The following is a 144179-nucleotide window of genomic DNA, read 5'->3' as shown; positions in this document are numbered from 1 at the left end:
AAAACTAAAGGTGAATATTAATAAATATTTCATCTGCTCTTCAAACATTAAACATTTGGTTAATTATCAACCATCTCCCCTTGACATACCTACCATTTTCATCTTCTTAGGAGTTTATGACTTCTCCGAGAAAAGCCCTAGGAGTAAAACAGGTAGGCCTACATGAGGGATTTTATTAAGTTGTTCAATATTTACAATTTCTTTCTGTTGGCAATAGTGTCAAATCAATTTCTTTCCAGCCGTCTACTTTGTTATCCAATATATGATCGGGGATAAATTTATGATTTAAAACTCCTCCGTTACATTTTAGGTCTATAATTCAAACCTGTTCCGCTTCTCTGAGGTCCCCATCTTAAAAACAAAACTGAATAATAATAAAAAATCAGTTCATACAAACATTATAATTGATTAATTAACAACACCATTAGCAGTCTAATTCATCAGGAATCTTTTAAGTAAAGGTTAATTAATTTTTGGTACTAAATTATCATGACACATTACCGCGATCATGTTTTCTCAGAAAAATATAACAAACTCACAAAGTTTTCCTACTTCTGTATTGGTCTTAATCTCGTTTCATAATTAATTACGACAGTTAAAAATTAACCACAAAACTCGTTACTTTGTATTTGTTTAATTTTTCCACAATTTGTATTGTTGATGAATTCTTTAGAAGACATTTCGGATATTAAATGCTACGTAGGTAGCTTAACTTTGAGTGATTTTTTAACCGCACCACCTAAACTCCTCATTTCACGAAATATTCGAACCTTTTAAGCTCCAAATTTAAAAAAAAGTGAAAAATCTCTCACTACATAAAAAAAACATGTCAAATATAATAAATAAACAATTAAATTTACACCGTTTAACAATGCGATAAACTGTTTCTATAAATCGCACAACCCGTAACTAAGACATGATACCAATTTAGTTTCGGGAAAATAATAAACTCCAATTGACAATGGCAAGTGGCTTGACAAAGGCAGGGCCCGAGGAATATTTACTGAAAGAAAATAACACTCGCGTCCATTTCATTGCGATATCGTTTAAACATCAAACGCTGTCATGTAACCATTTTAAATCTTTATTAACTCTGTTATATTTTAAATTGAGGTTTCATTTCGACTCTAACAAGAACATACCTTTGTAATTCGAGCGATTAATTTGTTGCTAAACGTTTTAATTTGAACATGTATAAATTAAGTTTTCTAACTGCTAGTTTTTATTCTTCGCTGAAATACTGTAGAGTTTATGAGTTCATTATTAAATATATGGCATCAGTTGCAACTCTTAACCTATTTAATATGTGCATCGCAATAATGGCGTCAATAAAAATTTTGTCTGTAAGAAATAACGGCGAAAAAATAATACACAATGTATAGCTAAAGCTATATATGACGTAATATAAAGGTGTTTTACTTTGTCTAATCAAGTACAATTATCAATAAAAAGATAAATATTGGCAAACTATGAGGTGTTAGGAAAAAATATTTTTTTCCTAAAGAATAAAGCAGTAGCATAACATGGGAACAAAAGTATAAACTTATTTGGATGTTACATGAATAACGCAACCAGAAACGCTGTTTAACAGTATCAGTAGAGACGATGCCTCGGACGCCTTCGATGTGATGCTATGCAACTTGGATGCTGTACTCGTTTTGCCTATCTAACGCCTTCCAATCCCGGCACAGTGGTAGAGAATAGCTTTGGAAATCCAACACCAAACAGACAACCAATTACACATTTTGTCTTTCAGATTTAAAAACGTTAAGCCTAACATATTTCATACAAGTTAATTTTATCACAAGGGTCCGTAAAGTAACACATATCTGCACGAGCTAACGTTTAGCGGAGTAATATTTACTGTCATACTACAACATTATTGAAGTAAATTTATTGACAAGGAAAAATGTCACTCTTTACATGTCAGCATACAGAATTTATTCTACGGTATTTTGTTTGGCTATAAAAGACACAGCTGTTGCTCTATCTATATTGTACTGTTTTGCTTATTTGGCAATTTTTAGAAAATGCCTTCTTCATTGACAATTATTTGGTAAAAATGTTCATGTGTTTAAAAAAATCACCAATATACACCAGCACAATCCGCATGTGGCTCAGATCAGTTACGATGATTTTGAATTATAATACCCCCGCCGCAGCAAACCTGCTGACTAAGCGAATTTCCATTTGTCTGAATTGATTTTCAATTAAATATATTTTAATAACATTAGGTTTAACGAGTACCTAGGTTTGCTGCTACAAGGAAACTAATAAAGTGTGTTATTTGTTTAATATTGATGGCTTAGTACAAAATAAATAAATTTGCCAAGTTTGATCAAATTATATCCACAAACAAGCAAACTACAACATTTGACAATATCCTCCATATGAATAACATGGAAATTTTAAATTTACAATTTTTTAAATTTTCTCCGTTACTAATAACCATACAAAAATACTTTTATATACTAAATTATTTGTTTTTTTAAGCTCTTTAAAAAGGTTTAAAAGGAAATTGGGAAATTTTGTGTTTTGAGGGTCAAAAGTGAGAAAAACCAATTTTTACCCCATGAAACCCCCCGTAAAACCCCGTTCCCATGGTCCGATCATGCTAGTCCGCGAACTCATTCAAGTTTATCCTGCCTTACACCTTTAAACCAAATTTCATCAAAATCGGACAAAAATTACTCAAGTTATCGCGTTCACGGACGTATATATATATATATATATATATATATATATATATATATATACATATATACAAATTTGAACGAATAGTGTTTTTGGCCTCTGGGGACATCAAAATGAAAAAGTAAATCGGTCTCGGGCCTAGGTCTTACCGTGCCACCTACGGTAATAGCTACTTCCCTATAGGGAAATTCGCTAAAATGGGAACATCTTTAACATGGGGATTGAATGTCTAGTTGTATCAATAGTCAAAGATTAAATGCAATTAATTACTCCGTCGACGACATGAAGTTCAAGTTGACATTTTATAATTTAATTAGTCTAAATATTGATCAAGGAGTGTTTTGTGATAAAATGTACAAGGTGACAAATTGATAAACATAAATAAATAAAAATAGTTATATGATAATATTGCTTAATGAACTGTCTTCTTTGTCAAATCAGTTTATCAAAGGAAAATGTATAGATGATGTGCTTGACTCCCTCCGGCTGTTTTTTTTTTTTAAGAAAAAATAAAATTTTAGCCTTGCAGCGCTTATATAAAACCTCTGCTATTTTCGCGTCATGGCGTGAATGTACTGATTTATAAGTTTCGCCTTTTTAATTTTATTACTGCAATAAATAACTTGAAAATTACATGTATGTTAAAATCTTTAGCATTAACACCCTAACAGCTTTATCGCAATACAGAGTAGTTTATTTTCATTCTGCGACACTCACCCAACATAATTTTCCATGGATTGCACCCGTCACTACATATTGATGTATAGTTGGTCATCCAAACGACAACTAGACTCTTCATATTGCAGCATTCACGTCAGCAGTACGAGTTTCTGCCACTGTGATGACGAATATTTGCATTTAGACTACCTTCGTAGGCCTATGCCTGGTCTCATGAGGCATAACTATGATTAGATAACTAAAATTACTGCGTTCCCCTCGTACTGTTGTAATTTTGTGAACATTTGTATTGTCATTCCGTATTATGAACAATGAAGTACCCCTGGTAAGTATAGAGAAAATATTTTAGGCTAAAATTATTTCTTACCGCATTTCTTACTACCAACTTTTTTAGGTACTTTGGTAATGTACGGAGACCACTTATTTTACAGCACGCTGTGTCTGTTATGTTAGGTTGGGTTATCATAAATATATTTGTAGGCATTCCTCGTTTCGTTATGAGTCGAACGATACCAGATGAGTAATATTTTGACTACCAAAACTAACATAACTGCCGCAGCACGCTGTTAAGGGTGGCCTCCATAATACCATAGTACAATTTCTTAATTTGTTTTGCTACAAAATCAATCCACCACTCTGGTAGGTACATACAAAACTGGAACTACAATATTTTGCATCTTCAAATCTTCCTCTGCATTTGAAATTTTGTCAATGTTAAAAATTTTAAATATGAAAATTTTTGATAATTTCCTTATTTGATTTTTTTATTAAAAATTAAAAACATGTCTGGAAAAATTCAATTTAAAGGTCGGCCGCTTAGAAAACGACCTCCTCCAGCATTGGTTTAGCATTAGCGCGCAGGTCGTTTTCTAAGCGGCCGAACTATAGTTATATACCTATGTTTATACGGCTAAAATTTCCAAAATTTCTCCTAAGAGTCGTATGTAACATTTAGGAATAGGATTATTTTACTGCAACAACTAGTAAATACACTTAGCACAATGTATGCAAACGTACCCCAACGATTTTGTAACTGCTTCTACTTTGCATCATCCATATAACTATTGTACTTTTTGTTCATGACACGATAAAATAAATATAATACAATAATACCCCCACCGCTGCAAACCTAAAAAGCGAATTTCCATTTGCATGATTTGATTTTCACTTAAATCCATTTAAGTAACATTAGGTTTAATGAGCACATAGATTTGCTGCTACGGGGAGAGTAATAAAGTGTCTTTTTAGTAGATTATTAATAAGTTATTATCTAATAAATAAATTTGCCCAGTTTGATAAAAATATATCAATAAACAAGCAAACTACAAGTTTACATAAGAATAACATGGGAATCTGAACTTAATATTTTTTTGAATTTTCCCCGTGACCAATAACCGTATAAAAACACTTCAATATACTAATTCATTTGGTTTTTTTCAGTCTCTTCAAAATGGTTAAGAAAGAAATTGGGGAATTTTATGTTTTGAGAGTTAATAATGAGAAAACCCAATTTTTAACCCATTAATCCCCCCAATAAAACCCCGTTCCCATGGTCCATTCACGCTGTCTCGTGAGCTCGTTCGAATAAATGTATTTTTACAAGTGTGTAGCAAATTTCATCAAAATATGATAATTTTTGCTCGAGTTATCGTGCTAACGGACACGTATATAAATATAAATATATAATGTAAGAATTTGAACAGATAGGGTTTTGACCTCTGTGGGCATCAAAATGAAAAAGTAAATCGGTCCCGGGTCCAGGTCTTACCATGAGACCTGCGGTAATAGCTTATTCCCTATATGAGAAATTCGCTAAAGTGAGCAATTAAATAATATCTTTAAGTAAATTAAACATACTTTCGGAAAGATATGTTTCTAACCGTTAAAATGTGATTGTGTATACGTTATCTGAATGAATATTGTGAAAATGTTACATCACGATTAGAAAAAAAAAACTAGTTTTTCACGACGTTTCAGCTAGGAATCTGATCCCATCTTTAGGTGATAAAATCATTTAAAACCACAATTACAAGAATAGTAAACAATGCCAATTAAGGCTGGAGATCATTGCCAATCATAAGGTTGTTAATCATAAAACCATCTTAGTACTCTGGTGGATCTGGAAAAATATTTGTTTATTATAACGTAACAAAATTGTTTTTCGTCTTGCAGTTTTTAATCATAAATAGAATTAAAGGTTACACACATAAAACATCACACAAGAGTTACAACACAATCATTAGAATCGGTAGCCTATTTACAAGTGTCTGTCAAATTAACCTGTCCTCCCCCCCCCCCCCCAATAAAACCATGAACATTGACTCGTTTAAGTGTTCTATTTCACAATTTATTTTTTTAATTTGTTCAATATTAAAATCTACACTATACCAATATTATGTATTCAATCGTACCAAATAACAATTGCTAATTGCATCCAAATTACAAGTTTTAGTCCAGTAAACAACTCTTTCATTTGTAAAAAATTTGATGAATGCATGGAAATTTCAAACTTTAAACTCATAAATATTCAATGATATTCGGTCTGGGTAACAGCAACCGAGGGTTGATATTATTCACCTCATCGTCAATCGGTCAGCCCCAACCTCGACAATATCCCTTAAACAACCCCCGCGCCACAACACAGTCCCAACCCTGTCGTCAATATCACCCCTGTTTCTATTAGTCCCTTTGATTACATTTACGTTCCCAGACTCCCCACATTGGCCTACTTTCAATCTTGTTTTTGTTGGCTAAAACCATGCATGGAAATGAGATTGCTTCCCTCTGTTTGCAGATAACATTTTAAATCAGGATTTTCACATTTGTGGGATTCGAGAGCCGGGTTGTATCTGTTAAAATCAGTCGGGTGTGATATGATTGTATACGTTCCCTGTGACAATTGGTGGTGGAATTTTCTTGGATTACCTCAGTGTGAATCGTGTTGTTGGTTTAAATTAAAAATAGTTAAAAGTTAATTGAATTAATTTACACCTGATTTTGTGATAAAACTTGAACTTTACTGGCTCTTCCTTTTATGCTAACTTCACCACGTAAGACATGTTTAAACATTTGTATCCACTTAAAATGGTAAATATTGTATTGCCACACATTTTACTGGCACGTACCAGTTGGTGTATTTTATTTTTGTTTCATTTAATTTTATTTACATGCTTCAATACAGCTTACTCCATTTAAATTGAAGCAGTATAATATTGTTGCTTCAGTGGGTTTCTTTTTAATGTCTATTTGCCACCCTTACTCGCTTTGTTTAGCCACCTTTTTTTGCCTAGGGCATGTAGTTCTCAAACTCTCATCGTTAAAGTCATGGTTTTTATACCCGGAATAAAAACAATAATCATCTTTGCAAAGGTATATTTTATGCTATACAAAAGTGAAGTTTACAGAATTTGCCTAATCAAACCCAAGAAATTGGGTTGTTTCTCTTCCCATCCTCACCAGTTCATTGCGTTTTCCCGTAAACTTTTAGGTGTTCCTTTTACTGTTCGTGACCTATCAGATGCAACCATGGGGAAAACCAATATATCAATGGTCTTAGTATAAGAAAAAGCAATGATAATGTTTGTCACTCAATTGTGAGCTATTTAGTAATACATACCTTTAGGCTACATGACCAACTAGTCAGGCTTGCTAAAAATCAAACAAGAAAGGAATAATAATGGCTTCAGTCACCACGTCCGTTAATGCAGACACGATTCATACCAACAAACTCTAAAAGCTTTTCTTACGTTATGCAGAAATTAATTAGGCATAGGTTAATATTTTTCATCCCCATTGAACCAATTTTGAAGGAAAGAAAAAGTGTTTTACTATTGACATGCCTCTTGCTAAATATAAACATAAAAGCATATAAGACATGCCTCTTGCCACATAAAAGTAAGGTACTTCTTTGTAGAACCACCTATATTTCCGATCAGTTATAAAGTTTTGAAAGTTATCTTAATACACAGGCATCAGCAACCGATATGCGAATCAAACGATTGTTTCTACCAAGTTAATTTGATCCGACGACATGGTTGACGCAAAATGTTGATAGCGTTGGAATGGTCATTTCCAGGATATAGTTTAACTTTTTTTCGATAAAATATTTCCCAATGTGGTACTGATGCCTACATGATTGGAAAATTACCGACCGTTTTAGGTTTAAATTTAGTGTTCTAAACTAATGATTGTTAAAAGGGTGTTTACTTGAAATATTTGAAGAGTTTGATCGTTATATCGAAATAATTCATCAATGTTTATTTACACAAACATTTGAGCTTTTTATGAGCTTAACACGACAGTTTCCAAATAAGATAATAAATAGTATTTCAATAACAAAGCGTTTCCTGCTTCTATGAGATTATGTAAAATTAGATCAATTAGTTTCCTTTAACACCACATAAGTCGGCTAGATATAGCACAGTTTTAGACTGTTGTTATTTAATTTTAAAATGCTTTATAGTTGGGTTAAACATGATTTAGTACCAACTATAGTTCACATAGTTTAATACGCTTAGTCCTTTGTACTAACGCTGTCAATGCTTCATTTGTAAAATTATCTTTCATTTACTCCAATTATGTAACACCAGTTTTTGACATTTTAAAAATTAATAAAATACTAGTCCATCCTTTACACGAGCAGTGTTCTTTTCTGCCAGAATATTACAGTTTTAAATGCCTTATTTGTTGTATTTAGTTGATATGAACAATGTAATCTAAATTCAAATTTACACCATTCAAAATAGAAGTGACCTAGCTTTTTGAATCAAAATGTATATAGGCTACTGCACAGCTAATGGTTAGTATTAAATGTATCTATTAATTGATTAACATTGAAAATATTTATGTTGACCATTACTGTACACACATTTGTAAAATCATAATAAATTCATTATATTTAAAAAATAAATGAAATACCGTCTTTCTCAGAAGTTGTACAATGTAAAGTGGCGGTTTGTCTAAATAACTCGGGTAATCAAGATTAATACATTAAAAGGTAAAGTTAAACTGATACTGTCGTTAGAATAGCTTTCATGAATCAAGGAGATATACTCTTGTGCACTCCTAAAATTGGGTTCAGAACCACAGAGGTTGCCCATTACTACACAACTGAAATATATTGGTGACTGGTGGGATTTGAGCCCAGATCTCCAAACAGAAGATATGACCCAAACATTAAAAACAATTTATAATAATACCTACCAATATCTAACAAAGGGGTAGGTAGTCTCTTTAAACCTTTTTTTCATTTTTTTGACCTGTGCTTGGAACGTATCAAGTAAAGCAAGAGGTGAGCCGGGACAAGAATAAACAGTACTGGAAAATGTTAGTGGAGGCGTGACCACCATCTTGTACAAAAATAGCCCATTAATTATGACCTATTGAAGCTTAAATTGTTACAATTTCTGTTAATATTGTGAATATTGTTTTAAACGTCTTTTCCACCGTTACAAATATTCATTTTTAAATCTTAAAAACATTTTTAACAGGTTGGCAGCCTTTTTAACCCTGCATTGGCTCGTCTACAAGCAAGGGGTTAGCCGGTACAAGGGTGAAGTGTACTGATTAAATTAGTGGCAGGTACCAGGGCTCGAACCCACGACTTCATGCTGCCTTGGGCCCAAAGTTCGTCACGCTACTGACTGAGCCGGTCGCCGTGTAAGTGCCCCAGCTCTAGATATTAAGGGCTCTAACTGTACTTTCGTCTAGTTGTACTGCCGTCTCATGGTACTGGCATCCAGTTGTACCGGCGTCTAACTGTACCGGCGTCTAATTGTACCGGCGTCTAGTTGTACTGCCATCTCATGGTACTGGCATCCAGTTGTACCGGCGTCTAATTGTACCGGCGTCTAATTGTACCGGCGTCTAGTTGTACTGCCGTCTCATGGTACTGGCATCCAGTTGTACCGGCGTCTAATTGTACCGGCGTCTAATTGTACCGGCGTCTAGTTGTACTGCCATATCATGGTACTGGCATCCAGTTGTACCGGCGTCTAATTGTACCGGCGTCTAATTGTACCGGCGTCTAGTTGTACTGCCGTCTCATGGTACTGGCATCCAGTTGTACCGGCGTCTAATTGTACCGGCGTCTAATTGTACCGGCGTCTAGTTGTACCGGCGCGTAGTTGTAACGGCATCTAGTTGTACAGGCGTCATTTTGTACCTCGTCCAAAGCAACCAAATAAATACAATATATACAATTGATTGATCGGCAGTAGCCTTTATTCCTTATGCGTAAATTTTGTTTAGGTTTTTCACAAATTTGAAAGTTTTGAACCGTAATATTTAAATGGTATTTTGTTATCACTTTAACAAAATGTTATCTTTGCTACCACATTGCGAAAACTGAATCTTAGCACGAGATGTGGAAGTGCATAAAATCCTCGTATAAGAAATTTATCGACACAGATAAACGTCATCCAAAAGTAACAAAGTACTTGTTGAAAATAACGATAGTAAAAATCCAACATAATCGTGAGCGTTAGGCTGGAATGTTTCGTTGAGGCTCCGATAAAGATATTAAGGACGGTGTCATTCAGATATAAGTTGATGGTAAGTCCCGTCTGCAACTAATATTGGCTATAAAGAATAGTGCTAGTTACTATATTTAACGAATGCAATGCGGAATAATGTAACAGTTAACAATTTATAATTAGTATAAATAATACAGTAGAACCTCAATAACAAGTCTGTAACGTGGATTTGTAAATAAGACTACATCACGGTTGACGGTTTACAATGTCTTAACAACTAACAATCAAGAATTTTTGAAAACGACACTTGTAACTAAGGGCGGCTTGATATCGAGGGCCTTGTTATCGAGGCTCCACTACAGACTGCAGAAGAAAAAGAAATAAATTTTATACATATCATACTATGTACTTATCAGTTTTTACTACTTGTTTGAATTAAAAGAAAGAGGATTTGAAAAATTAAGCCATAATTAGATCTTCTTCTTAAATGGACGATGTGTAGCTGTTTCATACTGGAAATTTGAAGAACCAAATTTTCTATTTTCGTTCCCTCGCTCTCTAAGAAATAAATGTGCAGTACATGTATAAAGCAGGGCTATGACCACTTACAAACTATTATTTCAAATAATTATATACAGAATAGGTATTTACCAATAAGTAACAAAAAATGTCCGAACCTGTGGTCCGATTTGTACCATTTCAGATTTATACCTTCCCATGGTTGGTTACTATGACTGTGCTAAATGTCATGCAGATCGCTTCTGCCGTTCAGGAGGAGTATTTGTAAATAAAAAGCAGGAGTGTAGTATAAGAGCTTCGCTCGCTTCGCTTCGCTCCACTCAATTATCCGGAAGTCCTTAGTTACTCGCACATCCACCATTTCGTTTTTGATTTCACTTCATTTTTTTCTGAAAAGTCGTTATACGAAATTGAAACTTTGCTCGAACCTTTATGACAACTAGACAAAGCTACAAACAGATTATGACAGTTTTCCAAATACATCAAACAAAATGGCGGCCATTTACAAGATATGGCAGCTTTAGTGATACATTACCGCTGGAGTTTTGAAAGAACAAAAACTGGATTTTCTGGTATATAAATGCGTATTAAAAATAAATTTGTTTGTTATGAATATATGCAGTACAATTAATTAACAAAATTCATCTTACTGATGCAGTTTGAGCTGTATATGTTCATAATTTTTCTTAAAAATCCATAATGGATAGTGGTATTGCATCGATGAATATTGCTTTTTTTTACAAATAAAAATAGTGAAATATTCAAATAACTAAAGCAATATATCAATAGAATGGAATATCTTATTTTACTACCTCTTTTAGTTGATTGAATCCCCTAGTTAATATGGATTTGTGGAATTTCATTGTTCTTTAAACACCTAATAAGTGTATTCCTGAAGATAAATTATTATAATATCATTTAGAAAAAATCACATGATTTTAAATACTCATAGTCTGAGATTGAGCTATTAATCTTCTATCATCAACAAAGTTTCCAAAATTAAGACGAACTTTTAGTTCCATTCCATGTAAATTTAAAACCAGTGACCAAGTATTGCTTAGTAATTTAAAAAAATAATTTCACTGACCAAAATTAAAATATTCATGCAATAATTTCACATACAAAGAACTCTCCGATGTTTCTGTGTCGATAAAGTCTCATCGTATCCACTAAAATGTGAAATTGTAAAATTTTAAACCACCATTTCGTGGGAACAGCACCCATAGTAAAAAGTTACATTTTGTCCCAGACACGACAATTTCCATTTTAATGTGTTTTCGGCAGGAAATGTAACTATATAACCACATTCGAGACTATACAATAATCCTTTGTTTTAAGCCCCTAATGCAGAGCAATCCTATTGATACCGGGTCTGGGATGTGCTTTAAGAATGCATTTTCCACTACATTATTGTTTCAGTGCTCCTAATTGTTCAATTATTGTTAATATTCTCGAAAGCTGCGTCTTTACTGCAGATTCACTCGATAATCTTATTCTTAGTATTTCCAATCCAGTCGAATTGACTCACTTGAGAATAATCCGGGTCTATAGAGATTTTCTTTTAACCGTTAAGTTGGTATGGAAATCAGCTTCCATTAGATATCGATACCAACTTCTCATAATATCATATATCATCTCATAATATAATATCATCTCAAACCGTTCTACACCCATTGTTCAATAATATTTGGATTAACATACGAACCTAGGTAGCGTGCCATCTCAATTGGTAATAATTGGTATGTTTCAATAAACTAGGAATACACCTATCAATATTTTTCCGGAGATAAAGAACTATTTCCAATAGGCTACATGTGTTATGGGAAAATTAGTTTTATATGCGTGAGATAAAAATGAACAGCCGAAGTTGAAGACGTAAGCTGTAAGCTGTAAGTTTTTCTCTTTAAACATTTTTTTGCGAATAAAAGAGTTCATAGATGTATAATGGTTACCGATTTGTAATTTTTATAGGAAATTGTAATTTGGAAAAATAGTATGGCTTTAGTGTAGGGATTTCTTTTATGCGAAAAAATGTCTCTCCTGACAGGTCCATTTTTTTTCTCAGTAAGTGATTCTTAAGCACAAGATAGGGTTTGAAGACCGTTATCACATAGCCATGGGAAATTGTTGATTTCAGGTATTTTAACCGGGGACTTTAGCAGCGAAAAATACCGCGCTCTAGCACCAGGCCTACACCCTAAAACTTTATAAATGCTATTCTGGATGAAGTACAGACTGGAGTCGCTCATGTACAAAAACTATATTGAAAATACTTTTATAATATCTTTGAAACCATCTATTTATTGCTTTGTGAAGCTTACAACTGGCCCAGTTTATAATCTCACAGACAATGTACTGTATATCCGATTTGGTTGCATTAGTTCCACTACTGTATATCCTTACAGTATAGGGTTATTAGCTCTTACAACATTGCTGCTACTACGTAATAGATAAAAATATTGTTCTAATTACCCCCCTTTGGCATTAAAACAATATGTAAATTAATTTGAAAATTCAATGGGCTAGAACTATATGACGTTTATATTTACAGCTGAATTGGCAATATTTCGTCCAATAGTCTATGTCATACATTTTAACAATATGTTTTAATGAATTGAACCCCTTTTTCTCCAGGATATTTGAATTCGTATCTACAAATAGTAAAATAGTCATCATATTTAAATCTATGTATAAACCAATATAACTTATACAAGTTTTAAGACCCTTGAAGGCTTAACACCACTTTCGCCAAAGTTTATAGACATGTTCAGAAATCTAACTAAAGACATCAATGTTATATAAATGTGTAAACTCAAACTTTTACCAGTTGATCTGTCGATATGGAGGTATTTAACAAGAAATTTGATACAGATAAAGATAAATTCAACCTTCTATATCTCCCGTAATACTTTGTTTGCTTGAAGTAAACGTATTGGAATGGACAGCAGGTTCAACAGTTTCTCCGCTTGTCACTTAGGTTGTGGGGATAAAACATTGACTGTTGTTCGAAGAATTACAAGAATACAAAAGAAATGTTACAAGAATGTAGTGACAGGTGACAGCCTCTGTTCTAAACAACTTGATATCTTCTGTTCTCTCAGGGTCGGTTGGTATTGTGATTATGTTATCAGTTGAGTGAAATTTCTAGGAATAAATATCAAGTATATTTTATCCATAGTTAAGATACATTATTTAATTATGAGAATAGCATTTTCGTTAAGATTTGGTGTGTTTTATCGAGCACGATTTAGAAGGTGAAATTTTAGTGTAGTTAATCAAACACTATTAAATAGGACAATGTATAACTGTTTATTAGGAAGAACGAATGAAAATATATACTTTGGTACTATTACATCTAGTATATGAACATAATCTTGATATTTGTATACGTTTCTATACATTTTATTACATTAGCAAAAAATTACGAAACATTATTAAAATTATGTACGAAATAAAAAAAACATTATATCGTAGATACAAACACATTTTTACCCATTTACATTGTAGTTAGAGAATTTACTCACCTTGGTCGACTTATATGAAATTCAGATTAAAGTTTGATGACAAATGTATACTTTTTGAGCAGTAGTCCTGTTTGAGAATGTATGTCCTGTAGGTCATTGTAACAGGGGGTGGTAGGCATAACGCATATTTTAATACAAAAAGTCTTAAAATTTTACAATAGAATGAAATAAAATGCAGCTTGCAGTAGTATTCAAAACTCATTTGTGGAGTCTAGCTATCCATCAGGAGGAAAATCGTTCACAAAATGACTAATTTTATAATTTTCGTGTCCAAAGTCACATGACTTGCTAGTGTTTTATTTATTTATACAGCAATACACTTTTTGTAATAGTTTACACTGTATATTCTTGACTTGACCTTAAATTGTATACAAAAAACAGAATTCATAGTCGAATTCATAGTAGTACTACAGTAAAAATATTGATTTAAAGGGGTTGTGTTGCCCAGTAATTAGGGTCGGTAATTTTTACACAAAAGGGGCGAGTTTGATTCCCAAAACATCCAGAAAGATTTGGTGTTTAGACCGCTTTCCCTTATAGCCGTTTTTGTTTATCCCAAAATTACTACTTACGTCGACAAGTGCACAAATTTGAAAACCTTCGTATCAGAATCAGAATCAGAATCTTTATTGCCGTTGATCAAATACGGCAATAAAGATACATTGAGATAGGCATTGTCAAATTAGGCTAAATATTTACATTGGTCGATAATACAAAGTAACAGAGTAAAAAAGGCTTAATCTAAAGGCTAGATTAGAACAGTCGAATCCAAGAATTCTTGAAGAGTGTAAAATGGATTTTCTAACAGCCACGAGTAAACTTTAGACTTGTAGATAGGAATGGTTGCTTCAAAGAGAGGCTCAGGCAGCTTATTATAGAACTTAATACAATTAATTTTAAAAGAGTTACCTGTAAGTGCAAGCCGGTGCTGAGGAATGTCCAGTGCTCCTTTGCCTCTTGTGTTATGTGAGTGAATGTCCTGTCGAGTGTAAAATTTATGTAGATTACATTTTGTGTACATCAAGACATTGCAAATGTATAGGTTGATGACTGTGCAAATGCGATATTTTACAAAGAGTGGTTTGCAGTGTTCCACGTAAAGTCAATACTATACCTCATGATTACCACGCGCCGTTAAGCCAAAGCATTGTTATTTGCCAATAAGGTAGCCATCGGGAGAGGCCGGTAAACACAAACACAAACACGCGTTTACACGAACAAACACAAACATAGACAACACCGCACAATACAATTACATCAGGATTAGTAGACAGTCAAATTAAGCTGTAATGGGTTTTAGCGGCGGCGGCGTGCCGCACTCTCGCGTGCGGACGACAGCGCGACCGCCGACAAGCATTTACGTGTTGTAACCTGCATAGAGTGCCATCTCCATCAGTTGATGTTAGTGTCGGTTTAGCAGAATGAGACATTAATGCCAATGGGTGGTGAAGAACTAAAAGGAAACATTGTTAAAGTAGATTGGATTGTAGTGTTTAGGATTGATTGTTTTCACATGTTCTTTTATGATATGAAATTATTGCTGTGTAATGTTGGAGTGGCGAATGATTTTTCGCTTTGAAAAGGTGTACGTTTTGTCATCGAATAATCTTATTTCATTATAAATCTTCCATAAGGATTAGCTGGACAATTCAAAGTTAATTTTGTTCTGTTTCAATAGGTTTTAGGGTATATTTGTGAACTGGTGTTGGTTTTAATGCAACCAGAGAACATTTCTGGACGTTAAATATATCTAAAAATAACATGAACACTTTCTGTCGTTGCCCAAGGTTCATGTTTTAACTCGTTAAACTCTGCATTAGTTAATCAAATCTAGACAATAACATTTTCCTTTGCGAGTTTGAGTTACATCATGTAGATTGAAGAGTCTAGCTAGTCTACTTGATAAAGCATGAACAGATTAATTCCTCCACTGTATCGCTCAAGTTTCGGTCCTAGGCATACGACTTACAAGGGACCTGATCCCATTAGGATTTCCTTCCATGATTTTAACATGTTTTATCTGTGCTACAAGACCCAAAAGCTTATAATGGAACGCAAAAAGCATTAGTTTGTTAAGCCCTTTTTGTTTTTATCATAAAATACAATATTACACAAAGACAATCATACATAGTGGGTCCCATTGGTTAAACCGCTTTGTTACGGATGTATGCAAAGTTCTATCGTACATATAACCAAATCTTCTAACATTCAATTGCATTACTGTTCTGGGAATTCATCCCACTAGTGTCCAGGATTTTCTCCTATCAGCCCTTATGGTTAAAGAGCGGGTTATTGCTCTTGGAGGGCTGGGATCGAATCTCGTCAAATATGCATTTTAACTTTTTTTCTGGTGTTTGTGCCAGATGATTTTCAGATTTGAAGGCGAGCACTACGACCACTCTTACCCAGAAAATGTCTCCATCTACCTTATAACAGTGACACGACCTGGTAATTTGGAGGCCACCTTTAGCTGTGTTTTCAAAAACAAAAAGGGCAGGTTACTCAAGTAAGGAAAACGCCTTTTGTTCAAGATCATCCATCAAAGCCTCATGATAAACAACTATCATTAGTAATGCTTTAGTAATTATTAATTAGTGGCTAAATTAATTACTAATGCTAATAGTTAATGTGGCTAGATGGTTTGAAGGTGGCATTAAAATTCATCTCCTTTACAAATTTTGTTAATTTTATTCTGAGCACCAGCTGTTGTGGTGTAAATGTGAGTGAAAACTTTGTTAAAGCCATTATTATTATTATCTTAATGGAACAAGAGGTTTCATCACTAATTACTGAGCTAACTCACAATTCTGGCCAAGGGCTTCTATCGTCTATCTCTAGATCCATCTTAACTTGTGAAGCCGGTGAAAGAAATCGTTATTTATTAGATATATATATTGTTGAAAATAACCTAATGAGAAATTAGTTTGTGGTTTATGGTTTTGAGTTTTACAATCAGTCGGGGATCAGAAAATCCACCTAATTTTGTATATTATAACCATAAATATGCTAGACTTTATTTTAAGACTCATTTTGATTTTGTAAAAGTATACGCAACACTGTAAACCTTCGTTAAAAATGATGATTTGATTTTTTTAAATATTTAGCCTATGTGTGAAAATGGATATTTTTTCTTTAGTTAGGTTACTTTAAGCTATCAAATTATAATAGAAATTAAAATCAGGGAACGTCATTGTAATAAATAATGTCATTATGTTTTAATAAGAAAATAAAAATTTCAAACAAAATCCCAATATAAAATATGGTTTTCCAAGTGCGAGGATATGAAAGCCAATATCTAACCACTAAAAATTACTAATAATTATTATATAACGCAATACATCCAAATAATTAATCAATGATCAGTTATCCATAACATGTTTAGCCATACTGTATTTATTATTTTCCGTCATAAACTTGTGATGATTTGACCAGAACGTAGAGCTTTTTGGTAATGTAGGCCTATCTTTTAGTAAATCTTCATGACTAAATAAATAGCTGATCCAAATTACTAGCAAGGCTCAACTAGCAACAGACTCAAATTTCCCTTCATCTCACTACATTCTACACTTATCCTTTACTTGTATTTAGGTTACAATACACACCTAATACCTATGTAATTAGTAATATACACGCCTATCTCAGTTAGTAATACACTACAATCACATTTTATTTCAAGACAACGCTTTATTAGTAAATTAATCAGCTTTTTGTAAAGTGAAGAGTATTAATGAAGACTGCTTATTAAAAACAAATTACAAACTTAATCTTAAACTTCTTCAAAGAGACATGTTCAAAATATTCATTTTAGACAAACGTTTTGAGTAAAAGTCTGGGTTGGAAAACGTCGGGGGTGGCGAGTAATAATAGGTTTACAAACCTGAAACCGATACCAATACGGGCTTAGGCTCAGACACTTGCAGTCTACACAGCCAAATATAAAATCTCCCGACTACCAATGTGGAACAGTGAAGAAGATGAGGCTTAGGGCATGAGCCAGAAGCTCATCTTCCGATTTGTTTAAAATTTCTTTCAAAACATACAAAACTAAAAGTGCACTGTAAATTATAGGTTAAAAACTCAATTCTTATCATATAAATTCGAATTAAGAAATATATTTTTGGGAAAATTGGGGATTTCGCATTTTGCTTGGGCATAGTGTAAGAAGTTTATAGAAAATAAAAACTTATACCAATAATCTTATAGTGAAAAGCAATCCGAAACTAGTATATCTAGAGTTTAGTCTGGTTACAAGGATGAAGGCTCTGTGCTACCGTTGAACCAACTTCATTCATTTTATTTTGAACACAATTAATTGAATCGATAATTACAATCATGTTATGACTAGAGTAGTTGAATTTCGCTACCGACTGAACGCGCTGTTATTTTCTGACTTCTATCGAATAAGTCAACTTTAAACCGAGCCAAAATGATTTATGGCCTTTTTTTAGTCATATCAAAGGTCATATTAACAAAAGTTAAGTAATATCTGTGAGTAGTTTATTTGACTAGTCTCATGTCATAGTTTAACTAGCCACAGCTGGTCCAGTCCATATGGATGGAATCTTTACTTCAGTGTCCAAAAGTCATCGATGAAAGTGGCCCAAAGTCTAAATGACGATTGCTTATAAGCTACAATCTCTAATAAACATAGTTTGGATACATACTTTCTCGAAATGAAAAAACCAAAAGCATGGTTGGTGTTACATTCCACAACTCGAACCTTGTGGTATTTCAGACAACAAATTGTACATTCGCATGCAATGTCGGGCTTCCGTCATCACGAAATACCTTGTAAGCATTGTTAGTGAGCAGATACAACATACAAACACGGGTACTGTTAGTATTGTTGCTAAAAGATAAGATAACAAACCCGAGTACTGTTAAAATTGCAGCTGAAAGATGACATAACAAACGTGGTTACTGTTAGTATTTTTGCTAAAAGATAACATAAGAAACACGTGTACTGCTAGGATTGTTGCTAAAAGATAACATAACAAACACGGGTAGTTTCTGCTATACACATTGAGATCGTTGTTGTGCGGTGCGCTGTACAAGGCACCGTTTTAGCTGGTTTATATCAGACAAGCAATGCTGTGCGGTGTTATTATAATAAAGAGTAAAAGGTCGAGGGTTTTGGTATAAAAGATTTAATTTATGAGAGAAATAATGAGAACATGTTGTTATGAGAGGTGATTCGCGATGAATGAATTCAACAATGGATAATGGTCATATGATGGGATGTTAAATACAAAGACATTTAAATTAATAGATGAAACAAATACACTTGACGGAACGTACCGCCCCCTTTGAACCAATGGGGTTCAACAAATTAAAATATTACTTTTAACAAAAACAAAAACTGAGGGGGGTATTTATGTAAAATTGATTGTCTGAGGAACACATTTAAGGGATGGGAAACACTTTTATCGCTGGTCTTGTATACAGTCGGTTCGCTGTTTTAACTTTGACCACTCTGACAATGCCGTCCAGTTCAGGTGAAGTTTCCACTATTCGACCTAATGGCCAACACAGGGGAGCAGTTCTGGTGTCTTGAAGTAGAACAAGGTTTTCATTTTTTATGTTCCACTTGAAACGCTGTTGAAGGGTGTTTAGGTATTCTTGGCTCCAACGTCGCCAAATGTTTTGGGTAAAAGCTTGGACACGTTGCCAACGCTTAAGGCGGTTAGAAGTCAAATCGGTGAGGTCCGGTTCAGGAACAGATACTAGAGAAGAGCCAATGAGAAAATGGCCCGGAGTTAATGCTGTTAAGTCCGAAGGGTCTGAGGAAAGAGGAGTCAATGGTCTTGAATTCATAATTGCTTCAATTTTAGCAGTTAGAGTGAAGAATTCTTCAACTGTGAGAACTTCTTGTTGAATGACTCGATAGAGGTGATGTTTCATGCTTTTGACAGCACTTTCCCATAAGCCTCCTTGGTTTGGGGCAGCTGGTGGATTGAAGTTGAATTCGATTGAATGAAGGTTACAAAAGTCCAAGATTTGTTGTTTGTTTTCAATAGTTTTGAAGAGTGATTTAAAATATGAATCAGCTCCGACAAAGTTGGTACCACAGTCGGAATGAATCTTTTTTGGAAGACCTCGACGTGATACAAATCGTGTTAAAGAAGCTAGAAATGATGCTGTAGAAAGATCAGTCACAGGTTCTAGATGAACGGCTTTTGTGGCAAAGCATACAAATACACATATATAAATCTTGAAATGTTTAACAGACCGTAGATTGTGAGATTTTGCAATGAAGGGACCACAGAAGTCCATGCCTGTTGTCTGAAATGGGCGTGTACAGCTGACTCTTAAACTGGGTAGATCACCCATAAGAGGTGGGGTATTTCTTGGTTTACACTTAAAACATCTTAAACATTTGAAAATTCGCATTCTGATAACGGTTCTAGCAGAGAGAATCCAGAAGCGTTCATTTATCAATGACTGAAGGAGTTGTGGTCCAGCATGTAAGTGTTTTGAATGAAAATGGTCGATCAGAATGTTAACAACATGATGAGATTTTGGCAAAAGGATTGGATGTTTACTGTCATAACTCAGAGATGATTGATTGAGTCTTCCTCCAACTCGAAGAATTCCTTCGCTGTCCAAAAAGGGAGACAATCTTCTGATCCTTGTACTGCATGGTTTGTTGTCTTTCAAAAGTGCAATATCTTCCGAAAAAGCTTCATTTTGTACAAGTTTCATGACAAGCTTTTCAGTCGACTGTATTTCCGAGAGGGTCTATCACCTTCAGTAGTATTGACAGGGTGGTTGCGGCATCTATTAATAAAGCGTAACACAAATGTTAGGACATTTAGTAGTTTGGTCCAATTTGAAAATTTAAGCAACAAATCTGGAGTTTCAGAGGAGGTTAGCACGATGAGAGGATCCTTTTTTAATTCTGGAATTTCATTTTCTTTGAGAGAAATTGAGTCATCTGAAGGCCACTGTGACAGATTATTTGCTAACCAGGTGGGTCCTGTCCACCACAGGGGATGATCTTTCAACAACGAGGGAGAAAGTCCACGAGAAGCACAATCGGCTGGGTTGTCAGAACTTCTCACATGTTTCCACGAGTTTATAGGAGTTAACTCTTGTATCTCTGCTACACGGTTAGAGACAAATGTTTTCAGTTTGTACGGGGGTGTACTTATCCATGCTAGGACAATGGTTGAATCACACCAATTTTGAATCAATTCTATTTGGTAGTTTGAAGAGTAAATATTTACACAGTAGTTCATTAGTTTTGCAAGTAAATGGCTACCACATAACTCTAAACGAGGAAGGGAGACTGATTTCAAAGGAGCAAGGCGAGTCTTAGAGATAATGTTTCGGATGATAACTTGACCATCAGCAGTCGTACGAAGAAATACAACAGCAGCATAACCATGAAGAGACGCATCTGCAAATCCATGAAGTTGAATTGAACAGCCTGATGTAAGTTCTAAATTTCTTGGAATTAGGATAGTTGAAACGTCAGACAATTCATCAAGAAAACTCATCCAGGACTCAGTCAATTCTAGGGGTAAGGGATCATCCCAATTCAAATTCTGTGTCCAAAGGTATTGCATAAAACATTTAGCTTTCATAGTTACTGGTGTTATAAAACCTACTGGGTCATAGATTTGGGCAATGATGCTCAAAACTTTACGTTTAGTATGTGGAATTGTTGTACACGATTTTGAAATGTTGAAATGGTAAGAAAATGTATCTGTAATAGATGACCAATGCAAACCTAGAATGCTGAAATGGGCTTGTTGTGTGGCATCATGAAAGAACATAGGAGTTTCTAAATGTTCTTGAGGCATATCATTGAGAAGCTTCTTTGAATTGGAGGTCCATTTTCTCAATTCAAATCCACCTTCCTTCAAAAGTTCAATCAATTGATTACGCAGCTCTAAAGCTTTGTCTTCAGAATCATGCCCTCCAATACAATCATCAATCTACGTTTGATGTAAAAGGACGTGTTTTGCGGATGGGTACGCGTCACCTTCATCAGCAGCAAGCTGATTCAGAGTGCTAATGGCTAGAAACGGTGAACAATTCATGCCGTATGTGACAGTGGTTAATTTAAAAACTGAGAGTGGATCTTGATTATTTTCTCTCCAGAGTATCAACTGATAGTTTTGATCGTCCGGGTGAACTTTAATCTGACGGTACATCTGTTTTATGTCGCAAGAAAAAACAACTTTGTACTTTCTGAAATTCATTAATATGTCATGAACATCAGTTTGAAGCTTAGGACCAGGGAGTAATATATCATTGAGAGAGATGTCGTTACTTGTTCGACAGGATGCGTCAAAAACAACACGAAGTTTAGTTGAGGATGAAGACTCTTTGACGACTCCGTGATGGGGCAGGAAAAAATGTGGACAATTTAAAGGGGGTTTGACATCACATTTTGTCATGTGGCCAGAGGTGTTGTAATCTTTCATGAAATCACTGTATTTTTCATGAAATTCAGGTAGAGAGGAGAATTTCCGTTCAAGAGATGCCATTCTAGATTTGGCAGGGATCAAAGAATCACCTAATACGTCACTATTAGGCTTAAATGGTAGTCTTACTACATAACGCCCATCAGGATCACGGGAATGAGTCTTACCAAAATGATTGACACAGTAAGAGTCATCGTCAGAAAGCTTCGAATGCTGCGGAGGTTCTTCTAGCTGCCAAAATCGCTGTAGAGAACTGTGCAGATCGAAATCACTTATTGTTAAGAAGGTTGACAAGTGGTTGGTTGGGTGGGTTTCACCGAGGCAGGGTGTTTTACCCATTATTGTAAAACCAAATACTGTACCTACAACTTTTGGTAAATTATTACCAATGGTGTGTATCTCGCCAGTGAAAATGTTGGCAAAAAGTTCACATCCTAAGAGAATATCAATAGGTCCAGTAACATTAAATGAGGGATCTGCTAGGCTATATTTTCTGACATGCTCAATTACATCAGGATGCACTTGTGATCTAGGGAGTGGTGAAGTAATTTTGTCAAGAATAACTACAGTATGTTTCTGAGCTACGAGTTTACTGCTTAGAGTTTCTAAATCCACATTAGTTACACCTTTAGTCTTGGTACTAAGGCCAGAGATGCCATCAATAGGAATTACTGACTTACTTCGGACCACGTTCAATAGCTGGGCTGCACGTTCAGAGATGAAGGAGCATTGAGAAGCTGAATCAATCAAACCTCGGAGGATATGTGCGTGTCCGGAGGGAGACTTAACCTTGACAAGAGTCGTGGCTAGAAGTACTGTGGAGTTGCATTGGGAGAATTTATCACTTTCGCAAACCATGGATGTTGCACTTTGAGGGTATAAAACTTCATTAGGTTCACTTAGGCCTATATGTTGTTCTTCATTGGAACGATTTCTGACTTTAGTAATAGGCTTAGTAGGTTTAGGTTTCAAAAAATGCAAAAGTGAGTGATGAGGTTTTGAACAAGTCTTACAAGTACGCTTAGACATACACTGCTTAACCAAATGATTGCCAAGGCAATTTGTACACCGTTTTAAGTCATGTACCATTTGCAACCTTTCTTGAGGGGTTTTACTCTGAAATAATGTACAACTATATACATTGTGACTTTCATTGCAGCAAAAACTTTTGAGATCATTTTAAGTGCTTACAAAAGCCAAAGGTCGACGTTGAAAAGATTTATCATTTTGAAATGAAACTTGATTAGGGTTGGAAAGTTTTAGAGGAGCTACTTGTGGAGCGTGACAGAGAGAGGCATCTTCACAAACATCTTCTTCGTGAAGATGCCTCTCTCTGTCACGAAATTTGATTAATTCACTTGCTTGAGGAAAATCAGAAGAATTTAGGCGTTTTGATTCGAAAACTTGACAGAGGTTGGAGTTCATTTTTCGTAAGATCAACATACTTAGTAGGTAGTTGTCTTCCATGACATTATAGTCAAGAACACTAAGAGCTTGTTCATTTTCGTTAAACTCATTTAAAAATGATCTAAGGTTTTTGATGGATTTGTCAGTAATATTGGGCAAATCGACAATTTTACTGAGGTGGACAGAGATTAGCCTACGCTTCGAGTGGTATCTTTCCCGTAAAGCATTATAGGCTACTGTATAGTTGCCAGACGAGATCGGTAGGGATTTGATTAGGTGTAAGGCTTCGCCTTCAAGTGAACTTATCAAGTACTGGTGTTTTTCAACAAGGGATAAGCTACTGTTGTTGTGGATAGTAGTATCAAAAAGGTTAATGTAGGATATCCATGTTTTAGTGTCACCATTGAAGGACTTCAGTTCTAGCTTGGGCAATTTTACAACGCTATGAGTAGGCCTAGAGGTTGGGTTTGATGTTACAGAGTTAATTGACAAGTGTTCATCATTAGAGTTCTGAATAAGAAGAGAAATTTCGGTTTGAATGTTGATTGATAGTTCTGATATGTCGTTCTGGAGCTTTGAAATAGCTTCTTCATTGTTAGAAAAAACGTTAGTATTGTCATCAACATCAAGAAGCTTATCTTGGTTAGATTCAAAATTAGCAGAAATGGTTTTAGCTTCGTGCAAATAAAGGTTAAGTTTGGTGGTTTGAGCTTCTGTTATTTCTGAAGGACATGATTGAATATACTCACTAATGGTATTTAATTTATTTAATTGCAATTTGCATCTATTAGAAAATGTTGAAAATCTCATTTTGAAAGTTAGGCCTAGATCGTTCAATGAGTTCAGTAAGTAGTCGAGATATTGTAATTGGATGGAGTAATTAGAGGATGAGGACAACTGAGGAATAAAATCAGGGTTTCTTTATATTTTCATGTTGATAATGCTTTATTTTGACAACTTACGATGAGATGCGGTGCGTTGTCTTCGAAGTACAAACATAACCTTACTTTTGAGTTTCTTGACGTTTGACGTTGGTTGCGATGCGATGTAGACGAAATGAAGTCGAGTCGAGATGAATGCGGAGCGGAACTAGCAGAACGATAACGATGTTGAACAATTGGAATGAGAGGAGTGTGGACTGTATCGTGACGTAGATGAAAAGTTCAAAATGGCGATGCGGTATTGTCCTTGGCGGCTTCACGTTGGATGAAATACGTTCAACCGAGACATTTAAATTAACTTGAAAAAAGTCGCACTGATGTTCGTAGATATAATCCGCGGCTCGAAGGACCAAAAATGTGCGGTGTTATTATAATAAAGAGTAAAAGGTCGAGGGTTTTGGTATAAAAGATTTAATTTATGAGAGAAATAATGAGAACATGTTGTTATGAGAGGTGATTCGCGATGAATGAATTCAACAATGGATAATGGTCATATGATGGGATGTTAAATACAAAGACATTTAAATTAATAGATGAAACAAATACACTTGACGGAACAAATGCGTTATCACTTTTCTTGTCCAATCGTGTCCATTTAAACTGATTATCGAATTTGAGGTCCCCCACATCATGCTATAGTTATAAAATGTGCATTTACCATTTTCCGAGCGTTTCCGGGTGTAAAAACCACTATTATTTTCAAAATCCTGTTATGTTAAGCGTGTGATATTTTTCATTCATTGTAGTTCCAGAGTTTTTGATTTCAATCTAAATGGTTCTCATTTTTATTTGTACAAATTCAAACGATAACACATTTATTGATCCTACATTTATCAAGGTAGCCTACTTCAATTTATAATCTTCTAGTTATTCTATAATACGCGACATGAAACTTTGTGAACAATAAGGCTTTTTTGTTTTAAGATTTAACCAAATATATTATACATATACCAAAATGTTCGTCTAGGTGTGTAGATGTGCAAACTGGCTTTAGATTTTCGAAATATATCTTTTTAAGGGCGTGGCCTGCCCTCAAAGTTCCTTCCATAAGGATAACATTGTGATTGATTTGAATTTTATTATATTCTGCTGAATCAGATGTCAATACATTAGTTTAAAAAAATAAATCCCAGCTGTTTTGTTTGATTTTGAAATGTAAACAGTTTGTATGTTTTTAAAAATAATTAGAAACCCGGCAAAGAAATGTTACCTATAGACTCGACGGGAGAAAACTTTTACATTATATTTTCGTTTAAACATGCTAAGGACCCAACGACAAAGAAATATTGCCGGTCGGACACGGCAAGCAATGCAAAACGTAAGGAGCTCAGACGAGGAGCTGGAACAGGTTAGTGGCAACGTGTACTTACAAAATTACACTGACAAATACAAGAATTCAGCAGCATTCACTTGGCGAGATGGCATTAAAATGTCAGAAATGGGGTGCGCTACATTTTAAAGAAAAACAAAGAGAAGTTCCCAGCTCCGTCCTGCAAAATACTCCTACTGAACAGCAAAAAGAACTAGAATGCATATAATCAACGATCGAGCTCAAGACCAACGTCGATAAAACGACGCAACCTCTAACGACGTTGCAAATGCTATGCTGTCCTAATTTATTATTCGTGCGAATTCGCACGGGTTCACCTGTATTTTAACCGTATTATTTCTCTTTTATATGTAGGAAATTGCAAAATAATCAACAGCTACATCTTTAAAAATGTGCAACTAAAATTCTTATGTGAGCTTACTTGCACGATATAACCAAAATTCCCAAGTAATGTAAAGATTTTAAGCCAAAAAACGTGGTGAAATCTTTTTGAGATGGTCTAACAACCAATGCCAATATTCTGTGTTAAGAGATAAATCAATCAGCTGTTTGCTATGATACTACTTTGATTTCAATTAAATATTAATCCAATACACTGGTACCTTCCGTTGAGATGGCCCTGAACTTCATCTATTTTCTTGGCTTAAAAGTTTTTAATTACATGGGAAGTCTATTTTGTGAATAAACACATTCGTAGGGTCTGACTTAGGGGAGGTACGAATGAGGCATTTAGTTCAAAATTCCTCCGCGAACAGCGCTGTAGTAGAGAGCATTTTGGCAATGAAGGTTTACTATTCGCAAAAATAGTTCTGTTCATAAAATAAAATTATAAATGCGTCAAATTCAATTTTATAATTTTTTAATTATAAAATTAAACTATCATAACCTAACCGAACTAACCAAACTTGCTGATAATTAAATAATATAAAAAAGATTAGTAATAGAAAAAATAATTATGTTTATTAAATAAAACTAGAAATTGCTCAATTAAAATTTTATAATGACTTAATAATAAAATTAAACTGTCATAACCGAACCAAACCAACCATACTTGCTGATAATGAAAAAAATCTTAGACAAAAAGTTAATGCATCCAGCGAGATTCGAACCCGAGACCTGCAGTACACCAGCCCGGCATGCTAACCACTAGACCACCGAAGCCGTTGTCCACAATCCGTATTGTTACGGTAATAGCGTTCCCTCAGCTAATAAGAAGCCCACAGCTGTCATCGTAGCCTCTTCCGTACCTCCCCTGAGTAAATACCCACATTCGTATGTGTACATTTAATTTGTGTTACTATCGTAACCCTGCAATCCGTAGTAAATGACAGTATGAAATTTTGACAAATAAATAAAATAATCCGTTGCAATGGAGTTAGTTAAGACTTTGTCACAATGCAACAATAGAAATGAAAGTTACAAGGGTGGGGCTGGGAGTGGTGGTGCACTCTATTTGCTCTGCATTGTCCACAGAAAACTTTATTTTCTCCAAAGAAAGAAAAACAATAAAACGTGTTAACGAAAAGAACTCGTAACAATCTTACTAATATTATAAATCTGAAAGTTTGTGAGTTTGTGTGTATGTTTGTGTGTTGCTCAATCACGCAGAAAATGATAATGCGATCTGGCCAGACAGGGTATAGGAAGCCGATTTAGGCTGAAAGCTTTCCGTTACTACCATTGTTAGGGGAGTCTGGGCTGCTTGCCCCCCTCGATTATCTCACCCCTCCCCCCCCCCACCACCAGCGATGATTACAACACCTGAACTTCGTATCCGTGGATTACGAAGCTGCTAATTAAAATATGCCGTGTCCCTATTAAAGCTTTACGCTGTGGGCTTTGGCCGATAGTATATTAATAAACGGATTAGTCCAATACTGTTTACAACAATGTAATTTACGTAGTTGTATTTCTGTTCTTTAAGCGAATTTCAAAATATCTCGAACTACTCCACTTACTTTTCATTTCATGTTTAACTTCTTTAGACCTCTGATAACATAAAACCCGATCACTCAAACAGAATATTGCTAATTAAAACTAAAACTAATGAGTTTAAATACATTTCATTATAATAACTGTACATATAATCCCTGGAGCCGTTCTTAGAACGAGCCTCTGAAAACTAATTCCTCTCTTTTTCCACCTTTTAACAAAATTGTTTTCAACAGTTATTGCAACAGTTGTTGCAATGGAGTTAGTTAAGACTTTGCCACAATGCAACAATAGAAATGAAAGTTACAAGGGTGGGGCTGGGAGTGGTGGTGCACTCTATTTGCTCTGCATTGTCCACAGAAAACATTATTTTCTCCAAAGAAAGAAAAACAATAAAACGTGTTAACGAAAAGAACTCGTAACAATCTTACTAATATTATAAATCTGAAAGTTTGTGAGTTTGTGTGTATGTTTGTGTGTTGCTCAATCACGCAGAAACTACTGGATGGATTGGGCTGAAATTTGGCATGATGATAGCTCACATTCCTATTGGATCATTAACATTTAGGCATATTCTTATCTCAAAAATCCTTTCGGGCTCCACCCCAATGGGTCTGTAGTTCCCCATGTTAACCTTATGAGTATTCATATTTAAATGAAATTAAAGAATTTAGTCAGCTGTTTCGACTTTACAAGTTGGTTCTATAATATGCAATAGCATTAAAAAGTTATAAGGTTTCCCAACAGGGTGCAGCACTAAACAGCTAATTTGAACTAAGCAGCAACAAAAAGCTGTGATACACAATGAGAACTGTAAAGTAGGATTGTTTACAGTTAGGTTTGAGTTTTTAATTTAATGAATAATTTGTGATATTGTGCGAATGTTTGATAGTTAATTTTTTTCTATTGTTAAGGTGCAATGGTAGAACATTATGGCGATGGTAGATGTGTTATACTATATTATACCGTAAATTTATGAACCAAATTTTATCAAACTGTGTCCTCCCCCCATTGCAAACGCAAAGCTTGAGTATAACTGGAATAATCATTTTATACTTATATGCAAACCCCGTACGAAGGACGGGTGCTCTGCTAGTTTGGTCATAATGATGATTGTGTTGTGTAGGTATATTTGTGTTTATTTTCATAGTCATTAGATCGCACTGCTGTCTTCGATGTAATGAATAAAAAGAACTGCGTGGTTTAAACTGAAAATATGTATGCATTATGTGTGTAACATGGAGTGACACTAGCCGTTTAAAAACGTTCTTTACAAATATCAGCTGTTTCATGAGTCATGTGATTAATTAAAAGCCTCAAGGGGGACCTTTTGATTGTCATGCAACTATTAAATCCCCTAAGCTAGTAATGAGAGGTTTGAATGGAAACAGCTAGATGATCAGTCTTGACATTTTTGAGGTCAAATCTCAAGCTATAGAGCTTATAGAAAATGATTGCTGTATTAATGCCTTTTCTGGAGATGTTGATGGACTGCATAACACATGAGCGTATAGGGCTTCAATTTCTTACCGCGGCGTAAGACGTATTCTGGTTTCCATTCCCCTGTCCCAGAGCTGATTAGAATGTAAGTTCTCAAAAAAAATTCGTAAACATTTTTATTGCTTCAATAGGAAACCCCCTTTTAAACTCTTAAAACAATTAACACTTATAAAACTATCAATCAAAACAATCATACTGTAAAACAATGTTTATACTGTCCATACAAAACTCATTAAAAATTGGTTCATCTTCAGTGCAAATAAAGATTCAGTAGTGAAAATCCTAAAATACATAAAATTGTGTTGTATTTTTTTATTCATGTATCCACTACCAAGTTAAGTTTGTAACCATTTTTTCAGCAAAACATACATTTCCCAAATAATATTAACTGTGAATACACAACCAATCGCATACAATTTAAAACACTATAAGGAATATTTTAACTAATTCTTATAGGCAGATTTTTTCGTTTTACGACGGCTCAATGTATAGGACTATTAGGGAAAAAGGGGGTTTACTTAAAAAATAATATCGGATTTAAAACTTGAAAATGATAATGCGGTCTGGCGAGACAGGGTATAGGAAGCCGATTTAGGCTGAAAGCTTTCCGTTACTACCATTGTTAGGGGAGTCTGGGCTGCTTGCCCCCCTCGATTATCTCACCCCCTCCCCCCCCCCCCCACCACCGCCGATGATTACAACACCTGAACTTCGTATCCGTGGATTACGAAGTTGCTAATTAAAATACGCCGTGTCCCTATTAAAGCTTTGCGCTGTGGGCTTTGGCCGATAGTACAGGGTGGCGCAGATGGATCGGGTGGTTTTAAAATACTTGTCAAACTGTCAATTTTAAAGGTATTGGATGGAAATAAATTGCAAGACGTGTAGTTACAATGGAAGTTTACTGACAAAATATTAGTTAAGTTAGTTTTTTAAAATTACATCCATCAAATGCCTTCGTTCTCGAGTGACGCATTCTTGGAGTCGGTCCTTGAGGTTCCTCATTGCTCGCTCAAGCACATCACCAGGAATTGATGTGATTTCGTTGTGAATTGCAGCCTTCAACTCCTGAATGGTCCGGGGTTTGTTCATGTAGACCCTTGCTTCAGGAGTCAAGATCAATTCCTGGTGATGTGCTTGAGCGAGCAATGCGGAACCTCAAGGACCGACTCCAAGAATGCGTCGCTCGAGAACGAAGGCATTTGATGGATGTAATTTTAAAAAACTAACTTAACTAATTTTTTGTCAATAAACTTCCATTGTAACTACACGTTTTGCACTTTATTTCAATCCAATACCTTAAAAATTGACAGTTTGACAAGTATTTTAAAACCACCTAATCCATCTGCGCCACCCTGTATATTAATAAACGGATTAGTCCAATACTGTTTACAACAATGTAATTTACGAAGTTGTATTTCTGTTCTTTAAGCGAATTTCAAAATATCTCGAACTACTCCACTCACTTTTAATTTCATGTTTAACTTCTTTAGACCACTGATAACATAAAACCCGATCACTCAAACAGAATATTGCTAATTAAAACTAAAACTAATGAGTTAAAATACATTTCATTACAATAACTGTATATTTGGTGTAAACAAAGTTAACACCAATCCCTGGAGCAGTTCTTAGAACGAGCCTCTGAAAACTAATTCCTCTCTTTTTCCACCTTTTAACAAAATTGTTTTCAACAGTTCGTTTTCCAGACGCCCTTTAGTTAATACTACTTTGACAGATGGATTGATGTTTTGATACATTTTTAATCACTATTCCTTTTGTTTGTTTGAAGTTCATTGTTGGTGATGGTGAGTTAATGTTGTTCAAAGGTTTATTGCGGACATTTTCCATCACGAATGTAAAAAAACAATACACAACGTTTCGGGATCTGGAATCTGATCCCGTCTTCAGGTGAAAAAACTTAACTAACACATTACAACTAACAATACACAAACGCCCAACCTAAGTTGGAATACACTACCGAGGGTAGTAGTCAAAAAATATGCACTGTATAGCAGTCAAGTCATGATACAACATGCAATTAATAACAAATCACAAAACACTATAATCTATAAAAGGTTTACGTACAAAAAACTCACACAATGGAACACTAACAACACCGTACGCTATGACTCCACCAATGAGACTGCAGTCTCATTGGTGGAGTCATAGCGTACGGTGTTGTTAGTGTTCCATTGTGTGAGTTTTTTGTACGTAAACCTTTTATAGATTATAGTGTTTTGTGATTTGTTATTAATTGCATGTTGTATCATGACTTGACTGCTATACAGTGCATATTTTTTGACTACTACCCTCGGTAGTGTATTCCAACTTAGGTTGGGCGTTTGTGTATTGTTAGTTGTAATGTGTTAGTTAAGTTTTTTCACCTGAAGACGGGATCAGATTCCAGATCCCGAAACGTTGTGTATTGTTTTTTTACATTCGTGATGGAAAATGTCCGCAATAAACCTTTGAACAATATTCCTTTTGGCTTCTATTAGGATGATATTCAAATGTTCATCAAACTGTATAACATAGATGTTTACGTTAAGTGCTCTAGAGTTTAAATAGTTTGAAGAGTGGCTTATCATGTTGGCCTATATTTTATCTTACGTCATATACGATTTTGATACGGTAGCCATTTCTCAATAGGCTATTAGTCAAAAAGATGGGTGGTTACCAAATTTAGATAGCGGCAATAATAAACTATTTTTGGACTTTCCATTCCCAAAAACAAAATGGTTTTTAGTCGACGTATGGCAAATAAACTAAAGAAATAATGTTTTTAGCTGTTTTAAACACTGAAGACATTTAGTTTTAAAAATTCTAACTTTGAGATCGCACCAGTTTTTTTTTGAAACTTCAAGAAACGACATTTGTCTATAGATTATATTTTCTTTATATTCTTCATAAAAGTTAGCTTTTTGATCTTGATAATAAGCAGGGACGACATGTTTTCCTAAAAAATGTTTAATTATACATCAGCTATGAAAAACATTTACATGTTTTTTAATAAAAATTTGAGCAAGAATGAATATTCTTTCCTTCAAAAATATTTAAGTAAGTTTTACCTATAACATAAATTATGTTTTTATACCCAACCAAGAAGGTATAACCTTTCCTTGGAAGATGTTTGGGAATGTATCACCTTTAGCCGATTATTAGAGTGATGGTAAGAAATGAAGACAAATTCTCGAAGGTGGAGTTCTTGGCGTCACTCCAAATCCCTCATCTCACTCTATTCCACCGACTTGGCAGTTCTAGAGAAATTACTGGGATATGAAGCATAAAAAGTGCCTCCAGGTTAATATTCCTTTAGATACTTTCATCCTGCCATCTAAAAAAAACTCATTTTATAAAACAAATAACAGATTTTATTACAGACTTTTTTCATAATTCTTATCAAAATAAATCTATCAATCTTTGCTTTTTTCTTTGTTTTATTTTTAAGTTAGTTGTTCAATTGCTCTGATTTTCTTACTGTTTTGGAATGTGGCACTTGTATATCGTTCGTCTTATGTTAGGTAGCATCCCATGAATACAAAAAGCAAACTTCTCATCCTATAGTATGTTTCGTGTGATCTGAAGCATGTTTACTTATGACATCGACATCTGAAGTTGTGAAGTTGTGTGACCTGAAGTTGAACTGTTTACCGGGATATGCCAAATGTCGACTACGAATTTCGTCCCTATTTTAGGATAGATCTTATGTGTGCTCTACGCGTTGGTTCTAACACCATAGGACAATGTGTTTTTTAAATTTATTGTTTTTTTTAATGAAATCTATTAAAAAATTATTAGTGAATGTAAAGTATTTAGTTTTGAACACGAAAAGTTATATTTTGTAAACACTTTAAACTATTATTAACTCTTTCTTTGCCTCAATGTCCTGGTTTTCCGAATGACTTACAGCTTCAAATAGATTACAAGATTTCCACAGTTGAGAGTGAACCCAGTAATTGCTGACAAAATCCCCTTGTTCTATTGAATTCAGTAACAGTTTCAACAAAGTTTTCGCTCGATTGTAGCCGCTAACTTCTTGTGTTTTCTCTAACTACTTACACCAAGTGTTTACAGTAGATTAGCCACTGAATAAAGGATTCTTAAACGCTTGGCGATTATATTTAAAATTCAAAATACGACAACCTTGTGTATACTTGGTAAACAACTTTTTAACTTTTTTTACATACTTTCAACATAGGGAATTAGCTATTACCGTCTTGGTGGGACCTAGACCCGGGACCGATTTACTTTTTACTTTCTCCCCCTATACCATAGTATATGGAGAAAGTATTGTTTTCGTCAAAATTTTCGAGTTTGAGTTTTGAGTGGATATATTCGTTTTGGGTCCCCCTGGACCCAAAAAAGTGGTTTTCGAAGTGATTTCTGTGTGTGTGTGTGTGTGTGTGTGTCTGTGTGTCTGTGTGTCTGTGTGTCTGGATGTGTACAGAGCTAGAGACTACACCTGTGGTCCGATTTCGATGAAATTTGGTATGTAGGTTCTAATCCATGGTATCTCCAGGCGTTTTTTTCATTTTTTTGAAATTTTGATTTTTAATGGGGATTTTCCCATAAAAACCCATAAAAAACCGGAAAAATCGGATTTTCTCAAAAATGGCCTGAACGATTTTGAAAAAAATTTAGTATGTTGTAGCCCTTTAAATTCTGAACAAAATGGTACAAATCCCATTTCTGTAAAAATTACGGTTCAAAAGTTATGGTAAATTATGTTATTTTCCCATAAAAATCCCATAAAATAACCAAAAATAGGATTTTAGACAAAAAAATCCGATTTTATTTAACATAGTATGTTATGATCCTTACAATTTTGATAGTTTTTCTCATTTCTTAGAAATTTTTATTTTTAATGGGTATTTTCCCATAAAACCCCATAAAATGACGGAAAAAAAAGATTTTCCCAAAAATGGCCAGAACGATTTCGATAAAAATTTAGTATGTTATAGTCCTTTATATTCTGAACAAAATGGTACAAATCCCATCTCTGTAAAAATTACGGTTCAAAAGTTATTGTAAATTATGTTATTTCCCCATAAAAACCCCATAAAATAACGGAAAATCATATTTTCCCAATATTGGCTCGAACGATTTTGATAAAAATTTAGTATGTTATAGTCCTTTAAATTCTGAAGAAAATCTTACAAATCCCATTTCCGTATATTTACTCTCACCGCTTACACATGATAAAGGTTGTTGACAAACTTATGGGAGAAAGTATGTGTCAGAATGCTGATACCGTTTATTCGTTTTGATGTCCCCGCATTATGCCAAAACACAATTCGTTCAAATTCATATTTGTTTTTAATAACTTGAGCAAACATCATCCGGTTTAGATAAAATTTGGTATAAAAGTGTAAACCTACAATTATTCGAACGAGTTCGAGAACCAGAATGATCGGACTATGGAAACGGGGACGTTAATAAGGGGTTTTATGGGGTAAAAATGGTTTTCCCATTTTTGACCCAAAAAACAAAAACAGTTTATTTCCAAACAGTTTTGTGGGGTTTGTAAACGAATAATTTAGTATATTATATTATAATATTGAAGCATTGTAATGCGCTTATTGGTTAAAAGTATTAGTATAATTGCAGTTAGCAATTTTGGTCAAATTTGGAAAATGGATTAATTTTATGCTACACTATTAACATTTAACTGTAAAAACATTTCATTAACATCCCAGTAGCAGCAAAGCTAAGTACTTGTTAAGCTAATGTTATTTAAATAGAAAATAATATGTCATTTTGAGGAGAAATTTTAGTGAAAATCCAATCAGACAAATGGAAATCCGCTTAGTCTGCAGGTTTGCTGCGGCGGGGTATGAATTTTGAATTCTAGGATGGTTTAGCGCAGGTTTACCTGGATCAGATCTTTGTCAATAAAAATAATCGTGGAATATTTGAGGTATAAATAAATTGGTTTGAAAACACGGGTAGAACTACAAATAATGTAAAAGTAAATTTTGTATATGAAAATATGCAATAATTTGTTTCACGATATAGATAAATAAACTTCATCCATCTTAGACGAATTCGCGCCATTTTCATCGCCCTTGTTACTAGAAGACCGTTACTTCTTTTTCAGTCCGAACGATTTAAAGTTGGGGAGTTTGTAAAACGACTTTTATGTAAGCTACATTCTCCGTATAGCCAAAATTTACGAGGCCAGTAAAAGCAGCAAATTCACTTGTGAGTTATTGTCTTGGCATCTTTCCAACTCGCCCAGGCAAAATGTATGTTTCGTCTTCTAATGATCATTAAGTAACATGATCTGATAATATCTATAACCAAATTTTAGATATTTAAGATGTTTTCTTGCTTTATTTCAAACTTTAAATTTGCTCTTTCATTTTTGTGAAAAAATGTATGCGATATCGTTTATATAATAAACACCTTGGTTAGATCACGGGACTTATGTTCAAACAAATAAAATCTCGCCCCAATGGTTTTAAATTTACTTATTTAGAAACGAAAAAATGTCTCGCAAACTTAGAAAACCCTTTTCACGATGAGACCTCATCCCTAAAATCTTCACTAATTACACTGTTATTGGATATTTCTAGGAATAACCTATTTTTCCATAGTACTATAAAACTACCTGTAATACCTCATTTAATTAATTAGAAAAAATGCGAAAATGTAAAAGCTGTTAGCTATATTTCGTCAGTTTTTAACTCACAAACTCATAAATTATGACAAACCATTATTTGTTTAGGTCTAAGTTAACGGCGAGGAAAACTAGTCCATTTTTAAATAATTGATTTGTATTATGATCACGTAGTTCCAAAGAGTTGAGAAAAGATCAATGTCGTAAGACAGTTTCTACTTTGTGGTCTTTGTGTGCAGGGAGGGTAATATGTAACCGACAGCTGATGAGCTGATCGTTGTCCCCCCCGCCTCAAACTTCCGCCAGAAAATCATCGTAGCTCCACAAAATTTTACACCCAGCGATCCAGACTTTATACTCACCTGATTTCCAACACCTGGTACGTCTCTTTTGTGTTCTTCACGTTGTAAAAATATTATCCAGTTCTAGATTTAGAACATGAATGCTCAAAAAAGATTGGATTCTTTTATAATTAATTATACATAGAATAGTATTATAGAATAGCATAGAAAGACCATTAAACCATCTCGATTTGATCAACTGTGAGTTATAGTTGATTCTAGGATGTTTTTTTTTTAGATTTTCACGATACATTGGTATACCCATTAAAAATATTAATATATTTAAAATACATGGTTATAGTCCACATATTTAAACGCTAATTGCGAGAAGCTGGAAATAGTATACTTTGCTTAATCATTTACGACTGGACAGCATACAAACTTTTTATTTTGGCAATGATGGCATCCTTAATCAACAGTAAAGTGTTAAACTAAAAGATATTAACACCACAAATTTAATTGTATCCACACGTGAAACAAAATGAATAATTTTTGTAACAAACTATTGCATTACATTTTGTTCGTAATGGCATTAGGGACAGAGAGAGCATAGGTTCTCTTGTAACTTTAACTTCCATTGTTGCACTGAGAGAATAATTGCTTCGGAACTTCTCAATGACAATGGCTGATTTAATGTAATTACAAGAACTATATAAACTTTTGATTTGTGACCAATTCATGTTGGTATCTTGTGACCGGTGTTATTCACATACACTTAACTTATGTCCTTCAATACAATTAAACAACAAAATATTTTGAAGGAACCCTGTCAAATTGACTCTATGATTTATAAGAAAACCAGCATATTAATGTTTATAGAAGAGTAAATTATGTGAATAGTACTTTTTACCTTAATGAATAAATCATACAAAGATTTTCATCGTTAAACGAGATATGATTACTGCCGTTGAACAAACAACAAGTAAATGTATTTTTTTTCTTGATTCCAGTGAGTTAATTTTTCGTCATTTTCTATTGATGACTAATGAAAATATTTATTATGTGGAATTGAATTAAGTGTAAGATATGACAACAGTCCCTATCTTTAGCTGGATAAACAAATATCTTTTGTTTCTGTTTGTGATAATTTTGAAACTAAAAGCAATAGAGGGTCGAGTACTTTTCATTTTTATTTATGCGTTCACCTTCCCATAGATTGCTTCTGATACACTAGATACAACTGTTTGTAAGTAAGCGTTTCAGGACTTTAACAGACTCTCCCTGTAACGGCTGCTCTTGAAAGACGTGATTTGTTACATTGGCTCGGCTCCAACTGATTTCTTCTTGAGTCCTACTTTCGTGGAAAATAACAGCAGCGATTTGAAACATATTGGAAATGTCCAATATAAGTAGTTTGAAGTTTCCTCGCCTGTTTCATAATAAATTACCAACTAATATTATTAGCTAATCAGCTGATCGCCCAATGCAAATCCAATGGCAATTACAAGTTACAAGTTATAACTTGTTACTTGTAATTTCCATTAGATTTTCAATCAAAAGGGATCATTAAGAGAAAGATATATGTTGTTTTCGTTGTCATGGGGTTTAACACATTTTTGTCGTTATATGCTAATCGTTCACAGCAATCGTCAATTTTTCCTTAGTATGCTTGAAACCACTCTTTCCGGCTTTGAAGTGAAATGAAAACACTTCTATTAATCATAGACAGTTTTGTTAATTTCTACTACTTTTTATAATGTTATACTTTCACGTCCTAGGACGCTGAGCTCTCGTTCGGGTCGTTATTACATTACTTCAGGCTAGACGTTGGGGTTGCGGAATTATCACTTAGATAAAATCCATTGGCTATTTGGCGGGATTCAAGCCCGGGACCTCAGGGACCGAAGTCCCACGCTCTACCACTAGACCAGCTTGCTCCCCTAATGTTAAACCAATAATGTTGACTAAAGAGGATACGTAGTAGTATGCAAATAAAAATTATTGTTATTATTTCATTAAATCCGTTTTGAGGTTAGTTAAATTACAAGACTGCAATAAATAAACTAATAGAACTTCATAAAGTGTACAGAAACATACACAATATCCTCTTCAAGTACGATATATGTTTGAGTGAGTATATTTAATCTTCCAAAAAACCGTAATCCTTTACGAGACTAATTGTAAATTAATCAAACAGTTAAACTCAAATACTATTAAATCATAACGTTAGTTAACCAAATAGGTATCGATAATATAACCTGACTGTGTAAAGACAAGCTTCTAAAGGGTGGACTGAACTATGAACACTTAGCTGTAACATAAACAAATTAGTCACGAGTGACCCAGCAACTAACTAGGGGTGGAAGCACAAAGTTGCCAACTGTCGTCCCTTATCGCAGACGACGCTCAGAAGTTGATAACAGTTAACCTTCGGCCAGCTGACGCCCTTCCCCGTCCCACCCTTCCATTACCACCCCATCTCATCTCTGCAGCTCCCAACTTGCACATCAAATCCGCTTGCTCGTTCTTTTGCTGACGTGGGTGGTTTTGGGACACAAATATTGTCCTAGCATTGAGTTCATCGATACTTACAGGACCAAATCAATAGTTTATTCCTACAGTAAAAAAGCAATGGTTTACACAAAACAAGTTTTTAAAGTAAAATAGTTTCCGTAACTTGAGTAGCCTAACGTACAAAATCAGCATAGTACGTAAAACAAAGGCCAACCTCAAGAAATAATCAATCAAAAAGTTAAAAATTAAATACTTAAACAAACAACAAAAATCATCCATAAAGACATTTTGGTACGTTGGTAATATACCACACCGATAAATCGACTTGCAAATAAGGTTTTAACTAGCTTGAATAACAAAATCTTCCTAGCCTAAAATAAAACAGAGTTCACCCTTATGTTAGGTTAGGTTATTAGGTGTGTTCGGTATAATATCAAAGTGCCGAAATGTGCCTACATGGACCTCATTGGTCTGTGCGTAGGCTCGAGACTGACCTAACTTAAAACAACTTAGTTTAACCTAGCCTTAGTTTGACGTAAAAAATTAAAGCTAATCTAAACAAGGGATAGAAGCTATTCACCCACCTCTCTAGACAATCTTTCTCTGATGCAGGACTACTACTTAAAGGAAATAAATTAGATTCATAACCATTCGTAGCATAAAAATTAGGATTGTGGTTTCTTTCGAGGGTTGACCTCCAGTTCTAGTTTTTTTTCAGCATTGAACGATTTGCGTCGTAATGTATTTTAACTTTTTTTTAATAAAGTATTACTTGCATACCTTAACTAAGGTCTTAGGTCAGTAGACCTTTACAACCTTGAACTATCCATACGATTCAATTTGCTCAATATACTTGTTTCCTAACAATGGTACGAATTTTGCTAGGGGATGGGTCGAAATTCAGTACGTCACTACAAGTTTGCAGTGCGTTTACTGCTGGAACTGTTTTATGGGAGTCATATCACACGAACGTGTTCAAACTCGCAAAAATGTCCCCGTCAATGATGTTCTTAAGGATAACCTCGCATATTTTAATGATGCGCGTTTTACAATCGTTAACTTCTGAGGTATCCGAATCAATTATTGTAGAGCACTCTCAGATTTGCTGAAAGGCAGTGGACTGTATTAGTTGTATTTAAACATAAAATTGAAAGGATCAAAATCTTTTGGAATATACCAGTGTGCAAATATTATAAATCATTTTATTTATTATATTGTGATTGCTTGACAAAAATGTTGCATAGAGTATTAGATTATTAATTAACGTTTTACAAACTTATGTTGTTAATTGGATGCATTGCACGACGTCCAATGGTCAGTTTCACGACGTCAGAAATATAATTTCTGAGCTGCTTCACGACATCCAATGTAAGCTATTCGACCGTTGGACGCTGTCAAAACCGCATCAAGTCCGACGTGAGACAGCACAAAAATTATATTTTGGACGTCGTCGTGACACTGGCTTATATAATTAGACGTCGTGACATTTGGACGTCATGCAACACTCCTGTTTAATTAAGGACGTCAAGAGGTGACGTCCTCCCTTGAGGGGGGGGGGGTGAATTCCCTTACAATTTTGATGGGAAAATGTATAGACATAGCATTTCTTTATTCTGTATATTATTTATTTTTACAAAATTCTGTTTTACACCCTCGGACAATATCTAACTACCCTTATGGGTTCACATGATGATGGCGTGATCACATGTACTCAGGGTACGTCAAAAATAGAGAACCATTCCAACAGTCAACCGAAAAATAAAACAGTCGGTTTAGTAGACGCCGGAACTATAAAGAATGTAGTTGAAAGGGAGGGTACGGGGGATAAAAGTGAATCCCGGACTAGGGGGGTAGGTCGCGGACAGGGGGGGGGGGGTATTCGACCCACATTTGACACGTGCAGCCCTGAACTTGGCTCTACTACCAGTCCTAATAGCATTTCCGACGTCCAACATAGATGAAAACATCGACTCGCGCTACTACTGGAAGAGAAAACGTCAATCTTTCATTTCCGTTCTCACCCTGGGCGTAAAAGACATCTGGGAACTAGGCGAGGAATTCCTTTTGTAAACGTCAAACAAATACCTACGAGATTCACTCTGCGTTTAATTAGACATTCTAGGCGTGGTTTTTATATTACGTTTTCTTCATATTTGTCATTTTTCTGTTAACTTAGTTTAATACACCTTTAATATTATTATCATTAGCATCCTACTAATCCAACGTAACCCATATAGTTTGTTGGGTTATTATATATTTTTTTCTGGGGTCAATCTGTTAACCATTGTCTTCATAAGTTTTTAAATGTTAGCAATTTTTTTAAGAAGTAGTAATTACCTAAGTCAACATTGTAAGGCCTAGGTCCGGAATAACTTAACTTCTTGTTTCAGGAAGAAGCAAAAAGTAACTTAGTTCTATTTTCACCATGTGTTCCCCATGGAAGCAAACCTACAAACTCATTAAGCAAATTTTACATTAGTTAAAAAATCTACGATAAATTATCTTTGACTGTGGATATGTTTCAATCCATGCCAATTTCCTTCAGTCGTTGCAGTGGGACTGTTCATTTGACTGAATTAATTTGACGGTTTTGAACTGGAAATTATCTTCGTTCTAGAGAGGTAATTTTAAGTTTTCAAGCAGAAGTGATGATGGCATAATAGCCTATACTGAAAAATTGTTCGCCTCTATACATTATTACTTTAACCAACAATTTGGAAGGTTCAATAATATCTATTCCATAGACTGCCTCAGTTTTAAAACAGCATTGTTGATAGGGTTTTGAATAATCATTTGCCTATCTTATATATTTAAAAAGTTTTGTTTTTCTTTTCGTTTGGCTCTGCTACCCGACCAATTTTCATTATTGAGATCTCAAATTGAAGGTAGGCACGCACCGATTTCACATTAAGTATCGGCATATATTAATCTACAGAAAAATGCGCCATCCGCCAAGCACCGAGCAGCAACTCGCCGAATCGCGAGTAGTGTGGATAGGTGTTTGTCTATTTGGCAAGCAGCAAACATTCGTGCTCGTGGATTCCAGTTCATTGTTGGTATTTTTGCACACATCAATTCTATATCCATACCAATATTCTATGTTTTATAAGTTTCTGTCTTGGAATTATAAAGTTTTAAAACTAGATAATAAATAAACTATTTTACTTTTAAATTATTCAAGCCCTATGAAATCCAATACCCCCGCCGCAGCAAACCTGCAGACTAAGCGAATTTCAACTTGTCTGATTACATATTTACTAAAATAGTTCCATAAATAAGACATATTTATTCCCAATTTAAATAACATTAGATATAACGAGTGCTTAGGTTTGCTGCTACGGGGAAGGTAAACAGTGTTTTTTTAACCAAACAACAATAGTATAGGATGAAATAAATGAGTTTGCCAAATTTGATCAACATATATCCATAAACAAGTAAATTACAACAGTTTTCATTTTCTCCATAAGAATAACATGGGAATTTTAAATTTGCATTTTTTTTTAGTTTTCTCCGTGACCGTTAGGCATACAACAATGCTTCAATATACTAAATTATTTCTTTTTTAAGCTCCTCAAAATGGTTGGGAAAGAAATTCTAAAATTTTATGTTTTTAGGGTCAAAAATGGGAAAACCCCATAAAACCCCCCATAAACCCCTGTTTCCATGGTCCGATTATGCTGGATCGCGAACTCGTTCGAATAAATGTAGGTTTACATGTTTGTACCAAATTTCATCAAAATCTGATCATTTTTGCTCGAGTTATCGCGCTAACGGACACACATATATATATATGAATTTGAACGGATGGTGTTTTTGGCCTCTAGGGACCTCAAAACGAAAAAAAATCGGTCCCGCGTCCAGGTCTTACCACGAGTACTACGGTAATAGCTTATTCCCTATATGGGAAATTCGCTAAAAGGTAGAATAATAAACTAAATATATAATTCCGTAGTCATCGATTTAGGTTCCAAGTTATACCGTTCCGTTACAACATTTGTAAAATGGCCAATGACGTGAATAAATACATAACATAACAAATAAACGTATTAGAGCCATAACAATTCTCCCATAACACGGGAACAAAATCCACGCATTGCTGCGTTTAATCGGCAGAGAATTTACGCAGGCTTTTATTACGCAGGCGTCAATAGGCAAAATAGATACTGCTAGCATATTGCCTGGACGGAATTTCAGGCGTTTCTTGTCATACATGGCATTAAACTTATTTTCCATAATACATACATCCATAATACATAATAAATATCCTTTAAAGTTGAGAAATTTTGGAAGAAATTCAATTTGGAAAATCAAGTGCTATATTTAATATCTTTAACAGCCATAAAATTTTCTATTAATATTATAAGAAACCACCTATATAACAATTATCATAATTAGGTTTAAACAAACTTGCAAAATTTAATGTAATATTATTCTTTGTTCTACAGCAGACTACAATGTGTAGTAAGATTTCAATTTTTAAAATAAATTTGAATTTATATACACAAATATGTCATTCAAACTATAAAAAAATCATAACTAACAAAATGTCCTTCATTTTGATAGACCAATTAAAATTTAACGAGTTTTGTATACATTTTCATTTAAATTGTACAGTTCCATACCGTGTTGCTAAATAAGTTAACAAGCTTTATCAACCTCGGTTTAAAGCGTAATTGCAGTAAACATAAATTTTCTCAACTGCCATCCATAAAACGTGGTTTTACGAGTGGTGCGAATTTAATGGCGGATTTGTAATAACTAAGTTCACCACCAACTGACGTGTGCTTGCATAATTACGTAAATGCAGTTGGTTGCACCGTTGCACTTACCGCTTGCACGCAAGGCCATGGCAAGCCGATATTTGAATCAATTTCCCAACCAAAGTTGATTACACATGCAATAACATTGACAACTACTGACATATCAGCTCAATCGATTTTGAATACAAGTTGACTCTATTGTGTAATTGTTGGAGTTAAAATTTAGTTGGTAGCGTAAGAGTGCACTGATTTCGACCAAATGTTTATCTGTATATTTAAGGGAGTTTTTTATGAATTGTACTTTACTTTATCGTTGTGATACCAGGGACAAAGATATTGTACGTTAGATCATTTTGATTAGTTAAAAGAGTTTTTAATTAAGTCGAAAAACAAGGAACACACAGTAAACAAGAAATTGTCCGATACATAAATTGGACTGAATTAACCTTATAATTTTATCTGATGCACAGGGATGATCAATCTAAAAGGGGTTTGTTTTATCGAATTAACCAATGATATTTGATAGTGTAGAATCCTCAGTTCAGTGCAAAATCTAAAAGTTTGGAGGTCAGTAAGGCTTTTACTTCGTGCGAATTCCCTATAAAGGCTTATATGGTCGGGAATTGATCTATAAATTGGATGTTGTGAACGTTGCATTAAAGGCCGGAAACTATAGCGTTTAGAGGCCTTATTTTCAACCTATGTTATTCAATAGTAGTCTAATCTTAGGGTATTTTTGGACTTCAAAGCAATGTTGGCAATGAATATTTATAAAATTACACAATACTATTACTTTAGTCATTAAAATAGGTTATAAGGGGGGGGGTTTGTTTTAGCTACATAAGACAGTAGATTTTGATTAGTTTTATCAAACGTTAACGCGTGGTTAAGGGGGTCCTCCTCACCTTTAATGAATTACCCTTTGAACGAATTAACCATATTGGGAATAAGATACTATCGTAAGTCCTAGACCCCGGACCTATTACCTTTTAGTTAGGCATTACCTTTTTGAAGGTTTTTGTAGTGATTGCGCCACTAGGTTTAATTGTAATTAAATGATTAATGCATAAATTAATCATAAAATTTAATTGTTACAATTAAAATCATAATTTATAAGATTGTAATTAATTTAATGTATTCATTATTATAATCTTATCAATTTTGAAAGGATGCTAAAAGTCTATTTTGTTTCTAGTTTAACTTCTTTGAGAAACATTTTATAAGTTACACAATATTTTGGACAAAATCACAGTTTGGGTCAAACTATCAAAATCATATAATGTGTAAATCATGCATCTATATAAAGTATGAAAAGGACGAAACATTATCAACAACACTCTGCATCCGTTAACTGTGGAAATACTAAACATTAAAGTTATGAATATGAGTGTACCAATGGTTGCATTTGATGATATCAGTCAGGAAGCTCCTCATAGCTGAAGGTAATGTACATTGTCAAGTTTAAGGGTGGACATATCAGCAAACAGTTCTAATGGTAGGTCTGTCCACACGGACAACCCTTCCCGACTAGCCTGTGGTTTCCATTATTCAAAGTGGAATCCTGTGTCTGATTACAGCATTCTCAGCATTCCCTGTCCTGTTTTCCATTTTCAGCCATTTGTTGATCGGTTTTAACCCCCTGAGATTGCAATTATATGACGTTTTTACGAGATAAAGTGTTTGGTTTTAAAATATTGCTGTTCAATTGGATGAAAGTTTGTATATGAACTCAAATTTCTAAATTGACATAAAATATCTTTCATCCTTGTAAGTATGTACGCGTTTTATTTTACATTCCAGATATGGATGTAATTAATTATAGAATGGAAATTTTAATTTCTTATAAAATGTATGTACTGTAGCTGTTGATTTTATATTTTTATCACACATTATTTTCAATGTCATTAAAATAATATATTTAGCTACATAAATTTATCATCTACAACTGTATCATTATATTTTCATTTAATGTTGTTAATACAATTTAAATGCAGATAAATGCATAATTTTCCATAGACGTCTCAAGCATGGTTAACTTACTATAGCATAGATAAACCATACTCGTCATACATTTGTCATTCTTACAAACGTAATATATGAGCAAAAATCAATATTTCTTTAAAAGTATTGTTTTGTGGTTTTCAAATTCGTATAGAATTTGAAAAAAAAACTAACCATTGGCAATTCATTTACTACTAATACTAAAGGAAATCCTTTCAGCCTACTTAATTTCAATGTTAATTATTATTCCACGCTTTAGAAAAAAAAACAAATAGGCCCACTTACACATGTTGACAAAGTCCATTAGTGTAACAGATGAGGTTAAGGTTAGCTTATTTTGATGGTAACTGGAAAAGGGGGACATTACCATTGTTTATCACAGACTATTCTTTCACAAAACCTATCACTTTTCATTGTTGAAAGTGTGTTTATTTTCGCTTTCGTAACAATATTGTTGATTTCTTTTGTAGATTTTTGAGGTTATTTTATGGCCGTGTTAGTATAGTGAATAGGGAATCAAGTTACTTTTAAAATGGACAATAATATTTATTATGTCGAGTAGGATTGCAAATTTTTTTTGCAAGAATCGGCATTGCTTTGAATACTGCAAGTAGTCTTCTCCCTATTGCATAATATGCAGAATTGTGGAATGCTGTAAAGTATATCTATACTATTATATAAAAATCTAATGGTGTCTGTCTGTATGTGTGTTACTAATAGGTGCAACAACTACTGAACCAACTGGGCTTAAATTTTACAAAAATGTAGCTACCATACCAAGGACCATTATAGGACTATTCAAATTTCGATACTGACCGTAGGCTTTGCCCCTTTGGCTTTAAAAGTCCTAAAGTGACCATTTTAAAAGTAAATATTTATTGGTCTCCATGGCTGTGATGAGAATACTAACAATGTTTGTTTACATTTGCTTTGACATTTAAATGTAAACAAGAAGAACTGCTAAACTGCATATTTCACAATTTCAGACAGCTGATACAAAGAAATTAAATATGATATTTTCCATAACTATGAGGTAGGTTTATTTTAATCTAACCTTTTATCATGGATTATTTATTCCAAAACCATGTCAATGATTATAGAAAAAAAAGATTCTATAACCATTGCTGTATCAACTCCGGCTCTGCTTTGGATTTTTTAAAGCGTATAAGTTATGAAAATAATGTTATTGATATGTTTTCATTGAAACAGTATTAAATTACAGAATTAATTTGAAGACTAATTTAAATAAATTCTAACTGCTTAGCATGTATTAGATTAACTTAACATAACTTGCTCATCACATTGTTTTTTATATGTATATTTAGGAAAATTAAGTTATTGTGTTTTGCTAAACCTATGCTCGCTTAAATTAAACTAAAGAATATCATCAATAACTAAATTGTACGTTGATTTTTGTGTTCTAAAATCTGTTGTATATATGTAACTATATTTAATTATCAAATGCTAATACAAAATACTCTTATTTTTTCTTAACATAAATTTCAGTTCACATTTACTTTATTTGATACATTTATTATTTGTGTTTTGCCACACCACTGATTAAATTAAACCAAGGAAAATATCATAAAACTAAGCAGTACACAGTGTTCTTTTGTTTCTAAAATCAATGAAATATCTGTTACTATGTTTACTTAATGGTAAGTGTGAAAATGTAAAGGCAATGCACGATGGAACTGATTAAAAGAACGAGTTTGTATATTAAGTTGTTTGTTGATTTTTTGTAGGGTGGAATCAGAGATGCAATGAAACATATACTGTATTTGCTATTACATTTTTTAGTCCTTGATAATCATATTAGTTTTGTCTGCTGTCTTTAATGCTAAATTATTTGTTTAACATTTTTTATAGTACCTATAGATATAGTTTCATTAATATTTCAAAAAACTGTATTGATAAGGCACAGCAATATTTCTAAAGTTTATAACAGCTGACTTAGCTTTGTTAATGATTTATTGTGAGTGAAGAAACTGAAGATGAAGATGGAAGGATTTGTGATTTAATATAAAGAAGAGTGAAATTTAAAAAAATTTTCATTTAAATTTAATAATTAGTATTTTTGCAACTTCAAAATTGAAATTTAAAATGTCAATAATAAATTAAAAGATATGTAAGATGAAGGTAAGTCAATGTTTTATTCAAAGATTTGGTAAGTTTTTCTCATATCAGCCTACACAAGATTTAAAATTAATCAAAACCAAAATGGTGGTACCCACTACTTACCAGATTTAAAAGTCATATAACTTAAACGTTTCTATTAAGGCTATAAAAGTTGAATTTTGTTTCTAAAAGCGTTGGGGGATGTGTAACTATTATATGCAACATATGCAGATGTAAAGATTAAAATGTTTCTATTTTGTGTCCTCTTCCCGTTGCAAAGCACGGGTACAACAGCTAGTTAAACATTAAATCTCATTAACAAAACTGAGGACAAAATTAAATTGTATACCGTAAGTGCACTCCGTGAGTAGCTCATTCAACCTACGGTTGTAAACAAAATGCTACATATCATCCATTTGATGGGATGTCTACGTCAGTATCCAAAAGTCAATGCACAGACATATCTTAACAGTATTCAGCAGATTCAAAATAATAAATCTGTAAGATGAATTTGTATTCTTTGATTTAGGTAGTCTTAATAATGTTACAGGATTCATTATCTAATTTTATTATCGTTTAAATCAAAAGAATTGTTTATGTTTCATGGATAACATTTGTAGGAGTGATTAAAATGCTTTAAAATAACAATTTAGAATGTTTGGCTCAAATTAAAATCCAATTTTAACTCAACAAATAAAACGGGAAAGTTATTAATAAAAGATTCTGGATCACCACAACCAATTGTAAAGCTGTCATTGTGACAACACTTGTTACGGCAATACTTGGTACAACAAGACTCTGTCTTTTCTTCAACTTCTCTGACACTTACAGAGCATTTCTTTCTCTTCTTTTTTGTAAAATTCTAGGTTATTCTACACACTCATCCTAACCTAAAATAGCAATACTGAGGAAAATGACAATACCAGTGGAATTTGTTGAGGGCTTTAATATTTCTATAGCCCGTTGTGTTACTTTATAACACGGCATTTATTGTAAAATATTAATAATTATCTTTTAGACATTGTGTGATAGGAAAGTAATAGGTAGTTAATTCCTTCCTTACATAGAAATTAACTAAAACCTAGTCTTAGATTAGCTTAGAATAGAAGAGTGTCTTCTCTTACATTGTTTTATACAACTTAGCTAGGACTAGTTATAAAAAAAGACTTTGACTGTATTATGTTTTACAATCCAGCAAGGGTTTATAAATACACACATTATCATTTCATGTTTAGAAGTTATCTTAAAAAATATGATTGTATGCTGAATGATTTTCAGATTAATGTCCCTTCATTAAAGCATAACATTTACACATATCAACTTTTACTAGGACGTGCTGTGTTCTTTAGTATGTTTTCAAGTTACAAGCTAGCTAAAACCTACATTTCCTTAGTTACAGAAGAATATCAGTGTTATACCACAAAGGTTACTGTAGAAACAAACATTGCAGTACCTAATAAATCGAGTTGATCCATGCCTATATTGAAATAAACAAATATTAAAATAGACTGTTAAAAAATACCTTGCCAAAACTTATTTGGAGAGGGATATTTACCCATTTACCGTTCAAAATTCTTCAAGTTTGGTATCTTCACCAAGATGACCAAGAAAGCAAAAGCAACTGATTGGGTTAACTCCGAGAGAACACTACTTAGTGCCAATATATACACTCTAACTCTGATGCATGGAAATCATCGGTTGAAAACTCTACTGGGAATACGAGCTATGTCGACAGTATTCCTCCACCCACCCACAAGATAATACGAGTATCATATGTTGTTAACTTCTTGAAGAAGGATGTAAATATTGTGATGTAATCTTTACAGTAACCACAAAATTGCAGTTATATAAACAACTCAAAATAATTTACTGAACTGTGATATAGTTGAAATAGTATATTACGTTACTAGTCCTGAAGATAAGTGTTTACCGGACGAGTGTGGTCGTTCCCGTGCGAGACGAAGTCGAGTACGGGATTACCATACGAGTCCGGTACACACATTTTGGACGAGTTACGTACGATAGTTTACGCCATACTACTAAATCCGTACAAATCCTTATATATTTCCACCAACTAAAGGACTAAAAATCACTAGTCATAGAGGTTATGTTTTTGTTTATAACCACTCACTGCCACCTAAATACAGTATAATCAGCTGATTGGTGTCCGGCAAAACTCATTGCAGCACAGTAGTACGCAATGAAACCCCATTTGAATAAGCTGGCGGCAAACAGCTGTTTTCTGGACTAAATCCTTGCGTGGGAAGTTCGTCAAAATAATGTAGTGTGGCGTAAAAACTGTTATAGAAGTTCATCCTTAATTAAATGTGTCAAACATGTTGCGCTTCAGAGCCTGCATATCGTGAGTGAGTCGTTTGATACAATGAATTTACGCTGTTCTCAAACTACAAGAAAGAAAGTTAATAAGATGTGCCATTTTACAAGTTCATTATACTCTATTATATAACAACAACAAATTATGACGCTGTGTGAGAGTCACTTTTAACGTCATAAAAAATTTTTGCTTTGGGAAAAACCATTGACTATCTATAAATTTATAACCAATGATCAAACATTTTATGGTCACATAAATTAATTTGCTCCAAAGTGTATAAATAGTATGTATTGTTAATGATACACACAATTTAAATTAGTCACAAAGCTAAATTAGAGGCATTACACGTTTAAAATGTTTATAACTATCAATATTCTAATTAAACTATCATTCTTTTTGTGGCTATTAGTTTGGATAAAAATAACCGCAATCGATGAATACAGTATATTTAAAAGAGAACCCCAACTTAGCATGAAGCGTTATGGCTTCTCAAATTAATTGTAAAGTGCAGCAATATTAAAAACGATTAATTTTTTTACTTAGCAAACAAGTGCTAAGTATTTTATATAGTACCAACCAATTCGAAAATATGAGCCAAATCATTGATCATACCAGCTGTAACACTGGTTTTGGAAAAGCGGTGTTCGGGTTAAATGGAGGAGTTGGGCCTAAAGGTAAGATTTATTATTTAAAATTAAAATCATTCATGTAATTTAATGGTTATGCTGGCCATCGTCATACGACATTTTTAGCGAAGTATTTTATTACAATATGAACCCAATTTAGTCCTGGTGATGAATTCCGTTTGAGTAAATCATAGCATTGCATTCCAGAATAACACTAAAATGGCGAATCATAATAATAGCCTATAGCCTATTATTTTAAACCTGAACGATTGCTAAATGTATTCTTGTATCTTCTTTTATCGTACAAATAAATTTACAAAAAGTAGTATTACTATTCTTCTTTAAGTATTCGATTCATATACGTCATAATGTTTTAGTATTTTGAATGAGTAATATCTAGATAAATACAAAGTCTAGTCTAGATGTCAAATATCTTGTTTTACAAGTTCATTGCCCTCTGGCTTATGATGGAATCTGAATCACAACTATAGACCCTCTTCCTTGATGAGTGGTTTAATTTGCATTTTATAAATGCAAATCTAATCTGTGTTCTTATTTTCTTTTTTAAATAGGCTAAATCTAAACTTAACCTACTCTATTAAATTAACTTCAAAAGGTTAACTTAGGCCTAGCCTATTTAACTTAAGTTACTGTGACAAATTAATCTGATAAGTAGGGCCTATTGGTAAAAGATTACTTTAATTGATTTACTCCACGTAGCCTTAGAACATAATGGCACAGTTTCTTAACTGGGCTATGCTAATATTGATTGAAACAATCGATTCGATTACTAAACCTTCATGCGATTTTTTCACCATCAGCCAGTTTGGTTGGTTAGGTTAGGTTATGATAGTTTTATTTTATAATAAAAATATTTAAAAATATTGATTATTAATCAATATTTTTAATTCGATAGTTTCAATCAATATTAGCATAGCCCAGTTAAGAAACTGTACCCAAAATGTATATGCAGTTATGAATAATAAATAATTATATGATTAACCTATAGACCTAAACTTAAAGTTAACTTACTTGTAATTTAACTGGTAGGCCTAGGTCTATTTTGACAATTGCTTTAAGATAAGTTAGGCCTTAATGCAACATAAGTAAGTTATTGTTTACTTGGCTCAAATGCTACGCCTTTGACCTAGCAACTAATAAATAGGCCTACTTCAACACTAATACCAAAACCCTACCCAGGCTGACGCTAAAGGACCAAAACCCCCGGTCTGTGATACTCCATTTGAAAATAATGGACCCCGCTTAGAAACACATAGGCCTAAACCAAAACACTGGGCCTGTGAGACCCCGCTTTATAATACACTTACGCTGGGCTTCTGAGACGGGCATGTTATTAACATACAACCTGTCAAGGTTACGGCACCCACGCAAAATGAACAAACAATAGGCCTATATCAAAAGGTAGGGGGGAAGGTATTGGGGGATGGAATCCCTCCAAGTGTAAACAGTGCTGCCAACATGCGTTTGTGAAAATTCCCATGGGCCTGTCAGACCGGGGTTTCGGTATCCTGAGTAAAAGTGATAAAACTTAAATAGGCCTAGTTAAAACTTAAATGCTGGCTGTATGGGTGGAACTGAAAATCTTGGTCAATAACAGATGTCTTAGTTGGCCTATATTATTTAACCGTACCGGTAAGTAACTTACAGTAGAACCTTGATAACAAGACTCTCATGGGGATTATTAAATGAGACTTGTAATCAAGGCTTGACTCCTTATTGAGGTTTGCAATAAGTTAACATGTGATTTGGGATAAAATAAATTCGATGGAATTTGAAAATGACACTTGTTATTGAGGGTGACTTGTTATCGAGGGTCTTCTTATCATGTTACACTGTAGGCTACTTCTTCTCTCAACTGAAAAGTCTTGGTTCTCACCATTTCCTTTTATTTGTAGCTTACAATGTACATTTCCCTGCAGTAATTCAATTGAAACCAATATTGTTTAAAAACCTCATTATAGCCTTAAAATAAAGATACCAAGTTAATAATAACTTACAGTGGTTTAAACTTAGGACCCCCATGCATTTATTTTTTAGCTGCTGCGCAAATGTTTGAGTCTATTGTTGGGTAGGCACAAATGTAAAATGTGTTTTAAAAACTTAACTCACCTTGTTACCTAGGATAAAAGTAGTATATAACTTAGCTTGTAAGTCTGTTGAGGCTTATTTTTATTGAAAACTAAACTTAAGATTACAAAGTACCTGTTTATGCCTAATTTTAAAGATTTTTACAAACATTAACACTAAGGAGGTTTAAGTCAAGTTACTGTAAGCTTGTTTTTTAATCTGACTTAATAATTGCAACTTGCACATTCTCAAAAATGTCTGCTTTCTATGTTTTAGGTTTTGAAGGTTCTTGCAACTGGAGAAGTTTAGAAAAATGGATCAAGAGTATTGTCTTCGTTGGAACAACCATAAGTCAAACCTCAGTGAAGTGTTCACCAAACACTATGTAGAGGGAAATTTAGTGGATGTGACACTCGCTGTGAACTGTGGTCCCCTGGATGACAATGTTACTAGAATTGAAGCACACCAAATAGTTCTCTCAGCATGTAGTCCTTATTTTGAAAAACTGTTATTGCAAAATAAACATCCACACCCCATAATATTCCTCAAAGATGTGACTGCGACAGAGATGGAAATATTGCTGGATTTTATGTATCGTGGTGAAGTTAACGTAAGACAAGAGGATTTGGGATCCATACTTAAGACTGCTACTGCTCTGCAAATTCGTGGCTTAACAGAGTCTAGGGATAGCTCAAGAGCTGACGAGAACCAACCACTGCCACTGACAAATGTTGTGGGGCCTATGGTAAGAACACCAGACCAAAGGCAGCTTAGGCCCAACTCTCCCGAGCGTAAACGAAGACGGTCTCCGAGTGACGAAGCCGTTCCTAATACAGTGCCTGTGGGTGTCGGTAGCGGGGGTAGTGACCGGTACTCAGAGCCCTCTCAGGTACGTGGTTTTCAATGTTAAACTAAATATAAACCTAGGCTACTAAGTTAAAAGGTAGACCTACCAGATGGTTAAGGTTGGGTTAGGAATTAATTTGTTATTTTAAGGATGTATACCGTAAACCTTTATTTAATGTTATTTGGCTGCAGTCATTCCGTCGTCTCAGAGCCTAGGTACGATATATTATTGAATGTGTAACGTGTCAGATTTTTTCTGGGGGTGATATTTCACGATTATCCCAAATAATCATGCAAAAGCCGCAACAAATGCTGGATGTAGTGACGTCATATGGAGGAGATGACCGTGGTTCTCAACCCCGACACCAGGGGCGGTAGTGAGAGAACCGCTCAAAAAGCCCCCCTGGGCAGTCAGTCGTTCTACAGCTATCATCCTAACGTAGGTAACACGAACCCCACGCAATAATTTCTGGCGTCAGCCGATATTAAAATCACGAAACAATTTAAACTCATGCTAAGAGTAGAACAACATGATAACTCTCAATTTCATTACCTAGGCTACCTGTTAGGTAATAGCCTAGGCCTATAGGCTAATTATTTAAAGTTATATTTAGCATTTTCGTAGATCATGCAACATGTTACGGGCAGGATTCTGCAGGCACAAGTAAACAGTGTCGGTTCTGTCTTTCAGGAGGCTTTGGTAGTTAACATGCACTGTAAATATCTATTATTTCAGTTTGTGTTATAAACACCACGTTGTATTAATCGATTAAAGTTAGTTTTTACAAAGGACAAGTTAACTTATGGTGATTAACCGAGTTATCATTAGGACACGTTATACTTTGGTGATAACCAGGTAGGAATACGACGAAAGATTCACGTTTTATTAGGCTATAGTTTGTAAATTATTACGATATGTTAATTTGCGCTGTACCTATTTTAATTCTAAATCCTAAATTCAATCTCAACGCATATTTCAGTGGCTGTGATGATCACTTGTTGAAGGTAGGCCTAAGCCAATATAATTATTAGCATTGTTGTACAGTAGGCCTACGTTGTACGTGTTACTCAAAACGATAATTGTGGGCTAAGATAGTATCTGGACAAATATTAGGGTGTGACTAATTTTGGGTGGGACATTACTATCACGTATTCACTAAGACTATTATCATTTGTTGTGTCCCCAAACCGAATTTTCCGTAGTACGGTATTTTATGGCACCCAATAAAAGGGACGGGACGATAATCGTTAGCCTATTTGCTAAGAATTTGATAAATTACACATACCGGTACGTGTAGCAGGGTTGCCACCTTAGGTTTGGTAAAAATCGGGACATGGCCCCCTTCCCCCCCCCCCCCGGATTAACATAGGCTTAAAATACGGGCATAAGGAACCAAAATCGGGAGGGGTGGCAACCCTGACGTATATTAACAAAGTCAATTTTGTAGGTGTACGACAAAACATAATATTCCAGTGGATTATTAGTTGACTGTTATCGAATTAAACACAATTAAACCTCAGCACTGTTGTTAAACATACTACGTTTAGGCCTACAGGGTCTATCCATATCAAGTGATCCAGAAATATAATAATTGGTCGCTTGACCATTTTTTAAATAAATAATATTATTATTCTAGATACCTAGGCCTAAGTTATAACAATTCTGGGTTCAAAAGTGATTTAAAATTTTTTTTATCTCTTTTGTTAGGTACCTACTTCTATGGTGGCCATTTTTGTTTTGCGGAACACGCAAATTTTTGCTCATGTAAGGGTTTGCGTTAACTTGCACAACTCTGTAACCATGAACACTAGAGTGATGAAACAAAAAGCATTTTAATCTAGAAGAAAAAGCCTTAATATGATGTTCACTACATATTTATTGAAATATGTATCAAAAACCGTTTTCAACCCATCTCAACATTTCATCAGAAAACGGAAAAATTTCAACTTTTGAATGCGTATTACCATTGGAACGAAGAAAATCTCAGACTTGATTTTTTTTGTGTGTGTAGCAACTCAGTAGAACTGCTTGTATTTCAAATATCAACCCTGAGACTTAATTCCTTAAAAAGTTATCATTTTTCAAAAACTGATATTTTTCAAAAAATTCCAATTTTGAGTCTCAATATCTTTGTTGGGACAAAGTTTAAAGATCTGAAATTTTTACCAAACACCCCTCTTGTGGTTGTTATACTGGCTGTATAAATTTCATCTTTGATATTTACTTTTAAGCTAAGTTACAGTATCATGAAAATTGCAAAAAAAACCCATTAGCTTGACCAACGCGGCTAGTACTGTTGTTACCTTAAAGATTAATTTATAGGTGTAGCTAATTATTTTATTAAATGTAAACTTATCTTAATGTACATTTCAAAAATCCGAAACATAGGCCTATTTATAACTTAAGATTTGTACCCAAATTACAAATTAAGTTACCCTATATGTAGGTACGGTACTAAAAATAAATAAAATCCTGCTGAATTTTAAGTTTTATTCATAATTCAATTTAAATAAAACTTAGTCAATTCTAGCCTATTCATTTTGAGGTCATAAAATTGATTTTCCATTCAGATTTAATGTACCTTATCCTGTAACATAAATCAAAAAAGTGTTTAGACCTATTATGGTATTTTGATAAGGAATAACTCATATTCTGTAGGAACTGATGCAGTCTCCAGTCCCTACAGGAAGTCGTAAATGAGTCACAAAACAAAAAATTTCATAACAAAATAACTCTCAAAATAATTTTCATAACAGAAAAGAAATCGCTCAACACTACAACGACAAACTCCTGGACCGATTTGAGAACTGTTTAAAGATAAACAGTGACAAAAAAAAAACAGTGAATTGAAATTTGAAATGGGGATCTTAGCACTGGAACAAGAAGCTTACCCTACATTGTTTTATTCCTGTACACTGGACAGTAGTAGTGTTAGGTGCTTCATGACCTCACTAGCAACTGAATATGAAGTTCATTTAACATCAAAAGCTGTACAAATTACACTTCATACCAAAGACTCTATATTGCATGTGTGTATGACAGTGGTGGGTGGCAGAGTTGATTGACATCAGTGACCATGATAAAAATCCTGCAGGACCAACAACCGCCTTAAAAAAAAATGAGAAAGACAAGTTTTGAGAAAATTAAATCTCTTGGAACTGACAACAACCACTGGAAGGACATACAACAACATCATCCCCAAACTGAATGAAGAAATATCCAAACTTCTTAATTAGCACATTCAAAGTAGAACAAAAAACAATAACAAGTAAAAAAAAAAGTTATATATAGGTACCGGTAATTCTTTAAGAACTTGTCCTTCAAACAGATTTTTTATGTGAAATTTATAATATTCTTTATTAAAATAAAAGTAGTTCAATAAATTTAAATAAGCTAAAAATATTTATTGAAAAAAAAATGTGCGAACCTGAATGAAAATAACATGGAAAAAGTTTTCTTTTTAATTTCACAAAGACAAAAAAATTTCAAGAAAAAGCTATACCTACATTACTTTAAAGTAGGTAAGTTTACATTAAATAAAATAATTACCTACACCTATAAATTAAGCTAGGCTACCTACAGTACAGGGGGTCGTTGGCCGAGCTTATGGGTTTTTTCCGATTTTCATGATAACTGTAACTTAGCTAAAAAGTAAATCTCAAAGATTAAATTTATACACCAGTATAACAACCATAAGAGGGGTTTTTGGTAAAAATTTCAGATTTTTAAACTTTGTTCCAACAAAGATATTGAGACTCAAAATTTGAATTTTTTGAAAAATTTCAGTTTTTGAAAAATGGTAACTTTTTAAGGAATTAAGTCTCAGGGTTGACATTTGAAATACCTACAAACAGTTCTACTGAGTTGCTACAGACACAAAAAAATCAAGTCTGAGATTTTATTCGTTCCAATGGTAATACGCCGTTTTCCAATTTTCCGTTTTCTTATGAAATGTTGAGATGGGTTGAAAACTGTTTTTGATACATATTTCAATAAATATGTAGTGAACATCATATTTCGGCTTTTTCTTCCAGATTAAAATGCTTTTTAGCGAATTTCCCTATAGGGAAGTAGCTATTACTGTAGGTCTCAAGACCTAAGCCCGGGACCGATTTGTAGTTTGCTTGTTTATGAAAATATTTTAATCAAATTTGGAAAATACATTAATTTCTTACTAAACCACAGTACCTTTTAACATTTTACATAAAAAAAAACTTGTTTACCCTCCCTGTTGCAGCAAACCTAAGTACTCATTAAACTAATTCTGTTTAAATAGGGAATAAATGTGATATTTTCAGGAGACATTTTAGTTTAAATCCAATCAGGCAAATGGAAATTCGCTAAGTCTGCAGGTTTGCTGCGGCGGGGGTATTGTTTCATCACTCTAGTGTTCATGGTTACCGAGTTTTGCAAGTTAACGCAAACCCTTAAACATGAGCAAAAATTTGCGTGTTCCGCAAAAGAAAAATGGCCGCCGGAGAAGTAACAATACCCCCGCCGCAGCAAACCTGCAGACTAAGCGAATTTCCATTTGCCTGATTGGATTTACACTAAAATGTCTCCTTAAAATTATCACATTTATCCCTATTTAAATAGAATCAGTTTAACACATACTTAGGTTTGCTGCAACAGGGAGGGTAAAAGTGTTTTTTACGTAAAATGTTAATAGTTAGTAAGAAATGAAAACATTTTCCAAATTTGGGCAAAATATTTTAATAAACAAGCAAACTACAACAGTTTACTTATTCTCCATAAGAATAACATGGGAATTTTAAATTTTCAATTTTTTGTAATTTTCTCCGTAACCATTAGGCGCATTATAATGCTTCAATATACTAAATTATTTGTTTTTTTAAGCTCTACAAAATAGCTTAGAAAGAAATTGCAAAATTTGATGTTTTTTGGGTCAAAAATCAAAAAAACCCTTTTTTACCCCATAAAACCCCCCATAAACCCCCGTTCCCATGGTCCGATCATGCTGGTTCGCGAACTCGTTCAAATAAACGTAAGTTTACATGTTTGTACCAAATGTCATCAAAATCGGATCATTTTTGCTCGAGTTATCGCGCTAACGGACACATATATCTTTTAATATATAAAATTCTCGTGTCACAGTGTTTGTCTGCAAACTCCTCCGGAACGACTTCACCGATCGTAATGAAATTTGGTATGTAAATTCTGTAGGTATGCGAATCGGACGTTAACTATTTCCCGTTTCGAAATTCTTAAAAGGGCTCCGCCCCAGTGGCTCTGGAGTTTCCCATGTTAACCTTATGAGAAATGGAATTAATGAATCTTAACAGCTGTTTCAATTAAACAAGTTGGTTCTGTTCTATGATGTTCAATAGCATTAAAGTTACAAGGATTACCAACAGGGTGCAGCACTATTATTTCTTTTACATTTATGACAACAGCTAATTTGCAACCAAAAGGTGAGTGAGCGTAGCGAACGAACTTCAACCTGGAGGCGAGTGAGCGTAGCGAACGAGCTAACCTGGAGGCGAGTTAGCGTAGCGAACGAGCTCCAACCTAAAGGCAAGTGAGCGCAGCGAACGAGCTCCAACCCAAAGGTGAGTGAGCGTAGCGAACGAACTTCAACCAGGACGTGATTGAGCGATGCGAACGAGATCATCTTGAAAATTAAACGTAACGGTACTTTCTTTCCATCGGTCTGTCTTAGGGGAAACCTATAACTTAGGCGATACGAAGTTCGCCGGGTCAGCTAGTATATATATATAAATATATATATATATAAATATATATATATATAAATAAATATATTAGTAAATAATATGTAAAATAACATGAGTACCCTTTTTTTATATTCTTTTTTATTTAATAAATCACAACATGTTTCGTCTCTAAGGACATTTTCAAGTGTGTTAACCTAATTTCAAAAAAAAATATTATGTTATGAATAAATACAGCTGTTAATTTTGTTAGTACCTATGTGAATGAATGTTTAGTTGTTGGTTTTTCTAACACTTATAATTTTGTTAAATATAGGATTAGTGGTTTGTGTGTGTACTATATTTAAAATGTTGTTTCTGTCTTCTTTGTAGTGTTTATATATGTGAAAATTTTCTTTTATGTTCATTTTGGTTCCTTTGTTAATAATGTCTAGTATGGTAATGTTTTCGTTATAATTTTTGTATGTATGGTCTGTAGAAAGTATGTGTTCTGCAAATGTAGATTTTTGTGTAGTTCTGTTTAAAATTATAAGTTATCATACAGAACAAGAAACAATTCATTTGATTTAATTAACAAATTTTCACAGTCAAACAACAACGTATCAGACATAAAAGACAAATCAGGCATATACAAATTAAACTGCAGTTCCTGCTCAAAATTCTATATTGGCCAAACAGGACGAAATTTTCAAAGTAGATACAAAGAACATATTCAAGCAATTAAATCAAACAACAGAACTACACAAAAATCTACATTTGCAGAACACATACTTTCTACAGACCATACATACAAAAATTATAACGAAAACATTACCATACTAGACATTATTAACAAAGGAACCAAAATGAACATAAAAGAAAATTTTCACATATATAAACACTACAAAGAAGACAGAAACAACATTTTAAATATAGTACACACACAAACCACTAATCCTATATTTAACAAAATTATAAGTGTTAGAAAAACCAACAACTAAACATTCATTCACATAGGTACTAACAAAATTAACAGCTGTATTTATTCATAACATAATATTTTTGTTTGAAATTAGGTTAACACACTTGAAAATGTCCTTAGAGACGAAACATGTTGTGATTTATTAAATAAAAAAGAATATAAAAAAAGGGTACTCATGTTATTTTACATATTATTTAGGTATTAAATAAATATATATATATAAATAAATATATATATATATATATATATGAATTTGAACGGATGGTATTTTTGGCCTCTAGGGACATCAAAACGAAAAAAAAAATCGGTCCCGGGTCCAGGTCTTACCATGAGTACTACGGTAATAGCTTATTCCCTATATGGGAAATTCGCTAAAAGAGATAAAAAATTTTTTAATCACTTTTGAACCCAGAATTGATAGAGGTTATCTAGGATAACAATATTATTTATTTTCAAAATTTGGTCAAGCAACGACCCCTGTTGGATCACTTTTGATATGGATAGACCCGGTAACGAAGGAAATAAAAAAAAATTGTAGGCCCTAAATTTAAAATTCCTGTGTTAATCTTATAGAGAGTAGTGTAAAATGTTTTACTTGCTTGATTATGGATATATTTTGATCAAACTTGGTATAATTTATTTATTTTATACTAAGTTATACCTAGGTTTGCTTTCTACAGGGAAACTAATAAAGTGTGTTTTTTATCAAAATATTAATAGCTTAGTATAAAATAAAAATCTGCCAAGTTTGATCAAAATCCATGTACAAGCCAACAAAACTTACAATATTTTACAATATTCTCCATAAGAATAACATGGGAATTTTAAATGAACAATTTTCTCCGTACCAATAACCGTACAATACCCCGGTAAATACCCCGCCACTGCAAACCTGCAGACTTAGCGAATTTCCATTTGCCTGATTGGATTTACACTAAAATGTCTCCTAAAAAATATCACATTTATTCCCTACTAGCTGTGGGCCCGTTCTACGCTTGGGGATCTTAGTCAATTGAAACCTTTTTATATAAAAAACAGCAGGTGGTTTGCATATTTTCAGATATGCTGATGCTATGGTGGTGCTATTATATAATAAACCTTCGCAAATACGGTATCTTGACAGTTTCAAGCCAAAAAATTCTTTATAGATCTATGACACATAGCCCTTAAGTATGGTTAAAAGTAGTTAAAATACTACCTCAACCTCACCATTACACATTCCGGTTGACATTTTCATTATTAAAGGTGCTTTTGTCCTTTCCGTGAAACACTGAGAAGTAAGGACATTACTGCGTTACCAACAGACGTACACTCAAAAATGCAGAATTGTCCGCCAGTCTTTGTCGCTAACCAAATTTGATACTGGAGACAAAACGTTGCCGCACACGATCGCTCGGCCGCCATCGCTGCTGTGTAGGCCTACTACAGTACAACACTTGGGTGTTTGTTTACAATGGAGGGAATAGTAAAATGTAAACGTTGCAATTATGGAGATGTTCGGTATTTACATTGTTGTATAAGTAATATTTTCGTGATTTGTTGTATCAGGTTTGTGTAGAGACTTTAACGCTGGTAAACACTGATGACTTGATCCACTCGACTTTTTCGAATTGTTCTTGATTGTTTTTCATATAAATTGATAAATAAACTATACAAAAAATAGAGGTTCATTGTATTTGCCAGGGATTATGATTAAATTCAAATTTGAAAACATTGATAATTACTAAAAGAACTCTCGATTTTCGAGGTAATTTTGAACTGCGTGACACACTACATCGACCTATAAAAGCTTGGGGTGTAAAGTATTCAACTTGTAGTTTTATATTTAAAATCTTCTATTAGCTATAAAGTTACTCTACACAGTCCAAGAAGGTATGCACACTTCTTGATATCACGCTGAAGATGTTCTAGGCTGAATCCAGCATATTTTTGACTCGAAATTGTATATCGAAAGAAAAAATACATATCGGTGACAGTTCAAACAAAACAACCTTTTCCAACAACTTGTTGTCATTTAGTAGGTGACGTATTCTCTAAACGATGTTGGTATATGCAGTAAACATTAGAAGGAAATCTAAAAAATCACACAATGTTGGGTTTTTGAATGTTTTTTATTTGATTTCCTAAGTAGGTAGGCCGTGTATTCTAGGGACGAGTACCAGTATCAAGGATTGTTGTCAAATAGGTTTTTATGAATAATTGGGTAAGCCTACGTACCCAAGATACAGGCTATGTGCTGTATGTTCCAGCGATTGCAGCACATAGCGGTGAGTAGAAACCGAAAGTGACACATTGAAAAAGCGAGTTTAGCATTTTCCGTAAACCTCTGTTACAATCACCCACTGCAGTTGTGATTTCTCACTTTACACAACCACCATTGAAACTCCGACAATGAGTGGAAACCTTGTTAGTAAGCTATTAGCAAAAATGATTTAATAAATGTAAATTTTCCAGCCCTATACAACACTGATTCAAGGTCCTTTTTCCGGTTATGAAAACTTCAGAACAATTTTATACACAAAGAATCTTAAATTTCATTTACAGTTACAATACACATTATTAAACTTGCAATTAATTTAAGGAAAATCGTTTTTAATCTCACTTGGTTTGGCTTTCAAAACGTGATCGGAAATGTTTGCGGTATTTGTAAACAACTTCTTGATCCGCATTGTACGTGTTATTAAGAGATGTCTTATAACACTTAAAACATATATTTATGCTTATACTGTTACTCACAAGACAGTGAATATACAAAAAATATCTATCTACATTTGCCTATTGGGTCTGATGATGATTGGAGTGTCCAATCAAAATCGATCACTACTTACCATCTTTTTTGTATATTTACCGTCTTGTGAGTAACAGTATAAGCGTAAATATATGTTTTAAGTGTTATAAGACGACTCTTTATTTACTTTCCGTATTTGTAAACAACATTTAATGTAAACATATCATTGACAGTTACAAAAAATAATCTTGATCGGAACAGCTGTTTGTTATTTTATAGACGATTATGTGATAGACATTGGGAGAAAACTTGACAAAAATCGCCCGTCATTTTATTTACAAAGTAGAGAGGCCATATTTTAATGGCTAAAGACACTCTCGCCAATCCAGTGAATACATTAAAATGATTTGGATCTTGATAGGTACTCTCGTTTTTAAGGAGAACGGCGCGTACAATGCCTCTTGGGCCGTGACAGACAGACAGAAATAGAGATGAGACTTTTTTCGGCTTAATCTATAAAGCGTAAAAATAACCTACAAATTTATAATTTTGAGTAGACAAAACTCTAATTTTATTTATATAGAAGATTTAAATATAGTTAGTTTAACAAGTACTTAGGTTTGCTGCAACGGTATGTGTTTTTTGTTTGTTTTTTTTGTTTTTTTTATGTTAATAGTTTAGTAAGAAATAAATGCATTTTCCAAATTTGATCAAAATATGTTCATAAACAAGCAAACTACTACAGTTACATTTAATGTAGCCTACTTATTCTCCATAAGAATAACAGAAGAATTTTTATATTTACCATCTTTTGGAATTTTCTCCGTATAACTATTAGGCGCATAGTAACGCTTCAATAGACTAAATTATTTGTTTTTTTAAGCTCTACAAAATGGTTTGGAAAGAAATTGCAAAATGTTATGTTTATTGCGTCAAAAATGGGAAAAAACCAATTTTTACCCCTAAATCCCCGTTCCCATATTCCGATCATGTTTTTTTTCTTTTTTTATAGAGGGCTAGGCTTACAAGTAACCATGGGATTGCAGCGCAGCTGGAACAGCTTATTGTGCACCCTCGTTCACAGGTCCTCATTCTCCGTCAAATCCCAGGTTCTTTGTGAACCATGAGATCCTTTTGACTATGGTGACCCGTTCTTCCTTTTTATCTCCAGTTTACGTCAAGGGATCTCATGCGCAGACCTTGTAGGGCTGGGCACATAAATATCACGAGGAAGGCTGTCTCCTCCTCCTCTCCACATTTCCTACATAAGAGGCTTTCAACTTGAATTCCCATCTTGTGTAAATGTCCACGGAATACCCAATGGCCACTAATGAAGCCAACCACCTTCCTATTCAGCCCAAAGGCATCTGCCGCTATCGCACCAGTAGGTGTCAGCAGCATTCTCTTTGAATGTACATTGCCTTCTTTTCCCAGCTCCTTTGATCATGCTGGTTCGCGAACTTGTTTGAATAAATGTAGGTTTACACGTTTATATCTCAAATTTCATCAAAATCGGATAATTTTTGCTCAAGTTATCGTGCTAACGGACACATATATAAATATATATGTGAGTTTGAACGGATGGTGTATTTGGCCTCTAGGGACCTCAATACGAAAAAATTAATTGGTCCCGGGTCCAGGTCTTACCATGAGTACTACGGTAATAGCTTATTCCTAATATGGGAAATTCGCTAAAAAAATGATTACCTATCAGAACTATGTGTGACAAAAAAGTTCTCAGTTATACTTTTTAAATACAATAGCCTTAGAACCCTAAGTCCGTTTCTATTAAAAAAATCTTAAATTAATATTGTTACGGGTAGCCTATTCATTCTGCTTTCAAACACAATTTAGTGACCTAAAGGACTGACTGTTTATATGATCTGTGTAGGCCCACCGTTATCAGATATTAATTACTCCATCAGGAGTACCGTATACAGATTAATGAACAAACTCATCAATGTACATGTTTATGCTTCCAGCAGGCTATTGACGTTGGACGGTTTGGCTACTCAATCAATTTCAGTTTTGATATAAACTTGGAAGTCCAGCTTGGCTGACTTGCAACCCTTTACAAAGTACAATTTATTCTTCTGAAGTGAGAACGGATGGCCTGCCCATTTTGACTTGCCACATTAATTGTTGTGAAGGGGCTTTAGTGCTCCAAAACTTGAACTTAATTGGCGTTGAACAATGCAACTTAATGCATTGAGGGATCTCAGAGGTCTCCTCTTTGGCTGGGCTGGCTGGTTCCCTCCAGTCTTTTCCGCTTTGTATCCAAATCTTCCTTTCCCAAAGCAGAACTACGGGCGACAGTGAAAGGGCTGCAGAAAGCCCAGTCTGCACAACTGGCAAAAATATTTTATTTTTTATTAAGAATTATTTATTTTTACAGGCAAAGTTAGTGCCATGTGGCCCTTTTTACACTTTACCTGTATAAGCCTCTGCAGAAAATGCTACATAACAAATTAATAAAGTTGTTTTTATTTGCAGAAAATATTTCTGTAGAAAGTCAACAACTTTATTATCAGCATAAAATTCCCCATTCTGCAAACAGTAACGCTGTTATTCATTACATAAACGAAGGCTGCAGCGTCAATATTCGGTGCATTGATTGTGAGGAAGAACGCATAGAATAACCAAAGTGATTCAATGTAATTAATAATAGGCGTATTCGAACTTCAGAAAGTTTAAAACGTTCTGCTTTGGGGTAGTTCGCAAACAATTAAAAAAAATTATTTCAATAAATACGTAAATTTTAAATCTATTTAATGTGGAGGGAATCAAAACGTTTGGCTGTTTTCTTTGAGCCCATGTAGATCTACTAACAGTTATTTCACAAGTGATAGCTCTACACACAGAGAAGTAATAAATAGAGTTAAGGTCTTAGTTTTCCGTGTTCCCAAGTAGCGAGCGTGACCCCACTGTACTTAGTTCACAGAGTAGTACAAAATGAATCCCTGCAATGCCCATTTACCTTTTCAAGACCATGTTTGTAGAGAACGGTTATTAGGTGAATAGAACTAATACAATCAATTTGTTGATTTTAGATATACACTATAAGGTGTAATTTACCTACCTAAATCGGGTTACAGTTGTCAAAAAAGTATCCTATTTAAAATACATTTTCATATACTTTTCAGTCTCTTGTTACAATCGGACGGTGGTTTACATTCAACTGAAGAAACAGTTGTTAAACTACAATTATCATTTAAACCGTTAATAATAAGTTGGTCAGCGTAACTGGATTTTGAAAATGGACTCTAGAGAGGGGGATTATGGGGGGGGGCGGGAAACAGGGGGAACGCCCCCCTTCCCCACGAATGACGGATTTTTGTGTCAATATATACAAAATTTATAATTTTAGACTTTGAATTTAACACTAATGAAATTTTATTTTTCATTTTATATCTATAGGCCTATCAAGAAATACTGCCGACGCCATGCCAAGTTTTTGGTTGTTTGGATGTGCATTCTTGTTGTGATTTGTATATTCAACGTAAATATGGCAAGTAACGTTTGTAACAAATACATTTTTGCGCCTAAAAAATGGCTGCCTAAATAATATAAAATATTTACGAATATTTCAAAATCTTTAGCTAAAACTAGTGCCTGCCTGAAAATAGTAAGGAAAAAAAGGTTTTTAGAACCTAAAATCTTGAATTGTTTCGGCGACTGCAGTTTTCCGCTGTCAGAGTCAGATACTGTAGTTAGTCAGTGTAACCGTTGATTATACTGGGGAGATAATAATAGATAATCAATAGTTTTACCAATCCAGTTGAATTTTATTACCTTGAACTAAATTATTGGAATTCCCAAGATCGCAACATTCAACACCCTTTATAGTTTTTGTAATTTGGAACACTTATAATGCAATACAAAGATAAAGTAAATAGTAAAAATTTTTAAATAATATTTCCATATTGAGGTGTGTGATTTTTTTGACAAACTGCTTTTAAGTTTAGATATGTTTATACAAGCAGAGCACCCGTCCTTCGAACGGGGTTGGCATATACAGTAGACTCCCTTTTATCCGGACACCTTTTAACCGGACATCGGTTTAATCGGACTACACTCGGCGGAAATGAAATCTCTTTAACTGGACAATTTTTATCAGCACATTGGTTTAACCGGACTAGATCAGCAGGAAGTGGGCGGTACGGAAACGACTGTTCTCGTGGGAAAGATTTGTGTCCAGTGATCACGTGTCTAAATACAATGCTCTCCTAAATTTAAGTCAAATATTTGGGTTACATAACAAGTTTTTGGGGACGTCGGTTTAACCGGAAAACCCGTTATCCGGACTGGCCTCGGTCCCGAGGAGTCCGGATAAGAGGGAGTCTACAACTACAACTACAACTCTACTGTATATCGTGTATACAACAAAAATTTAAAAGACTTAAGCATTTACACGAATAATAAAATGCGATCGACATGAGCATCTTACACTGCGGGAAATATGCAAACCAGGGGACCCGTGCAACAGCCTTCCCATTGCCTTCTTAAATCTGTTTATATAACTTTACTGTGCTATACATTAACCATGGGCACTTTGCAAATGTTTAAAGTGTCAAAACAGCAAAATGAGATGAAGTATGTAAAAATTTCCAAAACCGATACATGTTAGGGTCTTATCTATAACTGTTTTGAATACCATTTCTCCAAAAAGTATAGTCCATGACAAAGAATGAATATCATAAATTTTGTTTTTTAAATGACCAACCTTGAATGGGAAATGTAAATGCACGCAAAATAAACCAACGTAAAACAGTTTAGAAAAAAACGTCTTAAACTAGTTTAGTAATAGTTATGCTACCAGAGTATGAAGTAGGCTTATTAATAAGGTACCATAACACAGGGTCATAAAAAGAGGTGTCTCTAATCATCAATTCTTGTATTAATGTATTTGATTATGGCTAAATGAGGTGGTTTGTAAAAATTGTGCCCACTGTGATTCCTCACACACAAGCAAAAAAGTTTGAGCCTTTTCTCCTGTTGCTGAAACTAGATGTTAGCCAAGAGTCTGGTTCTATGTCTTAAAGACATGGTTATCCTTTCTAACTTCAGAACCTCAGTTGGCTCCTGAAAATGATTCTTACGTGTAAGGTGAATTCTTATGTTGGGGCTGGACTTTCTCCTAAGTCAAAAAATGACTTTTAGCACTTTTACTGTGCATACCGTCGTGACCATACAAAATGCATAGAATGAGAATCTCTACCCAAGAATATATCCAGCCAAAAAGTTTTCATTAGCTCACACCTTCATAATATAGGCTAGGCTTTTTGAATTCCACCATTTAAATTGGCCGATTTAGCCTCAGGACACAAAATACAAAAGGGTATGAAAACTCGTCTAGTAAACGGTAGTAGTACGGATACCCGACATCGCGAGAAAATCATCAGATTTGTTGCTGTAATAACGACAAATTATCACAGATATTACCGCGGTTATGGCAAATAACCGGAGGTGTTACATTATCATTCATGGTGATCGAAGGGATGTCCGATATCATAAGAAATAATCAGGGATTTTGCCGTGATCACAGGGAATCATCACAGATATTGCCGCGATAGTGGGTAATCATCACGGATGTTGCCGCCATTGGGGGAAATCATCAAATTTGCTGCGATCGAAAGATATGATCACCTATGTGGCTGCTACTGTAAGAAATTATCACGGAATTCGCAGGAGGGGTTTCAATTTACCTGCAGGTATAAATAAGTAAGTTTTCTTTTCTTTGAGTGACAAGTTTTGTCCTTCTAATTTTGAATTTTGAACTTAGAAAACCTGGAACTGTCCTTGAATTTTATTTTGATAGGTCGCTGGACACCCTGAAAAAAATTATGACTGTGCATAATTTCCAAGTTTCAAGTGCAGACCCTGGTTAAGGACGTGCAAGGAAAACCTTTAAGGATCTAGATATAAGCCATTACGTTGGCAAATGTAGCAGGTAAAGAATGTTAACCCGAAACATGACAATCAAGTTAATGTGCTCAATAGATAAATATTTAAGGATAGATCTGTGCTTCTCAGAAGAGCAATTGCAATACAATGGCTAAGATCTACTGTAATAATGTGGAAAACTTTCAGCACATTTTAACTCACATAAAAAAAATTCAGACACCTTTTCTTAATCAGTGCCGGATTTTGCCACTAAACAAAAGTGGGCCAAAAATATTTTTCAGTACAAAAAATGTCAAATTCAAATTGTTGACCATCAGTTTGCTGGGACTACGTGATTTTGGCCAGAGGGATATGTTCACGGTTTTTCCGCGGCCGCAGGTGTCAATAACTATGTCCCCGTGGTTGTGGTCCGAGGGAGATGTTCGCGATTTTCCTGCGGCCGCGGTTGTTGATAATGATGTCCCCGTGATTGTGGCAAGCGAGAGATGTTCATGATTTTGCCGCGGCTGTGTTGTCGATAATGATGTCTTCGTGATTGTAGCCCACGGGAAATGTTCATGATTTTGCCGCGGCCGCGGTTGTCAGTGACGATAATCCCATGAAAAAGGTAGTTTAGGGTAAGTGTTCGGGATTTCTCTGCAATCGTGAGTGATGATGATAATGTCCCACAATTGTGGCCTGTGGGAGATATCCCCGATTTTACCGCGGCCACAGGTGTCAATAATGATGTCCCCGCAATTGCGCCCCACTGGGATGTTTATGATTTTACCGTGGTTACGGTTGTCGATGATGATGTACCCGTGATTGCGTCTCGCAGGACAAGTTCACGATTTTGCCGCGGCCATGGTTGTCAATAATGATACAGTAGAACCTCTTTAATCCGAACTAATTGGGACCGGGGGTACTTCGGACTATTGAATAGTTCGGATTACAGAACATATTGTTGTTTTTACATAACAATAGCTAGAGAAAAGTGAAAAATGCTTTATTAAGTAAAATACAGTGTTTATTTAATACAGTAGTAAACATAGGGAATAAACAGTACTGTACATTACAATTGAAATAATTACGGTGCTTATATCAATAAATACAGTATACAATAACGAACTACTGTACTGTGTATAGAGTACTAGCAATGAGGCGTTCGGATTAGTGGACGTTCGGATTACAGGAGTTCGGATTAAAGAGGTTCTACTGTATACCCATGATTGCGGCCCTTGAACGCTGGTGGCGATGATGATGATGACTGTGGGGATTTTTGTGATTTCACCACTATTACAGGGAACTCCACCTCAGGCACAGGGTTGGGGCCGCTCAATTAATTTGGCCTAGGGACATAAGAACACTAAATCCGGCACGGTTCTTATTGACCCTGTATTTTCTACTTAATAAATTTTCTGTAACTAATTTTTATTTGTTTCTTTTGTTCACAGTGTCCGTTGAGTTTCATCAAATCCTCACCTCCGTCATTTTTAAACTCTCAATCGTCAAAGAATGTCCAGTTGTCCAGTGCCCCAAATGACCTTGATACCCCCCCAATGAGCATTAAACAAGAACCTCCATCACAACCACAACATGATGACGACTATGAAGACTCACGGCACAACACGGTAAGTAGTTAAACTATGTCACTGCATGATCTTTGATTTTTCAGGGTGTCTAGTTGTCGGGAAAGTCGGGAATTAGTATTGAATTTCATAATGGTCTTGAAAAGTCAGGATTTAGTCTTAAATTTAATTTCAAAGTCGGGAAATGTTCACGATTTTGCCGCGATAGTGGACGACAACGATGACGTTTCCAAAACCGCGGGAGACGACAATGACGTTTCCGAAACCGCGGGAGACGATGATGACCTTTCCGTGACTGCTGGGGACGACGAGAACGTTACCGTGACCGCGGGAGACGACGATAACGTTTCCGTGACCGCAGAAGATGACGATGACCGCAGGAGACGACGGTGGTGTCTAAACAGCCGCGGGAAATGTTCATGATTTTGCCGTGATCGCGGACGACGACGATAACGTTTCCTTGGCCGCGGGAGATGACGGTGATGTCTAAACAGCCGCGGGAAATGTTCATGATTTTGCCACCATCGCGGACGACGACGATGACGTTTCCGTGACCGCGGGAGATGACGATGACGTTTCCGTGACCGTGGAAGACGACAATGATATCTGCTCGGCCGCGGGAAATGTTCATTATTTTGCCGTGATCGCGGACGACGATGATAATGTTTCCGTGACCGCGGGAGATGACGGTGATGTCTAAACAGCCGCGGGAAATGTTCAGGATTTTGCCGTGCGGACGACGATGATCATGTTTCTGTAACCGCTGCAGTCAATGATGATGTCTAAACGTACGGTACGCGGAAGATTTCATGATAAAAAACAACCAAATTTGCTAGTTCGAATTTTTTATTGCTGCATTATTTCTTTACTTGAAAACTCCACATTATCATAATACTACTTTATGACAAAGACAGGGGTTGGTGTAGTATTATTTAGAAAATTTAGTTAAGCTATAAAAATTGGTATCGGTATCAAGAATCGAGAATCGATACATTTTTTTATCAACGCCCTCTAATTCTTGAAAAAACTAGTCTTGAAAAATCTGGAATTAGTTTTGAATAGTCTGGAATTAGTCTTGAATTTTATAATGGAAATAAACTAGACACCTTGTTTTTAATTGTTGTGTTGAAATAATTGATATTAATATTGGACTGGCGAATTCCCGAATTGTAATTTAAAATTTGCTGGGCAGGCATTGCTAAATAAAGTTTTCAAAGTTAATAAAAACTTAACTTTAACTCTTTAAACCCGGATTTTAAGTTTTTCCTGCAGGATTAAAAATTACCTTTCAATACTGATCACAGAATTTCCTGTGATCAAGGGGAAATTGTGATCAACTAGTAAATTTGACGTAACATCATGAAAATATCCTGCGGCGGTGACACTGTAGTGATCATATTCCCCGATTCAGTTATTTCTTAATCATCCTGAGATTATTGTCCTTAGAACTATAAAAGAAACACCATAAATACAGAGACACCATGTAGGCTATCCCTCATCATTTTGGTAGGCCTACTCAATTAATTAATTTTGTGGTTAAACCTTAAACCCTGAAATAGGCTGATTCTGATTCATCTTAACTTTGGATACAGAAGGTATCGAGGAATCGTTGATTTATGATACTCCTTGATTTCAAAATAAATACCACTTCCAGAATATTTTTCTATCTGGCAAAATTGTGCTCATCCATAAATTTTGCTGTAACATCATCTTAATTTCCTGTGAAAGTATGGCAACTTCGCAGTCATTTCATATGATCAAGGCAACATTATCTCACTCTGGTCTGAGATCAAGGTTTCTTCCGAAATTGCTTTAATACCCCTAGATTATGGCATGAAAAAGTGCTGAGATCGAATTCCTGTGTGAAGAACAAAAATAAATTACAATTTACTGTAGGCCCTATTTTTAAGTCTTCAGCATATCTACACATATTTTTTTCAATTTTCAGTTTGAGTTCAGATACGTTAAATAATTATTATTTATGGATAAATCCATACACTTTGACTTTTCAACTTTGTTTTGGTATAATTTAATAAACATCTAAGGTTAATTTTACTAATTTTAGGCAGCATTTTATTCATTGCGTATTAGGGTGGTAGAAAAAAAACACACATTTTTTTTAGTTGTAATACCTTGGAAAAGTTGCTAAATTGTGAGACCAAAACAGAAAATTTCCGTATTTTAAATTGATTTTAAAATATTTCAAATATTAGTTGTTATTTTCCGGTTGCGCATGTTCCTAAAGTTTGAACAAAAAATGAAGAACTAATTTTTTATCAGAGTTTTTACAATTTTTAAATTTTCCATTTTTAATATGTAATAGTTGAAAATGTCTTCTACAAGACTCTTAATAATGGTAGCCTATTGTATGTTAATATCTTCCGGTCGCTCATCGGCTGCAAATATTGCCAAAAATCAAGAAAAACGTCATTTTATACTAGTCTTATTTAAAACTAGCAGAGTACCCGTCCTTCGTACGGGGTTGGCGTATAAGTATACAAAATGCTTAACGCAGTTATACTTGGCTTTGCGTTTTCAATGGGAGAGGACACGGTTTAAGAAAATTTGGTTCTTTTAATTTACGGTATGCTGTAGTATAGCACATCTATCATAGCCTTCATTTTCTACCATTGCACCTAAACAATAGAAAAAAGTAAAGTTCTCATTCTATATCACAGCTTTTTGTTGCTAGTTGGTTCAAATTAGCTGTTGTCATAAATACAAAAATATTAATAGTGCTGCACCCTGTTGGTAACCTTATAACTTTTTAATGCTATTTAACATCATAGAACCAACTTCTGTAATTTTGAAACAGCTGACAAAATTATTTAATTCCTTTTAAATATGAATACTCATAAGGTTAACATGGGGAACTTCAGAGCCACTGGGGCGGAGCCCGAAAGGATTTTTGAAATAAGAATATGTATGTATATTAATCCGGAATGTGAGCTATCACCATACCAAATTTCAGCCCAATCCAACCAGTTAATGCGTGATTGAACTTCAAATAAACAAACAAACACACAAACTTTCACATTTATAATACAGTCTAACCTTGATATAACAAACCTCGATATAACAAATTCCTTGATATAACGAATTTTTTTTAATCCCCTAGAACTCTCCATAAGACACAATGTATATTTTACCTCTACATAACAAACAAACCATAACAACGACCTTGATTTAACAAATTTTTCATGATTTCGACTAAAATAAGACACCTTAATATAACAAATTTATCATTGTCAGAACCTCTACATATCGAATTTAACCTCTGCATCACAAATTGTCTACGTCTTTCCCTCGATATAACAAATCCCCCACCCAATTATTGTTTTAGGAAAATCTGTTTCTTTATCAAATGAAATGGAAAAGTCACGTCATCGCTTGCGCTAACATTCGTCTGCTCCGTTTTACACATCTCTGTCTGCTGTAGCTGCGCGCGCTATGTTGCAACTTGCAACTGAGAATTGATTTCATTTTACAGAGGTGAGGACTGATAACGAGGACGACGTAATGTTTAGTAAGCTGTGATTGGGCGATAAGTAACTATGGAGAATTGTACAATTTTTTGATAAAGAGAAACCTAAGAAAGAATATAAAAACAAAACCAAAGAGAAAGAATAGCTACATTGTTATTTTAACATTCCTTTTACAAGTGTTTTTATTATCCTTAAGTTGGCTATGATTTGACACTTTGATAATGACTTATCTAATAATTTATTGTTTTCAATACGATTTGTTTCAACTAGCAACACCAATGCTGATTATTATTGACATTCCTCTGTTGTGATAAATCAGTACTGTACTGTAAGTAGCCTACCGGCCTATCGCAAGCAGTAGCTTACAAAACTTTCTACTGTTTTGTTTTGTTCTTTACATGGTTTATGACTACACAATACAGTGTTTGGCTAGGTTTTAGGAGGGTTAGAACAAGCTGTGATTTTAAACTTACAGTTTTTAACCTGTACCAAGGTCAATGCCATTGTCATGATTGCGCAATATTCAAGATCCATCCCCTTTATTATGCCGGATAATTTAGGTTCTACTATACAATGTAAACACTGTACTGTAAAGTATTGTAGCCTATGCTACTTTAATTGTACTGTATTTTAATGAGGTCAAATCCCAACCTATAATGACCGACACTGGTTCTGAACATCGACTTAGCGAAATTCCTACAAACCTAACCTCTATAACGAACCTCGTTTTAACGAAATCCTTGATATAACGAATATTCAGTTCGGTCCCTTCAGATTCGTTATACTGAGGTTGGACTGTATTAATAAGATCTATATCAAAATGTAATACCGAAATTCTGATTGTATACATCTGTGTTTTTTTTTTAATTTTGATTTAAAAAGCCTTGAAGTGGGATTGGTGGTAGATTCTCACACTGGTTTTTAGTACAGTAGCTACATATTACCTTCCATTGCATAATGCATACTATAACTTAAATACCCCCGCCGCAGCAAACCTGCAGACTAAGCGAATTTCCATTTGACTGATTGGATTTACACTGAAATGTCTACTTAAAAATATAACATTTATTCTTGATTTAAATAGAATTAGTTTAACAAGTACTTAGGTTTGCTGCATCAGGGAGGGTAAAACTGTTTTTTTTTTTTTTTTTTTTTTGTAAAATGTGAATAGTTAGTAAGAAATAAAAACATTTTCCAAATTTGATCAAAATATGTTCACAAACAAGCAAACTACAACAGTTTACTTATTCTCCATAAGAATAACATGGGAATTTTAAATTTACAATTTAATTTTAAAATTGTGATTCCTGATCATCAATTTTTCCTAGATAATAAGGAGCCCTGAAAATAAGTTTGCGCCACACTACACTATTTTGACGAACTTCCCATGCAAGGATTTAGTCCAGAAAACAGCTGCTTGCCACCAGCTTAATCAAATGGGGTTTCATTGCATACTACTGTACTGTAATGAGTTTTACCAGACACCAATTAGCTAATTATACTGTATTGGAGTGGCAATGAGTGGTTATAAACAAAAAGATAACCTCTCTTAGAGGTTATGACTAGTGATTGTTAGTCCTTTAGTCGGTGGTAATATACAGTGTGTAAATTAAGTATGGAAACAAATCTGTATTTTTAAAACCGAAATAGATAGAAATATTCTATTTGTGGCAATAATAGTTAACAAAGATTCCGCAATTTTTCACATGAAAAATATTTTTTTACCCCCCTAACAGGGTAGGTGGTAGGGGGTGACTTATTTTTTTCAAATAGCAACCCCTATGGAGTGACCCCTCATTTTGAAGGGTTTGTCAAAAGAAACACAATGACGCAAATCCGAGGTGAATATCTCACTCCTAGCTAACATGGCGGATATTCCAAAATGGGCTTTTTTTTACAAAAATTAAATTTTTCATTACCCACCATTTAGGCTAGGGGTGAAATATCTACCTCGGGTTTGCGTCATTCTTTTTCTTTTAACAAACCCTTCAAAATGAGGGGTCACTCAATAGGGGTTGTTGTTGAAAAAAATAAGTCACTCCCACCCCCTACCCTGTTAAAGGGGTTGAAAAAATATTGTTGATTAAAAAAATTGCGGAACCTATGTCAACAATCAATTCCACAAACAGAATATTTCTATCTATTTCGGTTTTAAAAATACAGATTTCTTTCCATTATTTGTGAAATTGGTGCTTTTCACGTACAATAAATCAAATTTTGGAATATCCGCCATTTGGGCTAGGAGTGAGATATTCACCTCGGATTTGCGTCATTGTGTTTCTTTTGACAAACTCTTCAAAATGAGGGGTCACTCAATAGGGGTTGCTATTTGAAAAAAATAAGTCACCCCCTACCACCTACCCTGTGAGGGGGGTAAAAAAATATTTTTCATGTGAAAAATTGCGGAATCTTTGTTAACTATTATTGCCACAAATAGAATATTTCCATCTATTTCGGTTTTAAAAATACAGATTTGTTTCCATACTTAATTTACACACTGTATACAATTTTTTACAAATTTAGTAGTATGGCGTAAACTATCGTACGTAACTCGTCCAAAATGTTTTTACCTGACTTGTATCGTATGGTAATCCCGTACTCGACTTCGTCTCGCACGGGAACGACCACAATCGTCCGGTAAACACTTATTTTCAGGACTAGTAACGTAATATACTATTATAAATGACACAAATTTAATGATAAGACATATGCTCGCAGATTTCCCTCAAGCTAAAACTCTTGATCTGCATCTCCTCCAGTGCTCGTACCACACTTGACACGGCCTGCACTTGAACAGTAAGGGAAAAAGTGTATAGCCAAGCAAATAATAAGGCTAACTAATGAATTCCTACATGAAAATAAAACTAAACAAAACAACGCATCTAAGACATTGCCATCCCCTGTAGTAACACGTCATGTTGCATCTGTAACAGCGTTATTTTGGAAAATCTAAACAAGTCATCTGTTGCTTTCGCCCACTGTATATCAGGTGATTTTGGGGACCAAAAACAGATGAGACAAGGAGTAGCAGTCATCTTCCGCAATAGGTTTGGTAGACCAACAAAAGCGCAATATGTGAGCAAAGCTGTGGCTTTACAAAACACTCCGAATGGGGCACTCGTTTATAGTCTTTTATAACTAAAAATAGATACTGCGAAAAACCTAGTATATCAGACTATGCGGAGGCACATAATGAGCTATGAGCATTGCTTTTAATGGAACAACTATTGCAGATCCCAGGGCAATATCTAATGTACTAAATGACTACTTTGTAAGCCTATCTGGAAAGAATGGTTTTGTAAACTCTAATAAGTTGTTAGCTAATCACCAGCCAGTACTAACAAATTGTGTAAAATCTAAAACATTATTTCGATGTGAACCTGTTTCATGTGAGGAAGTAGAGAAACTGGTAAACTGTTTAAGTAACAAACCATCACGTGGGCCCGACAAAATTCCCGTTAAAGTAATAAAATAAACAAAACAAGAACTAGTTCCAATTTTAGCGAATTTCCCATATAGGGAATAAGCTATTACCGTAGTACTCATGGTAAGACCTGGACCCGAGACCGATTTAATTTTTCATTTTGAGGTCCCTAGAGGCCAAAAACACCATCCGTTCAAATTCATATATATATATATATATGTGTGTCCGTTAGCGCGATAACTCGAGCAAAAATGATCCGATTTTGATGAAATTTGGTACAAACGTGTAAACCTACGTTTATTCGAACGAGTTCGCGATCCAGCATAATCGGACCATGGGAACGGGGGTTTATGGGGTAAAAATGGGGTTTTCCCATTTTTGAACCTAAAAACAAAAAATTTTGCGATTTCTTTCTAAACCGTTTTGTAGAGCTTAAAAAAAGAAATAATTTAGTATATTGAAGCGCTGTTGTATGCCTAACGGTCACGGAGAAAATTCAAAAATAGTGTAATTAAAAATTCCCATGTTATTCTTATGGAGAAAATGAAAATTGTTGTAGTTTACTTGTTTATGGGTATATATTGATAAAATTTGGCAAATTTATTTATTTCATCCTATACTATTGACGTATGGTCAAAAAACACTTTTTACCTTCCCCATAGCAGCAAACCTAAACACTCGTTAAATCTAATGTTATTTAAATAGGGAATAATATGTCTTATTTATGGAAATATTTTAGTAAAAATGTAATCAGACGAGTTGAAATTCGCTTAGTCTGCAGGTTTGCTGCGGCGGGGGTATTTACTAATTTAATTAATTCATCTTTTATATCCGGCCATTTTCCAAAATTATTAAAAGTTGCTAAGGTTGTGCCTATTTTCAAAAAGGGGGACCCTCAGTGCGTAGAAAACCAATATCACTTCTGCCAGTTATTTCAAAATTATTTGAAAAGGCAATGAACATAGGCTAGTGTCTTATATAGAAAATAACAACCTTCTGTTTAGTGGCCAACATGGTTTTCGCTTAGGCAGATCAACAATTACAGCTGCCTCAAGTTTTTTTGAAAGTATAATAAATTCAATTGATAGCCACGAAAATATTTTAGGAATATCAATGGACCTTACGAAGGCTTTTGATAGGGTATGTCACCAAACTCTAATACTCAAACTAGAAGATATGGGAGTAAGGCCCCTCGCCCACTTTACGATTTCGGTCGTACGACACTGTGTTGGAACGACAACATTCCAGTAGTGAACCATTGGATCTTATGAGCGCTCGCCCACTATACGATAATCTCACGACTACAACAAACTGTCGTGGTGCAGTCGTCCACTGCCACTGTGATCCACAACTGTCTAACTCGCAGTGGCGTACACGATCAAATGGGCGCTCGCCCACAATACGATTTTTGTCGTATGTCGTGCGTTCTCCCCAGTAGTCCTACTTTTTACAATCAACTCATACTTCTTCATTATTATATTTGTTATATCATTTGGTTCTGCCTTTTTTTACCATTCTCTTGCGCATTTGTTATCGTGAATAAATATTTTTTTACAATTCATACATACTTTTTTATTATACTGTTTGATATATCACTTGGTTTTTTTCAACCATTATTTTGCGTAATTTTGATCTTCCTATATATTTTAGGAGTCTTTCTCTTTGTAGTTTTTCGTATATCAAGAGACGAAGGTAAAAATTGGGAAAAAGTCTAGGTATGGCATTCTCACCTATAACTGTCTTCTCGCGTCTATATTCGTATCACCAATCACCATCTTTATTCTTGTATCTTTCCTCAAAACTAAGGTCATCTTTGTAAAAATGTTTCACACAGACACGAGAATTCTTTGAAGGTGACCAATCTGACCGGGGAATAGCCCACGAATCCACTGTTGCTTACGCGCCGGATCACTTGGAATCTTAAACACTGCAAAAATCCTTCAGTTTTAATCGAGCTTTCGTAATTACTCTTGCACCCATGCACAACACATCTATCTGGCATGATGTAGTAGCAATTTCAATGTCATTACTAATGATTAAGGGAAATAGAAACGCGAATAAGTACGTCGGTACGCGACTCCTCCATTCACTGTAATGGTAAGACAGCCGCGCGCCAAGACACAAATGCGACGTTGCCACTTCTCGCTCGCCGCGGCCTTGTATTAGAGGTGGCTGTAATTGAGACCGTGGGCAAATTTAACCTCTGAGGAATTCAAAGGCTTCCTTGCTGTTATTATAAACATGGGCATATCCGGAAGCCTTCAATCAGAAGCTATTGGAGCCAGCCATCGTCCCTGTCTACTCCTTGGTTTCCAAAAATGTTTTCTCGAACCCGATTGGAACTTACCTTAAAATTTTTCATTTGGTTGATGGCAGCAGACTAGTGAAACATGTCGAACCGGGCTATGACCCATGTGGAAGATTTCAACCACTCATCAACCATCTGAACCAATTAGCCCAGTTTTATTATGTACCCTACCAAAAACTATCTGTCAACGAGTCATTAGTGGGGGCAAAAAAGCGGATTGGCTTGACCCAATACCTTCCAAAAAAAAATAACATCACAGGTGGGGAGTGAAGCTGTGGGTAGGTACTGTGTGTGTGTGTGTGAGACGCTCCAACCCATTACTGCATGGCACTTTTTTGCTACAAAGGTTCCAAATACAGAGAAAATGACGAAGAAACCTCTGAGCATGGCCTGGCATTCTCTGTAGTCAAAAAACTACTGAAAATCGCCAACTGTTAGAACAAAGACTTCCATCTATTTTTTGATAATTTATTCACCACTCTTCACCAGGCTAGATACCTATATTCTAAATTATCTTGGCTGACAGGAACTGTTAGAGTTGACAGAGTAGGTGTGCGCAATGTTCTACGGGGGAAATATGCTGTTGGTAAAAAAAATACATTCGAAAAGGTCCCGCCTTGTACATGGCCTACCGAGAGAAACCGTCAACAAATCCCAGTTTATTCTGTTATCAACAGATAGTAAGGCAGAAAATGTCAGATACACAAAAATGAGAAGTAGGAAAGTAATTGTAAAGACTAAGCCTAGAATAGTCCATCAGTACAACAATGGCATGGGGGGCATAGATGGTACTGACCAAATGTTGTACACTTACCTTGATGAGCGACGCTCGATAAAGCTTGGAAGAAAGTGATTTTCAAAATATTTGGTTGCATGATTCTAAATGCATGTTTTGTACAAACTCAACACCGAAAAACCAATGAGCCATGCCTCCTTTATCACAGCTGTGGTGGATGAACTATCAAATTCTTGGTTCGAAAAGAAATACGGAGTTGCCGGTAGAGGTGGGGGTGACGCAACAGTTGGAAAAGGGTTTGGGTTTGGAAAAAGTTCCTGATAACAAGGAAAAGAACTGTTCTGTATACAGTGGAAAAAAACCCATATGGAAAAAGGAAAAGAGCGTGCACTACTGTATGTGTTGCTTTTGTAAAGCAGGACTGATAGTGGAGTGCTACAATCGCCACAAATGCTACTAAATGTTAAAATTTTGATTTGTAAATACGGTAAATAGTTTTTTCTAATCATTTTATGAACTAGTGTGTGTTCTAGACAATTTTCTTCTTTTTGTGAGGTTGTTACTTGTTATAACATAATAAAAGATAAATCAGATAAAAAAGTGTATTATTCCATTAACAAAGAATAGAAAACTAAACATAAACAATAGCAATTCAAAGAATAAAGATCATATGATCAGCTGGTAATTCAAATGCAGTCTATTAGAAATTTTAACAATCATCCCCATATAAGTTTTGAGCTCACACATAAGCCTCAAGGTAACTTGGGGCTTGTCGAGCACGTGTTGATCTACGTTACTGAGGTGACTCAACTTCATCGGGAATCTGGATGTCACATTCAGGATGCTGAGCCTCCACTGCTGCTATTTGGCCAGTCGTGGAACGTGGAGGTGATTGATCTTGAATTCCGACTTCATCAGGAAAATGGATGTCACATTCAGGATGCTGAGCCTCCACTACTGGTATTTGACCAGTCGTGGAACGCCTATGTAGCGTACGACCGACAATGGTTGAACCACTGTTGGAGAACGTTGTAATGCTGGTATCCCTGGAATATTGAACCTAACAGTACGTCTTTGATTATCTTCTCCCCGTTGATTTGTCGTTTAAGGCGGTACTCTTGTTCTTATGAGTTGATTGATGTGCCTTATGATTAAGCGTCCAAAGTCAAGCTTTACCATGTAATGTCGAGAGCCCAGTTTGGATTGGATGGTTCCAAATTCCCAGATTTCGGCATTTCCAGAGTAAAGGCGAACTTGGGCTCTATCTCCTACTCTCATCGATCTTACATGTTTTGTCAGCCTAACTTCTTTTTCTTTATTTTCCTTTGGAATAGGAAATATGGCATCCAGCTCCATTCTTAATCTTCTGTGCAAATAAAGCTCTGCTGGGCTTTTCCCACATGCAAGTGGTGTGGCTCTGTAGCGTAGAAGCATTTTTCTGGCATGGTGCCCTTTTCACTTGCCATTGATTTTAAACGTTTCTGCACAGTTTGAACATTTCTTTCGGCTAATCCATTTGTAGCTGGATGGCCTGGCGCAATACATTTTTGGTTTTACCATGATCAATACAGAAGGCTTTGAATACATCGCTTGTGAAAATTGATGCATTACCAATGAATTGGGGTAGCCATGGAATGAAAATATTTCTTGAAGTGTGTGTATTGTTGTTTTAGTTGTAGGAGAATGTCTCATGACTCGGACCTCTGCCCATTTTGACTTCAATGGCATCAATGGCAACTAGAAAATGATGACCCTCGAAAGGACCTGCATAGTCTATATTTAGACGTTCCCAATTAGAGTGAGGCTGATCCCACGGGTGTACTATCACCTTCGGGGGGTTGTTACGGAGCTTAGCACAGATTTCACAAGATCTAACTAGGTCTTCTATGTCATGGTTCATCCCTTCCCAGTACACATACTGCCTTGCAAGTTGTTTCATTTTTTGTTATACCGATATGTGTTGTGTGAAGTTCTCTCAAAATTGAACTTTTAAGGCTCTGTGGAATGACAACTTGATCTTGCCAAAAGAGAATTCCATCAAGAAGGGTGTAGGGTGTGTCTTCGTTGCTTGTTTGTAGAGTTTTCATAAGAAATTTGAGATAAGAATCGTTTAATGTTGAACTTGCAATGGTCTGATTCGTGATAGTAGTTGAGGAAATTTGGAAAAGTGACTCAGCATACAGAAGGTGAACTTCTTCATTTATCTTCATATCAGTTGATCTTGAGTGTTGAGACAAAGGCGCTCGAGATAAACAATCAGCATTTTCATTTTCATCTCCTGATTTGCTTTTCAACTTATAATTGAATCCAGATAGAAATGAAGCATATCGAAGTAATCGAGCTGTTGTCATTTTCGGCAATGAGTGGTCATGGCTAAAGATTCTGCTCAAAGGCTTATTGTCTGTGACTAGAGTGAACTGGCGTCCATACAAGTTGTTGTGAAACTTTCCAACAGAAAATATAATAGCAAGTGCCTCTCGATCTAGTTGATTATAATTCTGTTCTGCAGTTGTTAGTAATCTGGATGTGTAAGCGATAGGGTGTTCATGACCATTTACGATGTGGCTAAGTACTCTCGCAATGCCAACAGGGCTTGCATCGCAAGAAAGTACAACTGGCAATTTTGGATCATAAGGAATCAGGACTCTCACTGCAAATCTCTTGCTTGAGCTTTTGGAAGGATGATTCACATTCTGTCGTCCATTGAAAATGTTGTTTCTTCTTGAGCAACTCCCTTAAGGGACAGGACCACGTAGATAGATTTGGAATGAAACGTGAGTAATAAGTAATCATTCCAAGAAATCTTCTGACCTCATCGGCGTCGTGCGGTCTTGACACTTCCATCACTGCCTTTATCTTCTCGGGAGATTTGCTGATTTTATTTTGCTCAATCAGGTGTCCTAAGTATTCAATCTTTGTTTAAAAAAATGTACATTTCTTATCATTTAGATGTAGGTCGTATTCTGTTACGGTAGTCTTCTTAAACACATTCGAAGGTTGTGAGCACATTCTGCTTGGGTTGCTCCATGGACTACTATGTCATCGAAATAAGCTTCACACTTATTAAGTCCATTGAGGATTTGGGACAAAATTCTGTTGAATTCTGAGGGAGCGGTTTTTATGCCAAAACTGAGACGGTTCATGAGAAAGGTTCCCTTATGTGTTGACATAGTTTGGATTTCAGTACTTTCTTTGTCTACTGCTAAATGTAAGTACGCTTTATAAAGGCACAGTTTGCAAAAGTATTTGGAATATCGATGCTTGTATGGTGGCTTTTTCCAGGGAGCCTGAAGAACTAGGGATCAGAGGTTTTGAAATGTTTGAAAGTTCCTTGCACTGGATTTGGGCTGCTTCAAGAGCCATAGCTCTCCTGACTATTTCATCAAAGTTCTCTTCCTTTCCTTGTAAAAGTTGTTCTCAAATACTATTATCACTAATGCCTCTAATGAATTGAGCCCTTAAGAAAATGTGATCTGTTGAAATATTTTCTCTGCATTCACATTTTATAGTCAGGTATGTATTTACTTTCTGATTGGTAAGTGGAGAAAAAGCAATGCTGCGCCACTACAGTATTCTTTTTAGGCGATAGCATTTCGCCAAACTAGCTGTTCATATTCCAAGTCTTTGATTTTCTTTGTTGGTCCTTTGAATGCAACTAAGTTGTTGTAATGGATAGAACCTATTGATGCACATAGAATTTAAGCTTTTTTAGTTTTTTTTGACACATTCTTCATGCTGAGATAGTTTTCAAATATAGGCTGAAAATCTTTCTTTTTCTAAGTTGTAACTTTCAAATGGAGCAGTTGGATCTGGTGTGTTATCTTTCATTTTTTGTTCCAGTTTCTCAAACAACAGAAATAGAAGATCCATTTGTTGTTTCTGGCCTTCTATGAATTTGTCAAATGGTTCTGAGTTCATTTTGTTGTTGAAACTTGAATGTTCCTAAGCCTGAGATGTAGTTATTAACATGTTATTTGAAGAGAAGGTAATTGAAAAAAATATCTAACTGGTCATGAATGTATGAATAAACAAATTTATACTTTTACCTCGTCTCCAAAACTGTTGTAACAGAATAAAAGATAAATCAGATAAAAAAGTGTATTATTCCATTAACAAAGAATAGGAAACTAAACATAAACAATAGCAATTCAAAGAATAAAGATCATATGATCAGCTGGTAATTCAAATGCAGTCTATTAGAAATTATAACACTGAGGTATTTCTTTTATATAGCACATTTAACAATTATTTAAGACATTATGTGAGTTATCAGTGATATTTCCATTTACAAACTAAAATTTTTGGTGCTACGGAACATGATGAAAACAACTTTTTGGTGAGTTTAACAAAAATATTTGTATCAGATATATTATTAAGATTCTTAGTCTTAGGTCTGTTCCATTAATTTATTTCAATTTGATATGCATCTCTTACATTGATACTTGTATACCATGATAAAACATGTTCGTGGCCGTAACTAGGCCGATAACGGATATTGAAGTATTTATCATAATATACCATAAGTTGGTCATTTATAAATATTTTTGCACCAAATCTTTAGGAGTTATTTAGAAATGTAAAGTAACTAATAAAATTGTAATAGGATGTGCCTCCTCACTTATTCACTTATTTTTTATACATCTCAATTAAAAAAATAAATTAATTAATTAAATATTTTTATTTTTTTCAACTAAAATTTATATTTTTTTTTTTATTTTTATGCCAAATTGTTGCCATAATTAGCAGTAAGCTTAAAAATAATGCCAAAATAATTTCTTCTATCTCATCTATCTGTACTAATATATAACTTGAGTCAAGTTCTCGCCCATGGCAACCGGATTATTTTGCTCTTTGGAAATACAGTAGATGTAAAAATGAATTGGAGTGATTTCAGGGAACCATATGGAAAGGTAACTGTGTGGTTGGACATGTTTATTACTGCTCTGGTTTTGGTCAAGAAATCTGATCCTAGCAAAAGGAGAACAGGCAATTCGCGGGGACTAAAAACGGGAAATTCCAGGAAAGCTGCTGGATTTTGAAATGCAATTTGACTAGAAATTGGAAATCCATGGGTGGCTGAAAGTGCAGTGTAGTTAGTTGGTTCTTTTTTTTAAAACAGCCCTTGTGTGTCGCTTTAAAAGCTTGTATAAATCAAATTACAGCAAACTGAGAGATGACACTGTGTTGATTAGTGCATCCTTTAACATGCTCTTAAAATTTAAGGTCACATGGCACAATCAGTTCTAGGTACATTTGGGGAACCCTTTGGCTTGTTTCTCAAGGTTTGTTTGGTTGGCGCCGGTGTTAGAGCTTGAACAACAGGAACCCTGAGACACCTGACGGTGCCCCCCTTTGTCGTTTCCTTGCCCGATCTTGGAAGAATTGAATTATCGATTTGGATTAGTGCCGTGAGATAGTAAAGGCGCTAGGTGCAGTTGAGTTAGAGATTTTGACTTTTGATTTTGGGGTGGGGGTGCAAAGTTGCAAAAAACGTTAATTGGCAAACTACTTTTACAGCTCATAACATCTAAGTTGGCACTCGGCCGATCACTGCTAGAACCTATTTCAAAAACATTATGTCCCGTCTTGCAGGTTGCATCAACTGTCCTCGCGACCTATATGAATGCACTAAAGTACATAATGCAAGGGGAGTCAACCCCGTGACGCAGCGGAACTGTTTGCAGTCCGGTCTTTTCCTTACCTCCATCCTCCTCCCGCCTACACTGCCCACGCTAGGCCAAGTGCCAGCTTAAATGTCACGAGCTGTAACTCCCTTGTTATTGAATGTAAGCTTTGACTCAATAGTCAATTATGTAAGTAAAAGGTTCTTTTAAATTGACTTTTTATTTTGGTAATGGGGGCATAGGTCAGTTTAAAAAACCATGTTGTAGCCTCCAGGGGTGGTCAAAAAATTTGGGGTCGGGGCGCAAAGTTGCATGTGCATATACTATACACCCGCATAGGCCTAATTATGTAACTGACTCAAAGTATACAAATGTTTGAGCACTTTTAGAGGTGCTAGGGAGTTTAAATTTGGCACGCTTCTTGGTCCTGGGCCCAAACCCCCGGGGAAATTCTGAAAAGTAACATTTTCAACATGTTACCCCCCCCCCCCCCCCCCCCGAAATCTCGGAGTTTCCCCTCCATGTCATTCTAATGATTGGGGAATAGCATTGAATGTGGTCGACTATGTGTGCTTATCTGAACTGTTTAGAAAAGTGCTAGAGACTTGAAATTTTGTAGTATTGTAGTATGAGATATTAAATTAACGGTGAAATTTGCAAAAGCCCATTTTCAAATTTTAACCCCCTCCAAAATCCCAAATCGCTGACACCTAAAACGAAAAAAACACGTTTTTTTTTTAAATGGCTATCGCTCTAAAATGGTAAAGATAAAGATTTAAAAGAATTTCCATGGTCAGGAATAAATTTTCTACACTAATCGCTAAAAAACGTTTTTCAAAAATTGCACTCCTTGACCTTCAAAAAACGCCCTATTTCGGAAATTTTGTAAATTCCTTTGTAATATATTATAAATTTCGCTATTTCTTTCTACCAAAGAAATTTTTTTTTTGTGCAAATATTATTAAAGCTTTGTATTTAGCTTAGTTTACTTTAAATTCCACTCATTACATTTTTTTTCGTAACTTAACTCCTTGACCCCAAAACTTAAGTTCCCCCTAGGTTTTTACCACTTTTACGAGCCCCATGTTATTCTTATGGCGAATAACTATGAAATTTAAAGACTTTGGTATGCTCATCTGATTCGATTAGAAACGTGCTAGGGATTTAAAATTTGGTAGTATTGTAGTATGGGATACTGAATTAACGGTGAAATTCCCAAAAGTCCTATTTTAAAATTTTAACCCACCTAAAAATCCTAAATGGCAAACATCTAAAAACGAAAAAAACACGTTTTTTTAACGGCTATAACTTAAAAACGGTCAAAGCTAGAAACGATTTTAAAGAATTTTCATGGGTAGAAGTCAATTATTCTACAAAACCCTACTTGGCGTTTTCCGAAAATCACACCCCTTCACCACAAAAAAAAGCACCCTACTTTCAAATATTGGTAAATTTTGTTCAATTTTGTTATGGTTTTCGCTACTTTTTCCTAACTAATCAATTTTATTATTTTATTTATTAATGCTTTGTACTCTCCTTAGTTTACTTAAAATTTTACTCACTACATGTTTTTTTGTAACTTATTTCTTTCACCCCTAAAATGTAAGATTGATGCCAAAATTTGAAAGATTCTAACACTGTTACGAGGCTCTAACAGTTTCCCATGATATTCTTAGGGGGAATAAGCTTGAAAGTGACTTACTTTGGTGTTAGTTTCTTAACCATTTAGAAACTTGATACCATTTAGAAACTTGATAGGGACTTGAAACTTTAACCCCTGGAGACTACAACATGGGGTTTTACACTCGCCAAGGCCTCTATTACTAAAATCAAAAGTCAATTTAAATGAATCTTTTACTTACATCCAATATCAAGGGAGTTAAAATTGGTTTGCCGATTAACGTTTTTTGCAACTTTGCGCACCCTCCCCTAAGTTGTCGACGACATGGGTTTTTAAACTCACCTAGGCCCCCATTACCAAAATCAAAAGTCAAAATCTCTGACTCTTTTCATGCATACTCAAATGTACCTAGCACCTCGCCTAAGATGGCAGCGATCGATTGTTTCCTGGTGGTTGCGCTTGGAATTCGTTGAACAGATACCTAGGAATGTATGGTCTGTTCGACGGCCCGGCGAAATTTTGACGATGGTTTGGAGAGCCTTGAGAGCCTTGTCGGTAGCTGGGGCTACGTGAGGAAGAAAATGTTGGATGGTGTGACTGTGGTCGGTAATTTTCCGTGCTGCGCTGACTGTCTGGCCGGGCACGGTGCGTTCACCCTCCAGCGCGTGTACCATTTGAACCCTAGGGGCCAGAGCCTGAAGATCTGACAAGGACTGTGCCGCAGGGAAAGCTCTTGTTGTCCCTGATTGTGCAAGTGCATACAACCTTTGCAATGTATGAACACAATTGTCACTTGTTGTATGTCCCTGACTGTGCATACAACCTTTGCAATGTATGAACACAATTGTCACTTGTTGTATGTCCCTGATTGTGCATACAACCTTAGCAACGTATGAACACAATTGTCACTTGTTGTATGTCCCTGATTGTGCATACAACCTTTGCAATGTATGAACACAATTGTCACTTGTTGTATGTCCCTGATTGTGCATACAACCTTAGCAACGTATGAACACAATTGTCACTTGTTGTATGTCCCTGATTGTGCATACAACCTTTGCAATGTATGAACACAATTGTCACTTGTTGTATGTCCCTGATTGTGCATACAACCTTTGCAATGTATGAACATAATTGTCACTTGTTGTATGTCCCTGATTGTGCATACAACCTTTGCAATGTATGAACACAATTGTCACTTGTTGTATGTCCCTGATTGTGCATACAACCTTAGCAACGTATGAATACAATTGTCACTTCTTGTATGTCCCTGATTGTGCATACAACCTTTGCAATGTATGAACACAATTGTCACTTGTTGTATGTCCCTGATTGTGCATACAACCTTAGCAACGTATGAATACAATTGTCACTTGTTGTATGTCCCTGATTGTGTATACAACCTTTGCAATGTATGAACACAATTGTCACTTGTTGTATGTCCCTGATTGTGCATACAACCTTTGCAATGTATGAACACAATTGTCACTTGTTGTATGTCCCTGATTGTGCATACAACCTTTGCAATGTATGAACACAATTGTCACTTGTTGTATGTCCCTGATTGTGCATACAACCTTAGCAACGTATGAACACAATTGTCACTTGTTGTATGTCCCTGATTGTGCATACAACCTTTGCAACGTATGAACACAATTGTCACTTGTTGTATGTCCCTGATTGTGCATACAACCTTTGCAATGTATGAACACAATTGTCACTTGTTGTATGTCCCTGATTGTGCATACAACCTTAGCAACGTATGAATACAATTGTCACTTGTTGTATGTCCCTGATTGTGCATACAACCTTTGCAATGTATGAACACAATTGTCACTTGTTGTATGTCCCTGATTGTGCATACAACCTTAGCAACGTATGAATACAATTGTCACTTGTTGTATGTCCCTGATTGTGTATACAACCTTTGCAATGTATGAACACAATTGTCACTTGTTGTATGTCCCTGATTGTGCATACAACCTTAGCAACGTATGAACACAATTGTCACTTTTTGTATGTCCCTGATTGTGCATACAACCTTAGCAACGTATGAATACAATTGTCACTTGTTGTATGTCCCTGATTGTGCATACAACCTTTGCAATGTATGAACACAATTGTCACTTGTTGTATGTCCCTGATTGTGCATACAACCTTTGCAATGTATGAACACAATTGTCACTTGTTGTATGTCCCTGATTGTGCATACAACCTTAGCAACGTATGAACACAATTGTCACTTGTTGTATGTCCCTGATTGTGCATACAACCTTTGCAATGTATGAACACAATTGTCACTTGTTGTATGTCCCTGATTGTGCATACAACCTTAGCAACGTATGAATACAATTGTCACTTGTTGAATGTCCCTGATTATGCATACAACCTTTGCAATGTATGAACACAATTGTCACTTGTTGTATGTCCCTGATTGTGCATACAACCTTAGCAACGTATGAATACAATTGTCACTTGTTGTATGTCCCTGATTGTGTATACAACCTTAGCAACGTATGAATACAATTGTCACTTGTTGTATGTCCCTGATTGTGTATACAACCTTAGCAACGTCTGAACACAACTGTCTCTTTTTGTATGTACCTTATTGTGCAAGTGCATACAACCTTAGCAACGTATAAACACAATTGTCACTTGTTGTATGAACACAATTCTCTTGTTGTATGCAATTGATTGTGAGATTACCTTTGAGACACAATTGTCTGTTGTTGCATGCACCTGATGGTGAATGCAACCTTTGAAACATATTTGATGGCTGCTTTTTCTTGTTGTATTATAATCCGATTGTGAAGACAACTTTGATACCTTTGATGGCTGTTTTTCTTGTTGTTTCATCTTGTTGTGAAGACAATCTGAGGTTCTTAGTACAGCTGTATTTTGTTGTGAGCTTTATTTTGCGGACAGCCTTTGAATCACCCTTAACACAGCTGTCTTCTGCTACATGCTTGTAGTAAACCTAGGAGACACTTCACTCAAAAAGTACAGGTGTTTTCCTAAAGGTTCTGTTTTGGTTCTGACTTTGGGTTTCTTTGCAGGATGAACATTCTCTGGATGATGACACTGCATCACAGCCTCCTCTCCCACCCCTGGATGGGGACAAGGATGACCCTCCTCGTCCTGACCATCCCGACACCATTGATGGTAAGTGGTGATCTCATTTATATCCAAACTTTGTTGATTGTGCATTTTCAATCCAGTTAACTAAATTTTTATTACTTACTTTTACCAAATATACAGCAATACAGCTTGATGCATGTTCCAAAGTCCCTACTAGCTATAACCCAGAGCTTTCATGCTATAGCTCTGAAAATTTACAGTAGGCGCCCCACTTCAGTAGATATTTGGGTATGGTGTTTCTCAAAGTCACGAATTATGGATATTTATAGGGATGCACTGTGGATGCGATGCTCCCTGTTGTGGATTAACGTCCACACTAGTGAGTACTACGACTATACGCAGTACTATCCTAATAATTAGACCAATTCGTTAATTACGAGGAAAAAATGTGGTTCGGATTCCACAATAAACTGTAGGTCCTTTAGTTGCCATTAGCTGTATGGGCTATTAATTAACAGCTGTGTCTAAGGAACATGCCGGCCTTAGTCACTAACAAGACTACAAGATCGGGCATTCATCCTACACTCATCCTTCACTCATATTTGGGTTAAAATACGCACATAGTGGCGTCCCCATCTTAAATAATTGATAATTGATAATGATTACCTTAAGTGAAAAAGCTACGTAGATTATTTTAAGGACCTGTTTACCGAACCAAAGTTAAACAATTTCTTGTTAACTGGTTTTGTAGGAAATATGTATTTTATTATCATTTAGGCTACCTACTTAATAATTTGCCTAATGGAGGATGGTAAAAGAAAAGGCAGTACTGAGATAATCTGACGGGCTCGGACGGGCAGAGCTAGATTGGTGAACCTTTTGGGAATATAAATGAAAGTAGATAGTTCATAATAGAGTCTTCTGCATGTGAAATAGTCTCTTAACTATGAAGCCATAGCCTCCTCTTAATACAAGGCTGCAGCGATGGTGCTATAGTCATATATTCTTTACTCAAGAGTAACATGCTGCACAAGAATGGTGTTATACAATTAAATTAAATAGGCTTATTTGATAAAACTAATCATATCTAAAAAAGCTAAATAAAAATACAAAAACTGATAGCCTACAAATTTACACCTATCAACAAATTCCCCTAGAGAATGGACAGGCTTGGCTAACGTAAAAGTTTTAACTGATTTTTAAATTTATTTTTGACTGTTATTTGTAAAAGAGTATCAGGCAGAAGGGTATAAAACTCATCCCGACATATGAAGGTTTTTTAAAATTAATTTTATGTTATTATGATTTGAAAAACTGATTTAATGTCTGTTCCTTGTTGTCCTATAGCTGTGACATGAACTCAAGGTCTCGAATTTTGATAAATTATTCTTTATAAACAAGATTAAATCAAAAATATATTTTGCTAAAACAATAAGAATGACAAGTTAAAAAATTTTTCTTTATCTAAAACTCTACAATCTCGAAGGATTGATCCTTGTGACACACAATATTTAAAATTTGTTAATGATGAAGTAAAATTTACCTTATTCCTGTTTGTGACATTAGTTATTTCTACATATTGTTGTTTGTTATTTAAATATGATTTAGAAATACCAAGCGGGGACTTGGTGGTGGATGAGTCTCGCTTGAGCCCCTGTCTTGTGCCAAGAAGTCCAATGGATCCTCTTACTCTCCATTTGCACTAATGAATAAATTGTTTGTGAATAATCAGCTGAATATACATTATACAGGACTTTATTGGAATCATTAATCAAAAGCCCAATAATGAATTACACCCAATTCCTATTTAAGTTTATTATCTTGTTGTGATATATCATTAATCAACGGTTTTTTTTTTGTCAAAAGTTGTATTAACAAGATCTTTTATAGAGTAGCCAAGCTTTTTTGTAAGCTGAAAATCAGATAAACATGGTTGTTACCCTCAAGTTCAATGAATGCCACACAGTAGACTTGACAAGAATCCTTTTCATTGTCTGTGTAATCATTAAGTGCAAAAATAGCCTTTAAAGTGATATCACTTGCAACAACTCATTAAAATTTACAACCTTTTATTACTCAAGAATAAAATATTATGCTAACCAAATAAAATCTAAGTCTGATATTGATTTTCTTGGAAGTTGAAAACAGTTTTAAACCGCTATTAAACTTTTTAACAAGCCCTTTTTTACACCGCGATTCCTGGAAAAAAACTACAGACCTCAATTACTAGTTATCCTGTAATAACCAATAATTATTTAAATTTGTTAAAATATTAATGATATTTTTTACCTGTTAAAAACACATGTTAAATATGGTTAAATTATGTACCTATGTAGTTTATCAAATCTACTATCGAATCTAACATAACAATTCAAATAAATAAATATACAACTATTTAAGTTCAGTAAACCTCATATTAATTTTGGGTTGTAAATATGGATTTTTTTCGATCACATTGGTTAACTTATTTAGTTTATTTTCATTTATTTTACTTTAAATTATACTCTAACACTAATAACTTGTAAGATTTTCATTGCAAGATTTTTTTCTCGGAATATTATTGGGAATAAAAAATATATAGGCCTACTTAAACTATTTTACACACAGTTAACTGTTCTGAAACTGCACAGTCAAAATTCTCTCATAAGTTAATGTAAAAGTTATCTGTAAGCATGTGTTGATTTTAGATGTTGATATTGTGTTTGTAATTGATTATTCATTTTTGGATGATGGTGATTTTTTTTATCATTTGTGCACTGTCTTTGAACTTTGAGTAGTTGAACAGCTTTTGTATTCTCTCGGTCCTAATTTCCTTCAGGAGAAAACCAGTATGAACCCGTGAAAGCAGAATTTTAAAATTTTAATTTAATCTAGACATGAATGTGGATGAATTGTCGGTTATTACATCTGTAAGATAGATGGTTTTACAGCTGAGTGTGTCTTAAATTCTTTGTATTGGTCATCTCATTGTTAACAAAAGATTTGACTTGTTTATGAATCTTCGCAAGTTTACAAGTTCTTCAGTTTGAGTGTTCTTCAACATACATCATCTGGAATCTAAAAAGGAATTAGAAGATTTACTAAAATCAACTTTGAAGATTCTTTAAGGAACTAAAATTACTTATTTATTAGTTGTATGTATGTATAAAATAATTTAATCTCGTTTTAAGTTATTCGTTGTTCCAAAACTGTTATTTTGGGCTGTTTCAAAATTTGCTAAACAAATCAACTAAGAGTAAACCCTCATTAATCCAGACTAATTGGAGATTTGTCCTGGAAATACAGGTGTTTCAAAATCGTTATTCCAATATAAGTACAGAATGTTTGTTGTCTAGTAATTGTATAACGTAAAATATATGATGTAAAACTTTGAATATAAAAAAGATTTTAGTCTGCACTCTACAATATGTTTTGAAGATTATATGTTCTGTATTCCGTAATGTAGGTCCGGTTGGAGAGCGAGCTACTCTAGTAGTCGTAGAGTGCGGGACTTCAGTCTCCGAGGTATCGGTTTCTAATCAAATCCCACCAATCACAAATAGATTTTATCTAAGCGAGAATGTGGCGACCCTCTTTAGACCTAACCTGAAGTAATGTGTATAACAATTCCGATCTAGAACCTAGAGGAATAAAATAAATGCAGTTCAGGTACGAAAATGTTTAATTCTTTAAACTTCTTGATGATTGTTGTTGGCGGTGTTTCTTTTTTAACTTGGAAACTTTGTATATCTTGTTACTTAATTACCTTACTATTTTGTATGGAGCCTTTTTTATACAGGGTGATCAACTCAAGGAGGCCACCAAGTTGAGATATCGGAAACTGTAAGAATTAGAGAAAATGGCGGCTGAAATTCAAAAAACTAAATTTATATTTTTAACTGCCACAAAAAATAAAGGAATGTCCCCCATTTAAAGTTTTCTCTAATTCTTACTGTTTCTGATATCCCAATGGTGGCCTCCTTAAGTTGATCACCCTGTATAGTAGTTACGTTTCTTTATATACTAGACAAATATCCTCCCTTAAATAGGGTTTGGATCAGATATATTATAATGAGCATCAATCGTCATTGAATGTATATTACATATGAAACTGCAGGCAATTTAAATGACAGTCTTCTATACTTTTGAAAAATGTATTCTCTCTCTAGTATAATTGTATAATAATAGTATATAATAATGGGTAGATTCCCTCCACTCTGGCCTCGGTTCCATCAGCCACCAGGTTCAGCCCACCTACAAATTATATCATTTACTTGCAAATCAAATTTCAAAAAGTCAATTGGCCTCTGGAATACTGTTTTTTTTTTCTTTTAAAATGTTTAAATACCAGCATATAGTAAGTTAGTTTTCTAGGCTAAACCAATCAACAGACTTAGTAGGAGTAATCCCTTCTTTTGGTGGTAGTTAGCTTAGTTTATAAAAAATTAACTTTTGAGACACGGATACATTCAACGAACATACTTTTGCACAGAAAAAAAAGGACAAAAAGTCACAAGGGATGCAATCAAACTGAAGGAAAAGTGTAGATAATTTTTAGTATACATGCAGGTATTCAAACAATAGGCTAGTAAGTAAATCGAGTTTCCTAGACGGGAATAAACTTCTAGTTTAATCTCTAGTTTAATTTCCATAATAAAACCCAGTTAGCTTACTAATTTATTAATTAATTCATTTTGTGTTAATGTTACTGTGTTATGTTATGTAGTGTTAATATGTGATTGTTATTTGAGTAGGCTAAGTAGTTTGAGAGCAGAAATTTATTTGTATAACATTCTGTAGGATCTTCTGTAATTTTGTTTTGCTTGATAAAGTATCTTGATAAACAATAATCAGCCCAGTATTATTATACGGAGCTAAAACATGGAAACCAAATAAAAAAGAAGAAAAGAAGTTAATCACATTCGAAAATAAGATTTTAAGAAAAATCTATGGACTAATTTATGAAGGTGGTGAATGGAGGAAGAGACACAACAGAGAACTGAGAGAACTCTACAGAGATCCAGATGTGGTGTGTAAATTTAAGTGTAGAAGAGTTAGATGGGCTGGACATGTTTTACGAAGAGAGGAGCAAAATAAGTTAAAATTAGTTTTACTAAGAAATCCCGAAGGAAAACGACCGGGAGGAAGGCCAAAACAAAAATGGTGGAGCCAAGTAAAGAAAGACATGGAGCAACTAGGAGCAACTGAGGAGGATGCAGAGGATAGAGCAAGATGGAGAGGCTTCGTTGGTGCGGCCAAATATCTTCTTAGATATGCATGGCCCTGAGAGTGAGTGAGTGAGTTGAAAAAGGATCTTATATAGCCTAACTATTATAAACTACATTATTGTGTTTGGTTCTCTGTACAATATTAATTTTAAATGTCATTGTTTTGTCAATGGTAAATTATATTCATCTTTTATGTATTTTTTCACCACCATGAATATACATGACCCCACTTCCACTAGAACTAAAGAGGGCTTTCTTTGCAAAACCATAAGATTGAGTAGATTCCCTCCAAAGATTTTTTTCAATGTTTGTATAGTCAGTGTTTATTTTGTCCCGTATTCAATGTTGATTTATGTTATTTTTATATTTATTTGTGTAAACTAATCGCATGTGTCAAAACGTCAAAACATTTAATCATAAAAATACCCCCGCCGCAGCAAACCTGCAGCGAATTTCCATTTGACTGATTTGATTTACACTGAAATGTCTACTTAAAAATATAACATTTATTCCCGATTTAAATAGAATTAGTTTAACAAGTACTTAGGTTTGCTGCATCAGGGAGGGTAAAACTGTTTTTTTTTTTTAATGTTAATAGTTAGTAAGAAATAAAAACGTTTTCCAAATTTGATCAAAATATGTTCATAAACAAGCAAACTACAACAGTTTACTTATTCTCCATAAGAATAACATGGGAATTTTAAATTTACAATTTTTTGAATTTTCTCCGTAACCATTAGGCGCATAATAACGCTTCAATATACTAAATTATTTGTTTTTTTGGTCAAAAATGGGAAAAACCTATTTTTACCCCATAAAACCCCCCGTTCCCATGGTCCGATCATGCTGGATCGCGAACTCGTTCGAATAAACTTAGGTTTACACGTTTGTACCAAATTTCATCAAAATCGGATCATTTTTGCTCGAGTTATCGTGCTAACGGACACACATATATATATATATATATATATATATATATATATATATATATATAAATTTGAACGGATGGTGTTTTTGGCCTCTATGGACCTCTAAACGAAAAAAAAAAATTGGTCCCGCGTCCATGTCTTACCATGAGTACTACGGTAATAGCTTATTCCCTATATGGGAAATTCGCTAAAATATTTATACAATGAAGTTACGACATTGTCATGTAAATTAAGTCGAGATAAAGGAAGATGGAATAAAAAATCAGTTGTAAATATAGAATAACATTCTACTAAATCATTTTATATTTAGCTGTCTTTTAAGCACATACATACATTAATAGGAACTCTTTCAAACATTCCATTTAGTTGTTATTTAATACCCATTCATTCGGTTTAAACTCAGCCTTCAAATCAGGGTTATAGCCAGTCGTAAAAATATGTTTATGAATATGTAATTGCAGTTAATCAGTAACAAATGTATCATCCTGAAACATGTTGCATCTGGACGTAGTTGTCATTCATCATTGGGCTTTTGGTCAATGTTGTCTTTAAAATGGCAAAATGCCTCTGGAGATTTGTATACAACTTCTCCAATCAATTTATATGTTTAGATTAGTGTTATTGTAAAGAGTGTAGCTATGATTTTTGTTTTAACTATTAAGCATAGTACAGGGTATTCTGTGATTTAAAGACTTATGAAGAATATCAAGACACAAGCAATTAAAGTGCCCAATTCACTTCTTTGTCGCCAAATATTTTGAAGAAAGTTTAAATCAAGTTAAAAATGTCGAACAGGGAGTAATGAGTTTTAGAACTGTATACTTTAGTAGACCACCCACTTTATTACCAATATTTCATGCTAATTTAAGTCATTTCCTGCCTCATTTTACGACAGGTAACAGACTGTATTGGACCTTATCGGCTTTTCTATGTCTATGTTAATTAGTGTAATATGCACATTGTTTGGAAGTTTTATGTTGTCCTCTTATTAAATAGAACATAAAATTATTATAACTAAGCTCAATCATTCATAGTGTTTGTGTGAAGGTACTCAAAATAGGTTGAAATGAAAGGAACACAATGGAAGTTGATTCATCCAAGATCTTCAGTGTGAAGTAAAACAAAAAAATTATGTACATAAATATCCTTGAAGACAGTACTTGAAGACAGTGGAGAAAAATTAACAAGATTCGATTTTAAAAGGAGATTCATTTAAAATTTGAGTTTTTTGCTTTGTATATTATGCATCTAATGATGTATAAAAGTCTATTGCAACTAAAAATTTATAAAACTAAAATTTAATGTTCACTATAAACTGTATTTTTTCATTAGTATTTAATCACTTTTACTTCTAAATATCTTATATTTTTAAGGAATTTTAAATATACAGCAAAGAATGTTGATAATACCAAGTTTGAAGACTTGAACAAGAAGAAGATTAAAAAAGAAGAAGAAACTTGTGTTGATAATAGTCATTGTAGTACAAAAGAAATGTTATAACAGGAAACAGATTGTTTCTGAAATTACTCTTTAATTTTCAAAAAAATTTGTGACAAGCATAAAAAGTCACTTAAATTGAAGAAAGTTGAAATAAAAACAAACTATTCCACATATTCAAGAAACTACCTTGAAAGAAGACTTGGTGACCTACCTAGTGAAGAGAGAAAAATGTAGTGAAGAAAAGAAAGTATCTTCAAGTTCTAAGAATATTATTTGGAGTTACATAAAAAAATATTTTTCCTCATGATATATTTCAACCATTTACTTGCAAATCACAATCCAAATCTGTACACATCAAAGTTGTAACTTAACAATATGACTATCAAAATACCCATTTAAAAAGATTTTGTTAAAAACAAAGAATTGACTTAAATTTTAAACCTTTTTATCGTGTCAAATTCCTATTCCAAAAGTTTTATTTGCTGTGAAGCAGAATTATGCTTGGTGGGTTTTTTTTAAGTGATCTTGGAGGTTATTCATGAAGACATCAAGATTAATCTTAATATCTTTCGTAAAACATTTTGATCTAATATGGAATTCAAAATGTGGTAAATATTAGCATTTATATACAACCCACAGACATATCCATCTTAAACATTATATTCTTGCTTTATATTTTAACTCATTTTTAATTTATTAAGTGACTTGTGTTTATTTATTGATTAATCTTTTGTTTGTGGAAACATCTGATTGTAATGTATGTATCTTTTCACATTTATTTTATTACCTTAGTAGAAAATCTTATTTAAAATGAATTTTTTGTTATCCTTTCTTCTAAAATAAATTGTTTTACTGAAATATTTTGTGTTTGTTTCCTTTATGTTTTTAGTCCAGCCTAGCAGCGTTTTATTTTACTTTTCTTTTCTTTTTAGTTTAAGTATGTTGCCTTTGCGTGCGGGTGGTGCAGGGATGTGTTTTGATTTAGGCAGAGGCTCGCATAACCAGCGGAGCCCGCATCACAGCCACGGCCGCCAACACGACAACATGTTCCGAGAGGATCCAAAGACACCGGGCATGTACCTGTGTCTGCTCTGCACCAAGACGGTCCGCAGTCGATGGCATCACATGCAGACACACTTCTCCAGGAATCATAAGTGTCCGTACTGTGACGCTGTCTACAGCCGCGTAGACACGCTCAAGTTGCACGCACGACGTGTACACAACCAACACGTCTCTAGATACATATATAGCATGTGCCCGTCCCTGTTGTATCCCAGTATACCGCCGTACCAACCTCATCCCCACGACTTGTCTACCCACCACACAAATATGTTGCACACAAACAAGCAAATAAGCTAAAGGTCTTGTCAACGTTCTGTTTCGTTTATGTAAATAATTTTTACAAATCGTAAACTCTGAAATGTTTGTTGTGACCAAAAGCGTGAAAGCAGAGTTGTGAATATTTTCATAGATCTGCCACAAAGGTTGTAATATGAGATCATATGCTGAGCCTTGAAGTGACGGAAAGTCCCTCTCATATTGTTACCCTAATTAACTGTACAAACTTTTTATTAGCTTTAGATGTGATATTTTTTGCAGCAGCTTTTTGTACAAAGAATTAGTAGGGTCGAGACATAGTAAAAAAATTGAATTCAGTCCATTTCTTAAAATTGTTTCAATACTTTTACTCTAAGATATATAATGTTTTATTATTTGGCATTTTACATGTTGGATATTTTTTGTATAATATTAAATACATGTATATAGTGCATAGCACTTTTTTGTTAAACATTTAGATATTTAATTGTAAACCAACATAATGGAAAATATCAATTAAGATAAACGTCTCTAGTTTCATACACAAACAAAAGCTTTTCTCATAACTTCATAATTTTTATGTCTGGTTTAATTAATGAAGAGTTTTTTTTTTCTTGGTGCTTAATAGGAGCGTAGAAACTGAAAAAGATTTTCTATATGTATGGGAAACTATGTACATTTTTCAATGATGGGTCAAATCGTCAATTCAAGATCAAGTAGTCGTTGATTAAAAATAAACAGAAAAGCAAAGTTCTTTGATTCATTATTTGTATATTTAACTACTAGTATGTGTACATAGAATAATGAAGTTAAAATTCAAGGTTAAAAGAGGCCGCCAACCTCTTTTTTTTATTCTTGAGAGAAAAAATGCCTAAAAGATCAAATATTATTGTACACAAATAAAGAATTGACTGCTAATTTTTGCATCACCATAACGAAGACTACTCAAGATCAACAACAGCTTAGAATCCCAACCAAACAAGTATACAACTCTCATTGTGTCCATTTGGCTTCCTAAATAGTTGCAAAACACTGTTTTTATAATAATTGATATTCAAGTTGAAACGTTTAAATTTTCTGACAAATAAGTGTTATGCCATGTAACCTCTCACTAGCAAAAGTTATTTGCATCCAAGAAAGCCACACTGTCAATTGTACCTCATATTTGGAATTGCTTTCAAAGGATTTTATAAATTAGTTTTGTCAGTCTGTAGCTGGTGGTGCAGGATTGTGTTTTGATTCAGGCCGAAGAGTAAACAGCCACCGCCTACATAAAGATGACATGTTTCTAACCATAGCGACGAGGAAGCACCGATGTCTCCTGTGTGGGCTAACTGTACGCAGCAAATGGCATCACTGGGCGACACACTATGATCGGGACCACGAATGCGCGATCTGCAAGAAACACTTCAGCCGATCAGATACGCTCAAGCAACACGTTAGAAATAACCACCAGTACTGCGTCTCTATAGACATGTTCACTATGCCACCGGTCAGCTTCCCCTCCAGTCCTACTGACCTTTCGATGCGCTCTTCAATTTGAACTTGCCGACACTAGAAAGGATAAAAAATCAAGAGAGAAATTTATTTGCCATCACATAATAAAATAATTGTTTACAAAATTGTCAATGTTTTTCAAAAGAAATCTTTTCACGATTCTGAGCTACTGCCAAACTAAAACACTTTTTAGGACTCTGGAACAGCTGTTTTGAATTTGTGTCTGGAAACAAGACTAATTACTTAAGGTAACCAAAATAATGCATACTATTTATATATGGGTCCCAGCAACTTATTCATTGTGTGATACTAAGTCATATAAGATGGATGTCAAAAACACTTAAACGTTTTAATGGGTTATTAATAGAAATAATGTTATGTCTGATAACTGACAACAATACATTAATATTGCATTTACTAAAAACAATGCTACATGAGAATTTTTTATGAGTTTGAAACAATTGTACTGATATTTCCACAGTCTATAGTTAGTTATGTTCCAAACGGAAAAAAGGAATCAAGATTAAAATAAGTTTACACAACAGCTGTTATTTGAGGAGTCATAGTGGAACAATATTTATTCCTTACGCTTTGGCATAACTGACTTTTGTTTATATAAACTCATCAGTCATGACAGTTTGCCACTATACGCAAAGTTGTACTCATAGTAAAATGTAGACAACACCATTATAACTAACACCAGTGTGTTTGTGTGATGTTGTACTGTAGGATAGTTCCTGCATGTCCTGTCTGATATACGTAATTGTCTGTGATTGTTGTTAAATATCCGTGGTTTCATCTGATCGCACCGGTTATTCTCATGTATGTGATAGTGTTTACGCATCTTCACTCCGTTTAGGTTGAAGCACAACTAATTTTATCATAGCTCATTCTACCCTGTAACCCACATTCATTGTAAATGGATCTGTAACAGTGTAAATATTGAATTCTTGTCACCTGGAAATGTAATTTCCAGGAATTTTAGGTGTAGGTTTGTGTGTTTCTTTGAATTTTTTGTGAATTTTCCATTTTTTTATATACTTAGTTAAATATTTATATACCCGTATATTAGATATATTCTCATTATACTGCAGTCTAAGAGTTTAAATTGTTTTTATTAGTCGAGTGTAAGATTTTCAGCATAGGTTATTTCACTATGAGATAGGTAGTTTTGTAGTTACCGTACTATAATGGCTTTCATTTTTAGTAATACCTCTCGAGTGTTTAATGAAACACTAGAGTTCGCTTTTTGTACACGGTGTTCAGTGAGATTTTGAGATTCGCTTAATGCAAAACTGTGTGTGCTGTATCGGAAATTAGTCGTTTACTCTTGGGTTGTGAAATTTGTTCTTTTGCGTTTTTATTAATTCTATTCGATATGTAATTTTAGTATCGTCTGTGATAAAACGGTTATGTAAAATTTACTTGATTAAAAACGGACCAAATGGAGAGGCTATCTCAGACTGAATTAACATAGACTTAATGAAAATAATTATTTTTTGCAGATTTTTAGCTTCGGTAAATATATTTTAGCAATTTCAAATTGGAATTTTGTTAACTTTTCAAATTGTTTGTAATCGTACTGTGAGTAGCTGAAAGACTGATAAGGTAAGATAGTGATTTGGATAGCAGTTTAGCTTGAAAGTTAAAACAGAAAATATATGTTATGAAACTGTGCTTATTGCGGAGTATAACATATTGCACTGAACTTGTTGCTCATACGTTAAACGGATTGGTTATTGTAAGTTTACTTTCTTTAGTCTCATTAGTGTATATTTTTGTTTTTGTCGTCACAGTCGTAATAAAGATTTTAACATTTTTTGTAGTCTCAACCCTTTTTGTACAGACACTGGAAATAGGAACTGAGTCGATGATGCTGTTTTAATTCCCTAATACACTGTACTTTTTACAATAAAGTGAACAAGTTAGGTTTTAGTTATCAGCAAATAACTGGCTAGCCGAGGTATAGTTTTATATACGTAAGCATACATATTTTAGTCTTCTTTTTGGGTCCTGTAGATTTTAGTTCAGGAGTTAACATTTTACCTAGGTGTAGTCTATTATTGTGATATATTTAATAAACATAGGGTACGATTTAGATCTGCTAAGCTTGAATTATGCATTTTTTTATTTAGATGATTAATTTAAATAAATGATATTGCATCTCCATGTTTTGTCTCTTTCTATCTCATTCTACCTTGTGAAATGCTGGTTTGGTTATTTCTTGTTAAGTTGTAAATACCTTTTTACAAACAAGAAACAATTTAAACAAACATAATAGGAATAAGTAGGAGACATTTGATGTGTTTTGCACACTTTGGAAGATAAAATGGACCTTTACAGATGCTGTCTAATTATTAAAACTTCTGTTAATTTTTTCAACAAACATAGATTAGGCTATGTTAAATATTTAAACAACGCTGGATACAACATACAATTAAACATCAAAGTGTTTGGATTGACGGTAGATAATCTACTTTTTTAAATTTTCAAAATTAGTTTTCTTGACTTCTCATTGAACATATGCTGTGCAATTAATTAAAACAATGTGTTCTAAATTGAGAATATTATAGGCCTTACTCAGTGCTCAACTATGACAAATGTACATTAATCAGACAATAATTATAATATTCACTCTTATATTCTTAAAATTACAAAATGGATTTCTTTTATCGTTAAAATATATTACAAGTTTAGGGTGTTATACTTTGTCTTCAAGTATACAAAGAAAACACTTCTTCAATGAAATGATGGTTTTAAACTAAGGTTGATACTGCATCAGCAAGTTTGAACCTGCTCAGTACAGGTAGGTGTTTACTTAGGTGATTAGGACTCCCTGTCAGCTGTATTAGCTATCATTATAATAAATCTACGGGATTACTGCCAATATTTTCAATTACGATTATTACAAATCAAATGTTTATGACATTGGGATCTGTAATCTGAACACTCAGGCAAGGGAGCGCCTATAGAACTAATCCAGCCAAAGCTTAAAAATCGTAAAAGATAAACTACACAGAGAACTGTATAATTGTCAAAACAAGCTCGCTTGAGCCCCTGTCTTGTGCCGAGAAGTACAATGGATTTACCTATCCTCTTACTCTTAGATTACTGATTACAGCAATTATGGGGAGTTTGGGATTTCTCAAGCACTGTTTACTAACTTCACAGATGTTATTAGCAATGATACTAGCCTAGTGGTTAGCGTCTCTGAATTCTGTGTGGGAGGGACAGGTTCAATTCCCGGCACATCCACAAAACTTTATTCTCATGTTAACCTCTTGTAAAATGCCACTAGTGTAGGAAAAAAAGTATGAAACAGAAAAAAATGCTTACTTAATACAAATTGAAAGTTGATGAAATAATTAATTTTTTTTTACTATGAGCTTGCCCTGTGGTCGAAAACTCAACCAAAAGTATGTATCACGAATAGTTGAAAAGAACGATCATAAATTAGACTTATGGACAAATCACCTGTCAATTAACTTGATGTAATGTGATGATTGATAATAAATAAAATAAATAAAAATAAACCTATAGTCTTAGCAATTTGCGAGTGTCCCTGGATGCCGGGTCAATTCCGCTCCTACGCACGCACACTCACCCACCCTTACGAGCAGAGAGGATTAGGACCGACCCTAGCCACCCTAGACTGACCGTACTTTCGCTTCATTAGTTCTTTTAGACACCACTTGTAATCAAAATGTAACCTTTAAAAAATGTTTAATAGAAATAGAAAATTTAAATAGAATTTTAAATAGAAACTGTTAATACAGTATCCTACATATGGATTAATTCCCCTGAAAATTACAATAAAAATTATACTAAAAACCCATGATTTACATAAATATTCCTTCACATAACATAACTGCAATATATTTCAGGTTTTATAAAGGCACATTGTGTTTGGTATCAATTTTCAGAATGAGCAGAATCGATTACTGCTAACTATTTTAAGTTTGATATCTAAGCTAACAAATTTTACATTTGATAAACAAATTGCCACTTGTGACTAATTAACGGAGAGCGGGACAGAAAACTCCAGAATGTGGCCGGTCCTAATCCCCTGTCCTTGTGTGTGTGAGGACTGAATGTGTGTGCGTGAGCCTACCTGGCGTTCAGGGACACTCCTGAATTGCTAAAGGTACAAATGAAGTTTTTTGCCCGAAAATAAACATTAATTAACATTGCTTTAGTGGAACTGCCAAAACATATTTTACATATGTATTGTGCAAACTTCTCTATTTTCACCCCACGCTGTAAATAAAACATGTGAAAAGGAAAAAAATATATAGAATTAGCCCCATGCTAAATCCCTTACGTAATTCCCGTCACAGCTCAATAAAATATGTCTATTCAGGACATGTTTCGGTGTTAAAACACCATCGTCAGCTTCAGGTACATAATGTAGAGTTGATCAGTAGTTAACAACTGTTAAAGTCTAGAATTGAATACCTAATTTTATTCAATCTTAGGTGCAAGGAAAATACACGTGCTTTATAAAGTAACCCTTCGAATGCTGAAAAGATATCTTTAAAATTAATAATTTTTCCCATAAGAATACGTTTTATGTATGTCTGACTATACAGTAGTTGCCAGGAGTTTCTGTGTTTAGAGCGATCCCAAAGTTTGATATGTCTAAAAAATACCTGTGGCGACTAAATTGGCGACATAAATACTAGTATGGTTGGTTGATTTGATTCAAATTATTTAACTGGAGGTAGATTTTTCATCCTTCTAAGCACAGCTGAACTGTAAAGGTTGTGTTTTGTTTACAATTTGTTTATTGTTATTTCAGTCCTTTAAAACCTTGTTTAACCAAATAAAACAATCGAATCATAAACAATAACTCGTCTCCTGGTTATACAGGGTGGCTGAAAAGAAACTTACACCCCCCCCCCCCTTAACTTTTCAACCTTTTGAGATATTTGAAATCTGTTTGCAGCAACCTTCTTAGATATGAGGGGCTACAATAATTATGGTCAATTTTAAAAATTTTGCCTTTACGGGTAGCGGGGTCAGGGGGTAGCCTACCTCAAAATCTTCAAATCACAAGTATAGTCGAGTTTGGTATCATTTTACAGGTCTTGACAAAACATAACAATTGACATAAAGAAAGCCAAAATCGGCCCACTTCGTCTTGACCTGTAAAATAATACCAAACTCGACTATATTCAATTCAATATTTCTTTATTCATTGAAGCACAAAGTACATGAATAGTGTCATCCTCTTAAATGTTTTTATATTACAATGTTATATTCTATGGATACAAAGTTCTTAAAATCTAACATAAGTTTATACAAATTACAAATGAATGCTCCTTCTAAAAAATTTAAAGTTCGTCAAGGGAATACAATACCTTGTTGATGAGAAATGTTTTAAGACCCCTCTTAAATTCGACCATGCTTTTTGCCGATTTAATTTCATTTGGAATTTTGTTGTAAAATTTGGAGCCGGTATAACTTGGTTTTTTACTGTAAAGTTCTAATCTGTGGCGGTTTAGAGCAATGTTGGTTTTGTTTCTGGTATTGTAGTGGTGGTGTTCACCAGTTAACGCCAATTGAGAAAATCTGTTTTTAACATATAGAACTGTTTCATAGATGTACAATCCATATACTGTCATTATTTTTAATGATCTAAAATGCTCTTTTGAAGTTCTCGAGTCAAGGTCCAAAATAATTCTTATAGCTCGTTTTTGTAATTTTAGGATTGTTTCTAAGTTATTGATAGATGTAGCGCCATACAGAGATATTCCAAAAGAAATAACAGAATGTATGTACGAAAAGTATATTGGTTTTAATGTTACTTGATCAAGAAGATTTTTTAATCTAGTTAATGCAAATAGACCAGATACAGTTTTTTTTTATTACTTTGTTTGCGTGAGAATTCCAAGTTAAATTTTTGTCAATTTCAAATCCTAAGAATCTAATATTTTCTAATTCTTCAATAGGTTTCTGATTAATTTCTAGTGAAGGATTAATTGAAAGTCTTGTCTGACGGGTCTCAAAATTTATGAACTTTGTTTTATCTGGATTCAAAAGTAACTGATTGTTTTGGAAAAAATTTGAAAGTATATCTAGATTAGCATTAGCTGTCTTTTCAATTTCCTCTTCAGAATTAGCGGTAACTGTAAGATATACATCATCTGCATAAAGGTAAAGTTTGCTAGATTTAGTCAGCCCTGGTAGGTTTGTAACATAGCAAATGAATAGAAGTAACTAATCATTATACTTGCTATTTGAAAATTTTGAGCTGCCCCCGCTAACCCCTAAGGGCACAATTTTCAAAACTGACCATAATTATTGTATCCCTTCATATCCAAACAAGTTGCTGCAAACCCATATCAAGCCTAGAAAAATATGAAATGAATAAATTAACATTTTAAATCGGTTAAGAACTCAGCCGACGATGACAGATATCCTAAACCCTTGCATTATCGCGTGGCGGACAGGTAGAGCGCACCACCCTTAACCCCCTAAAATAATAGAAACCAAATTTCGTCAACACTTGCAATCACTTGTCACAGGACATGAACTAGACACGAAAAACGAGCTTCAAAATTTACAATGGGATGATAACTCTACTTGTGTTGGTTTGTCTAAGCTGTAGCCTACCTAAAATCTTATCTTGTCTACCTAAGTCATTTTCCTTGCCATACCAAGTTTTCGATTTAGAAAATAGTTAGTTTTGATTTAGCTTAAAATTACTGAACGGTGAACAAGGGACTAAATAATATGTATGATCATTTTTATGATATGCTTCACATTATTCAAATCACTTTGATTTTAATTCATGTGAATAACTTTTCTTTCCTATATAAACTAAGCAAATAAAGGGTGCGCCAAAAAAACCTGACGGTTTCTGTTTTGTAATAAGTCAGCTGTTATGCAAGCTAGAGACCTCATTGTTGTAGTGAACGATTGTTTATGTTATGCCATTTTTAGGCTATGTTTGGTGAAACATCACTTCGTCGAAAGAAAGTTACTGTCTAGTGTGGTGTGGCAAGGTTTGGAGCCATCGGACCATATGTTTTTGAGAACGAAATGGGAAACACCGTCACTGTAAACTCGGAACGCTATGGGGAAATACTGAGGGGTTTTGGTTCCACAACTGCGAATGTTATGAGGGATAGACATGACTAACACATGGTTTCAACAGGACGGTGCAACTAGTCATACAGCCAATTATTCAATGACAGTTTTGCGTGAACTCTTTCCCGGTAAAGTGATCTCTTGGTTTGGTGATGTGCCGTGGTCAGCTTGATCCCCCAGACTTAGCTTCGTGTGACTGATGGCTGTGGGGATACTCAAAAAGCAAAGTGTTTGTTTCAAAATTACGAACTATCCCTGAACTCAAGCAGTATATCCGGGATGGGATTGCTTCTATTCCTCATACAAAAGTGATTGCAAATATGCAAAAAAATAATAATAATAATAAAAGTAATAAATAGGAAGCCTGTGTTTAGGAGGTCATCACCTAAGTGATATATTTTTTCATAAATGAAAATGGTATAGTAGTGTGTACAATATAACATTATTTATTATGTAAATTTTTTTTTGTTCTTGAGCTATTTAGTATTAAAACCCGTCAGGTTATTTTTGCGCACACAAACACCCGGTAAATACTCCCTCTTTGGGTGTAGGTGATGGTGTACAGAGATAAGTCAAAAGAAGTTGACACTTGTTGTTAATGCTGAACTTACTCAACTAAATTATTACAGGTTAATGAAGCTGATAATAGAATCTTGTGGTAAAAACGTAGGTTGGTAGATGCTAAATATGCAAATAATAGTGTCACGTCTAAAGCCATTGTTCTTATATTTAGAACAAGTTCTAAGTATGTTCAGTCGAACTGCAAACCCAAGAATTGTTTCATGTATCCAGACTATCAGATCAGATCAGTAACTATGTGTAACAGATTTTTCACCCAGTTGATTATTATTTAGAATTTATGTGATATTAATCCCAATTAAAAATTGCTTTCCTAGCTATAACTTTTATTTTTATAAAAATTGTAGTACAATCTACAAAATGTTGCTGAGACACTTAAGGATTCTTTGGAAGATGTAGGATTAATTATAGCAGCTTTATATTCTTCTTAGTAATTAGTTTTTATATCTAATTAGCCATTACTGCTAGTTCAGATGCTCACAGGAAAAAGACAGTTAAATTTTTTGCTATGAAACTAGATGCAGAGTTTGATAAGTATCACAACACAGAAATGTGATGTTTAAGCATCTACTATAACAGATTGGTATATGAATCCTGACAAAACTTCTTGAAGGCATTTAAATTTTTAGAGATCAATTTGAATTTCCTAGTTGCCGAATGCGGCTCCAGAATTCTGAATGTCATGTGAGTCTTCTGAGAACTAAATATTCCTGGCCGATATTCCGCAGTTAGGAAGCGGCAGGTCATATTAGCCTAATGATCAAGGATGCTGGGTCCAATTTTAAACCAAGCACTTAAATCTAAGGTTTGGTCTTCTCAGTAGCTCTTTACCATGTCTCAGTCAAAAAGTTTCTGACGTCACTTAGAATTTCAGTGTAATGTGTATAGTATAGGATATAAATGAGAATCATAGGTCCTGCTGGTTTAACAGTTCCGCTACTACAATCCTAGAAGTTAAGCAGTGGTTGGAATCATTATCTTGCAATGAGGTACAGTTTGATTTCAAATGTCATGTAAAAAAACAATATACAGTAGACTCTCTCTTATTCAGACTCTAGGGACCGAAGCCAGTCTGAGAAACAGTTTTTCCAGTTAAACCAAAGTCCCCTAAAACTCTATCCCTCCCAGTGTTACTTGACGAAAATTCGACAAGCAGCACACTTTGTGTAGTGTTACTTGTAGATTTTTCGACACGCAGACATCGTTTACGGCGAAGGCTCTATGACTGACTGAATCGGATTGAACTGGATCGAGTTAGGTATCGTTCTTTCCGTAATATTCTAAGCTTTCTCCAGAGGTCTGTCTCTAAGCGCTATTCATTTTAGTTCCGAAAATATTGTAGCAGACAGCTGACGTGCGTGTATTTGTAAACAGCTAGGTTCCCCCGGACCGATGACTGATGTGTTTTATTACGTTTATCATTGTTTTAGTGTTAAAAATCAAAAGTAGTGATATACGTGGTGCATTATAAGAAGATTTAAGTGGTTTTGAAGTGCTGGTTGATGATCCTGAAGAAGTAGGTAGTGATATTGATGTAAATTATCAGCCAGATTCCTAGCTATGGTTAGGCTATGCATTCTTAGCTAAACGCTATGTACTGAAATCAGTTTTTTGCCCATAACTTATTTATTTGCAAATCTACTTCCTTATATTATTATATATTTGTAATCCTCATAAAATTTAGAACAAAGTGGCTATTTTCAAATATTTATAGGCCTATAATTTATACAATTTCATTGAGCGCGAACTTATTTTTTTTTTGAAAATTTTCGAAATTATATTTTTTTTACCTAAAATTTTTTTTTTTTTAAATGTTCCTTATGTTTTATATATAATATTGAAGCCCACGATTTTCCAAACAAAATGGTATATAGAACATTAGAATTAACATTGTTTTAAGCTTCTCAGATCCGTTTTAATAAAACCTTGCAAATGCGCCAAAAATAGGTGGACATTAAGGCCTAAACTATGGACACTTGGAGGGCTATACTCAAATTTTTTACTTAAATTTTGGAGAGAATTGTATGGTCTCAAATTTTTACCCATAAGAAAAGTCGTTTCAGTACCGCCCACTTCCTACCGATCCAGTCTGGTCAAACCGAAGCTTATAAAAATTGTCGGGTTAAAATTATGTCACTTCTGCCGAGTGTAGTCCGGTTAAAAGATGACCAGATAAGAGGGGGTCTACTGTAATCATGACTTGATAACTTCAAGAGTCCTTTAACTATTTTTCATAGAGGGATTTGTCAATGGATCAATGAGCCACAGACTTCCATGTAGGGTCATAAAACAGTAACTAAATATTTAAATAGTATAAATAATCAATATATAAAACAACAAAGTACCAGCTGTATCCATAACCTGAGCTTAAAATGACTCGAGTCCAATGTGAATATATTAAAAATATTTAACAGCATGAAATAGTACAAGGATGCCAATGAAACTGAGCCAAAATAAGTCAAGACAAGAATACTTTATAGAAATATCTCAACGGTATAAACAATATATTAGTGATACAATTATTATTTCAAAAGTAAATCCTAATCTCCTTGGATCTAGCTTTCACTAGCCAACTACAGTATACTTTTAAACAGATATTGAGTGTATTTTAAGGAACATTTTGATGGATTTCATCGAGTGAAGACTACTCTAATAATTTACCTCTGCAGTCCCAGAGTACTAATACTGTGGACACATGGCAACATAGTTTGAAGTGTTGAGAAGAAAACCTAATTGAGCGGAGCGAGCGAAGCTCTTATACGTCCACTTTTATGCATTTCGTAATACGCAAACTCCTCCTAGACGGCTGAATCAATCGTTTTCAAATTTTGGGTGGTGATAAAGACCATATCGGTGAGTGCCAACATCTATATGGCGTTAAAAATAACTCTCAGGAATCCGCCCCACTGGGTCTCAAAGTTTCAATGTAATCCTTATGGAAGCAGTATTTGACACATAAACAAAGACATATGATCAGCTGTTTTTGAATGCAGTAAATAAAGAGATAGCATTATTCCACAGATATTAGAACAAAAGCGGTATGTATCATAAATATAATCAAATGACGACAGTAGCTTGAGGTCCGTGACGTAGGAAGTGGTGAAGGAAGTAGTCAAGGAGAACTGTCCGGAGTGTGGGAACGGTTTATGACGATTAGATTGAGGCATCTGCAATCCTAAAATGCTATTGGAAGGGAAGGAAACAGGTCCGCGACGTAGGGAGTGGTGAAGGACACAAATAGTAGTAAGTAGGTAGTAGGTAGTAGGTAGTAGTAAAGGCGAGCTGTTCGGGGCGTGGGATCTGTATATGACCATTATATTAAGGTATCTGCAATTCTATGATGCTATGGGAAGTGAGAAAAACGGGTCCGCGACGTAGGAAGCGATGAAGGAAGTAATCAAGGCAAGCTATCCAGGGTGTGGGAACTGCTTATGACCTTATATTAAGGTATTTGCAATCCTATGATGCTATGGGAAGGGAGGGAAACAGGTCCGTGGCGTAGGAAGTGGCGGAGGAAGTAGTAAAGGCGAGCAGTCCAGAGTGTGGGAACTGTTTATGACGATTAGATTAAGTTATCTGCAATCATAAAATGCTATGGGAAGGGAGGTAAACAGGTCCGTGACGTAGGAAGTGGTGAAGGAAGTAGTAAAGGCGAGCAGTCCGGAGTGTGGGAACTGTTTATGACGATTAGATTAAGGTATCTGCAATCATAAAATGCTATGGGAACGGAGGTAAACAGGTCCGTTGCGTAGGAAGTGGCGAAGGAAGTAGTAAATGCGAGCAGTCCGGAGTGTGGGAACTGTTTATGACGATTAGATTAAGATATTTGCAATCATAAAATGCTATAGGAAGGGAGGATAATGGGTCGCGACATAGGAAGTTATGAAGGAAGTAGTCAAGGCAAGCTGTCCGGAGTGTGGGAGCTGTTTATGACGATTAGATTAAGGTATCTGCAATCATAAAATGCTATGGAAAGGGAGGAAAACGGGTCCGCGAAGTAGGGAGTGATGAAGGAAGTAGTCAAGGCAAGCTGTCCGGAGTGTGGGAACTGTTTAAGACGATTAGATCAAGGTATCTGCAATCCTAAAATGCTATGGGAAGGGAGGTAAACAGGTCCGTGACGTAGGAAGTGGTGAAGAGAGTAGTAAATGCGAGCAGTCTATGGAGCGTGGGAACTGTTTATGACGATTAGATTAATGGATCCGCAATCCTAAAATGCTATGGGAAGGGAGAGAAAAGGTCCGAGACGTATGAAGAGGTGAAGGAATTAGTAAGGTAAGCAGTGTGGAGTGTGGGAACTGGAAACCGTTTGTAGCAGTTAGATTAATGTATCTGCAATGCTGAAATGCTATGAGAATGGATGTAAGCATCCCCACGACATAGAAAATGGTGAAAGAAGTAGTAAAGGCTAGCAGTGCGGAGTGTAGGGAATGTTTGTGGCAATTAGATTAACGTATCTAAAATACTAAATTGCTATGGAAAGTGATGAAAACAAGTCCACGGTGTAGGAAAAGGCTTAGAAAGTAGTAAAGTATGAGCATAGTGTGAAAACCGTCTGTGGCAGTTAGATTGATGTATCTTTAATCCAAAAATGCTATGAGAAGGGAAGGAAACAAGTCTATGACGTAGGAAATGGTGAAGGAAGGCTTGCAGTGCAGTAAGGCTTGCAGTGCAGAGTGTGGGAACTGTCTTTGGAAATTACATTAATGTATCTGCAATCCTAAAATGCTATGGGAAGAGAGGGAAATAGGTCCACGACGTAGGGGGTGGTTAAGGAAGTAGTAAAGGTGAGCGTGTTGAGTGTGGGAATGGATTAATGTATCTGCAATGCTAAAACGCTATGGGAAGAGACCGTAGACTGTAGGCTAAAATAATTTCGAAGCACGAATCGATACATATTTCGATAGATGCAATCGTTTATATTAGAAATTTACAACTGAGTTGAAAACAGCTGATTATTACTCCATAGAGGATAAAAACTATTTTTACTCCATAGAGGATAAAAACTTTTTTTATTTCCTAAAGAGTAAAAATGCTACTTTAGACTCGCAACGCATGCATTAAAAACGACTGGTATTACTGAAACCATGACAAAAACAACAGTATGACCAAAACAATATAATATAAACCCTTGATGACTCCGCTCAATTTTGTGGATGCATCTGCGAACGCCACCTAGTTTAATATGAATCAGTCTTTTTAGACTTTTGAATAGCTAGGTACGTCACAAACAATGCTAATCATGTCAAACTTAAAAACAAATATTGTTTTAATTTTCAATAAAGAGTCAATTGGTACAAATAAAACTCAGTGTATTATTACTTCTCTTTGTGGATTTGAAGCTTACATTTCTTTATTGATTATATTTGAACAAGTTTCACTCATTACTTGTTTAGTTGAGTAACAAGTTGATTAAGGCAGTCTATGAAAACCAATTTGTTATGGCTATGGAGATGGAAAAAAGAGAATGTTGGTTGTGGTTTATTGAGGAAGTAAATAAAATATTCAGGCCATATGTTTGAGAACCATCTGTTCCTTATAACAGAAACAAACACAAAAATAATGTTTACATACACAACAATATATGTAGAACGTAATATTAACAAAATATTAAGGGCATTATTCAAAGTATTATGAGAACATACACACACAATATTTATAAATATAAAAAACAAGTAGGGGCCTACATATCTGTTAAAAGTAATTTACATATTATACGCTTGACAAACATTTTGGCACCAAAGCGCCATCATCCATCAGCAAGGAGATCTTATACCATTTAAAAAGCTTTTAAAATAACCAAATAGTTTACTTTTGAACCCATACATATACAAAAGCAAGATAAACATAGGTTAATATTGACAATTGTTGACTAACCAGCTGGTCATTTTAACTGTACGACACTATATTAGTGCATCTTTCCATAGTTTTGAAATTAATGCTCGGTAGAAGATATTATTCCCACATACATCCTGAGAATTTGGCACTGAGACTTGTTGCCATGTGCAATCTGTTATGCCTTAAACAGTAGTACAGTAGTATTATCAAAGACTATTGGAAACTGAAGTAGCATCCCATCTATATGGACCAGCTGTAGCAAATTTTTTATTAAAAAAGAATGTAGTTGTGTGAGCCAGTCACAGAATGTGCTAGTGTCTAAAATTCCATTTTAAGGCGGGGACACACTTGTCATACACCCTTCCGATCCGACTCCGATCCGATTTGCGGGAATCAAGTAGGATCGGTGCGGGATCGGAGGGGGTGAACACACATGTCATACACACTTCCGATCCATCACCGATTTCCTGCACCAGGTCGATTGTCCTTCCAAAACTCGTCAGTTGTTAGCTACGTGCAGAAGGTGAAACATGTTCAAAAACTTTGGACTTCGGGATTTAGCCATGATGGCGGTTTTTTTAGATGAAGAGGAAAGTCAGACATCTCTGGAGGACAGTGGGAAACGGAGAATTTGGGTCCATTCTGCATGGAAGGAAAGATCCTCAGAAGGAGAGTTTTCCACGATCATGCCTCATCTGTTGGACGACGAGACGAAATTTTACCAATATTTTCGAATGTCAAAGTCAACGTTCGACCAGCAAAATAGAAGTTTAAACACAATCAAAATAAAAATTTGTACAAGCAACTAGTCTAGAAACAACCCGTCCTGCATCCGACAAACGAATAGACTGCAGTGTCGGTGCGTGATCGGAACCAAAATCGGAGTAGGATCGGAGTATGACATGACGCGTGTCGGAGAGGTGTGAACAACCGCGTTCAATGTTATGTACCATTCCCCTGTCCGACAGTCGTACCGCAGTATGATCGGAGTCGGATCGGAAGGGTGTATGACAAGTGTGTCCCCGCCTTTATACCATATTTTTTGTTGCTGACCACGTTTATGGGTTGTAACAGTTGCTATAACTCATCATAAGTGATTCAACTTATCATAAGTGATTCAACTCATCATAATTGATTCCCTAAGTTTGACTTGGTAAAAAAGTTTGTGAATTTTACAGAATTTAGTAATTTAGATCAGAATAACTTGAGGATCAGTGTAATCTGTAGGTGGCTCACATCAACTACGACAATTTTGATAAAAAATCTGGCTACAAATTTAACATGGGGATGGAATGTCTAGTTATTAATGGTCAAAGGTACGTATTACTGTAAACATATGTTGTTGTTTTCCCTGGAAGCACAAAAAATACCATCAAATAACACTTGTAATACATTTACACTTATACTGTTTACTCACAAGACGGTAAATCGCCTATTAAGTGTGATGATGATTGGAGTGTCCAATCGAAATCGATCACCACTTACCATCTTTTAAATGTATTTACCGTCTTTGAGTAAACCGTATAAGTGTAAATATATTATTACAAAGTGTTATTTGGCGTATTTTTGTGCTTTCAGGTAATTTAATAACACCTACAATGCTGATCAAGAAGTTATTTAGTTGATTTTCAACAAGGAGATCAATTAATTATAAAATTGACACACCATAACAGGTGTTGCAGGCAATAATAAATAACCTATCAGTGCAATCTGAACTTGATGATCCTTTTCGGAACAGTCCACAAGAAGTACAAAGGGGTGTGAAAACTGCACTTGTATTTTAGGCTTATTATTGGTAGTTTTTGGCTGTTTGAATTTAAAACTAAAAAAAATTTTAGGTTACTCAAGATCAACATTTATGTTCAAAAATGTCCTTCACGTCTGCAAATGTTGAGCTTGTTCTACATCTTAGATGTGCCAAATCTCAGGCTTTAATACAATGAACTACAAACTATTTAAAAACTTGTAAGTGATTGGAAATCCTCTTCCATTTGCATAACTATAACGATTGAAGTAGACATGCGTAGTACATGGACACACTTGTGGCCAGTGTTATTTTTCAAGTTCTCATAAGTCATAAGCCGCTTATAGAGTGTGCTATTATCATTGGTCTCTATTACTACAACTGGATAACATGATTTGTGCTTGGTCTTCAGTCCAGCCACTTAATCCCTTCAGGGGTCGCATTGGTATCAAAGACACTGGTGGGTACAGTAGTCTTTTCAACCAAATTAACCTTTTCCTTAGGAAACACCTTAAAATTGACGAAAATTAAAGAAAGCGAGTACACATTATATCTAGATTGTTTATTAAAACATTATTTATAATCTAAAAATACAACATTAGATTGACCTTAAAAAATGGATATAAAGAATCTTTTGATCAGGTAAAGGTTGATATGACGTTAATGCGGGTTTTCCTAGGCGCAGAAGTGGAGAGCGGAGAGAGGAACGTGGAGAGCGGACTCCACTTGTCTTAGGTAATTTAATGTTACTGATTTTCTTGAAGCGGAGCGGAATGCCATGTTAATCGCTTTTCCGCTCTCTGCGCTCCTCTTCCGCGTCTAGGAAAACCCGGCTTTATAAATAATTTAGTTTGATATTGTATGTCCATAGATAGCAATTTTAGGAAAAGGAGTAAACCTAAAGTGTGTGGGTACTTTGGTGTAAATGACCCGATCTTGGAATATTTTATTACTGTAACAGTTTGGATCGAACCCATCAACACCATGGCCATTTTGTTGCTCAACCCTCTCTGAGAAGTAGCTACAGGGAGAACCTCAGTTACCAATATGAGTGTGTTTCGGACTTTTCCACCGACATGCGTCCCCTGGAGGGTCAACGGGTGAATTGTCACTCTCTTACACATAACCTGCGTGAAATCCAAGAACTTCTTACGTTACTATTGATGAAATAAATGTGAAATCTGAATACTTCTTTTGTTACTATTGTTGAAGGAAATGTAAGGGACAAAAGTTTTTCAGAATTTATCATTTCTCAATACAGGTTTTCCAGAAACTTTTCCCTGATAGTTGTCCTCTATTGTTTTGGTTTTAGTAGTGTTTGTTGTTTTAGTAGTGACCATATGCTTATGTTCATCTGTAGTAGTTTCCCGTTCAATTTAAATTGGTAGTTGTTGTAGTGGCCTGAGCATGGTTGTGCTGATGTAGGTAGTCGTTAGCCTGTTGCCACTAGCATGAACTGTTGCAGTTACATTTTGGTCCACCCCTAGAAGCTCTTGTGTTTCAGTTCTTTTTTAGTAATACTTTTTACCCATTTTTTTAAGAATGTTTAATTGATATTTTACTTAATAGTCTATATTATCCTTCAAACATTTTTGGTTGTTAAAGATTTATGAGTTATTAACTTTAAAAAAAATCTTATCTTGTCAGAATTTTTGTATTTTATTCATACATTTGATTTAAAATGAACTATGAGAAGAAAATTTAGATAATTAAATATTCAAAAACAAAATAAAGCTAAATGACTTATAAGTTATCCTTTAAAGATTCAGACTTTTAGAAAAAAATACCTTAGAGTCTTCAAAATTAGTTTCCTTTAACGTAGCGTAATCAATTCCCTCTGTACAAGGAGTGAACACAGAGCCAGTGTCAGGTTAGGTTGTTAAGCTGGTTGTGTCTGTGCAGGGCGAATAGTCGCATATCCCGAGGCGGAGGTGTTGACGGCAATCTTCGACAGTCTGCCGCAGGGTCTCGCGAGGTGTAGAATATGTGGACGAGTAGTGATGGACGTTCACAGACACTATAGACTGCACAACGCACAGACTCACTACTGTCCTTACTGTCCTATCGTACTCACCAGGGCCGACAACCTCAAGAGGCACATTCGCATCAGGCATAAGGACATTGTCAACAGTACTGCCACCTCGACCACCAACAGTCCTGGCGTTGAAATGTACTCGTAACTGTCACGGCTCACCAGTCTAGAAGTTCCTATGGTGTTGATCGGTGCCTGAATAATGTTAGTTACTGTTTGGTGTGTAGATTCCGCTAGGTATTATCTTCTGTCATTTACTTTAGATAAAATTTTTGTTTGTGTTTTTCATCATGCCTATATCTTTACGTTTTAGGACGCTAGGATTTAACCCAGAACCGTTTTCCACATAATTAGGCTAGGCCTAGAGGGTTTTGGCATCATCACCTAAATAAAATCCAGTGGAGATTTGTGGGGTTTGAGCCCGAGACCTCGGGGACCGAAATCCCGTGCTCTACCACTATACCAACATACTCCCCAGTACAAACATTGGTTACTGTTCCGGATTTCTTATATAGGATGGTCAACTTACCGTTAAAGTATAAAATTTAAACTCAACTTTAACACGGTACAACACTCTTTAGACACAGTAGTCTGGTTTGAATTTTCTTTGAACTCTGATGTTATTGGTTTCAAAGTTTGTATGATGGCACACACCACAAGCACACTACACTTACACATACACACCACAATGTTAAAATTGAATAAAGATTTCTTTAAACTTTTTTAGACAATTTTATTACAATGCTAACAATGCCTTGTTTAAGAAAAAAGGTTTATAAATACTGGAGGAAACTCATTTTAAGACACTATGTATCAAATAATATCTGCAGTCATTGGGTAAGATCACTGCCAGTTAGCTAAAACAATCGGCTGTTTTGTTGGTTAGCCAATGGGCGAGAATGTTGTTGTACACAGTATCTTAAAAAAAGGTTTTCTCCCTTATTTATGTACCAATTTTCTTAAAGCTGGTATTGTTAAAAATGTCTAAACAAAACACACACGGTAATTTTATTTACATAAGCATTTTTTATGTTATTTAAGTATTAAAATTTTTGAAGGAAATTTTCAACTTGATATTTTAGTATTGGTGCAGGAATGATATCTTAAAAGGTCGGTAGAGAGTTCAGGACACCCTGTAGATGCTGTATAGTTTTAAATATAACTGTACAGTACATACCATACACTATAAAAAAAATTGATTCCTCACACTGTATTTGTATTTTTTACACTTTGTTCCTAGATATTCAAACAAAAACATCACAATCTGTATGGTTTGAGGTTATATCAAGTACTGTATTTCTTATTGTGTAGAATAATATTGTTGTTTACTAATTTGCACACATTTAAAAACACTTTATAATAACTTCCAATAGCTCTGACAATGATCTGATTGTGAGTTGTTTATGGAGTTGTATATTTGCATAATGTCAAGGCTGTAAATGAAGAATAAGTGAATATTTGGGCACTTTTTATTTGAAGATGGTTTTACCACTCTTAGACAATGGTTTTACTGTATAGTCCAACGATAAGTACCACAGTGATTTATAAACAATCAACAAGCATTTAAGTATTTCACACATGTTTACTTTTAATGAATTTCCCATATAGGGAATAAGCTATACCATAGGTCTCATGGTAAAACCTGGACCCAGGACCGATTTACTTTTTTGTTTTGATGTCCTTAGAGTCCAAAAACACCGTCCGTTAGAACGCCAACTCAAGGAAAAATTATCCGATTTTGATGAAATTTGGTACAAACGTGTAAACCCACATTTACTTGAACAGGTAACCAGGATGATTGGACCATGGGAACGATATTTTGTGGGGTTTTTTTTTTGTAAACATCGGATTTTCTCATTTTTTACCCTTAAGCATAAAATGTTCTAATTTCCCTCCAAACCATTTTTAAAAATTAGAAAAAAACACATACCGGTAATTTAGTGTATTGAAGTGTTTTTGTATGATTATTGGATACGGAAACAAAGCAAAAGATTGTAAATTTAAAATTCCCATGTTATTCTTATGTAGAATAAGTGTACGGTTATAGTTTTTTTATGGTTAGATTAAACTTGGAAAATGTATTTATTTCATACTAGGCTATTAATATTTTACTAAAAACACACTTTACTATCCACGCTTTAACAGTAAACCTAGGTACTTGTTAAACCTAATGTTATTTAAATTGATTTAAGTTAAAATCAAATCAGGTAAATGAAAATTTGCTTAGTCTGCAGGTTTTTCTGCGGCAGGGGGTATTTTCATTTATAATCTTCAACTAGTCATTATTATAATTAGTTGTCACATGTATATTTCGAGGTATTGAAACTGTTGAATCAATTACACAAGTTTTTACTTACTGTATTCCAAACTTTCATTCCAAAAGTTATATGTAATAAGAAAATTATTTTTTTTAAGGTAGCAAATTGCATTCTAAGGTTTATGCTTGAATTTCATATGCCCAGTCTTATTAAATGCAGGGCATCATTGTTATACTTGTTTAAATAATGTTATAATATGTGAGCAATATATTTTTTAAATCCATTGTATACAATTTGCTCTATTTGGCCTTTTAATACCTAAAGGTAAGAAGTATATGCTAATGTTAACTGAAACTTTTTCTTTAGTATCTTTGTGAATTTGTACATAAATATGAATAAAACGCTGAGTCTCTAGTCGATGTTACAGACTGCATTTTGATAAAATTGTGAGGTGCTTTGTAGTTTTTTATTAACTTTATGAAAAGTCGTCCTTTCCATTTTTTTACCTTGTGTACTCAATGAATCCATTCCATTTCTAGTGTTTAGCGTATTAATAAAATATTGTGTACTTTATTGTAGTTATGCCATTTAGTAAATAATTATTTATTTTTATTAAAAGATTTTAATATATTGTATTTTTTTTTAGTGCTTTGCTCAATAAATTATATTTGTACTAATATTCGTTTTCCTTCCCTGTTGTGAACAACTTTTTTATTGCAATTTAAAATGATTAAATATTATTTATGCAATAACATTTTATTTATTGCATTTTTAAATAATTTTGAAAGTGCATGTTATTTTTTTATAATAGTTATAAGGAAATTGTGCACTGCTCGTTTTGGGGACAGTAATTGATGTCATTCAATTTAATTGTTATAAAAAGTGTTTAATTTCCTGGGCACCTACCATAGCCATTGTTCTACCACTGCACCTAAACAATAGAAAAAAGTTAAATTTTCACAGCTTTTTGTTGGTGCTTGGTTCAAATTAGCTGTTGTCATTAATGCAAAAAAAATAGTAGTGCTGTTGGTAAACCTCATAACTTTTTAATGGTATTTACTCAGGGGAGGTATAGATGAGGTTACGATGACAGCTGTGGGCTTCTCATTAGCAGAGGGAACACCATTTGCGTAACAATACGATTTTCAGCTATCGGCCTCGGTGGTCTAGTGGGTAACGTGCCGGGTTGACAAACTGAGAGTCTCGGGTTCGAATTCGCTGGTGGAACTAACTTTTTGACTAAGCTTTTTTCATTATCAGCAACTTTGGTTGGTTTGGTTCGGTTATGACAGTTTAATTTTATTATTAAGTCATTATAAAATTTTAATTGAACAATTTCTAGTTTTATTTGATGAACAGAATTATTATTTCTATTAATAATCTTTTTTATATTATTTCATTATCAGCAAGTGTGGTTAGTTCGGTTAGGTTATGATAGTGATTTTATAATAAAAAAATTTTAAAATTGAATTTGAGGCATTTATAATTTTATTTTATGAACAGAACTATTTTTGCAATTAGTAAACCTTCATTGCCAAAATGCTCTCTACTACAGCGCTGTTCACGGAGGAATTTTGAACTAATGCCTCAATCATACCTCCCCTAAAACAGACCCCTTTTTAATGATATTGAATATCATAGAACCAACTTGTGTAATTGAAACAGCTGACAAAACTATTTAATCTTACTATGTAATATTATAAATGTGAAAGTTTGTGTGTTTGTTTGATTGATTGAAGTTCAATAACACATTAACTACTGGACAAATTGGGCTGAAATTTGGTATGGTGATAGCTAAGATTAGTGATTAACATATAAGCCTATTCTTATCTCAAAAAATCCTTTCGGGCTTTGCCCTGGCTCTAGAATTTACCATGTTGACATTAAGAGTATTCATATTTTAAAGGAATTAAAGAATTTAGTCAGCTGTTATTTCAATTAAACAAGTTAGTTCTATGATATTCAATAGCATTTAAAAGTTATAAGGCTTACTAACAGAGTGCAGCACTATTAATTTGTTTGCATTATATTATGACAAAAGCTAATTTGAACTAAGCAGCCATACACAATGAAAACTGTCAATTATGATTGTTTACAGTTATGTTTATGTTTTTAATTTAATAATTACTAGTGTACATGTTGCTCGAAATCGAGCAATCGCAAAGAAGTACAGGAGTTATTTATAAACAAATAACTTGTTTAAAAACTAATAACTGACATAATTTCGGATTTAAAAGAGTCAACTAAAAGATTATTAACTAATGGAAATACTCACAATTCACATAAGTCCTATTCCAGTTTAAAGGGTTAATTTTTTACAATCAAAATGCCCATGGACGGGAAAAGGTAAGCTTACAATTTAAGTCAACGTAAAAAGGCTGTCAGCTTTTATGACAATAAGGTGTAGGCTACTTTAAACTCTACAGGACAGAGTTAGGCGAAAACTGGCAGAACTCTGAAATGGTGTTATTTATCATAAGCTTACTCATATGCCAAATCCTTAAAATAAAAATTCAATAACTAATAACTTATATAATTAAACACAAACCAACATCCAAAACTATACACATTTTTAATGCAACATATATAATATACACATTGACTGTTTACAATTAACATATGTTCTTCTTCTCACTTTTAATTTTTGCTTCGCAACAGGAAAAATCTGTTTCATAATCATTGAAATAGATTTATAATAAATAATCTACAGTATATTAAAGTTTAAGATTAAATAAACCTACCACATAGTTGTTTAATTTTTTTGGATCAGCTGTCTGAAATTTTGAAATAAGCATTTGACAGTTCTGGTTGTTTACATTTAAATGTCAGAGCAAATGTAAACATTGTGAATTTTCTCATGCTTCCATGGAGACCAATTATGAATATTTAATTTCTGACAACAGCTGGAGTTTCATAACAATTTTTGTTTCCCATGCTAATCTTATGGAGAAATAAGAAACTTTAAAGGGCCTTAGGGCCTCGCCCTCTAATTATTTCCCTAAAAAGAAAGTTTCCTGCACAACTTCACGTTACGCTCTTTCCAATGACACCAAAAACATGTCAATCGGTTCAGTAGTTTCGGAGGAGTAATTGTCACAAAAAACCTGCTTGCGTATTAAATAAGTATATAGATTAGCGAAAAGGATTCAACAGATATACTTGGTGTGTGTTTAAAAAGTGATGCAATAGAATACGGCGCAACACTGGACTATAGACAACACAAATTATTAAAAATATATCGAATGGGCAGAGCATATATACAGTGCAGAGCATTGAGATGAGCCTGCTGGAATGAGTTGTTCTGGTGGAAAAGTTTCTTTACCTGTATTAGAAGAGTCAATATAAAAGAACTATACCTTAGAGAAATCGAAGAGTCACGACATTACTTTTTATGTACAAGATTTTATGTTGTAAGATTTTTTGGTCGGAGATTAGACATATTGTTTTGTGTTAAAAAGTTTTCAATTGTAATTTAATCGCTGAATGATTTTTAATTGCAACATATTTTTTTAAACTGTGCGAGACACAATAAATCCATATATAAATCCCAAAGTAGGCCTACCCATGAACTTTTGAGAAAACTACAAGTCACACCCCCATAAACCATATACTTAAAATGTCCGTCATGACAAGAATGTTCAATGTAGTTAATGAGTGATTGAACTTCAAACAAACACAAAAATTTTCACATTTATAACATTAGTATGATATTCCAAACTCGTTCAATGGAATTTAGTTTGAACAATGGACATGCCAAGTAAAATACTCTTGATTCAAAATGCAGCTGGCAAGAGGGGAGGGGCTTAAATACTTCCTGTTCATGTACAAAGTGCCTCAATATCTAATTTTGGTTTGTTGCATCCTCATTTTGGCAAAAACACTCGGAATCCTAAACTTGAAGAGTTGCACGTTGCTCTAATATAATCTAATAATCAAGGTTTCCTTAAGTCTAAAACCTAGAATCCAATAAGAGTTTCCAGGAAATGTCCTTGAACTAGACTAGTATGTAGTAAAAATAGATTTGTCTTTGTATTTTTATTGTACTAATTGTTTTACCGTGTTTTCCTGCAATATTGCTTTCCACACGGTTCTTGCTGATTTTAAGGCACTGCAGTTCATATGGCCTGCCCTCAAGTACCATCTAGTTTAATGACAGTCGTGATGTAAGAAATTAAATAGAGACACTTTTCAAAAAAGCTCGTCAAATGTTTTGTTCCATCCATGATAAGTTATGTCTGTTTAAAATGTATGGAAAAATACAGAGTATAATTTCTGTTAAAGTGGTGTTTAGTTTGTACAATTAAAGTTTATATAACAACAGTTCATTTACACACTTCAAAGTTTTTAATAAACCTTTTTAACCCCTAGAGCACCCGCGGCCTGTCGTCATAACGCGAGAGCTCATGATAGTTTTATTGGATCTGATCAATAAACGACAAGCAATTTATTCGGAACACATTGGGAACCTCAATGTGAACTATATCAAACTTATATATTGTTACACACACTCTAATATGTAAAAAAATCTCAATGTCAAAACTCTTACTCTCTATGCATTTAAACAGTCAATATTACTTTTTACTTTATGGTCCTTGTAGATGATCCCGTCATTAGGATTAGCACAGCAGTTGGTTGTTTTGGTCTACATTTTTGTTATATACATTTTATTCATGAAAAGAATTCATATCTGGCTTCATTCCAAGACATTTTCAGTAGATACTCATTGTGGGAGTCCTAACACGTTCTTATCTGTCCTTAGCGTCTTTTATCTGCATTTTTAGGTCTCAATATAGTTTCCTGTCTCTAAGTATCTTGTCATTTTAGCGAATTTCCCTATAGGGAAGTAGCTATTACCGTAGGTCTCATGGTAAGACCTAAGCCCGGGACCGATTTACTTTTTAATTTTGATGTCCCCAGAGGCCAAAAACACCATTCGTTCAAATTTTTATATATCTATATATAGATATATATATGTGTGTCCATCCGCACATAACTTGAGTAATTTTTGTCCGATTTTGATAAAATTTTGTTTGAAGGTGTAAGGCGAAGGGATAAACTTGAATGAGTTCGCGAACCAGCATGATCGGACTATGGGAACAGGGGTTTATGGGGGGTTTTATGGGGTAAAAATAGGTTTTTCCCATTTTTGACCCTAAAAACACAAAATTTCACAATTTATTTTTAAATCATTTTGTATAGCTTAAAAAAAAACAAATAATTTAGTATATTGAAGCGTTATTATGCGCCTAATTGTTACGGAGAAAATTCAAAAAAATTGTAATTTTAAAATTCCCATGTTATTCTTATGGAGAATAAGCCAACTGTTGTAGTTTGCTTGTTTATGAACATATTTTGATCAAATTTGGAAAATACATTAATTTCTTACTAAACCACAGTACCTTTTAATATTTTACATTTAAAAAAACTTTTTTACCTTCCCTGTTGCAGCAAACCTAAGTACTCATTAAACTAATTCTGTTAAAATAGGGAATAAATGTGATATTTTTAAGGAGACATTTTAGTTTAAATCCAATCAGGCAGATGGAAATTCGCTAAGTCTGCAGGTTTGCTGCGGCGGGGGTATTTTTTATAATTTTGATATAGAACATTCATTACTGGACTGGGGGGAATTAAGTCCCCTGACAGTGTACAGCGCTGACTTAATATAAGATCTACCATTAGAAAACTGACGCTATATTAATTTAGGACTTTAAAAACATCTAGTAAAGGACTCGACTAGAAGGTACTTAAGGGCAGGAATCACTGTGGTACCTTTTCGCATACTTAATATTGTACTAAAGATGTGGCTGGAAGAAATTTACCCCTTGCGGGCATTCTGGGATTAACTATAATGAATGATGTATCGGACGCCATTAGTATCACAACAAAAATGCCATCTACATCTGGACATAAACTGCTAAAAACTGTATCTGACAGGTGTGAATGAATTAGATTTCATATTTTAATCATATTGTACTAAGTTTGCTTTTTTTCTAATGAGCGATAAGTTGGCCCTAAGATTGAAGAAAAAAAGTTCAATGTTGAGGAAAGTACATAATAATTTCACTGCAGTGATCCAATTGAAGAATAATAACTATGGCTGATATATTTATTAAAAACAATCAATATACTGTAGAAACCTGAAATACAACCTTATGTAAATATTCACTGTTTCTGTCAGCTTCTGCTTACCTCTCTGCTTTACAATTTTCTACAGAGTTACTGGGAAAGCCTTTTTTTAGCCATGTGTTCAATTTTTCTACGGAGAGTAAAAAATTCCACTTTGCAAATGTCATAATAACCAACATTTACAATTACTATAATAAAATCTTCCTGAGGGTCAATTTATGTCCTGAAGGTACATTTTTATGTAATTTCACAAGTTTATGACCTCTTAAATCGTATTGCTTCTTTCAACAGCCGCTTAAGTTATTTTCAGTTGTGAAATCCTTTGGTACAATTTACTTTTATTACATTATTTTCAATCAATTTCTAAATTGATATTTCCTCTGAAAACCCTTAAACCCCGAACCACGGAGCTGAGACATTGAAGTATATAGTGCTGCACATACTAAGAAGACTAAAAAAGTACAAAGGAAGAGACTTAATGGGGCAATAAATTAACATCTGATTCATAGTTTAAGTTTATAGTTCAAAAGCTTTGGAAGTACACAGGAGAGCTAGTCAATTAAAAACAATCTCATGTTTGACAACATGCCCATACACAGCGGAGCCTGGCTGGTTACCCCCATGGGCGTAGAGAGCCTAGATGGTTGGAATTATAACTGTAACCTCGGTTGTTGCATAGCTGGAAGCTAGGTAAACCGGCTAACATGTCTCCCCAGTTTGCGGCTGCCATTCGCCTATTCTGTTCAGTAATATGTTCGCCAACCTGCTGGCATCATAAGTGTTGCATTCATTTTGTGAACGTTATCTGTGTAGGTATTCATTATTGTAAAAGTGATACATTTATTTTTCCTTGATGGTGTTGAATATGGGAAAATTACCCACCTCATTCCAGCCAGGTACTCATCTAGTAAGCTACCAGTGTACATTCCAGCTCACTGATTATTGAGTAGTACCGTACTCTAAGTAATGATGGTGATGACATTTGAATTATTCCATTTAAATTAACATTCCTCCTTCCCTGATTAGTTTAAATTGTTGCCTTCAGTAAAGTTTCTTGGAATTCGCTTTCATAGGTGGATAGCATATTTTGTCTTGAATTTTAGCTTTATAACCATCTAGTCTGATATACACCTTTCTGTAGTGAATCGTATTAGCGTATGTTTCATTCTGATAAACCGAATAAAGTATTGCATGGTCTGCCCTGTACTGAAAGTAATGCAATTCAGTAGAAAAGGAATGTAATGTAATAAGTGACATTTGGGGTTAGTCTGCATGAGGAATGCAATATAGCACTTGACTTTTCAGTTCTTTAAATCATAAATTTAAAAATATGAAGACTGTATCACTCTCGGCTTTATATTAGAAATTAAAAAAAATTAAGTGACTTACTGAGATTGAATGGCGTCTAGGCTCCAAGGACTCTTAAATTAAAGAATTAAAATTCTGAGAAGCTTGAATTTCCTCAGATTTTTAAATGTGTAGTCACCAGTCAACTAAATTTTGTTATATTGAGTTAATTGTTTGTACAGTATTGAGAAATACAATTTTATTTCTTTCAAACTATTTTAGAAGAATTAGCCAATTGACATAAATGTGTAAACTTAATGATCTGATATGTGTTTTGCGTTTTGCCGAAGTCGGAAAGAGTGATCCAGTCTTGCTATTAGAACAATGTAGGTGGTAAGCGGACCCTGTGTGTTGCAGGGGGGAACGGAACAAGTCTCGGGTACGACACAATGTTCCAGCGAGTCTCAAGCGTTCACTTCACCTGTCGTTTGTGTGGTAAGACTGTGACTAACCGCTGGCATCATCGGGTCAGCCACTTTCCGCAGATACTCAAGTGTCCGTTCTGTCTCCTTCCGTTCACCAGAAAAGATAACCTCAAATGTCACATCAGAATGAAACATTACGCTGTAGATTCACTACCTGGTCTTCCCACTCCGTTTACTCACTCGTTACCAGCTCAGTTGTAAAAATAGTTGTGTAAGCTTAAGGGAATGTACAAAAACTAGTTTAACAATTAATTGTTATTCTTACATAACATAAAGACAAAACATCTGTATTTAAGATAATTTTAATGTAGTGTCATAGATATGAAAAGTTTACATAAATTCATTGTAGGTGATGGTGAGTTAATGTTGTTCAAAGGTTTAATGCGGACATTTTCCATTACAATGGTAAAAAACAATACACAACGTTTCGGGATCTAGAATCTGATTCCATCCTCAGGTGAATAAACTTAACTAACACATTACAACTAACAATCACCAAAAGCCCAACCTAACTTGGAATACACTACGGAGAGAAGCAGTCAAATATATGCACTGTATAGCAGTAAAGTCATGACACAACATACAAAAAATAACCAATAACAAAACACTAAAGTCTATATAAGATGTAGGGTAAATAGCTCACACAACGGAACACTAATTGCACGGTTCGCAATGACTCCACCAATGAGACTGAAGCATCATGGCCGACCAATCCGAAACACGGAGACAACCAGAAATGGCGCCCGGTCCCTGAAAAAGTAAAATCAACAATTTGGTGGAGCAATGTTCAATGCCGCAAAAAAAAGTTACTTTTGATTATTCCTATCACAAAGTTTACTACAAGTTAACGAATTGCAAGTTTTGGGACCTCGTGATTTCCGCTTTTATTGAACAATTTAGTTTCCTATCTTTTAGTTCCCGTTCAGAATGGCGTGTAGGCCTATTTGTTTTTAGCAAATTTCCCATATAGGGAATACGCTATTACCGTAGTACTCATGGTAATACCTGAACCCGGGACCGATTTAATTTTTTTGTTCTGAGGTCCCTAGAGGCCAAAAACAACATCTGTTAAAATTCATATATGTATATATATGTGTGTGTGTGTGTGTGTGTCCGTTAGCACGATAACTCGAGTAAAAATTATCCGATTTTGATGAAATTTTGTACAAACGTGTAAACCTGCATTTATTCAAACGAGTGGGGTTTTATGGGGGGAAAATAGGGTTTTCCCATTTTCGACCCTTAAAACACAAAATTTCGCAATTTCTTTCCAAACCATTCTGTAGAGCTTAGAAAAATGAATAATTTAGTATAATGAAGTGTTGTTATGCGCCTAATGGTTACGGAGAATATTCCAAAATATTGTAAATTTAAAATTCCCATGTTATTCTTATGATGAATAAGTCAAATTTTGTAGTTGGCTTGTTTATGAACATATTTTGATCAAATTTGGAAAATACATTCATTTTTTACTAAACTAGGCCTACAGTATTAGCATTTTACAACGAAAAACACTTTTTTACCCTCCCTGTTGCAGCAAACCTAAGTACTTGTTAAACTAATTCTATTTAAATAGGGAAAAGATGTGATATTTTTAAGGAGACATTTGAGTGTAAATCCAATCAGGCAAATGGAAATTCGCTAAGTCTGAAGGTTTGCTGCGGCAGGGGTATTTACTATTGTGATGGAAAATGTCCGCAATAAACCTTTGAACAATTTTTCCATAATATTTAGTATTATTTTCTTTTATTCAGAACTGGATATTCAAATCTTGGTCACTAAATAATAATTTAAAAAATGCTGAGCTTTGATAATATTTTTGAATTATGTTTTTCGCTGAGTTTTGTATGAAATATAAAACTTCTTTATAAACCTTGACAATTTTTACACAGCCATGATGTTAATTTGTATACAGGGTGGCTGAAAAGTAACTTGCACCCCCCCCTTAACTTTTCAACCATTTGAGATATTTGAAGTCGGTTTGCAGCAACCTTCTTAGATATGAGGGGCTACAATAATTTATGGTCAATTTTGAAAATTTTGCCCTTAGGGGTAGAAGGGGTGGGTAGCTCAACATTTTCAAATGACAAGTATAGTCTAGTTTGGTATCATGTTACAGGTCTTGACAAAACATAAACATTGACATAAAGAAAACCAAAATCGGCTCACAAACAACAAAATGGTGCCTTAAAACGTTTCAAATCCAAATAACCACGAGGGTGGCAAAAAAAAATAACTTGCACCCTCTTTAACTTTTTAACTATTCGAGATATTTGAAATCGGTTTGCGGCAATTTGTTTGGATATGAAGGGCAACAATAACTATGGTAAGTTTTGAAAATTTTGCCCTTAGGGGTAGCGGGGGTAGGGGGTAGCTCAAAATTTTCAAACATCAAGTATAGTAGAGTTTGGTATCATTTTGTAGGTCTTGACAAAACATCAAATATATGCACTGTATACATGTACATGACATGTAATTAACATAAAGAAAATAGAAATCGGACCATTAATAACAAAATGGCAGCTAAAAATGATTGAGACAATAGTTATTCAAAGTAATTTTGAACTGCCATTTTGTTATTAATGGGCCGATTTCTATTTTCTTTATGTTAATTGTTATGTTTTGTCAAGACCAACAAAATGATACCAAACTTGACTATACTTGCTGTTTAAACATTTTGAGTTACCCCCTACCCCCGCTACACCCCTAAGGGCAAAATTTTCAAACTGACCATAATTATTGTCGCCCTTTTTATCCAAACAAGTTGCCGCAAACCGATTTCAAATATCTCGAATAGTTAAAAAGTTAAAGAGGGTGCAAGTTAATTTTTCTGCCACCCTCATGGTTATTTGGATTTGAAACGATTTAGGGCGCCATTTTGTTGTTAGTGAGCCGATTTTGGTTTTCTTTATGTCAATGTTTATGTTTCGTCAAGACCTGTAAAATGATACCAAACTCGACTATGCTTGTCATTTGAAAATTTTGAGCTACCCCCTACCCCCACTACCCCTAAGGGAAAATTTTTCAAAATTGACCATAATTATTGTAGCCCCTCATATCTAAGAAGGTTGCCGCAAACTGATTTCAAATATCTCAAATGGTTGAAAAGTTAAGGGGGGGTGCAAGTTACTTTTCAGCCACCCTGTATACTGTTTCTAGACAGTATCAAGAAAGATGTCTCAATTGGGTCCTTGGCCTGCTTGCTTAGCAGGAATATTTCTTCCTAGTTGTATACAGGGTGTCAAGGTATAAATTATGTCAAGGTTGAAAATAACATATTTACAGTGACATTCTGTGACCATTATGTATAGTATAAACTGTTTTACGATTCATGTGCTTCCCCATTCAGATAATCTTACTAACCCAACAAATTTTTCTAATTCGGGCCCTTGTCCTTGAATGTTAAATCATTAAAAAAATATCTTGCGTATTATTACAAAAACAAATGTTAAATATGATACAAAATTGTAGTAGGCTATTTAATATAATTGTCGTGACAGACATGTTAACAATGGCAATGGTTATTAAGTTTTTAAAAGTAAATCTTAATTAGGAAGTTTACTTAATAAGCGGATAAAAATGGTACCTATTGTACCATAGCCATGTTAACTAATTTTCTTTAAGTTTTCATGATCAGTATTCCTACGAATTTTTGTCACAAGCAAATATTTTTTGGAAAATCTAAATTATAGTTTGACTGAAACCTTTGGACTATCAATGTGATATAGAAATTCCTCAGTTAGAAATTCAATAGACAAAATACATTGAATGTTCTTTTGTACCCTACTGTACTTTAAAATTTAAATATTTTGTCAATGATTGAGATTTTAAAAGACTGTACAGTTTGTATAGACAAACATACATGAGTACATGAGTTACATTTATAAAAGATGTTTTTTTAGAAAACTGTTTAGAAGTTGGTTTGATAAAATTAAATTTGTAAGTATGACAACTTAAGTATTAATTTTGTACAACTTTATTTTATATTTTCCTTCAAAATAGATCAAATGCATTTACAAAAACTAGCCATCCTCTTAGTTGTTGTTTTGGAGTGTTATTCCCATTTCTCCAAAATAATACCTGTTCACTATGGTTTAATTTCTATTACTATGCAAAAATATTTGATATAAGATGTTAATGTTAATTGTAGGTAGTGTGAAATGTCTTAGATTTTTGTGTACTATTAAGCAGTATTTTTTAAATAATAAAATTGGTGCTCAAAAGTTGGTGTCACATTTTTATCTATCCAAAAAATCCTATATGCATGATTCATAAGGGAAACAGATATTAAAAACGTAAAAAATGGATTAGGCCTAGATGTTAGTTAAATGATTTTACTTTTACAAATTGATAGTAATATTCATATTGCTTTTAATTGTGCACTTTTCCTCATATTTAGCATATATGGTTAATTGTACTAGACCCCACCTATATTCCATTGTCAAAGTAAAAATCAACAATATTTATTTAATTATTATGGTGTCAGCACTTAAACATTTTTCTGATTTTATCTTAAACTTTACAAATAATAAGGACACTATATTTATTTTAGGTATGCAGTAAGAAATATTTTAGTTAAAATTAGTTTAAATTTTTTGTGTTGTCCTAAATCTGAAATAGTCATATCAAATAGCATAATAGTCATATCTTAATAGGTAGTAACTTCTGTTATTCGCCAAAAACATGAATAATTCAATATCACTGAATCTTGGTAAGAACATACTCCAAAAAAATTGCTTCCAGGTTCATTAAACACCTCTCTTGGGATACAAATTTAAATGTCAATTTATAAACAGTTATTTTTTTTTTTAAATCAACCTATCATTATTGTAATCTATATAGAATGGAATATTTGTTTTTTTTCTTCCTTCAAATGAGTACTCGGGTCATAGTTAATTCATAGTAAAATTCACAATAATAAAAAGATTAAAAAACAACGTCTCTTGAATACATTGAAAATAAAAGAATAAGTAAAAGTTTAGCCTATATACAAGCCGTTTTCACTAGGTTGAGAAATTACAAATTAGAATGCTAAAATTTTTTATTTTTATTTAATTTATAAGAGGTTGCCGGCTTCTTTTAACCTAGCATTTGCCCGTCCACATAGACTAATACTCTAAAAACATTAGAAGAACATCTTCTAAGAGGCGAGGTTCACGAGCTCGGGATTTCATAGTCCGCAACAATATGATAATCGTGGACTATCAATTATCAATTATTTGAGATAGGGACCCCACCTAGGTGTGTATTTTAACCCAAATATGAGTGAAGGATGAGAGTAGAATGGAGTGTGATGATCTTATCCTACACTAGTCTCAATTCATACTTGGCTTAAAATACCTACATTCTTATGGTCGCCATTTCAAAGTTAAGTAAAGTATCAATAGCTTTGTTACTGGCTAAAATCAGCTGGTTCATTAGCCAGGATCATTTATTTAAATCCCAATGATCAGGAACAGCTGGGTCCAGTTTTGAACCACCAAAACGCAACGCTATATAAGCGACGCCCAAAAAAATACTTAACATGTTTAGCCTCTGGATCACGTAATTTACTTTACTAATAAAAAGGTTAAATACCTGTAGTACTGTCAGTGATCCTGGAATTTAGGTCAGCGACCCAGGTTTCGAACCTAAAGGTTCATTTTCAAGCAGGTACCATAGTTAAAACACATAATCCTCTTCATAACTGTGGAGAGTCGTTATAACACACAAGACACGAACACGAAAACATTAAACAAAATTGGCCAATTATAATACTGGTACGGTAGCACGCTAATACTGGTACACCACGCACGCTACCGTACCAGTATTATAATTTGCCAATTTTATTTAATGTTAAATTTTTTCGTGTTCGTGTATTGTGTGTTATAACGACTCCACAGTTATGAAGAGGATTATGTGTTTTAACTATGGTACCTGCTTGAAAATGAACCTTTAGGTTCGAAACCTGGGTCGCTGACCTAAATTCCAGGATCACTGACAGTACTACAGGTATTTAACCTTTTTATAAAAGAAATACCTACTTCACAAAATCGAGTGCAATCATGTGATTATTATTTATAAAAACGTTTAACCATTTTAAATACTTTTTTATTGAAAACCATTTGGTATAAAAATAGCTGTACATTGATGCATACCTTCATTTTTTTACTCTTTTCCTAAGAGACTTAAATGTTTGAAGTGATGAATGGGCCTTCAGCTAAAGATGAGCTTCAAACCACAACATAACGGGATATCACAAAAAGCCATTGGTGTTAATTGAGACTTGAGCCTGAGTCTCCAAGAACCGAACTCCTGCGCTCTAATAGAAAAAAACCTCTATGAATAAATCCCAACCATTCATTATAGTTTATTGTAGTGATGAATATATTGCTTCTTCAATTTTTGTTAAACTTTAAAATAGCCACAGAGAAGTAAGGTACAGAGGAAATTCGCTTATGGGACCACTGTGCGCTTTCAGCTCTGGTATGTTGTGCTGGAAGTACCCTTGTGACGAGCAAGGAAGAGCCTGAATGGCAAGCACTGAGCGGAAATTCCTCCACTGTAAGCGTTGTAGTACATGAGGGTGAGGGGAGTGGTGCTGGACTTTGCCCCAGACCAGTACAAATGCTAGACACCACTTAAATGTACCATTAATTGTTTCCTCTGTACCTTACTTCTCTGTACAATAGCCTCTTAGGGGTTTTAGTAAGTTACGCCATTGAACCAAACAAACCCCTAATTAAATGAAACCATCCAAAAATTACAAATAAATTGGAAAGTCAGCTGGGCAACGGGAATTGTTGACCAGCAAGTAAGGAACTGTACTATAGTCTGGCTTGATCAATGGAAAGTAATTTAGTAGTTAAAGACATGGATCTCTCACCAAGATATTGACAACATTTGAAAATAACATTAAAAACTACTATTGTAGACAAGGCAGTATTAAGAATCTATGAGGCCCTCGGCGTCTCTCACCAGAGAGGCCCTTCTGTATTCTGATACTTCGAAGGTTGAAACTTAAGGTTTAGAAATAAACGTGATATTGCTTCAACTCGATGAAGTGACATTTTGCTTCAAACAATACGATTGTCAAAAAGACCTATAGGAGACTATTTAATGAATAAGTATAATGTTTTTTGTTTTTTTTATAATAATATTAGGGGTCATATGTCGGGGTCAGTCATTTTAATTATTTCGGGTTGAGTAAAAAAAATTTGACCTTTTGGCATCGAATCAAAATTGGGTGTTTTTGGAAATAATAAAAATATATCAATTGATATACTAATCGGTTTATACAAAATCAGTAATCACAACCAAATTGTAGGCCCCTTCTGCGGTCACAGTAAAATCGTGGACATCTGCCGTGGTCGCAGAGGAATTGTGAACATCTTCTACGTTCCCGGCAAATCAGTGAACATCATGTGCGATCGCGGAGACATAATCTCCTGCGATCGCGGCGAAATCATGAACAACTCATATGGCTGCGGAGAAATAGTTAGCATCTTGTGCGAGCGCTGAGACGTCATCTTTGTCTCATCCGATCGCAGCAAAATCATGAACGACTCCTGTGGCCATGGAGAAATAGTTATCATCTTGCGCGAGCGTCTGAGTTTGACATGAACTTTGACTACCCCGGTTACTATAAAATCCTGGACATCTTCCGCAATCGCGCATGACTTAACTCGTACAACTCTTACGTTAATCGCGAAATAGTGTAGCTCTTTTGCGGTTGCGAGGAGTTCATCAGCGTCTCACACGATCGCTGCAAAACAGATTATTGGTGAAATAAGTTTATAAAAAAAAAAAATGAAGCCCCAATACCTTCACTGGTATGTTTATACTTATACTCATTCAATACCATTTCACCAATCAAAACATCATTTCAGCCTTCTAGAACAATAGATCTATAAACTATCACTTATTATAACGTTGTTTGTCTACATTATTAAAAGAATTTGTTGTATTTTTGTATTCAACAAATCAACCTCTAAATATTTATTTTCATAAACATATTGTGTATCAATTTACAGCTCTTATCCTGTAGATGTGCTTTTTGTGGGTTTGGATGATATCCTGTAAAAGCCCTTTGTCCTATAGGCTTTTACAATTTCAGAGTTTGTGCTGAATTCTGTTGTCAATCATCTGAACTTTTGTTTACACCAAAATAGATGTCGATGATAAAATTTTGTTTTCATCCATATGAAAATGGGGTTATCGTTACAGTTAGTGATGCTTTAGTGAATTCAAGTAAAATATTGAAATGTTATTTGTATAAAATGTAAAGAAGAAAATGACTTACGTTAGATTTTGCCATTTCCAAATTTGGGGAATTGAATTTCTCTCCTCACTGTCTTCTACTCCTATTCTGTTCTCATTCTTAGCCATCCCACCTTATTTACTCCCAATACCCCTAAAATACTGTATATTATTTCTCCAGCTAGTACTGTATTCTGTTCCATTCCTTTCCTGTATGTGAAAGCGTAAATCAAGGTGTTCTAAGATAACATGGATATTTACATGTGAATTTTCACCTGTGTCCACTCAGTTTATGTTTACCTGCATCAGACACCATCCTCTTAGTAGATTGTGTGTTGCAGGGACCAAGACGTGGCACATGAGGCTGGCGTTTGATCGTCTCTCCATTCCCGGCTTCTCCAACCTACACCGCTGCAAGTTGTGCGGCAAAGTTGTGACTCACATTCGCAATCACTACCACGTCCACTTCCCCGGCCGCTTTGTGTGCCCGATCTGTCGTGCAACGTACACTCGGAGCGATAACTTGCGCACTCACTGCCGCTACAAACACCCGTGCGCTACCGTCGACACGCTCAGCCACGTTAGTTTAGGTCCAGACCCTAGTCCATCGCCAACCTAAGCACATCGCTGATAAACCCTCGTTTCCTCACCATCTTGCCTTGAGTTCTTTGCCGTTTGTTTCTTTTTTATTTGTAAAATTTTTTTATGTTATTTCTTTCATCAAATGAAGAAAAATGTTTAGCACTGTTATAAACTAAAAAGATTTTTAAAGTGTATTCTCAATTTGTTTTGAATGAAATATTTTTATTGTTGTTTAGTATATTTCTGTATTTTTTTGTTTTACCTTTGGAAATGAAATTAGTGTGTTTAGCTAATACTATAAATAGGTAATACAATTTAACATGTTGAAACTGTGTCTTGTAATTATAGATGTTTAAATGTAATTTTCATCATTTAAATTTAGTAATTGATAGTCTGTTTTTGCTATTTGAATTTTATTTTGTCTTTTCAATTGCCTTACAATGCAACACTTGTACTTATTGAACATCACTTAATGTAGTTTTAAATTAATTTGTGTTTCAGTATATTTTTACTCATGTTCTTAAATTCATTATTTACAGTTCTTTATATTAAGAAACTAGTAGGCTTCCCTTCTACAGTCATTAGCATCAACTGGGGGGTGAAATTTTGTATTTAATGGTGATATTTATTTTTATATTGTTTTAATTGTTGTGTGTCTTGGTAGTTGGCAAGATACAACTAAAATCAACACTCCGCCTCATAATAATGTTGAAGAAATATACACATCACTTCTTTAAGAATATATTATGTAGTTCATTTAAATATCGTACGGGCAAATTCCAGAGATTGTTTCTGATTTGAAAAACAGCACAAATAACTGTTTTACTCTGTAGAGGTTTTGTAATCATGTATCCTTGGCACTTTTCTTTACAAGGCCGCATTAGTAAATGGGCCCGGGCCCAGAGTCCCAAGAGGTTTTAGGTTTGTTGGGGACGCAAGAAGAGAAAAATTTCCTGGCAAGGAATAGGCGGAGAAGTTTGAATTTATCTCTTGGGCCCGAAGCTTGTCACATGTAAACCGCAGGCCTGCTTCCATGTTTCATTATTGTTGTATAATGCATGTGCAGATTGCCTATAAAATATTTTAAGTTAAAAAAATTAATTAAAAATTTGGATGGAACAGAATTAAATTTCTGTATTTTCAAGAACTACTTAGCCATTCACCAAAATTTCTTTACAATTAATAAATTTGAAGGTATGTCAGTGGATCCAGCAAATATTTTTTTCTGGAGTTTTGGTCCCAAAATGGCTGGTAAAAGGGTGCCTACTGCATGTTTTTCAGCTATTTTTTCTCTAAACTAACACATACCTCATCTTGCAGTTCAAATAGTGTTTTTAATAGTGCGTTTCGCCATATATGGCATTTTCAAGTGGTATACAGAAACATTATATCCCAATTGGACATAAAACTGTTCACATTTTAACTTCTACGAACAAAAACATTTACATGTAGGCCTACAACACTTAACCCGACCACAGCACTGACAGAGACAGAAGTTTTATGTTTTGAGAGTCCTTGGTGCCTAGATGTTTTGACTCATAAAACAATTAAAGAACTACAAGGAAAATTTCTAATCTTACTGTATTCTAGATATTTAAATTACAATCACTCTGGTGTTTGAAAAAATATTTTTGGACTGTAAATAACTCTTCTGGCGGCTGTTTGAAATTAACAAAAGACCGTTAACTTCCATGGACTCCCTTGGAAAACAATTCAAAACTGCAAAGATCATTTCTAATCTCAGACTATACTAGATATTTAAATTATATTATCACTTTGGTGCCTTGAAAATATATTTTTGGACAATAAATAACTCTTAAGCAGCTGTTTAAAATTATCCAAGATGGCCGCTAGCCTCCAAGGACTCTTAATGTAAAATTCTACGACTTGACAAGTCCAATTCAAATATAATGTTTCTGTATACCACTTAAAAATTCCATATACAGTATGGCAAAACTATGTAGTGGATTAAAAATGCACTATTTGAACTGCAAGACAAGGTATGTGTTAGTTTAGTCTATACTAACCAGGGGCTACAAAATGGAATTGAATTTTTCTCATCTTTTTTCATCCTCTTTTAGCTTTTGAATTTTGATGTCTTTTCAGTCCCTTTCCTTCTCTGTGATTGTAATGTACTTTGTACATGGTAAATTCTTCTTCAAGTGCCTTGTCTTAAAGCTCACTGATTTTGTAAGACTATATTTCAAATAACGACTTAATATTATACTTAAATAAATCAAGTCTACATTTTAATGGATTCAACTTCTAGGGACATGATCCCAAACAGATTTTAATTAGTTTTTATCTGGTACTGTTTTTATCTTGGCTTAAAAAGCCAAAGCGAAACAAGGAGCAACTCAAAATTGTTTGATTTTAAATTTTAATGTTGTGAATTGTGAACGATGTATTAAGAATTTTTTTTATAAAATAGCTATTGGATTCACCCACACAAGACTTACATTAAAGGTAATTTTATGATTCCCTTATGCCATTTTGTGGATTCAACCTTGTTTTAAATGTATTGGTAAATCAGAACATTGGTTTTTCAAAGATTTAAATTTTTTATCAGCAACAATCATGATTATGATGAGATTTTACCAGTGGTGTAATCGTAAATTTATCATTGTCTTGGAAAACACAGTTCCCCTATTGAAATGTAAAATTATTGGAATGGGCACGAGTTCTCCCACACTCTCACACCACTAGATTTGACCAAAATTAATTCAGTATAAAATAGGTTTTCGTACCTTACATCGTCAATCCTTTAATAGTCTTACAAGCGACTAGTTTTGAAACTGGAGTTTCATTTCCAAGCTTTGTCGTCTAACATAAAATTATTGGAACATGATGTCGTCGTCAAAATACACAAATAAAACATTTAACACGCACAAATACATTAAATTACAGAAAGAAGCGCGGCCGGCCATAACACGCACAACAGACACTACTCATAACATAATATAGTGGTCGATAGTAGGATTGACGACATAAGGTACGTAAACCTATTTTATACTGTCTTAAATCAATCCTGGAGGCAATGCTGAACAAAATTAATTGCTTGTAGTGCATATAAAACAATTTGTTTGATGCCAGTCCTCAAAATATTTGACTTCCAAAAACAAATATGTTTGTCATTCATAAACATTTACTTATTTTTGTCGATATAATACAGGTCATTATTCATATTTAAATTAGCTATGTATCGAGTATTGTAAAATGAACTTGGTGCAAATCATCGTGGTCTAAAAAAAACTGTTGTGATGATGTCCCTTGGATGTATTTTCATTGTTGCATTGTTTAGTAGCTTAGATTTAGTTTTGAATTTAGAAATAGATCACAATGCTATGAAGAAGCAACTTTTAAATCTATAAATCACTTATTGTTGTGTAGTTTTATATATATATATATACAAATATTTATATTTATTTTGTTATGACTGATAGCTTTACTTTGGGTAATAACTCAAGAATATGTATATTATGTAATTCGTAAGTCTGAATGGTGTCAGTGTTATAGAATAGTTGATGTAGAAATAATCAAATTAACAATATCTTTGTTCTTTAATGTAGATTTTTTAAATATGTAAAATATTTTGTCTTGCGACTTAAAACAATGTTTTAATGTTATATTATGTGCATATATGTTTGTTGCACATATATGCAACAAACATATAATTTAACAACTATTTTTACTCTAAATTAGAAGATAACTTTATATTATGTGTGTCCAACTTTAAAAAGTATGTTATTTGTTGTTTGAATGTTTAAATACTAATGGAAATGATTTAGTGGCTGCTTAGTGCTGTAATGTTCTAATAACAACAGTCTTTGTTTTGATGAATTTATCTATAGTTAATATAATTTAGGTATGAAATAATTTGAGTATCCATTAATGAATTCCCCTATAGGTGAAGTAGCTATTTTTGCTTTTAAGTTTCATTTATAAAAACATTTAGGCCCGATTTCACCAAACACTTAAACCGCCGTTAAACTATGCTCTAACTGCAGTTAACTCTTAACTGACGAAATCGGATTTCACCACCCGCCGTTAGAGCTAGTTTAGACTAAACCGTCGTTAGATAATTAACTGTCCAATTTTGATCGGTTAACTTCTTTAATCCTTCGCTAAGTAAATATCAGCTGGCTTTAAGTTTAAAGTTTATATGGAAAGGCGAAATGGTAGAAGAGAATACGGTACGAATTAGATTTTGAAAGTAAGTGATGGCAATGAAGAGTAGCCTATGTAGTTCGCCGAACTAAGTGGAAGAGAAAGGGTTAATGATTTTAAAAACAAAGATGAAATTGATTTTATTATTAGATATAAACTATCAAAACGTTTAGCCTTTTTCTTTAGTAAATGAATACAAACCACTTCTGTGTTTAGGCTATCCCACATAGTGCATTGCTTTAGGTTATCCCACAAAGTTTTTAGTTAAGGCGTATATCTGTGATCAGCGACCGCATTGAACTGATTGGCGATCAAGAGCCGTACTCTTTTATCCCGGCTAAAAAGAGTGTCCCGGCTCTTCTACCAACATTATCAAATTTATTATTTCATTGTTCGAAAAAATAGGCTCCCTTTTCCTTCTCCCGGCTTTGGGTAACCCTAACCGTTCAAACAATTGTTTTGCGTTCGGTCAGACGTAATTAAAACAAAATCTATAAGTTCATTATTCTGCTAGTATTTTATAGAAAATAATTATTTTGGTGTTATCTTTATTGTGTCTCGTTCTTGTAACTCTTTTGACCCCAGTTTTTTTTTTTTTTTTCTTCACTACTTCAAATGTACCAAACTGGTTAGTGAACAAACAGAATATTGAACATCCCTGTAAAAAGTTGGATTTTGAGTCTTGACTCGACTGCAAAACTCAATCAATTTGTTCCTCGAATATGTTTGGTCAGCATTGCTTTGCCTTTATTTACTTATGTTAATTGTTTTGGTATTTATTCTTGCTTTCTGTTGTTATTTTGCTCAGAATCTATTGTATTCCTGTGAGCTTGCTGTCTTCAGTTTTGTTTTCACTCCCTCATAAACACTGATTTATTTTCTAGGTTATGTTTACTTGCTCCCGTAACAGCCCGGTATTATGACAGTTCACTGCCACCGCCACCTGGATTTTACTCTAAACTCTCGTTTATAAAACCAGCGTTAGTTTTGACGTGTTTACGTTGGTGAAACCAGATTTCCTTAACTGTGGTTTAAATCATCGGTTAGTTTTAACCGAAGTTTAACTAAACCATCGTTAGCGAGAATTTGGTGAAATCGGGCCTTAGTGTTTTGATCAACATCTGAAGTTTAATGCAAAAATCAGTTAAATGATCAGCTGTTTGCTTTTTTAATTTGATTGATTTTGTTCTGAACACATTATACTAGAGATCTTTCACCTCATACACTTGCTCATCCAAAGATCTATTAGCTAATATTACAGGGGATCTTAATGCCATTTGCCAATTTTTTAATAGCTATAAGACTTTAATTGGATATTTCATATCATTAGTGACCATAGTATTTTTTTAATGTTTTGATTTTCAATTTCATAAGATGTCAATTTGAATATTGATAAAGAGTTTAGATTGCTCATGTTCAATCATATGCTCAACTCAGGGTTTTATATGCAACTCGAATAATTTCATTCCCATAATTGTATATAAAATGCTTGAACGTGTGCTTACTAGGTAGTGTGCATTATACTCCAATGGTACCAGTAGAGTTCCAACCATTAGGTTCCAATTTCAGAAGACTGGGATGGTCAACTACCTGCAGAACTTTCACGTGATCGCTCCAACTTTTCTTAATCCTCGCTAAACAAGAAGTCCCAACCCGTTTAATATAATGTAGGTATTGCTTTATTTAGTTTTAAATTTACAGTACCAATTTTGCACCTAGTATCCATTCATTTTCGTACTAACTTCTGACAGTTTGGACTATTTTTAGGTCAGACATGGGTTTGGTCCTAAGATGTGCAAACAATACGAAGTATACTGTGTCATAATAACATTTTTGTCAAAACCTTATTAATAAATTGTGTTTCTAAGTTTCATACATCAAATTTATCCTTAGAAATAATGTAAAGTCTTTTTAAATAGCCCTAGAATATGTTAGTCGGAAACTTCAATCTTAACATGAGTTCTGCCCTGTAAATTAAGTTTTCATGTCTTAGTATAACCTCTGACTCAATAGTCATTGTACAGTATAACCATTAACCAAGTGAGTTTAACTTTTGTTTATTAAGTAATTTAAATTAAGTTCTAACGAACAAAATCACCTTTTACATAAATTGAGTGTATATTTTACTCGAGCATCAGCTGGATTGAGAAAAGCTGTACTAGCTTTTGTCTGTCGAACAAAATGTTTTTCGGTAGATATTAAGTCCTGAAAGGAAATGTATGTGCAATATTGTTTTTACTGTATTTATATTTTATTGGTTTAAAACCACAAATACTGTATGTTGATTGTTAACACTTCCTAAGCACAAAGACAGTACTTTTTTATGATTTTTTTAGAAGGAGTTAAACTGTTAATTTTTAGTCCTTTCTTGCTCAGTTGTCAGATGACATTAGCAAGCAAACACAGGAAAAATACCGTACCGATACAAAGGATAGATGGAAACTTGTTATAGATGTTGATAGTTCTGAGCGAAAGTTTATTTAAAGCATATTGATAATTGGCAGCTATGTCCAGTTTTGAATCATTAAAAAGCTACTGACTTTTTTCAGGATTGAACCTGTGACCTTTCGTTTGTCTGGCAAATCCTTATATAAGGACTTGAATGTGAC

General features: G+C 34.3%; 1 protein-coding gene across 5 annotated transcripts; it reads left to right on the top strand.

Annotated features, from left to right (window-relative positions):
- The first annotated feature begins 49890 nt into the window (after positions 1-49890).
- LOC128991043 (sex determination protein fruitless-like) lies at positions 49891-137643 on the top strand. 5 transcript variants are annotated; one of them, XM_054413757.1, is made up of 5 exons: positions 49891-50735; positions 53052-53664; positions 70339-70515; positions 90728-90833; positions 99311-100488. In XM_054413757.1, exons 2-5 carry the CDS (start codon positions 53089-53091, stop codon positions 99682-99684), a joined length of 1233 nt encoding a protein of 410 aa, XP_054269732.1. In that variant the 5' UTR covers positions 49891-50735; positions 53052-53088; the 3' UTR covers positions 99685-100488. The 5 variants fall into 5 exon arrangements, with proteins under 5 accessions (XP_054269732.1, XP_054269736.1, XP_054269735.1 ...); XM_054413761.1 differs by lacking the exon at positions 99311-100488 and adding an exon at positions 128516-129637 and having other exon boundaries at positions 49894-50735; XM_054413760.1 differs by lacking the exon at positions 99311-100488 and adding an exon at positions 118295-120792 and having other exon boundaries at positions 49896-50735.
- The last annotated feature ends 6536 nt before the right edge of the window (positions 137644-144179 follow it).

This window comes from Macrosteles quadrilineatus, unplaced genomic scaffold (assembly GCF_028750875.1).
Source record: "Macrosteles quadrilineatus isolate MER2022 unplaced genomic scaffold, UCM_ALF_1.0 Scaffold_3__2_contigs__length_128488019, whole genome shotgun sequence".
NCBI classification, from domain to species: Eukaryota; Metazoa; Arthropoda; class Insecta; order Hemiptera; family Cicadellidae; genus Macrosteles; species Macrosteles quadrilineatus.
Note: the sequence above shows the minus strand (reverse complement) of the source record. Positions and strands in the feature narration are given on the sequence as shown.

Excerpts from the sequence above, each read along its gene's own strand:
- LOC128991043 (XM_054413757.1), top strand. The coding sequence starts at position 53,089 with ATGGATCAAGAGTATTGTCTTCGTTGGAACAACCATAAGTCAAACCTC. Across the intron at positions 70,516-90,727 it reads AAGACTCACGGCACAACACG|GATGAACATTCTCTGGATGA; the intron begins GTAAGTAGTTAA and ends GTTTCTTTGCAG. Across the intron at positions 90,834-99,310 it reads CCATCCCGACACCATTGATG|GCAGAGGCTCGCATAACCAG; the intron begins GTAAGTGGTGAT and ends GTTTTGATTTAG.